General features: G+C 36.1%; 4 protein-coding genes, 1 long non-coding RNA gene and 6 other non-coding genes across 15 annotated transcripts; 4 read left to right on the forward strand and 7 right to left on the reverse strand.

Annotated features, from left to right (window-relative positions):
* Nucleotides 1-21,244: 21,244 nt before the first annotated feature.
* LOC149078337 (uncharacterized) lies at nucleotides 21,245-26,321 on the reverse strand. The gene is made up of 2 exons (XR_016193893.1): nucleotides 26,228-26,321; nucleotides 21,245-21,459 (listed from the first exon to the last, which is right to left on the reverse strand). It is a non-coding gene; the product is annotated as an uncharacterized LOC149078337 (long non-coding RNA).
* Nucleotides 26,322-33,761: 7,440 nt separating this feature from the next.
* LOC149078338 (calcium-independent phospholipase A2-gamma-like) lies at nucleotides 33,762-46,271 on the reverse strand. Its single transcript, XM_089241990.1, has 9 exons — nucleotides 45,798-46,271; nucleotides 44,472-44,889; nucleotides 42,917-43,054; nucleotides 40,128-40,282; nucleotides 38,780-39,046; nucleotides 38,553-38,610; nucleotides 37,512-37,703; nucleotides 36,411-36,606; nucleotides 33,762-34,863 (listed from the first exon to the last, which is right to left on the reverse strand). Exons 1-9 carry the CDS (start codon nucleotides 45,809-45,811, stop codon nucleotides 34,613-34,615), a joined length of 1,689 nt encoding a protein of 562 aa, XP_089098116.1. The 5' UTR covers nucleotides 45,812-46,271; the 3' UTR covers nucleotides 33,762-34,612.
* Nucleotides 46,272-46,466: 195 nt separating this feature from the next.
* LOC149078339 (protein SHQ1 homolog) lies at nucleotides 46,467-60,929 on the forward strand. The gene is made up of 15 exons (XM_089241991.1): nucleotides 46,467-46,579; nucleotides 47,380-47,460; nucleotides 47,980-48,047; nucleotides 48,226-48,290; nucleotides 49,261-49,383; nucleotides 50,478-50,620; nucleotides 51,838-51,953; nucleotides 52,081-52,184; nucleotides 53,951-54,004; nucleotides 55,087-55,187; nucleotides 55,747-55,800; nucleotides 57,675-57,798; nucleotides 59,525-59,645; nucleotides 59,930-59,975; nucleotides 60,407-60,929. The coding sequence occupies exons 2-15, from the start codon at nucleotides 47,386-47,388 to the stop codon at nucleotides 60,770-60,772; spliced, it is 1,560 nt and encodes a 519-aa protein (XP_089098117.1). The 5' UTR covers nucleotides 46,467-46,579; nucleotides 47,380-47,385; the 3' UTR covers nucleotides 60,773-60,929.
* A 6-nt stretch (nucleotides 60,930-60,935) lies between these two features.
* Nucleotides 60,936-76,658, reverse strand: NitFhit (ntrilase and fragile histidine triad fusion protein NitFhit). Of its 5 annotated transcripts, none has more exons than XM_089241996.1 (12): nucleotides 76,553-76,642; nucleotides 74,618-74,715; nucleotides 73,590-73,734; nucleotides 73,095-73,250; nucleotides 70,466-70,669; nucleotides 69,746-69,856; nucleotides 69,495-69,596; nucleotides 67,464-67,632; nucleotides 65,926-66,033; nucleotides 65,671-65,816; nucleotides 65,345-65,443; nucleotides 60,936-61,111 (listed from the first exon to the last, which is right to left on the reverse strand). In XM_089241996.1, exons 3-12 carry the CDS (start codon nucleotides 73,716-73,718, stop codon nucleotides 61,019-61,021), a joined length of 1,317 nt encoding a protein of 438 aa, XP_089098122.1. In that variant the 5' UTR covers nucleotides 73,719-73,734; nucleotides 74,618-74,715; nucleotides 76,553-76,642; the 3' UTR covers nucleotides 60,936-61,018. The 5 variants fall into 5 exon arrangements, with proteins under 5 accessions (XP_089098122.1, XP_089098118.1, XP_089098119.1 ...); XM_089241992.1 differs by having other exon boundaries at nucleotides 76,443-76,641; XM_089241993.1 differs by having other exon boundaries at nucleotides 76,439-76,578.
* A 237-nt stretch (nucleotides 76,659-76,895) lies between these two features.
* Nucleotides 76,896-114,776, forward strand: Rpn10 (regulatory particle non-ATPase 10). The gene is made up of 11 exons (XM_089241997.1): nucleotides 76,896-77,126; nucleotides 81,697-81,837; nucleotides 89,095-89,206; nucleotides 91,397-91,483; nucleotides 95,514-95,582; nucleotides 96,665-96,726; nucleotides 105,857-106,013; nucleotides 108,033-108,141; nucleotides 108,503-108,691; nucleotides 110,203-110,249; nucleotides 114,528-114,776. Exons 1-11 carry the CDS (start codon nucleotides 77,101-77,103, stop codon nucleotides 114,717-114,719), a joined length of 1,191 nt encoding a protein of 396 aa, XP_089098123.1. The 5' UTR covers nucleotides 76,896-77,100; the 3' UTR covers nucleotides 114,720-114,776.
* A 3,482-nt stretch (nucleotides 114,777-118,258) lies between these two features.
* Nucleotides 118,259-118,421, forward strand: LOC149078342 (U1 spliceosomal RNA). The gene has a single exon (XR_016193935.1). It is a non-coding gene; the product is annotated as a U1 spliceosomal RNA (small nuclear RNA).
* Nucleotides 118,422-118,894: 473 nt separating this feature from the next.
* Nucleotides 118,895-119,055, reverse strand: LOC149078343 (U1 spliceosomal RNA). Its single transcript, XR_016193945.1, has one exon. It is a non-coding gene; the product is annotated as a U1 spliceosomal RNA (small nuclear RNA).
* A 4,429-nt stretch (nucleotides 119,056-123,484) lies between these two features.
* Nucleotides 123,485-123,591, reverse strand: LOC149078344 (U6 spliceosomal RNA). The gene has a single exon (XR_016193936.1). It is a non-coding gene; the product is annotated as a U6 spliceosomal RNA (small nuclear RNA).
* A 1,453-nt stretch (nucleotides 123,592-125,044) lies between these two features.
* LOC149078345 (U1 spliceosomal RNA) lies at nucleotides 125,045-125,205 on the forward strand. The gene has a single exon (XR_016193946.1). It is a non-coding gene; the product is annotated as a U1 spliceosomal RNA (small nuclear RNA).
* Nucleotides 125,206-125,678: 473 nt separating this feature from the next.
* Nucleotides 125,679-125,841, reverse strand: LOC149078346 (U1 spliceosomal RNA). The gene has a single exon (XR_016193933.1). It is a non-coding gene; the product is annotated as a U1 spliceosomal RNA (small nuclear RNA).
* Nucleotides 125,842-142,827: 16,986 nt separating this feature from the next.
* Nucleotides 142,828-142,934, reverse strand: LOC149078347 (U6 spliceosomal RNA). Its single transcript, XR_016193937.1, has one exon. It is a non-coding gene; the product is annotated as a U6 spliceosomal RNA (small nuclear RNA).
* Between the last annotated feature and the right edge of the window lie 1,245 nt (nucleotides 142,935-144,179).

The following is a 144,179-nucleotide window of genomic DNA, read 5'->3' on the forward strand; positions in this document are numbered from 1 at the left end:
ATCGCCAATAAAATCCCATATATATTTGCTATGCACCCTTTATATTCCTAGTCCAAATCAGACGATACTTAAAATGTTCCATATCATCCGACATCTTTGAAGAAATAGCGTCTCATTTACGGCCGAATTCACTAACACAGTTTAAACTACAATCGCAGGTAAAACGATTAGCGATCGACACGGATTGGTTAAAATCCTCAATTTAACCAATCCGTTTCGATCTTCAATGGTTCCACCTGCGATTGTAGTTTAAACTGTGTTGGGGAATACGGTCTCGTGAGTTAGGCTCTCTTCCTGTAATTATATATATATACGTAATAAACACTTTTAAAACTATTCAGTAAGTTTCGGGAAGTCGAAAAACAAATCTCATGTAGCAGCCGTGATGACGGTGACAACCGAGCGACGCTGACTCTATATAGCAGGCATCTTCAACCTGCCGCTCGCGAGCCCACGGTGCTCCCTGTAGTACCCAGAGTGCTCGATGCCCGTGTCCGATTTCGTCCTCGCGAGCACTTGATGAACGTTCCAGTTAAAAACCCCGGAAGAATTGCATTCAAGGATTAGAATCGTCGTGATTTCATGCATTTGTATTCGTTTAACTTGCCGTAAGCGTGCTCTTCTTTTGATCAGAGGCAGCGTTCGCGACATGAAAAAGGTTGAAGACCTAGAATCATGGGGACATTTAGAGATCGGGATCATTTTCATGAAGAGAGTTGTTTATCACTGTTCTACTTGGGGGGGGGGGCGTCATGGGTTTGGCATGTGTGGTGCATTACGATAAACCTCTTTACAGGGGAAACACATTGAACTGAATTTTGTTTATCAACTACTCAATTAAAATTTTTCGCAGCAAAAAAACACTCAAAAGCGCATTTTTTTCCACCGATTCAGAAAATATGCCAAAAGCAGCATAACTTTGATGGCAAGTGATGGGAATGTAGCCTCTCGATATACCGATAATCCCTCCTAGAACAAGGGTGCCCAAGCTCTGGTCCGTGTGACAGAAGCGGTCTGCAAAAAGGGGTTCTATCCAGAACTTATCTGATAGTAAGTGAGATACAACAGCCATGTGGAAGAGAGAGATTGAAACAACAGATTTGAAAAAGAACTGTTAAACATAATAAAATCGTGCGATGCATTTTTGAAAATTGTCTAAGCTCACATGTATAACACACATTTTTAGAGTCTAAGCTTATGCGATACATTTTAAAGGAGTCTCTATGATAATTGACACGTTTAGAGAAAGAAATGCTCCTGTGTTTAATCGAGGAGATATCCATACTTAAATAAGGCAACCATAAATCTTTTATAGGCAGTGCATTTCATCATAATCATTAATTTTTATTTGTGTGATTTTAGTGCGTATTAGTTTTTCGTGATAATTGCTCTTGTTTTGGGTTGCCGTATTTTAGTAATATTTGGCATCTAAATTTTTTATGCACATATTTTTTTTCAACCACCTCGTTAGGCACTTTTGCCTGTTGCGGCCTTTGTATTTGCAACCTGTTAAAAACCACTGTTGTATTGCGCATTTGGCGTTAAAAGCCATTGTCGCAGCTTTTTTAAAGCATTTTCGTACGGTGCATTTTTAAAACCCATTGTTTCAGGATGTTAAGAAAATATTTGCACGGTGCATTGTTAAAAGTCATTGTTTCAAGATGTAAATACATTTTTGTATAGTAATATTATTAAAATCCATTGTTGAAAGGTATTAAGAGCATTTGTGTACGGTGCATTGTCAAAAGCCATTCTTGTAAGGTGTTAAAACATTGTTGCATGATGAATTGTTGATGAAAACATTGTTACAAGGAGTTAAAAACCATTGTTGTGCTGTGCGTTGCTGAAAGTCATTGTTGTACTGTACATTGTTAAGAGCAATTGTTTTAAGGTGTTAAAAACAATTTTGTACGCTGCATTCATTGTTTGTAGAAATATTATTATAAATTGGTTTGGTATTGTTGTACGGTTCATTAATATAGTATATACATATTCTGCAGTGATTTTTTTGAAAAAACATTGTCATACGGCTGTTGAATTTTTTTTTTTTTTTTGAACAGTAAAGACGTGCATTGCTTAAAAAGGTAGTTCAACAAACATAGAGAGCAGTAGTTGAACAATATTGAATATTTGTTTAGAGAAAAGCATTGCAGAGCCCATTATTAAAAAAGAAACTCCTGCTGTTTAAACATTGTTAAACACATTTCCAAAACTTGAAAGATGAAGAAATGCAACTCAAAATCTGCGTTCAACATTCTATACCAAAGAAAGATTATTATTATGCAAAAAACATTACATGTGAAGATGTGCCCTGCACCATCTTGGCTGAAAAAAAATCGAACAAAATGAATTATTTCCTCACCAAAGAACTAAATGAATTCAAAAACTGAAAATATGAATGGAGAAATACCGTTTTGCTGACATTCATGTTTTTAATGCTTTTTTTGAGCATCAGAAACGTATAAAAACATTTTGAAAATTCCATGAAATGAATGCTCGGGTCTGAAAGGGATAAAAAAAAAACCTTACGACCAAAATTCCTTAAACTACGGGTCATATATGGTCACTCTCTTCATACTGGTTTCTGGCCCGCGAGCGTCAAAAACACTGAGTATCTGGCCCGCGGACAGAAGGTGTGTGCCTACTTTACAACGATACTTTTTAATCGTTTCGAGGAGGATTTTTAATTCCGTAGAGCAGCTGGGGTTCGCAAACTGTGTGCCATGACGCAGTGCCGTCTTAACGCATGGGCCCATCCGGGAATGGCCCGGGGGCCTCAGGAAAAGAGGGGACTCACAAAAATGAGATCCGGTTGAAATTTTCTAGAATTTACACGGTAGGGCCTCAGAAGAACCACTTGGCCCGGGAGCCCATGCAGTCTTAAGACGGCCCTGCCATGACGCCTGGTGCGCCGTTAACCTTTGTTATGGGTGCGGCGGCCCTGAAAAAAGTTTTTTCAGACAGACTCTTTGTTGAAGTATGCTTTGGAGAGCCGCGGGTAAACGCTGATTAGGGAGAGTGCGAGTAGGGAGAAATGTTCGAAAACCCCCGCCGTAGAGGAATATGGACAAGATGCATGTGTGATTTAGCAGTAGTGGAATTTGTCTCTGTGGTGGTCAAGTGACCATGCTGACGGACTCGCATCGCGAGGTCCCGGGTTCGAACCCCACTTTCGCCAAAGCGGTGGTCGGCTGAAGTTTGTTTTCTGTGGTTACCAACTTCGAATGCGAGCCGATCTTTCCCATTAAAAATTCCCGCCACCCAGAGAGCAACATCCTCTACAAACGGTACAAATATTCGATCATTACATTTCACTTCTGATATATAGATGGCAGCACTGAAAAATCAGACAAAACACTAGATACGCACTCGGACTGTTAGGTACACACATTTCACCAGGTGAGTTGTGCCGCACCAATTGCCATGGCGATCGATCCGAGTTGTGCTCAGTTTGAAAGAAAGTAGTGGCGGAATATAGTTATATCGAGGTCTCACTTTAAAGCTCCGTTTACATGGGAAACGGAAGAATCGGGTTCAGAATCGAGGTCACGTGAGTCGGCCGCTTCAATCCAAAGGATTACAGGAAAGGAGGTTGAACACCCCCTTTCCCAGTATCCCCAACAAAGAAAGGTGAAATTTATGCTCCCCATTTCTTTCCCTATGAGAGAAAAAATAAAAGTCGTTAGGCGGGTGCTAGAACTCCCAATGCTACCGCAATATTTCACATGTAAAACGGGACTAATATGCGTAATAATTGTGCATATATGCACCACTGAAGGCTATGCTGGGTGGATACATAACATGTCCTCGTCCTACCTTCGATTATCTCAACTTGTTTATGCCACAAAATCGAAACAAGATTAGCGCGTGAAGCCCGAACACAACAAGAGGCTCTTTTATCGGACGGGCGAATATAAGAGAGAGAGAGATAACATTCTACAAAGGACGGAAATACGGTATTCCGAAGAACACACCATCACGTACACAATAACTGCCTCGAAAATAGCTCCGCCAATAGGAGCCAATTTCAAATAACTGATAGAGATCGAGTTTCTCAAAGATAACAAAATGTTTCCATTTATTTTTTGAGATTTGGATTCCAATCTCAAATTAAGGTACCATTAGTTTTTTCTTTGAAAGTTTTTCTCCTTCTGGTTTTCTTTCGAACTAAACCAGGGGGGAGTGCCGTCTTAACGTTTTACGGAAATTTCGCCCCCGTCATTTCCCATGCCCTGACTGTATGAGTGACCGAGTGAATGGCCGAGTAAGTGACTGACCGTGTGAGTGACCAATGAGTGGATGAGTGACCGTAAAACTGACCAAATGGGTAGGTGAGTGTGGGTATGTGAGTGACCGTATAAATGACAAAGTGAGTGGATGAGTGACCGTAAAACTGACTGAATGGGTAGGTGAGTGACCATATCAGTCAATGACCATAAGACTGACCAAGTAGGGGGGTGAGTGACTTATGAGTGATCAAGTGAGCGACTGTGTGAATGACCGTATGAGTGATCAAGTGAGCGACTGTATGAATGACCGTATGAGTGACCAAGTGAGTGGATGAGTGACCGTATGAGTGAATGACCGTACGAATGACCATATGAGAGACCAAGTGAGTGTAGTCACTCATACGGTACATACGGTCACTAACTTGATCACTCACATGGTTGCTAAGCTAACTTGGTTAAAAAAACGCTCACTCATACGGTCACAAACTTGGTCACTCACATGGTCACTAACTTGGTTACGAAAACGGTCACTCATACGGTCACAAACTTTATCACTCACATGGTCACTAACTTGGTTACGAAAACGGTCACTCATACGGTCACAAACTTGATCACTCACACGGTCACAAACTTGATCACGCACATGGTCACTAACTTGGTTACGAAAACGGTCACTCATACGTTCACTCAACCACTCATACGGTCAGGGCAGGTGATGAAATTTCCTCGGACGACACGTACCAGGGCACGTACGAGGGCGAAATTTCCGGATCCCATCTTAATGCATGGGCCCACCTGGACTTCCTGATGATAGGATCTAATCAAGATTTTCGAGATTAAGCATATAAATTGGTGAGCAGAGGCAGGACCGCAACTAGATGCTTGGTCACCCGGGGCAAGTGCACATTTTGACACCCCCTTGTAGTGTTAAAGGAGAGGTTTCAGAATGAAATTTGTGCCCCCTCGGGTCTAGCGCCCGGAGCACGAGACCCGCCTGCTTCCCCCTAGTTGTGGCCCTGAGCAGAGGAGTAGGGGGGGCTCAGAAAAATAATTTGGGGAAACATAATGCTGCTGTGACCAGGAGTCTAACAGTCTAACATCTCCGATATTCAAGGGCCAAATTAAAATTTTTAATGATACCCGAGGGCCAACAAGTCACATTGCAATACCTAGATTCACGCGACGGTGTCTTAACGGATGGGCCCAACGGGGCTCCGAGTCAAATCCCCTTCCCCCCCCCCCCCATATTATTGGAAAGTTTAATTTATTCTGAGATAAAATGTGCGTGTGAATTAAATATGAATTTGCCATTGAAATTCTGAAATTATTTTTTCATATTACTTATGAGTTTTAATTGATTCTGAGAAATTATTTTTTTTATGAATTATGAATTTCTCTCCATTAATTCTGAGGTGATACATATTTTCATCAAATATGAATTTTCATTAATCCCAGAGAATTATCTCATTAAATATGAATCTCTATGAATTCTGAAAATATCTGTTTCAATAAATCTGGAAATATATTTCTTTCAATTGTATTAATTATATGAATAATTATTTCTTTCTAGATGAAAATGCGAATTTCCAGAACTGTTGAAAATTCAGAATGAATGGAAAAAAGGTATTTTTACCGCAAATGCGGGCTCCTCCCTTCCCCCCAAAACGCGAGGCCTAGTGTGGCCTCACTTGTCAAACACCCCCCCCCCTCCCCCAAGGGTGGCTTTGGCGTCGGGTTTTGATCTGGTACATGGAGGAGGACGAAATCTATTTTCAGCAAAAGTTTCTCCAACGAGTATCAGCAATGTACAGTAATTTCCCGTTTTGGTTGCTACCAGTGGATCCCGTTTCCACTTCGACGAAATATGGTCATCACATGCGGTGAGAGACGTAGAAATATTCAGAAGAAATTCCCGAAAAAAAAACCGGAAAATTTACTGAACTATAAGTGGACTATTTCCCCCGTAGAGATGTGGCCAAGTCCCTTCTCGTGGGTCAGATGGGTCAGAATATAATAATCCCTTCATTCCCTTAAAAATTAATTAATTTCCTAAATCAATTAAAATATCTTTTCTTATGTATTATGTGCATTGTCTCCCCCCCCCCCCTTCATCCATTGTATGTAAAAAGACAATTACGTGAAGTTGGGAAACGATTTATCGCAATTGTTTCTTTTTAATGGATGATCGATGATGCCCCGCAATTTCCTTAATGTAGAAAAGAATCGTTTTTTATTTGGTGTCCATTTAAAGGAATGCAAAAAGGGGGTCAGAACCCTATGACGTGGCTCATCTTCTCCAATGTCGGTCAAGGATGTCGCTCTCTCTGTTGTTGTTGTTTCTGCAATAGCTTCGCGTAGATACGATGTACCTTTTCTTTCTTCACCTTGTTTTTTGTTTTCTTTATGTACCTGATAATGCTTCCTGATTTGACCAAAAAAAACTGTCCAGTGAGTAGTTGTAGGAAGTGTCCATCCGCGTGATTTGCAACGAGACAGAGAGAGTAGTATCGGGAGGAGGGGGGGAATAAAACTGAGCCGACGCCATTTAGGCGCCGGACGATTGTTATTCAGAAATTTACCTTTCTTGTTCTCTTTTTTTTCCGCCATATCTGGCTCACGTGTTGGCCATAAAACACATATATATATATATGTATGTGTCTGTGTGGATGTATATAATGGGGTTAAAAGGAAGAAAATGAACTTGAATTGAAAGTGAAATAGGAACGCATTTATTCCCACTTTCGTTTTTTTTTTAAGAAGAGAAGTTGATGGTGGAAAAATGAAGACACGTTTTTCCTGTCTTTTGGTTTCCTTGGTTCTGATTTGTCGTTACCACAAGCCAGGGGTGAACAATGTCCGGTCCGCCAAAGGGTTTTATTCGGTCCACGGAAAGGTGTACCGGATCAATACACACAACACGATAAATGTCTGGGCTGACTTATTTAGTCTTCATATAGCCTGGAAGAAGCTATTCGGCTTCTGTACAGCTTCGAAGAAGCTATTCGGCTTCTGTACAGCTTCGAAGAAGCTATTCGGCTTCTATACTGGCTCGAAGAAGCCGTTCCTCTTTTAATACGACCTCGAAGAAGCTGTTCGGCTTTCTATACAGCCCGAAAAGATTATTAGGTCTTTTTCGACCTCATTATACAGCTTTTGTTCGGCCCTCGAAGAAGTTATTCAGTTTTTATACAGCCCCGAGGATAAATTATTTAGCTTATTTATTTTAGCCCAGTCAATATGTACCAAAAAAATTGGTTTCCTTGCAAAAGGTCAAGTATTTCTAATTTTTGGAACATGTTATAGGGGCCCAAGCCACTGATAAAAAACCACGTTTGCAGAAACGGAAACCTTGTGCAAGCTGAGTTATATACTGAAAAAACGTCGAAATGTTTGGACTTTTTTTGATTTTTGTTCAATATCTCTGTTCCTATACATCGAAGAGTGGAAATGTGAATAACAATATTGTAGAAGACAAAATTTTCTACAAATTTTGTACCTATGGTTTTTTTTTTACGGGCTATAGTTATCGAACTACAGAGCAGTAAAAATGTGAGTTTTGCAAAATCCGGAAAAAAAGATGCAATAATGCTCCTGTTTCACGAGAACTTCTTTGAACAAATTAATTACATTTATTGTATTATGTTTTCTATTATTATTCGCTAAAAACGAACGATGTTCAATTGCTGTGAGACACCAAAATTGTATAGGTATGCTTACTGAAGAGTAGTACGAAGCTGATATTGTAAAAAAATATAATAGACCTGGGATTTGGTCCGAAGGTAAGGATGTTAGGTGAGATGAAGGCTTGTTTGTGTGTCAATACCTGATAGCGGGTAAAATATGAACTTGCACCCTTCCCAATCTCTTTGTTCTCAGAAGAAGGAATGCGAAAGGGAACAAAAATTCCTCCACGAACTCATCTTTTATTTGTCTCCAGCAATGTGACATTTGGCGTGGTTGGTGGTGGGTATCTGTTGCACAAAGTAGTGTGGCAAACAAACGACGACAACGACTATGTTGGCTCAATCATTACAAGGTGTGTCACGTATGTACAAAAACACTTTAGTAGCAATGCGTCCGTTGTTTTTGACAGTTATCCAGTGGATGCAGCCCAAAGAAATGCTAAGGGTTCAGAACGTGTGCGTCGATCCACTGTGCAGTGTTGTGCAGACATCATGTCATTAGACGAAGCAACACGTCGTCCCAGTGAAGCAGGAGAAATTTCTTACTAATGAAGTACAAATACAAATACAACGCCACAACAGGCAAATTGCCCAACGAGGTGGCTGACTTAAGAACATCATGGATCCCCGAGCGATTTTTTGGAGGCCCTACCTACTACTACTACACCATACATGCACCCCGCCCTGAGTCTGCTGGTTTGTAGTTCCTCCTTCAAATATGATTCATCAAGCTGCCCACCAGGTATTACCCTTTTCCTGCATGCTGTCAGTGGATATGACACCACATCTGCCATTTTTGGCCAAGGCAAAATAAAATATTGCTCTATACTAAAAAAAACCCTCATCTAAAATAATTAGTTTCAATGTTCTTACAGCAACACTCTATTCTGAGGAGATAGGCAACGCAGGAGAGAAGTATCTCGTCCATTTGTATGGGGTTGACATGAACATACAAAATTTGGATCACCTCCGTTATCTGCATTTCATCACAGCTGCTGCAAAGACCAGCAAATAAAGTCTTGCACGACTGCCACCGATACAAGATGCTGCCAGATATCATTCCTTCCGAACATACCACACAGTCCAGAAGTGGTTGAAATTCGAAAGGCAACCTGCAGAGTAGGATTAGATACGCACAGATTAAGGGCTCGCACCAATTCAAGCCAGTAAAGATCCTGCGCCCAATCCTTACTGAAGTTTATATCATGTCGCTGCAAGAAACAGTACCTTGGGGCTTGTACCTGTCAAAAAGTAGGCCTAAAGTGTTCAGGCCTTTGCACTTTCTGTCGTGGCCAGTTATGCCAAAAAACGCTCCTACTCCTATTTTGGAAGACAGCGACATAGATGAAGCTTTAGATGTTCTTGAGCAAATTGAGGGGCTTGCCACCAATCAATCCCCAATCCTCCGCTCAATTCCATTGCAGTGAACATAATGAGTGACGATGAGGATCACTCATTACCAGGACCTTCAAAGCGAGCCAAATTATAGAACTGCAATGAATCAAAATTTTTTGTGAAGTGAGATTGTAGAGAAAATTTTCCCTTTTTTTAAAAGGCGATTATTACATCTCATTATGTAATAGCATTTAATATTTGTATTTACCTACATTTTAATTTTGTGTTTACATTGAAACTTTATTAATATTTAATGTTCAATAAATGCGTAATAAATTTAATAACCAATATTCAATAATATTCTGCTTCAATATTTCTGCAATATGTGCGTGTTTCGTAATTTTGTAAAAATTATAGCACTTTCACTGCTCTGTAGTTTGATAACTATTGCCCGTAAAAAAAAGTTATAAATACAAAACTTATAGTAAATTTTGTCGTCTACAATATTGTAACTCACAATTTTGCTCTCTGATGCATAGGAACAGAGATATCGAGTAAAAACCGAAAAAAGTCTAATAATTTCGACGTTTTTTCAGTATAACTCAGCTTGCACAGGGATTTCGTTTCTGCAAACTTGGTTTTTTATCAGTGGCTTGGGCCCCTATAACATGTTCCAAAAATTAGAAATACTTGACCTTTTGCAAGGAACCGTGTATAATTTGACTGAACTATTAGTGGTTGAGTTTAGCTAGTTCAACTATTAGCTTTATTCATTTATCCCGAAAAAATTGTCCAGGTTCTCCAAGAAGTTATAAATTGCGAAGGATTAATTCAGATTTTTATATAAATAATTTCTTTATTATGAGCCCCAAAGAAATTATACGGTTGCCCTGTGTGTGTTCAATTCCTAACTGAATATAACCATAAAATGATAACGAAACGAAACCATCCCTGGACGCCCACTTTGGCGGTCTTTGCGGGGATCCATGGCTCGTCGAATTGTATATAAACGATGCTTACCCCACAACATGAGAATTATCAAACAGTAAATGTAATAAACAACTCTTTTATATTACACTTAGTAAACGTCACATCTTAGGAGACTTCTTATCATGATATCGAAGTGGAAATGCGTGTTGAAGGATTTCATCAATAACGAAACTTATCTGGAATTCACTTTCTTGGCCTTTGGGCCAAATACCATCTATTTATTTTGACGGGATAGAGGTACCATGTTTACATACAGAGCAGAGGAAGCCGTGTTTACATTAATTAACCAACCCCACTGCTAATCAGATTAGACCGACCTGAGGTTTTTATTTCCCATCTTATCGGATTATTACTTCCTAAACTCGTCCTTATCTGATTATATTTAGAAGTTCTGGGTGGTAATAAAACATCAAGTGCGTTGATTTTGCCCACACGTGTGCACTCATATTTCCGCTTGACTAATCAAAATGAAATTGATATTTTATTGTATTTCTTTTTTAAAAAAAAGCAACTCTTTATCGAAATCTTTCTGATAGTGTGGGAGGGGGGAACTTATTTTTCAATGATTTATCCAGAATTGAATGGGATGAACCGAAATTTGATGCACGCGCAGAGGCGAATTTATAGTTTTTCCTCCCATTCTAGTCTAATTTTCCTAACCACTCATTCCTGAAATTTTCCGTCAGCTATATCCTGTTTGGCCGTCGCCCCTCCCCCCCTCTTCTTGATATGCCTCTGCCTCTGAGTCACTCTTTTGATTGCTCACAGGTTTTCATACTTCGAACTTCAAAATCCTAATATTGTCAGAGGTTTTCAATAGATTAGGTACAGTTTTTTTTAAATAAACAAATCACAAAAATCACGGACATAATAATACAAATACAAACATATCTGTTTGTATTTCTTCTCTCCTGTTCTTTCAATTCAGTGGTTTTGATGTTCGCCTGAAAATCTACCAAGAATAAAGGGTATTATAAATATTGAGGGGCAGAGCCGCCCTTAGGCAACACTCCCTGAAGAAGAGGGTGTCACACCGGGACCACGTTTGGAGGGACAGCATTTACAATAACAATAATTTCTTTCATAAATTATGAATTTTCATCGATTCTGGAATTCTCAAAAAAAAATTTAATTTATTCTGAAATTGTTTCTTTCACTTATTCTGAATTTTCATCAATTCTGAAATTGTTTCTTTAATTTATTCTGACATTGTTTCTTTCATTTATTCTGCCGTAGGTTAAGTAGGTCTGCATGCGTTTTTTTTTTCTTCTTTTTGATAGGGCTAACACCTCATATTCGTCATACGCTGCGTGTTTTTATTTTTATTGCTGTTTTTCGGCCGAATAATTTCTAGTGAATTCAAAGGGTTCCAAAATAACGGAATTTTTTTCATTCCGCCATCTTGTGTGTTTGTTTACCAACTGGCTGGAACTAGGCAAGTAGTGTCCGATCTAATCCATCTCGGAGAACTATCTGCACTCACTCTAAATACGAGATTTGTCTTATAATAATTATATTATCCTCTTATAAGATAAATCTCCAGTTTCAAACGTGTCGAAACCTTATCTCGACGGAAAAAAAGAGGAGTGTGCAAGAGTGATTATTATCGATAGGCTTGCTCCATGATTATTTTGGGGGCCAATGCTCTAAATCTCAAAATCGATCTAGAGTTTTTTTGGACTTGTTGATCACGTGATTTCGATTATATCCATCCCACTGTCGGGTAACCAGAAATAAAAGGAGATAAAAGTATCTCTTTTTTATATATCCATCCATTTTATTTACCAAATTTATCCTTGTAAATAGATTGTTCTATGGTTATTTAGCATGTGCGAAATAAAAATTTTGCTTATCGTATTTATAAGGAAAATGACTAGAAAATTATACACTTCGTGGCTGATATGATTGTATTCTTTTGCTATTTTTACCTTGTTATCTTTGAAGTATTAGAACGTTATAATTCCCCTAAAATTTTACAACTTTTTGGTTAAATTGCAATATACAGAGCCGGCTCTAGCTCACCTGCCGCCTGGGTGCAAAAAATCATATTCCACCTCTAAAGACGACCTTGATGGGAGGCTGTTCCAAGGCTGTTCCGCTGGGCTTTAGCCAAGCGGACTCTGGAATAACCCTGCTGGTTTTTTTACCAGTCCTAAACCACACACCATTGTTTAATAAACAAAATGTACTTGACCATGCGTTCTGCTTTTAAAGAAACTGTCCCGTTTTTTTTTTTGGTCCAGAATTATTTTATTTCACCGTTCTTGATTATGCCTGATAACTTTTTCCACATTACAGCTCTTATTTTGATGATTCATCTTATTTTCCTCCCTTCTAGAAGTGAAATTTTTTAATTATTATAAATTTTTTTTAATACAGTTCAAACCTTGTTAACGCTAAAATACCTACTCCTAGGTTCTCAGGGCTTAGGGAAGTGAGAGGGGTTTCTGGAGCTCCGGTCCAATACCAGCTGTAGTAGATAGATCTATTATAAATGGTATTGTCCAGGCGCTCCACAAGTGAGAACCCAATTTCTTTGGTTGCCTTTATTTGACTACTCCCGAAAGTAACTAGGTGGGACTGCACTCTTGCCATCGAGTCCACTCTTGTTTCTGGCTTTACGGCTCAAAAGAGTGACAGACCGTGGTGTCGTGTAAATTTTTATTGTTCAAACATTTTAAAAATTTATGTTTCTACTCAAAAGCTAAGGATGTCGCCAAACAACCTGCCACCCGGGTGCACCGCACCCCTTGCATCTTGCCTTAAGCCACCCCTGACAATTAAAATTAAATGGCAGAGAAGTTGAATAACAATGAACAGCGACATTGGAGCCGTGGATGCTGTGGGTACCAAGCACCCACGGTATTATTTGACATTGTGTCTAAGCACTCCCAGAATTGATTAAGAAATCAAAATTTTCAACATCCTCTTCGCATCTATTTAAGACCATTTTTTGACCACCATTTGATCAGTTCGGATTTTTTCACATAGTCTATAAAGTTCGGAATTTTCTAGTATGATTTTCACAGATAATGCTTTGGGCGTAGTTGGATTGGTTATGGCACTGAAAGTTATTGACTCGAAAAAAACGGGTAACGTGGTGCAAAGATTGGTTAAACAAAAGGGCAACAATATTCGCACGTTAAATTATTACAGGAATTGAGATTTGCACCAAAAGATTGGCATAATTTTCTCAGAATGGACCAAGATACCTACTCAAAGCTACTGACGACTACTGACGCAAGATACCTACTACTGATACACCACACATGCGCCCGCCCACACCCCCCCCCCCCGCGGAACCCCCAACGAATCGGTACATGCGGGAATGTGCGTGTACGTGTAGTGAAACCTGAAGTTTTTTGTTTCTCTGTAACGCTTGTCATGTGTAGTGCTACCATCTGCCCCCAGTTTTACTAACTATGAGTGAAGTGTTATGATTGAATGATTTATCGTTGTAGGACTGTTGCTCTCTGTGGCGAGACTTTTTAACGGGGAGATCGGCTCGCATTTGCGCCTTGAAGTTGGGAACCACAGAAAACCAACTTCAGCCGACCACCACTGTGGGGTCCGAACCCGGATCCTCGCATCGCGAGTCCGTCACTATAACCACTCGACCACCACAGCGGCGACCACACGCTCTGGGTCACTCACTAACCTGTCTCTCGCTCTGTAGATCATTCTTTTCGTCATTCCCATTCTCGCTCTAAGTCACTGTTTTGGTCACTCACGAGCTTCGAACACTCCATAGACCATTTTTTTTTGGTCTCACTTAGTCCCTAACTGTCTGGGCAGATGTGGATTTATTGAGGGTTATACAAATTTTCCCGTCCAACTCCCATTCTACTAACTTTCTAGGTCACTCATTCTTCAAGTTTGCCAACCCTCTGGAATTGCCACCCTAGGCAATAGCACCCCCCCCCCACTTCCGCCAATACACCACTTGGACCAAGGTGAAGTTTACATCAAGGTTTGTGGACTGTTCTCTTTCAAGGCGCTCTGTTCTTAATCTTTTGTGGTCCAGAGGTTTTTTTAGTACTTCGTTGGTACTTAATAGATACATAAATCCCGCCCCTAAGAAGGAAGTGCACTAAGTTCTAGCCCAGGGGATGTGTTGAGAGGTTCGATTTATTTTGTAGGTTCGTTGAATTGTCCCGTATTTAAAGCAAAACCTTTTTTCCCCATATAATTCGACTCTTTGGAGAGATTATCACCCATTTTCTAGATCCGTGCCTGGACCAGAGTTTCAGAGAACGATTTTATTCATAAAATATTTGTTCGTTTTGAATCTAGGTTTGATTAAATTCAAAGTTCGATGAGTAGAAAGGGTGACACTGTTGGACGAGGTGGGCCCCCATGAGAAGAAAATATGGTCCAAAGGGAACCATGGCCTAAAAAAAGGTCAGAAACACTGGTATAACATCAGGGCGGACTTAAACAGGTACAAAGGGTGCGGTCGCACCGGATTTTAGTGGTCGCAAAAACGGGATAAATACTTTGAATCTTTGAAGACATTTTGACTTTAACGCTTGACGTAATATTTTGGCTTAAAGTTTTGTCCCAGATCTCTAGAATCCCCACCCAAACATCGAACTTCCTGGCCTAGAGTTGCCAAAGAACCCCCCCCCCTCCCCCTCCTCCAAAGTCCCGAGAAGGATGCAGGTTGATCTAGTGCCCTGGGCGTTGAACTAGTGAAGGCGATAATTTCATTTTTTAAAATTACGTAAAACTACACGCGACTACTCATTCAGCCGAGCAAAAATGCATTAATAGTTGCTGCACTGAGCAGACAATCGGATCTCTAGTCAGACAGTCCCCCTCCTAACCTTCAAGTGTCTGTGTGTCTGCACACTACTAATATTTTCGCTGGGCAGCTGACACTATACCACACACGCACCTCGTCCATATTTCTTTGCGAAACTTCTGACAAATTAGTGCATGTTAGGATGTGCGTGTAGTGGACCTTCCGTGAAGTTTGTTTCTGCGTAATGCTTGTTATATGTAGATCTGCCATCAATTTTTCTAACTATGAGTGAAGTGCACTGATTGATTAGTTGTACCGCTACCCTTTTGCTATGTGGTAAGACTGACTAGGAGATAGACGCGAATGAGAGCCTCGAAGTTGGGAACTGCAGGAAACCAACTTCATGGACACTGGGAAATGTTCAGACACTACTAAACCACACACGCACACCCATCACCCTGGTACAACTAAAGGGGAAAACCCTACCCTCCGCAAAGCGGTTTGCACCCAGGCTGCAAAATACTTTAGCCCGTCCCTGTATAACAGGCATCTTCAACCCGTTGCTCCCTGAAGTACCCAGAGTGCTCGATGCTCGTGTCTGATTTCGTGCTCGCGAGCACTTGATCAAGGTTCCAATCAAACACCTCAGAAGAATTGTGTTCAAGGATTGTGAAATAACCGTCATTTCATGCATTCGTATGTTAAACTTGCTGTAACGGTGTTCTTTTGATGGAGGGTACAGGCAGTGCTCGCGACTGGAAAAGGTTGCAGACCTCTGCTGTATAACATACATAGGGAAAGGGTAGCTGAGAGAGAGGCGAACGGAAACCTGCTCTCATCTTTCTTTCTTTTATTTACCAGGCGTAAACAATGATACCAGTTTGAGATTTATCTTTGCTAAACCAAATTTGTTGCCAAAAGCCTGTATGTGAAGCAACGAATCAGTTGAAATCGAATTGATGAGTAAGATAACAAAGAGCGATTTGAAACAAGTCTGAATTTTCTATTGTCGGGATGATACATATAAGCAACTAACGACTTAACAGTCATTCGAATTTTTTGATTAGCCTCAGTAAGAACTTCCTTTCCACCCCCCACCCCCCAGTCGACAGGTAGTCTTATCCCAGAAAACATAGTGCACTCCATGGCGAGTTCGAAAGACAAGATCTCCAAGACGAAGCGCATCTCCAAGAAAGCAACGTTTCAGGACCTATACCCAGGAGATCTGGGCGTTCTACCCGCTGACGATCTCGTGAAAATTCTGAGATGTGAAACCGACAGGGAGATCGGCAAGAACCAGTTGATAATGATTCACTCAGCGATCCAGCAAGTTGCCATAGAAGCGTGCCACGCTGTTCGAGATGCTCGGGTCAACAGGAAAAATTCAGCGGAGACGATCACCGTGGCGGATCTCGTGGCAGGTATTGAATACAAAGAAAAGCCGCCAACATCAAGAAGAGCCAGGAAAAGAAGGAGCTGGATTCACAATACAGGAAAGCCTCGGAAACAGTCAAACATCTGCCCCCCCCCCCCCGACAGCCTGTTACTCCAAAAATAAAACTGTATAGTTACGATTTAGTTCCGCTGTAGTAATTATTTGTCAAACTATTTTTAATATTTTCAATCCATTGTGATTTGTAATAGTGCTCCGTTTCCCGCTGTTTGAAATCCCAGTGATTATGTAGAGAAACTAGTATAAAATTTCGTATTGATAGAAGAGAGAAAATGGATTTAACTATTTACAACTGTAGGTCAGGCGCCGATAGCAGGCGACAGTAACCGATATACTATAGTACAGCAAACAAATAATTGAATAACAGGAACGTAAATCAGAATGTTGTCTATGGATGGTAGACATGTTTCTTGAAGGTTTATGCATAAGATTGGCCATTGAGGGCCCTACACACGTTCAGTTATACCTGTGCAGGCGAAGCTTCTGGAACCGGTTCTAGGCAATCTGTGGGGATATTTTCATTCTTCGATATCTGTCTTCGAGGTCTTTTGATCAGTTCGGATTTTTTCACATAGTCTATAAAGTTCGGAATTTTCTAGTATGATTTTCACAGATAATGCTTTGGGTGTAGTTGGATTGGTTATGGCACTGAAAGTTATTGACTCAAAAAAAAGAAAAAAACGGGTAACGTGGTGCAAAGATTGGTTAAACAAAAGGGCAACAATATTCGTACGTTAAATTATTACAGGAATTGAGATTTGCACCAGAAGATTGGCATAATTTTCTCAGAATGGACCAAGATACCTACTCAAAGCTACTGACGCAAGATACCTACTACTGCTACACCACACATGTGTTTCAGAATGTTTTTCTTTATTTTTATGAATTCCACAGCCTCGAGCAGAGCCCCCTAGGCTGAGATGTTTAGCGGGCCCCAAGCCAGACTTTTCACGGGCCCTTATGTAATGAATTTATTGAGTGAAAAAAAAATGATAGTTATTGTCTCCCGGATCCACATGGACTCACCCGGGCACGGCCCGTGGGGCCTCGAGAGAAATGGGTCCTCACAAAAATGAGATATAGTGGAAATTTTCGAGGAACATACATGTAAATTTGCCTGGTAGGGTCTCAGAAAAATCACTTGGTCCGTGGGCCCATGGTGCTCTTAAGACGGCCCTGGCACCCGAACAAAGTGATATATCTAAGCCCTCACCCCCCCCCCCCCTTCTGGCTGGAAATGCGCACCTAATAATTTGTATGAAAAATGCTTCGAAAAAAAGTTCACCAAAACCTATTATTCTGAGCCTCTATCCCCTCCCCCGGTGGACCCTGGCCAGTAAAAGGGCTGGGCAACCAGAGTCCTGCCTCGAGCAAATAGAGGGCTTACAAAAAAATATACACTTATTTTGTATGATGATTAGGGATACGTAAATTTCGCAAAAAAAAATTTTTTTTGAATCAGAAATTTCGCATTTTTTCGCAATAACGAATTCCAAATGAAAAATTTCACTTTTTTTTCACACACACACACACACAAAACAAATGAAACGGTTTAAATCAAAAATTTCGCATTTAAAACAAAAGTATCTCTATTTTCTATTAATTTTTTGAATATTTTTGCCTCCACTCATTTCAGAGCTGAATATTTCTGCCTCCACTTATTTCAGAGCTGAATATTTCTGCCTCCACTCATTTCGCTGTTTAAGATGTCTGTCTCAGCTTCTTTCCCAGCTGAATATTTCTTCCTTTGTTCCATTCGCAGCTGAAGATATTCACCCTGCTCCATTCGCAGCAGCTGAAGATGTCTGCCTTTGCTCAGGAACGGATCTAGGGGTGGGGGTGATAGGTAAGAACCGAATAATATTGGAAAATGTTCCTGTCCCGTAAAATACGGGACGGTCCAATGAACTGACACAATTCGCTTCTGCCGACACATCGACCTGGATTCGAACCTGGCGGTGCCCCATACAGCCGTGCAGGTCGCACGGCCAACGAACCGTCCATAGTTACGGTATAGTTAAGAACACCGATTATGGTTTCTTTTCTGAATTGTTCCCAACTCTGCTTCAACATTACAAGAGGGTGCCAAAATGATAGCTTGACACAGCTGACGAAACCTCTAGTTGTTGCCCCGGGTCTACGATGGTCTAAAGGTGGCCTTGATGTACAAATGGGTAGGGGCAGAAAGGAGAAAGGAATCTCTGCCCAGTACGTCCTATAAATTAGGTACAAAATTAGATATAAATCTGGGAAGTTATGAGTCCCGTATATATCGGGGGACTCGAAACGTTACACCGTCAGCCAATAGCGGGGTTTTTTTTTTTGTTTTTTTTTTTGCCTTATTGTAGCATTTGTAGCGAATTTACAATGGCACTAACAATTTTAAGGGAATTAAAATTAATTTAATACTTTAAGACATTCATTTTTAAAATATTGTTGGTGCTGCTACCTACTTTGAAAATCAGAAGTGCCTTATGTGGTGATGAAGAAGCTCAGGTATAAAAAACTAAATTCTCCATTCAGCTTTGCTCCTTACAAACAAAACTTATAAACTGACCTGAAAGATCAAACTTCCAGTTCAGTAATTCTTTCAAGACCCATGGAGACATCCAAAACAAAGGACCTCCACACAAGCAGACGACAGGCAAGATCGTAAAAAATGAATTTTTACACACTACACTTTATAGTAATGTGCTGCCATCTAATGTCAAATTTAAAAGTGACTTATGTGGTGATAATGAAGTTTAAAGTAAAAAACTATATTCTTTATTCCGTTCAGTTCCTTATAAACAGAGCCCATAAACTGAACTGGAAATTCAAACTAAAAGTTCGGCTATTTTATTTGAGCATAAGGAGACGTCCAAAACAAAGAACCTCTTAATGAGCAGACGACAGACAAGAAGTCGGTTCCCTACAAGCTTAGCTCACAAACAGAACTGGGAGTTCGAACTGCCAGTTCAGTAATTTCTTCAGGACACAAGGAGACGTCCAAAACAAGTAACCTGGAGAGAAGCAGACGACAGAGATTCTGAGGCTTGGCATCGAGCTTATATTACTGGAGCGAGCATCCAGCCGCCGCGACGGCAGCGACGTCAACTGCAAGGAAATCACGTGACTCAATGAAAACAAAGTTCCCGCCTGGCAATTTGCCCATAGAAATGTACAGTTCAGTCTCTAAATATTGCTTTTTAAAGATTAAAAAAAGGATATACATAGAGAACTCTTCTAAAGGTGAAAAAAGATTAAATTATTTCTTTGATTAATACTGGAATCATTTCTTTCATTATAATGTGGAATAATTTCTTTCATCAATTCTTGAATTTTCCTTCATCAATTCTGGATTATTCTCCATTAATTCTGAAATTATCCTTCATTAATTCTGGAATTTTATTTCCTTTATTAATTATTATTTCTTTCATTACTTCTGGAATAATTGCTTTCATCAATGCTGAAATTATTTCTTTCGTTAATGTTGAAATTATTTCTTCATAAAATTTTTTTAGAGGGGGGGGGGGCCCCCGCAAAAATTTTTTTTGCATTGGGACGCGAAATTCTCCTAAGCCCGGACCTGTCTTCGGTTTTTGAATTTAAATATATCGGAATAATGCAGTTAAAAACATGTAATTTGTTTGTTGGGCTCAGAAGAGCAAAGCAACAACTGTCTAATTGGAAGTTAGAGGACGGGGGAAGGGGAACGTATAAAAATCTACATTTTTTTATTTTGTGTACACTGTATTTTCATCTTCAAAACTCGTACAGGGCGATTTCTGGTCACATTTTGAGAATTTTTAAGATTAGAACGATACCACTACGACGAACGGTTGATGTGATAAAGGCTGTAACAACACTCCAAGGAGAAACCATTGAATCTCAGAATGGCCATAATATTACCAATAGGCAGGGCAGCAAATAGTGGGAGGGGGGGGGGGCAGGCGGGTCTGGTGTCCCGGCGGAGCAAATTTAACCATTTAACCTATCCTTCAATATTACGTGGGGGGGGGGTTGCCTAAATGAGTGGTTGCCCCCGGCTAACCAAGTATCCAGCTACGGCCCTGCCAGTAGGTATCTTATTTTTGATGAATCACCGTTATATTGGGTATTTTTTCTTTTAGATACATTCTCAAGTTTGCAATTTACACCTGGTAGCATTTCTTTTACTTCTATAGATCAAACTACACAGTTGATCCACTAATGACAAACAAAAATCATGTCCTTATTCTGTAGAACTTGGTTTACTGCATGGGCCCATTTGGGCACTTCTGGCACCGGGGTGTCAAGTGACAATTAGATCTGGTTCCGATTTTGAAGAGTAAATATGCAAATAGGTAGGTAGGAATTTTTAGCTAGGTAGTGGTGCCTATCTCAGAAAAATCGCTTTGTATGTGGGCGTATGGCAATGTTAAGACAGCCCTGGGCGTACTTTATGAAAATTGTGAAAAGCTAATCGAAAAACTCAGCAAAATAATGTGGTCTGGTTTGCAATATAATTAGTTTCTCATTTTTTGTGCCATCCTTGTGATAAGGATCTTCAACTATACAATTAAGTGTTCTTAAAATTTTAGGATCTTCTATCGGATGATCGATATTGAAAAAAAAATTGTACATTAAAAAAAATATCATTTGATATTTTTTTTGTGGTTGCCTTTGCCCCTTTAGTACTGATGCCCTAAAAACGTGTTTATCTTGCTTAATGGTTAATCCAGCCTTGTGTCGGGGGGGGGGGGAAGAAATTATGAGAGTATTATCTTTATTTTGAAATCTTAATCGTGTAAAGTGGCAGAATATTAGGAATGATGATGCACATACTCTTTCAAGACTTGATGATTTCCATTCCCCGGTTCCTGGGATCAACGGGGAACGACGACATGATGATTTGATCATATTTTCCATCTCTGATATACATCCCCGGCTTGCCGAGGCAGTAGATGGCAACAGCTATACCGACCATAACGCAACCGACAAGGACCATCGTCAGTCCAATGGCGAAGTTCACCGACGCTGCTGAGGGAGAAGCCACTCGTGGATCTGTGAACGAAAAATAAAATAAAATAACATCCATGGTTGAATGACGCATTGCTCAAAAGGAAGGATTTGGCTGTTTGCGTGTCTCATGGGGGAAATGTCATAGAATAGAGACATGTGAGCGAATATGACATACGCCAAAGCGTTGGCGCCCTGCCAGCGCGATGCCCAATTTCGGGACTCCAATTTTTAGGATCAATTTTTTGGGGTTTTAACGACAAACAATTGTAAGTGCGTACCTATGAGTATGGGGCAGTGGTTCTCAAACTACCTAAATATGGTTCATCTGCGGCTCCCCAGAATAGTTTAGTAGACATTGTGTATTCATAGTATAATCACTTTAAAGCATAAATAGGCACACGCACATCAATATTTCCAGCTCGTCACAACACCCCTGACAAAAGTTGGCCCCCGTAGGACCCGCGACGCATACTTTGAGAAATATTTGCATAAGGAGGCAATCTATAGCGTGTTTCAGAAGGGCTCCCTAAATTTGAAATTACATAACTTGGTAATGGATGGAAAGGTGGAAACAAATACTTCGTTTAATAAGCAGACCTGGAATTTACAATAAGCCGGTTTGTGAAATTACTTACAACTTTGAATGATAGATGGCACCGCAGACTCGGTGCTATGTCTTTTAAACAATGGGTGACATTGTCCTTCGCAAACATGAGTCAAACCACAAAATGATGGATTCGAAATGTCACTTTACTTAGCAATGATATGATAAAAACGAAAAGTGGAGTCTTTCTAGCAATGTCTCTACTACAACGGATGCCTATGTCTCACAGATGAACTGTTCAAGATGAATCAGCACTTGAGGACTCTTGCTGGTAATAATGACCTTCAATTTGAAGGTTCAAATGGTTCCGTAGAAAGAGGTCTTGAAAAAAACGACTCTAGTGCCTTCTATTAGTTAAAATTGTAGTTAATTTTGAAAACTGGTCAATTTAAAATTCCAGACCTGCCCATTAAACAAACCACTTGTTCAATCTTTCAATCTCTAAAGTTATGTAATTTCAAAGAAAGGGAGTCACTTCTGAAAACCCCCCGTAGAAACAACCCCGTTCTGAGTAACTGCAAATTTTTTTTTTTCATCAAATATGACTTTTAATCAAATCTGAAATTATTTTTCCCTTTTATTTGAATTTTAAAAAAAAATCTCAGTTTTGAAATTATTCTTTCATTAAATACGAATTTTCATTAATTCTACAATTATTTTTTCATGAAATATGAATCTTCAATAATTCTGAAAATATTTTTCATTAGTTTTGAGAAAATATGTTTCTCAATAATTCTGATATTACATTTATCAATAATTCTTGAAATATTCTGGAAATTCTTTTCATTAGCAATGAATTTTCATCAGTTTTGCAATTATTTTTCTCATTAGTTTTGCAATTATTTTCTCATTAGTTTTGCAATTATTTTTCTCATTAGTTTTGCAATTATTTTTCTCATTAGTTCTGTAATATTTTCTGAAATTAAATCTGAAATGTTTTCTGAAATTAAATCTGAAATATTACTTCTCTTTCAGATATGAAATATTCTAGAAAAAATATTTTTCCCATTTCTTTTCCAGCATTTCTATAAATTCTGCACCTCTTTAAGCCTTTTCGTCGGTGGTCCACTGCAAAATGCTTCAAGGGTCACGTGTGGCCCGCAGGCTATGCGTCGAAGACTACTGATGTATATATTAATTATGGTTTATGATGTGGGTATATCTTAACATGCTCCATATCAGACACGTACATACGGGTTCCGCTGGATACAATGGCACTTGTTCACGCTTCACACACGTGTCGCATTTCATGAATTTGATCAGCTGGACACATGCCGGGCGTGAAATGAGTCACAGACACTATTAACCTCTAGGCTCGGGTTATACAAACAAATAAAACAGATTAAAAGTAAATGTCTCTGATGGGTGATGACCCAAATTCTCAGAATGCTGCTATATTCATTTCAAGGATCCGCGCATATAAATTCAGCATGCAAATGAGCATTTCAGTTTCATTTCTCGTTGAGCAGAATGTGGAGGGGGGGGGGGGGGGGAGAATTAATATGAGGCCTCACGAATGTTCTACAAAAACATTTTCCTAAAATGTTAAAAATGATTTATAAACACAAACGTTTTCATAACAATAAGTGCTTTCAAAATTTAGATTCGTACCAAGAAATCTTATGGGCGTGAACAAAACGAGTAAAATTAATTGTTAAATCGTTAATTAAAATGTTGTGCAACAATAAAGCAAAAACAACTTTCATAAAATTAATATTTTGTAGTTAATACAATTTTCTAATAAATTAACATTTCAAACTGAAATATATTCTAGTTTGTAGTTTGTATAAAAAAAATATATTTTTGGTTCAACATATCTATCTCAAAAAAAAAAAAAAAATTGCGCATTGGTTATACATTATTAACGGTTTTGACAGTTTTAACTTCTTTTGAAACGTGGGGGTCATTTAAGAATTACGTCAGTACCATTAGTGAAATGTGAAATATTCTTAATGGCATCTTACTCGGTGTGCCAAAAACGAAAAAACTATTCGCTAGTTTGTGGACACCTGAACGAACATTCTTCCTATTGATAAGTCCTCTACAGAACCACACATTAGTGTTTTCTAAGTGTTCCGCGGATCCTTCAAGAGATCTGGAAATGTGTCCTGGCCACTGAAGTGCTCTAGAAATGCGTCCTGGCCGCTGAAGTGCTCTAGAAATGTATCGCGGGCCGCTTAAATGCTCTGGAACTGTGGCGTGCGCCACGCAAGTGATCGTAATTATGCCGCGGGTCACTTAAGTAATCTGGAAATCAGCCGCGGGTAACTTGAGTGATGTAGAACTGTACTGCGGGCCGCTTAAGTGTTCTAAAATTGTGCCACATACAGGGCCGTCTTAAGAGTATCATGGGCCCCCGGGCCAAGTGGTTTTTCGGAGGCCCTATCTAGTAAATCCTATAAAATTTGAACTGGGTTTCATTTTTGTGAGGCCCCTCTTCTCTTGAGGCCCCCGGGCCGTGCCCGAGTGAGCCCATGCGTTAAGACGGCACTGGCCACATATCATTGTGCCTTGCACTTGTGCCATGGACCACTCAAGTGTTCTGGAACTGTGTCGCGGGTCACTTAAGTGATCTGTGAATGTGCTACGGGCCTGTTTGAGTGATCTGAAAACGTGCCACGGGTCGCTTAAATGCTCTGGAATGCCACAGGCCACTTGAGCGATCTTAGAATGTGCTGCTCAGTTCATCTTTACAAAATTAGGTTTGAGGTTGCGGGCCACATCAGATAATGCCGAGGGCCACATTTTGTTTGCGGGAAATGGGTTTAGCATATATAGTCTCCCAAAGTCCATAGTCTTTTTGTTCCATCGCCCCCTTCATCAGAAATTTTTTCCTCTCATCGCCCCCGAACTCACGTAAACCCATAGGATCCTATGTTAAATCAGTAGGTTCTATCGCCCCCTTGGACCATTCCATCGCCCACCAGGGGGCGATATTGCCCACTTTGGGAAACACTGGCTTAGAGAATGAGTCGCAATGGATGTCTTAAAACGAAATTTTGAGCTCTTAGCCTTCAAATAGCATTGAATTTAACAGAAATTGATTATAATAACACACACACACATATATAAAGGTATTTTCTTTCGAAATTTTAATATTTTTTTAAAATATTTTTTGCATAAAAAAAGTAAATTTTTGATCGCCCCACACGTAAGTCTCTGATCCCAATATACGTTAGGAGATAGAGTCAGAGCTGACTAAGTATTGCTGAGGAGGGGGTCAGAGTTTTGCTTACGAGGTAGGAAAGGGGGTCAAAAATGGCTAAAAATCTGCTGATAAAATACTTGAACGGCCCTTTGTTAAAAACTTTCAGAAAATATTTAAGCAAAACATTAATTTTTGATCCCATTAATGCGAAGGTCTTCAACCCGTGGTCCTCGGAGCTTTTCTGGTGTGGCCCGCCGAGAAAAAAAGAGATCCGTATGAATACGGAAATGCTGAGAAAAACACTTCAGCGAAAGAAATATCAGAATTCTTGATAGAAAGAGTAATTACTGCAAGAATTAGACGAAAGAAAAAAAAATCTCATAACTGATGAAAACTCATAGTAATTCATGAAAACACTAGTTTCAGAAATGATGAAAGAAGACAGTTTCAGTTAGCATTTCAGAACTGGGATTGAAAAGAATGACTTCTGAATTTAATGAAAGTTCATATTCAATAAAAGAAATTGTTCCGGATTTAATACAAATTCATATCCAATAAAAGAAATGATTTCGAATTTAATGAAAATTTATATTCGATAAAAGAAATTATCTCGAATTTTTAATGAAAATTCACATCCAATAGAATGAAATGTTTTCAATTTTGATGAAAATTCATATTCAATAGAAATAAATGTTTCCAATTTTGATGAAAATTCAAATTGAATAAATAGAAATGTCCCGAATTCAATGAAAAACTCATGTTCATTGAAAAAAGTAATTTCAGAATAAACAAAGCTCCTCAATAACTTAAGGGCTCCTGTTTGATTTGCAAGACACCCGAATACTTTACATCGAGTTCTTGTTAATGTAACTATCGTTTTTACCGCGATTCGACATTTTGGCCCGCGGGCTCCTTGGAAGTCTTTAATTTGGCCCGCAATTTCTGAAAGTTTGAAGAGCTCTGCTTCAAATACGTAAGTAATGCATGAAAGTAAATCAAATTTTCACTTGGAAATAATTTCTTCATAAAATTTTATTTTTCAAGGAAAAGTTACTTACTCATGTCGTTTCCGTCAACTTAAAATTCCTGAAATATTTTTGTACAGGCTCATCATGAAATTTTCAATAAAAGAGGGAAGCTTTTTACATGAGCTTCACCTGCGGTTACTAATCTTTGATCTACTGAAGTTATATATAATGATGGAAAAAAAACCCGATCAAGCCTTTAATCGACGCATGCTCCGTACTCCTACAGAAGAAATTACCTAGAATTCGTCGTTGCGTGACTAAAAAAGTTTGTTCGTCCGACGAATCGATAGATGAGCCAAACCGTGGAATACGTGATCATTTTCCCGAATTAATCCCACAAATGCATCGCTCTACATTTCAGCCTCATTCATTTGCCGCCCTCCCCCAACGACAAATAACTGTGGTGGTCGAGATATTAGAACGTTTCATGAAAAATGCAGTTTTCGCGAATATTACATTCTCATTATAGCTTGATTGCCTTTGCTGCGCCGCTTCGCGTGGAATTTCCAACAGAATTTCGAAGTTTTTCAATATTTAACATAGGCATGGATAGATAATGGTTTTCGGAGGAAAAACACGAGATTTTCATTATTATTTCGAAAAAAATTTTCATCTCTTGCATAAAATTTATTTTTATTAAAATTTAAATTTTAATACTAAACAGTATTTCATTATTAATGAAAAGTATTTGCCAGAAATATGGTGTATTTTGTGACCATACGAAAACGGTCTTGAGATGGTCCAAATAATTTTTATTATCAAAATCAAGCCACATTCAAAACTGATTGACAAGAAAATTTTAGAATCGTTGCAAATTCAGAATTAGGGGAGATTCAGAATTAATTACGAAAAAATCAGTTTCAGAATGAAGGAAAAGTATAGTAGAAGTCCGTTATGACGACAGCTCACAATCACGGGAAAAATTGTCGTTATAACGGACTTCTCGTTATAAGCGAAAGTTTCTGTAACATTAGCTCTGACAATCACCTGAAAATCATTCGTCACATTGAGATTCTTTTTATAAGTCATAGTCGTTATAACGGAATTTTACTGTATGATTTCAGAATTGATTTTAAAAAAATATTTCAGAATGGATAAGAAATAATTATTTCAAAATAAAAAAAAATTATGATTTCAAAATTAATGAAATAAAAATTACTTTAGAATTAGTGAAAAATCAATCCTGATTAAAGAGATGATTTCATAATTAGTGTAAGTTTATAATTAATTAAAATATAATAATTTCTCAGAATTAGTGGAAATTAAGAATTAATGAAAGAAATTATTTCAAAACAAATGAAAGAAATTATTTCAAAACAAATGAAAGAAATACGAATAAATGAAAATTCGCATTTAATGAAAAAATAATAATTCTAGAATAAATGAAAGTTTACATGTTTAATGAAAAAATAATTCAAGAATAAATTTCCAACCTGAAACCACTGCTCTTTGAATCTTTCCTTCACAGATTAATCAAGTCAGAGCTCTTGCAGTTGAATTCACGATGCTTACATAACACGAAAATTCGGGCATTTGTCCTTTTTTTCACTTGAAAATATGGAAGTCAGACGGAAGCTCCAATAAAGCACAAAACAAGCATAACTCTAACAACGTAAATACGCTAGGGCCACACATACTCACAACACACATTCTAACAGGTACTGATTTGTTAGAAATTCCCCAGAAATGTTTACAAGGTTCATCTACGGTAGTATCGTGATGGACTCGCATCCCGTGGATCCAGGTTTGAACCCCACTGGCGGAAAAATGATGGTTGGCTGAAGATAATTTTCTGTGGGGCTCTCCAGATTTAAAAAATGCACTCATTATATCCAACTAGCAAAATAACCTGTCGAGTCGTTTGGGACAGATGGCGGCACTTTATGAACACATACGGACATTCCTCCGAAACAAACTTCACAATAGGTATGATGCATATCATATTCTGATATGCGCCAATTTGTTAGATGTTATTCAGAGGAATGTTTATAAGGAGCTATTATTAGCAGCGCCCCGAAGTTTAGGCACTAAAAATGGCCAAAATACGCAGGTACTAAAAATGCGTAAAGTAGGCACTTAAAAGAGGCATTTATAATTAATGGGAAAAGGAAAACTAATCAAAACCTACTATATTAAGGGTCTGAAAACTAGCTAAAAATTGATTGCACTCATTGAATCTACTGCTTCAATAATATATTAGAGTAGCTGCATTTTATTAGGTAAGTTGGTTATTATTATACCGCGAAAAAAAGTTTGTAGCTCTTCAAGGTTAGATCGGAATTCGATTTAACCGAATACTTAATATGTAATTTTCTGACGTAAAATAATGCTAGCTGAAATTAAAGAATAATTACGTTATAATTCCATACTCTATGAAAACACGTTATGCTATAACGTGTTTTCATATTGAATTATTTAAAAAAACTGTTTCATTATAACATTTTTTTTTCAAAATTTTCGAATAATGAGCTTTGTACTGAGAAATTGAATTTTCTGGATGTTATGCCAACTGGGGCGAAAATTGCTGTAGTTAAGGGAAGCTGCTGTCTCCATTGAGTGCTTCACGCTACTAATGCGTGTTATAAGGAATTGAAAAGTGTGTCTCTGGTGTGTTGGTTAGCGCACTTGCGCGAACGCGGGTCCCGGAGGAGACAAATAACTTTCCTTTCCAAATATTAGTTTCGTCATAGCATCCAGAAAATTTCTCAGTACATTTCGGGCCGAAAAAATACCATCTCTGAATTGAGCTTTGTATTTGGTACGATTTGAAAAAAAAAACTTTCGAATTCTGGAGGTGATTTCCGCACATCTAAAATAACTCGCCATATTTATTGGTTTGCAGTGCATTTTTAATAGTGTAAAAATTAAAATGGCATGAGCTACAGGACTCCTGCCCTGTTGGAGTCATGAAGTCAACTGATGGGCTATTGGGGCAGTCATCGATCAATTATTCATCTACAATGCTGCGCAATACGTGAGCAAGACAGGTTATGTGAATCATGCGGAGAAACGAACTTTCTAATTTATTCCCCGTTTCTTTTATTCATAGGTTGTTCTCGTCTAAAAGTCTTACAATCTTGATGAGAATTCGATTCATATGTTAATTTGACGGATGTATCCGAAAGCTATGTATAGCAGAGATGAGAAATCTTTTGTCACCTCTATGCCTAGCACCAATTTTCTTGTATCTCAGACACTTCTGTTTAAATGCGGCAAAGGAACAAGCGGGTCTGGTGCTCCGAGCACCGGACCACAAGGGCTCAAATTTCAGTCTTTATAACCTCTCCTTCGACACACACATTACAAGGGGTGCCAAAATTCGTGCTTGCCCGGCTGGCCAAAAATCCAGTTGCGGCCTTGCGGGGGGAGGGGTGCTTGATAAGAATTAATATTTTGGGTTGAAGATTTTAAAAAGAAAAATTCTTTTGAAGTTTTCAATGTTAAAAATATGCAGAAGTTCTATCGATGACAGCTTCTAAAATTCACGAATAAAAATACAGAAATTGGCATTTACTGCAGGAAAAAATCAAAAAAGGTATTTTTACAAAAGAAGTTAGAAAATAAGCAAAACCAGGCATTTATGGTATTTTGTCAGAACTTCCGGGCTCTAGTAGTGGTGTTGAGGGTACAAAAACTAGCACGGCAACTCCCAAACTAGTTTCGAAAGTGAGATTAATGAATAATATGAATTTTTGATATGGTTGTTGTATGAACTATGAAATGTTTTCCAATTTTGATAAAAGCGGGTAAAAAGACATCACTGACAAATATAACACCAAATGTAACCAAAAAAAAAATTTATAAACACCTTTACACATAAAATTCACAAAAAAAGTACAATAAGGGTTCAAACCGTGGAAAAAATGGACCAAATTAAAAAAGACAGACAGACAATAGTGATTGATATTCAAAACAAAACTACACTATGAAAACAAGATCTTACAAACACAAAATTGCAAACAAACAGATAAAAACTGATTTCATACATTTCGCTTGATGTAATTGATCTACTTCTTCTACTTCATGCATCTCTACCATTAAAACTGGGTACATACATGTTTTTTTTTCAAAAACCAAAATACATTTTGTATTTTATATGAACATGTAATTCAAAAATTTTAATATTTTAAAGTTGTATATACCGCATGTTTTGTATATAATAAATGAGTAGAATAAGAAATTCAGTTACAAATAATGAATTACATTTTTATCAAAGCTTGATTTAAAAAGAGGTTGCTCATTCTGGGTACATCAAAAGCATACCGTAAACTGGGGTGACTTGGGTACATGTTCTAATTTCTTATTTTAGATGACCTCATTGCCAGCGTAAATGTAGAGAGACAATTTCATGTCTAGCTGCCAGAGTGAGCTTCCATGATTGAAAATAGTGCCTAAATCTCTCATAATTATTCCGATCCCTATCTCTTGCTTACTTTTATTATAACCTGTGTTTTCAGGTTTGATGAAAACATTGCAAAATTTTGTTTGCAGAGCACAGTAGCACACACTACATTTTACAGTCTTAATAGAAGTTTACTTTGGTAAGTGTACTTATTCTTTTAACTGTGGATCAGGGCCGCCATTTCAACTTTTTCCGGGAAGGGGGGGGCAAAGTGCATGTGTACTCAATGTATTTATAATTATATATATATTTCTATATATATACCATTTTTAGTGTATTTTCAAAAGCTTGACTCCCCAAATGACGGGCCTGCTGTGGATGATAATTAATCTAACTAAATCAGTTTGTTAATTACTAGTTGTCTTATTACTGAAATGTTTAATATTTGTGGGGTGACTTCAGGACAATATTTTATACTTGTTAAAGGCACACACAGTTATAGAAATACCACAAAAATATAAGGAAACATTAGGCTTCAGGCCCTATAGACACTGCACAGATCAGATAAGCTCTTAAATTAATTAAAAAGTTAAGCACCCAAAATAGATATCTTTGACTAAGCAGATTTACACTGGGGACAAAAAATTCCCTGTATATATGTTTGTAATAAAAACAAAATTAATGTATTTATACTTTCTTTTTATTTGTTCCTAATTATTTCCAGTTGGGCGAGATGGAAATATATGCTTGGAAAAGCAAAATACTAAGTCACCCCTTCAGGTGGGGTGACTTGGGTATGACATTTCACTCATTTTTCTCCATTATAATAGGTCACAAAACAATTGACCTTGCATAAACAAATAACTAAAAACTTCTTTCCAGTGATGCAACTTCTAGTAAAAAATGTTAATTCATAGAAGAGATAATACAAAAAAAATCTAAAACTTGCACCCAAGTCACCCCAGTTTACTGTACATCAGGTCTTGTTAGAAAACTGACTTGGGAATCACCTGAATATGTGTTTTTTTTCATAAATACACGACTATTTATTACATGAAGACATACAAAGCCAGTGAACTATTAATAAAAAGAATCCAAGGATTGATTATGAAAGGATTTATAACACAGTATGACATTCACCTGATTTTGCATTTGAAGACCACTTTTTTTTAAGATATATTTTATAAGCATTACCAAAGGAAAGAAATATCATGATAAATACACAGTTGAGGGGGAGGGTAATGCTCTGCCAGTCCTTCAAGTCTGTCTTCACTTATGTCTTTGGAGATACATCAGTTTCCCAAAATGGGCGATATTGTTCCCTAAAGAGGCAATGGAATGGTCTGGGAAGGGAGAGTAGACAATGTGGGTTTAACTCAATCATTTTTGTTGTACCTCGGACATTTTCTGCATATAAAGGCTAATTAGACTGGGACTTACAACTTATTGCCGATTCAGAACAGCAGCGTTCAACATTTTGCCTTTTATACTGTCTCCCCCCCCCCTTCCCTTGTGGGACTTACTGTGTTAGCAATCTTTTTCTGTGGCCATGTTGCCACCATTTCTGTTATAGCTGCATGTCAGAAAAGTTTCTGACAAGGAACAAATCAGGTATTGAAACCGTGATACCTCCAAACATTCTTCGGTATTTTAGGCAAATATCTTATCTACCTGGGCCCACTGAGTTTGGTATAGGATCATATGAGTTGGCTTGAGTTGGGAGGTGAAGAGAAAAAAAAATTGAAGGGGGGGGGGACGATGGGACTTGAGAAACTATGATCTATCTCAGTGTTTCCCGAAGTGGGCAATATCACCCCCAGTGTAGCAATGGAATGGTCCACGGGGAGGTAGAAGCTACAGATAGAACAGAGGATCCTATGAGTTGGCTTAAATTGGGAAGAGAGGGAATGAGAAAAAAATTTCTGAAGAAAGGGGCAATGGAACAAAAAGTTGGGGAACTATCTATCTGAAGAAAGGGGATGTGATAAGCAACTGAGTATGGAGAAATTTTTTCCTTGGATAGTGACCTAAAGCCACCCTTAGGGTTGTACTGTCTGTAATCTGTCTATACTAAGGCCTTTGTCATGGGTTAGAATATCGACAGGTGACTAAAAAAGTTTTCCGGTTGGAAATTGCTGTATGGTGATATATGACCAGAGTTGGTGTGCGGTAAAATAATAGATACACTAAGGCCCTCCTACACACACAGAAATAGGAATGAAAGATAAAAGAAATTACAGCAAACATTATACACATACAGTATATTTGTACCCAAAAGGGAAGCTCGCATCTGGTAAGGGCAGTCATATTGGTAATGCTCCAATTTCAAAAACAAAAATCTAGTCCTACAGGTCAGGTAAATTTGCTATACTTCCTCAATATAACTGTGCCAGGGAGTTTTAAATCTGCCATTGAAAAAAAAGCTTGTACATGAGGTATGCCTACTACTAGAGAGGTTTTGCAATGCTCAGTTTAATGTTTCTTCTTGAAAATTCAAAGAACCAAGCCAATTTTGGAAAAAGTCTGATCCAGCTCAACATGAATTGTTTTGTTTAGAATAATCTAAACAAAAACAATTTAATTTACATCAAAATTAAGGTCTGAAACAATAAAGATGTAGAAGTTTTAGGTATAACCTGAATACCAGTTTCATATAAATTTAGCGCACATTTGAAAATTTATAAACATGAAAAAGTGTACAAGTATAATCAACAATATATTAGTAAATTCTAAATAAGCATTAGCACAGACATACACACAGTGTCATGGCAAAAAGATATTCCATGTTCAAAAATATTCTGGTTAATACTAGTATGTTCTAACTGGGTAAATACTATTTCATTTGAAAAGTTTTGTTTTAGAGATTATTTCAATTAAGAACGAATGAGAACCAATAACACCTGTATATAAAACAATTTCCCTTGAAGTACAGGGTCCCAATGGGGGAGGGGTACTGCATCAGCTTCATGCAGATTCTGACTGCATTGAAATGAGAATTTGTATGTGTAATATGGAAGGGGGATCTCTGAATAGATAGCATCATGAACTATGATGCTAAATTTAGAAAAGCCCATGCCCCTTATGTTACATCTCAAAAAGCTTGTCTTGATAGTCTCTGTCGGATTCTGCAAAAAACTGATGCTGCCTGCCCATTGGAGTAACAGCCTATTCTATGCAACTAACGCATGTATATAAATACATGTTGCAACCTTCTTTTTTTTTGTCACATTCTCCAATGTTTTTGCCGATGCTCATGGTATTCTGGAACTGAAAGATTTTTGCCTTTTAAACAAATTCTGCATTTGGGAAAAAAATCACAAGGGCGAACATTTTCAAGAAATGATTTCTTGAAAATATTCGCTACTCATGTGAACAAAACGCCGAAAGACGAAAACTGTACTTCATGTCGGCCAAAAAACCAGAAAACTTTTAAGCTAAATTCCAATTTACACGATGGCCATGAAAGCCTTTTTTGTTTCATTTATGATAATTATATACTAATGTATCAAGCAATGTATTTGATACATTGTATATTCACATATAACCATGTGAATATTATAATGGTTTTAATATTTGATTGCATGATAAACAGGATTTTTTTATCAGGGGAAACCATTCTTTTTTTCCAGGGGAAAAAAAGAATGGTTTCATTAGCTAATATCATCATCAGAGACTGGGATATACAGGTTCAACATGTCTCTACAAAGTAACAAAAAACAAATGTTAACAAATAAGATATGAATGACTGATAAACAAAAAATAAAGCCTAGATACCAACATACAAACATGCAGAAAATTAATTGATAGTAAAGAAACAAATGAAAAGCGTCATTCAGAAGTTTGACTAGATCTAAGAAACAAGTTTTGTTGCAGTTTATGTGCAGTCCTTCACTATCGCAAAAACTGCATACAATACACTCCATAGTTTTTTTTCCTTTTACCCTTAGAAAGACTGAGAAAATTTAAAATACCAGAAAATGTGAAATACAATATTAATTATTGCATCGAGAATACAATGAGCAATTTAATAAAAGTTTTTCGAAAAAATTCAGAAAGCAGCAAGAAGAAAATTTTTACAAAATGAGTGATTTCTGAAGTTGCACCCAATCTTTCACTTTTTTGGAATAAGGTCTTGTTTGAGCCAATACATTCACAGCATGACCAAATTTGTATTCGTTCCTGCGCAAGTACATCTGAGCATCAGTTTTCAACTGTTCCAGCTTCTCTGGTCGTTTCTCGTCCAGTGACAAGAACTCAGTTAAATATGGATTGAATCGAAAATATGTACGAGAAGACAGCAAGTCATTCAAAGTTATGTGAACACCTTTGCAAAAAGAAAATAGGAACAAAGATAAGTTAACACACAGAACATATGGCACACATAATATAACAGGAATTCAATGAACTGCAATTATCTGTAATGATAATCAAAAATGGTAAAAATTTACATGATAAAGCAATTATGTTGAATTCATGTTTGTTCATTATCACTACTAATAGAAAATAATCAGTAGAAGTGCAGAATGGCCATCCTATCGAATCATATTTTAATGCATTTGTGAGGTCGCATGGAGGAGGTAATAATACTTTTGATGCCATAAAAACTTCATTTGCAGAATTACTATATATGCTCATGTACAAGCTTAGCTCCAACTACCCCCCACCCAAGACCCCCCCCCCCCAAAACAGCAAAAAAATTGAAATTTGTATATAAGCAGCCTCTAAAAAAATTGCACGTTTTAGAGGAAAAATTAATGTTTCTAAGACATAAAAGTTGTAATGAAAAATAACCAAAATCTTTAAATGTTTTTGTTCTTCCATTTATTTGGCAGCTACTTTGCGAGAAACCCATGATAGGTTTTTCTATCACATCAATAGCAACCACATGGGCAAGAAGGCATTGGGTGTAAAATGTGTTTAGTCTAATGCTCCTGTTTGAGGGCTGCAAACTTGTGTAATTGTGTTGTGTGGATTGATACTTTTATTATTGGAAAGTCTTTTTACGCTTTAGAAGAATCAACATGATAATTACCACCAATCATGCCCAACTTTTAAAAGCTACATAAACCACTTTATTACAGAAAATTCATGGGAGAAATTTTCACAATAAAGAACGATTCTGTTCGTACAGGGATTCCTAATTTAATGGAAAGAATGATGAAAATAGCATCCATGACTGTATCCAAGGGTGCCCATTAAGAAAGGGTTTGAAAGACATACTTAAAGCAGGATTTCAGACCATAGAAAATTACTTTTTTGGCAATAAAAACGAGCAACTGTCAAGAGGAGGTTTCACTATATTATAGCTAATCTAGCTAAAAATTACATGACATGTTGTCTTCAATGAGATTATGACCACCATTTCAAGTACAACTGATATTATCTTGACAATTTACGCTTTCTTAACTTTTTATTGTAAGAATTTCTAGAGAAAAATAATTGAGACAAATAGTCCTGCAATTAACCTCTGCTCTAAACTGAGTGAGGCTTCTCAGAACAACATCTTAAATCCCCCTAGATCAGGAAGTAAGTTATGTTGTGAAAACTTCACATCAAATTTCTCCAAAATCAACTTATACACTTGCAAGTGGGATCTGATTGTATTTGTTTATTTATGATGCATTTGCTTTTGTAAATACTTTTTATTTCTGAACTGATCATACACACAAAGAAAATTTTTTTAATGTCTCCATGAAAAAATGAATGAAATTGTAAGTTAAAAACTGCAAATACAGTCAATGAATATAATGCATTAAATTCACGGAAGAAATAAATAATAAATGTTCCTAATGCAAGGGTTCATCTCCCTAAAAAATTCAAATTTCAATGCTGGAAAAGAAAAAAAGTAACCATTGGTACATCCTGCCTTACCTTCAGTATCAGTTGCACTGTCAATTATCTTCTGAATCTTCGTTTTCCAACTCGTAGACATAAACTGAGATGTAGTAGATGGTGTATACCGCCCACTTCCTAGAGATACAACACACTGAATATGCTCAGAAGGCCACAGCAATTGAGCTTCATGGATTGCCAGAGCAGCAGGATTGTTGATCATCACTCCACCATCCTAAAGGAAACATACATTTTTAAAAATTTATTTTGAATCAAAAACAAGCATATTCTTTGTTTTAGAAAATATGAAGAATGACTGTGCGAGATGAACATAAATGAGAAGCACCGGTTATAATCAAGGTCCTTTTTTCATGTAAAAAATACTCTATCTCAAAGTGCCTCTAGAAATTGAAATTACATCAATTTATCATAATTTCTACAGTTACAAATCTCATGATCTCGAAAATTTGAGATACAGAGAATCAATTGTGTGTACAGAAGAACTTCTCTATCTCAAAACTGATGAGAGCAAACTAACAAATTTGAGCTAGGGACCTTTTGAGAAATAGCATTTCTATGTAAAAAAAATTGGGGTGTGGTAGCCCAGGTCGATAAGATACTCGCCTAAATTACCAAAGGATGTTTAGAGGTGCCGTGAGTTTGATACCCGGTTCGTCCTTGACAGAAACTTTCCTGACACAGGGGGGTACAACAAAAATTGAGACATGACCACAGAAAAAGATTGCTACCGCTGGTTGGTGAGCTGCAACCTCTCTGTAAGTATAAAAGAGTCAACCATTTGGAATCAGCAATAAATCAAAGGTCCTAGTCTAATTAGCCCTTGTGTGCAGAAAGTGACCACGACATGACAAAAACTATCATTATGTAAAAAAATGGCAAAAAAGCTTGATTAAGAAAGATTTGATGTTCGAGATAGAGAGGTTAAAAAAAATGTTACGAGGCAGAGAGGTTTAAAAAAAATATATATTACAAGACAGAAAGGTAAAAATGTATTGATGTAGTACAGTAAATGTGTGGATATCTTTTTCTTCTGGAAAAGGATTCTTCGAAATAGAGAGAGGTTCTAATGTCTTTACATTTATTAATTTTAGAGTTGGAAAGGTGAGGGGACTCACTTACTTGATGAAGATATTCTTCCAAGCAGAACTCCTGGAAATAGCCTGGAGCTGCTCCAGAAGCTCTAATTGCCTCCCATATCTTATGCCTACAATTTCCAATATACTGAGACTGGACTAGAGATGGAAAATCATAGTTTCGAAAAACAAATGGTTGCAGTGATGGGAGGTTCATGATAGCCGAAACAGCAGCAAGCTTAAAATAAAAAATTAAATTCAGAGCATGAAAAAATGTGAAATTGTTTGGATTGAATTAAAAATACAAAATATTGAATCTTTAAGAAATCATCAAACCTTAGACTTTAACATCGGTTACTGATAATTTAAAGAGCATACAAGAAAATTTTTGTACACTTTTGAGCAAAATACAGATGGATGAACACCAAGGTAATTTCCTCAAAATGAGCAGGAAAAGCATCAGACAACTGTTTCAAAACCTACCCCCCCCCCTGCCTTCTTTAATGGAAACAACCCTTTCTTTACATATAAACCGCTCTACAATACACTAAGTTCATCTTCATTTGCATTCTCATTAGAGAAGGGCTGCAGTAGACCTTGAAACAGTTATTTGGTGCTTTTTCTACTCATTCTGAATAGGTTTTGCATATTACTCACATAACTCACTCTAAAGCAGTGTTTCTTAACCTTTTTTAGACCATGGGTCCCTTTGGACTGTATTTTGATTCATTTTTTTGCCCCCTCTCTCTCTTTCTCTCTCTCTCATCCAGGAGCAAGACCCTTCCAACTTATTGAATTGAGTTCAGTTAAAAGTAGGGCCGAGCTGGACTCTGGGACAGGTGCAGATCCAGTGAAGACGGAGGGAAAAGGGGGTGCTATCATTCCCCTCCCAGAGTCAAATTACATGGGAAAAATTTGTCTGTTCAGTAAAATACAGGACGATCGAATAAACCTACACAGTAAATTCTCCCTCCCAACATACCACTCTAGACCCTTATCATACCTTAGCTTCAAAAGTTCAGTGAGCTTCCTTGTTGTTTACGTACAGGAATAATTGAACAAAAGACTAAAATTAATTCATTCTTACTTTAGGTGTATGTTCATCTTTTACGGTGTCAATAATCAATTTTTCTTCAAAAACACTCCTATGAAAACAATTTAATTAATTATTTACATATTTTAAAACACAGAAAATTATCTACTTTCAAATAAATAAGAACATGGAGGACAGAACACGACATATACATCCATTTTACAATAATGTAATTACTAAAAGTAAAAACTTTAAAGCTGTGATTTTCATTACTCACGTACTTCAAGGTTTCTATCCATAAAGTAGTATCATAGTAAGCATGACTCCAGATGAGACCGCTAGTTCCCCAGAAAGGGCTTTGGCTAAAAATCTCTGAGCTGAGTTTGTAATAAAGCATCTCGCATTCATTCAAGGACATTCTCAATCCACCAAGGAGAAATGTAAGAATCGCACCCGAACTCACTCCACAGATATAATCAAACATCTGGTATATTTTTTTATTCGTCCTTGCCTCTAGTTGTTTCATTATCTCTATTGCCATCATTCCTCTAAAAATATTAATAAACAAATGAAAAAACACTGGGAAAAAAATTTAACAATTTACAGAAATGCAGTATTTGCACCGATAATTACACCTGTAATTGTTTGTTATGTGAATATTTTGATTATCCAGAGCTTTTTTGAGAGAACTACGTACAACAATTTACAACTTTTGTCAGCAAACACATATAGAACCCTAATCTATTTTTATTGAAGCAAATTACCAGTGTTCTGCCATTAAATAGGTCAGTTATATCAGAATATTTCGGTCGTGAAACCTACCAGTGAAATTGCATGTTTTTAGCAATGTGTGAATCATGTGTTCAGTGGATGCTGCTATTCAGCTTACAAAATTAGAAGTGAAAAATCAACATTAAGTGAAGGTGTAATAGTTGGGCTAATGGTATCATCAACAGATGCTTATCTTGGCTGTTATTGGCAACCACAAATTCTTACCACCAATCGCTCTGCTTTATCACCAATGGTTTTGTAAACTTGCAATGAATAAGATCAGATAATATTATCATGGGCATGGCCCAGAGGCCTCAAGAGAAGCCTCAGAAAAATGAGAAGTAGTTGAATTTTTTGGGAATTTGCCAGGTAGGGCCTAAGAAAAATCACTTGGTGCGGGGGCCTATGGTGTGCTTGAGATAGCCCTGAATAAGATAAGTGCATGTCAGTAAGTATTGTGATTTTTAAAAAATTTCTTCTCATCTTCATTAATCAAAAGTTTTCCCATCTACTTTGTTTATTGTTGTTCTGGTCTCTACTCCTTGATTCAAGTTTCACTGATAACGACAGCAAATAATTTTCTTTTCTTTTTTGTAAACTTCTGTCATTAAAGTCTAATTAAACCAAACATCACCACAGAGCCATAACTAGAGAAGGCAAGTGCCCAGGCAGCAAAATTTAGGGGACAGTAGTTTTAGGTGGGTACAAAGAACACTGTTACAAAATTATATAATTTTATAGGTGTGGGGGCAGCAAAATAATGTTTGCCCCAGGCGGCGCAAAAATCCTAGTTACTGAACTGAGTTTGCTGTTGGTTTTCATTTGAGTAGATAAACAAAAACGTTTAAATCTACTTACCTTGTTCCACCTCCATCAATAGTGAGAATACGAATTCCATTTCCTGCAGGTGGGTTAAAATACCCAAGCAAAGCCAAGGCTACTCTGACTTGCATTAAAACATCTGGATCTGAAGACTGCTGTTTAAGCCATAAGACGGTTCTGAGAAGTCCTTCCTGCATCAAGAAACATTTACCATTATGATATATATAAATATAATATGGAATGAAATAAGAATATAGTCTCAATATTATTGTATCCCAACAAAATAGATTTCTATGCATTTTGATAATAATGAAAAGTTAAATAACCAAACAGTCTCCTAATACAAATACAAATACAAATACAACGCCACAACAGGCAAAATGCCCAACGAGGTGGCTGATAAAAAGATGCCCATAAAAATATGGTTGTCATATGTTTCAAAAATACAGCAACCCAATTAAAAATGCAATTAACACAAATTACAAACAATATATACACATGATAAAATATTATACAATGCCCATAAAGAATACTTATGGTTGTCTTATTCTAAGAATGGATAGCTTCTCGATTTACCCCAACATGTTTATCGTATTTCTTTTTAAACGTGTCAATTGTGTTACAATTTACTACCTCCGGGGGTAAGCTATTCCATTTATTAACAACCCTATTGGAGAAAAATTCCCTGCGACACCATAACCTTGCATTGTCCCTCACCAATCGATACTGGTGTCCCCTTGTAAAAGCAGTCGATTGGCGGTGTACTAAAAGTTCATGGTCCATCCTATCCATCCCATTGAAAATTTTGAACACTTCGATCATATCTCCTCGACACCTGCGTTCATCCAATGTAAACATATTCAAAAAATGAAGTCTTTCTTCATAACTCAAGCCCTGTGTGCCAATAAGGACACGCGTAGCTCTTCTCTGCACCCCTTCAACCAAGTCTATGTCCCTCTGTAGGTATGGTCTCCAAAACCTTACAGCATACTCCAGTCCAGGGCGAACTAAGCCTCGAAAAAGCGGAAGAATGACTTTAGGAGAACGCGAAGAGACCTTTTTGAAAATGAGACCAAGCATTCTATTCGCTTTTTTGACAACCGCTGAACAATGTTCAGAAAACTTAAGTCGCTCATCAATGAGAATTCCCAAATCGGTGACTCTAGTTGCATCCGGGATAGTGACACCATTCAACTCGTAAGAGAACCGTGGGTTGTTCGAACCAAAATGAGCGACCATGCACTTATCTACGCTAAACGTCATGCTCCATTCATTTGCCCATGCTGCAATCTTGTTTAAGTTGGTCTGGAGCAACTCCCTATCGCTTTCATTTCCGATTACCCCCATTAGCTTCACATCATCTGCGAATTTGCTAGTAATTCCATTGATACCCTGATCGAGTTTGTCGATAAAAAGTGAAAAAAGTATGGGGCCAAGGACACTTCCCTGAGGAACTCCACTTAGGAGAGGCAGAGGTCATCTCTGCCTCTCCCGGTAGAGGCAGAGATGAGTTTTTTCCTTCCTTAAAAAATTAACATCCGAATTAATAAATATCTTCACAAAATCCAGTCTTCTGTATATCTTGTATTTTCACCATGTTAAAAAGTATAAGACCCCCCACCCCCAAGTGATATTGGTAGACTGACACGTGCTAATCAATGATTTTTATCTTATATTTACTTGCTAATTTTATCCTGATTACATATAATGTGATGACAGTGAGAACCCTGCTTCATTTTAACAATAAAATCACGAAATGGAAATGTGTCAAAACTGCAAACATACATGCCAATAAAAATGGTTAATTAAGACAAGAAAAATTTGCTAATTGAAAAAGAATAAGGCTTACAGTTGAATGCTGATATAACAAATCAAACAAGGCGGACAGTTCTAATTTTTAAATAAAAAAAATATTCTAATTAGGGCTCTACTTTAATCACTGAACTTTAAAACATTAGTTTGAGCAAATAATAATTAAAATAGAGTCACTGAATTTTTTAAATAGCACAAAAAAAAGTATGATAGTTTCTTGGGCAAGGAACTGTCTGTCACCAGTACAAGTTAACTTTCTCCTCAATATTTTCCCAATGCTGGTCGTTTTTATCTTCAGGAGGTGACTAAATCAGGGCTTCACAAATGGCGAAAAATTCTAGGCACCAGAAAAAAATTTTAGGAGCCAAAAATTTGTTTACCTGAGAAAAACAGGACCAAAATAATATTTCTTTTGACTTTCCCCTATCACACAGGGGAATGTTCTCTTTAGTGTTGGTAGTAAAACGATATAAATTCCTAAATTTTCCTTATCTTCCTCAGACACAAATATAATAATCACACAAAGCATCTGTGAATGTCGATAGCAATTTTTAAATCGCCTTGATGATCTGGCACTTGCGATTTGTCAAGCACTGGTCTGGGTTGCATAACAAGTATTACTTAATTAGACATAGTTAGCAACAAAATCCTAAGACCATTTAATTCCTGACTGGTTGACTTTCTAACAATCACAAAGTGTATTTATGATTCTTCAGCTAAGCAAGTGCTGATTTGTCCTGATTGATTATTTTGGACTTCAACAGCACAAGCAACACCAATGGGGAAATGGTGGGGGAAAAACCTCATACCAGGGATGGCTGTTTTATCAGAAAAAATGTATTTCAATCAATGATGGCAAAAAAAACCCCTTACCAGTTACTTTGTCAGTTAAAACTAACTGGACCAAAAACTTAATGTAGAACTTTGAAAGATACTGGAATCTCAATCAAATCAGTAACCATGGAATAATAATCTCTATGTTCAAACATTTAAAAGCAAAAACCTTCTCTCACCTTGATCATCACTCTTTTTTCTTCAGGATATGATAACAAATGTTTGCATATTTCTTCCAGCCTTGTTGTCTGCGAAGATGGAGAGCTAGCATAGCACAGTGATTTCACAAGAGAGCGGCTTCTTTGTCCTAAGCTCGACTGAAATAACAGAACTAGATTCAGCGTAATGGCTTCATTAACATATAAACCACTTAGATTAACCCCTTTACTACCCCATATTAGATCTCGTTGATCCCCCCTTCCCCAATATTCAGCCTCTCCACCCCAATAGATACTTATTGTAACCTGAAATTGATAATAATAAAATGTTCAGGTGAAATAATATTCACATGTAGACCTATTTACTTTTTAAAACTTTAGATAATTGCATGTAATCTGCCAAATTGTTGTTTACCATCGAGAATAAATGAGACCGACAGTACACAAGAAGTTGGGATAATCCCTATTATAAAATCTGAATCACTATAATTAGTCAATTCCCCTCCCCTTCCCCAGTAATGAACTTCAATGGATCGAAAATTTATTTCTAGATATCCAGAGGTTCCTTATCTGGTCTTTGTAAGCGACCAGATATAGAGAATGATCTTAATAAGAGAAATCCACAGGGACAAAAATAAAAATTTTGATAATTATAAGCTAGGTTCTCTATAGTATACTCCAGGGGTTTTCAAAGTGTGCACTGCGACACCCTGGTATGCCTGCAGCCTTGTCAGGGGCAGCAATACAAAAATTTTTTGAAGAGATTCTTTGTTAAACTGCTCTATAATATAAATTTAGATTTTGATTCTTAGATCACGATTCATCATAATTATTGTTGGTTTATACTCCTGTGTATATATAATTGGACTTATGCACCCATCTTTTGGGAATGCTTCGATATCTCCTTGAGATGGGAAGCAGGGTGTGTCTGGTCCTTCAATGTTCAATGTTAAACTGCTCTGGGGAAGCCACAGATCAGCATTGATTAGGAAAAGAGGCATCACGGGTGGAAAAAGTTTGAACCCCTGCTATACAATAAATACAAAACTTTTCCCTGTTATTTGAGATTAGGTAAGTTTTCTTACATAAGATATTCTGTACTTTTTCAACTAAAACCAATAAAATCTCATATTTTTAGTAATTGAAAAACTTTTTTTGTGCAGCAAGGCAGTAGCATTGGCTACTGTGGGTGCTCGAGCACCCCCACCCCCCATCCCAAAGAATTGATTCTAAATCCTCCACATATGCTTAAACTGGGCACAGACTAATCTGAAACACTTAGAAGCCCCTGTAGCAAGGTACTTTTTGAGTTAAATGGGTAACTTTTATAAACCTATCAATAATTTCAATTCACCAACATTTAGTTGTGCAAAGAGAAAAAATTTTCCTCCCCCATGTGCCCCCTCCCCTCAAGTTCTGGCCCTGGATGGAATATATTATCACTGTTAGAATTTCATCAGCACCGCAGAACACAGAATAACATTGTTATATAGGCAATTATCATAAGACATAGAGGGTATCATTATATAGGATTGTCACTGCACACATGAATTGAGGGAAAAAAATTGCAACTCACTTTAGAGATAACTGGTTTTTTAGAGACATGCTCAATTGCCATTGTGGGTAAGGAGGAAGGTCTATCAATTTCATCAGACCCAATCCATTCAAAAAACATTTCTTCCAATCCAGATGGCTGATGTGGGTCTTTCTTCACCACTTCATACTTCTTTGAAGTGGCAGAGTTTAACGTTCTGTTTGATTTTCGTTTGTTTGAATCTTCTAAAGTATTCTTGTCTTTACTGGAAGCATCAGATTCAAAGGGAAATGTTGACACAGGTTTCAAGACTGACGTAGCCGCTGCAACCGATTTCCAGAATGCCGAAATGATGTTGTCATTGATGATTTTCCCCCATATCATCGAAAGCGGTGACTTGGATGAATTTGAATTGGTAGGAAGTCGAGATGCACCACAATTTCTGGACTGAACAAATGGCCTGGAATGAATGAAAATTATTAGAAAATACACACAATAAGGATTGATTTTCTTTCATAGCCACAAGATTGTTGTAGGTAATCCTATGCAATGTTATCTGTCCATAGGTTAGTTACACACCTAAACCTAATACCAGGGCTTGACAAACCGAGAAAAAAAATCTAGGTGCCAACCAAATATTTTAAGAGCCAAGCATATTTTTTAAGCCAGCTAGTATTACATATCGAAACTTTTAGGTGCCAATACCAATTTTATAGTCGGCATGGCAACCTGGCACCTGAGATTTGTTAAAGCCCTCACTCCCCAAGTCACTATTTTGTTCACCCACATGCTCTAGGTCCCACTTTCGGGAGCTCATCTATCTGGTCCCTCATTCTGTAGCCAATCTTTAGCAAGGACTGCTCAAGATATTTTTTAAATGTACACGAGTAGCATTTTGGTGATAAAAAATCATGTCCCCTTTTCAGTTGGCGCCCAAAAAGAATTATTGTCCTTCAGTTGGCACCTTCTGCGGTCCCGTAGTTCACAGGATTCAAGGTCTGGCCATGATCTTTAGGTCACTCGCAACTTTTGCGCAGTTAAACTGCTGCCTCTCGATATAACAATAAATAAACCCCTCTAGGATATTTTTTTGTCCGTCCGTAAAGACGAGAAACGTAATATTGAGATTTCACTGTACTTTTTCTGGTTATTAACACTGGGTAACTGTATTTGGGCTTTGTCTACCATATTTAAATGGGCTTTTTTTCTATTATTATTTTTAATGATTTCTTTTTATTTTTTCGGGCCACCTTGGGCAATTTCACTGTTGTGACCCGATTTTGTATTTATTTCTAACACGCAGATATTATTTCACTTTGATTACTCATAATGTATCATGTTAAATTGCCAATAGTCATTGATGCTTACCTTATATTAGCCATATTCAACTTACTATCAGTGCAAGGAGATATTTACTGAAACTAAAAACAAATGTGATGGTGGCTTAATTATATATAACTCTTGTTATAAACAAGATGGCATGTTTTGAGGATATGGATACAACTGTTGCTATTTCCGCTTCACGATCTGTTCACGCGATTCCGAAATATCACCATGACTTACGTCACATTCTATCCTTGTAAACAATGAAATCCCCCTTTTCTTGTAAACAAAGAAGTCCCTTAAAAGTCAGCCAAATATCAAGTCGCCATGGCCTTGTAAACAAAAATATTTTTGTTATATAAGACATGAGAAATGTTCGACAATTTTAAAAGGATAGATTTCGCTCGCCAAAAAATTATTTGCTCGCCAAGAAATAACAAAATCAACTTCTAATGAATCGGAGGTTTAAGAAATAACGTCAGAGAGTCGTACCATTCCCCATACAAAAACAACAAACAACATCAGTGACGTAATAACAGCTGATATTCATCTCAGTTCCTATCTTTAGGAGGAAACTTTTTGTCATTTGATACTGGAAAAAAAGATTTTTTGTATTAAATATAAATATTTTTAAGTATCAAATGCAGTATAAAAATTCACGAAATTCCGTAATTTGAGAAATTATTCATTCATTTATGTTTCAGTTATTTGGTCAAGGACGTCATGATATGAGGCGTATTGTTTACAAATTTTCACTGCATGGCGAACACGTGCATTATGGATACGAATTAATGTTTACGTGCATAAATGGATGAATTTCACCAGTGGTTCGTAACTTCTTGAGATTAATGAAGGCTTTTTTTTTTCTTACAAAAAAACTTCGAAAAACTTAAAAACTTTTCTTTTGTTTCTAAAAGCATGGCTGAACTGGGTGGTAGCTGCCCCTGTTGGCAAGATTTTAGAAGGGAACAAAAAATACCAGGGCCTGTTTCTCGCTTGGGCAAACGGCGTGCTTACGTGCCCAGGGCCCGCAAATTTTCAGGGCTCAAAATCGCTGCCTTTTGTATTTTATTCCTTACTCTTGCTGCTCCCCTAACATCCATATCTGCCTCGAATAACACTATGTATGGGACCCCACAAAATTCACATTTGCCCACGGCCCGAACTTATGAGGAATAGACCCTGAAAAGTTCCATTATAAAGTTATGGAATTTTACATTCTTCCCTAAATCATGTTTGCCTCCCTCTTCCCCACAAAAATCTGTTTCGACCCCAGTGGTCGAAGGGAACTTTTGAAGGAGTAACCTATCTATGTCCTGGGAAAATTCTTGCAAGAACATCAAATGAAACCTTTTTGATGGCAATGGATTGAAGGAACACTGGTTATACTGTAGTATAGAAATAAACAAATGATATCGCTGTTCAATATGCCATGAGTTAATGTCTAAATTAAATGTCTAAATAGGAAGTTATACCGACCTCTGAATACTAGTCCTCTTTCTACCTAATTAACAGGATTAAATTTATCTGTTTATAATCCAGCTTATTTATAACATTTTTATTCGCTGTGGTGCGTATTTATGGTCATTTGCTATAATTAGTATACATTTCATTCTTTTATAATTAGGAAAATATGCTGACACCTGTCTTTGATCTTCGTCAGACTGATGAGCTGCTCATTATTGATGTGAAAGCTCCTTATGCTCAGGTTTTTTTTTGCAATACATATAACGTACAGTAGATTCTCACTAATCAAGCATATATATATCAGACCAGGATATGCAGGATTACCGAAATTGCCGGATTACTGCAAGTTAGAAAAAATCTATTTATATGCAGTGAAACCTTAATATAATGATATTCTCTGGACCCAAAAAAACTTTGCAGAGAGATTTTTGTTATATTGAGAGGCAGCAGTTTAACATTAGGCCTACGGTATTAGAGGTATAAACATTTCCAAACAAGACTTTAAAAACATCGTTGTAGAGGAATTTATCAATATATCGTCGTATAGGCCTATAGCAAGGGTTTAACTTTAATATAAACTTCTTAGCGTAGGCATGTTTTCCTTTTCTATGCTCAAAGAAAAAATGCCAGATTACTAGATGAGCCGGACAGTGCATGGCAAGATTATTGAGAGTCTACTGTATTTATTTATTCATTTAGTTAGACCTGTAACAAATGTATGAATAACGTGTATTCCTTAATGATCTTTTCTATTTTGCAGATTTCCGAGGTAGATGTGTTTTTTGAAGATTTCGATTTCAAATTTTTTTGCAAGCCATATTTTTTAAGGCAAGTTTATAACTGAAGGAATTTTATATGAGAAGCTATTATTTCAAAACCACTTCTAAGATTGCATGAATGAAGTTTTGTGGTTTGGTAGCATATAGGGTAGTTGATTATAATATCAGAACATAATTATATTTTGACATAAGTAATGAATGTCCATATTTTTTTATATATTTTTCAGATTAAATCTTCCTGGAAAAGTGGTGTTTCAAGATGAGCCATCTGTTCAATATAATTTTGATACAGGTAGTTCTTGATTTTGTGCATTTTGTCTATGGTGATTCATAAGCTAATCAAATCATTAATCCATAATTCTCACCAAAAAAAATCCCAATTCTGCAGGCAAAATTCTTCTTTCTTGTGGCGCTACGATTAAGTGCAAAAGCATGAGCTTCTAGGGAAACAAAATTGGGTCACAATCCTATCCACACTCAGCGATGTCATATTGTTGCAAAATGTCATGTGTCAAAATTCTCTATCTTTTTTTTATGCTACTAAAAAGCTTCTTCACATATGCTTCCACATTCTGAGAAAAGGTTATATGTTTCTGACTAATTGAAAGACCAACAGACAACTCTAAAAATGTATTATAAAATTTTTACAGAACATGGAAACACGTGGGGAGCAATTTTATGCCACTAATAATGTGAAGTTGCACGTGGCTGCTTCACATTATTAGTGGCATAAAAAAAAAAGAAGGGATTTTGATGTATGATATTTTACGCAAATGGCAACAATGTCTTCCTCCACTATTTGTTGAATAAATTTTGTGTTGCTTATTTTTAAAGTATTTCATGAATTTTGAGTTTCTGTCAAATCACTGTAGGGACATAATTAGTGTTTGTATATAATTCTAATTATGCCCCTACAGCTCCTACGTGGCCAAACAACCCCATTTATGGTGGCTGGAATCATAGTTGATTCCACATATTATATATACCACACAGCCCTCGATGTACAAGAATTTTGATACACGTGAGTGACCATCAAGAATCCGCTGGCTAGATTGGACATGTAAGACACACTAAAAAAGTGCCTCCGTATTAAATTTGCTGAACCAGATGCCATAGAAATTATATACTAAAAAGGGCTTCATAAGTCAATAAAGATTGGGAACTTCTGTCGTAGAGCGTTATCTTTCAACTATAACATTTCAAAATCTTTTTGATATTTTGGTTTGCACAGATATATTTGAGTCACATGAGTTCTCTTCCAGGTACTTTCACAATCAACGTGCCAAAAGCTGTTTCAGGGGAACATTTTGATGGCTTGGATCTTTTGACAAAACTTCTTGCACCGAAATCCAAAGAAAACGTTGTTCCAAAAATAGAAGTGGTTGGTGAGTAACACATCAGTAACTTGGTGGTTTCTTAAATTGCATTTGTCAATTTACCATTAAAAATATCAGTCTTGTCATTAGAGTGCAGAGTTGACTTGAGAATGTTCTAAAGTACAGGGGGATGGTCCAGATCAATTTTCCCTAATTTGAAATAGCAATTACTAGTTTAATAATTTAATTACTAATTTGAAGTAGCGATTAGTAATGTCACATAGGGTAATAATATTAGAAACATTTGGCTGCTTGATTCTGCGAGTTTGACAAATTTTCTGAAATCATTGCCATTGTTACGAGCAAGCAAAGAGAAAAATTATATCAGCCACCTCATTGGGCATTTTGTCTGTTGTGGCGTTGTATTTGTATAAGAGAAGGCAAAAATTGTTGTGTGGAGATATTGGCTCTCATAGACAGTGAATCTGATTTTTACTCCAGGATAATTTTTTCAGATGAGGTAACATTCCATGTGTCCAATGGGGATAAAAAACACAATTCCCAAATTTTGGGCTCAGAAAATCCCCATGCAGCTTTTGAAGTGCTGGTGGTGCACTCTTTCACGTGATATAAACATTGGGTAATTTTTCATCTATGCAACAAATGGAAGGGCCACCAATTGTTTTTCTTAAACTTTTTGAGTGTTGTTTATGATTTATATATTTTTCTCATCCTTTCCACCTTTTTGTAAAGCATAGGAACAGATTAAATAGGAAATATTGCACTTAGAAAAGAGGAATGTTTTTTTATTGGCCTTGAGAGATAGTGTAAGAAAAGTTTTTAAAGACGGTGTCCTTATGAAGTTTTTTTTTTTTTTTAATTTTAATGAACATACAACCCCTTGCAATATGAATGACGTATTTGAGATCTACATGTCATTTGGATACTTTTTTCTAATTACAGGTATACCTGTAGAATCAACGGTTTGCCAGTAATTTATGGCATGAACAGTTATTTTGATCATGTTGATGAATTACAACTTTAATGATGTTTTCTGTGCATTAACTATTTTTGTCATCTATTATGCATAAATTTTTTTTGTTTCATTTCTGTGATGTTTTTCTATTTTGGAGGAAACCTGAGATGGCTATCATTATTCTTAGGTGAAGTTTCTGATGAAACGGAAGAATTTGACTGGGAGGTCGATCAGGAATTGGCAGACTCTCAAGATGAGAAAAATGTTCTATTGCTGGAGAGTAAATGTGGTTTTGGTAGTCTGTATCCCTGTACTATTTTCAGTCTAAAAGTGAGTTGAGTTAAAATTGATAGGTTAAATAAAAAGTGTAAAGTGATAATTCAAATGTCATTTCAATAAGTCACTTTAATTTTCATTGATACAGAATGGATGTAACAATCTCACATTCTGTGTAACAAGTTCAAAATTATTGGTATCCTCAGTTGGTACAGTAGAACCTTTATGATCTAGACTCCTTGGGAACCAGGCAATTTCGGATTATGGATGAAGTTTTGTTATTTCCCAAGTTTTCATATTTAGAACAGTTTTACACCTCTTTGAGCACATTGATTCACATTTTATTTTGAAAGAAAATTAATAAAGTAATATATATATATGTATATGCATATAATAATGGATAACCAAATTTATAATCTACATAGCGTTACTAGTTATTCTTAGTAAAAAAATCTATATATATATATATATATATATATATATACTTATTTTTAAAAAAAATTTTGTAGGCATTGCTTGGATCTGAAAAAATAACTTTTTTTTGTTTCTGAGGATCTTAAATAGTACACATCACTTGATGTTTCGGCGTGTTTAGAAATTCACTTCGGTAATCACTTAAAATAATGGAATATTGAATAAAAGTTCTAAAACATTAAGGTTAACTGTACAGCCCAAAGAAATGAAATGAAGAAAGAAAAGTTTTTTATCAAAATGACTTTGACTAATCACATTTATTGACAAATTGACAAGCCCTGTTGTAGGAGGGGCGCCAAATCCAAGTTGATAGGTGAAAAAAAGCTTAGTTGTGTCCATAAAAACGGGAGGGGGGGGGGGAAGAAGAAATGCCAAAAATCTCACAAAGATTTCTTCTCCAGCTGACCCTGTTTATCGAGGTACAGGGTGCCATCATTGCTTTTACTTTTCCAGAAGCCTGGAAACCTCAGTTAACACCAAGTGTGTGTAGAGGGGGGGGGGGAAATAGAAAAAATGACTGATGTGATAGAAAAGCCAAAACAAAAGTTGGGTAAAAAAAGAAACATCGAAGTCCCTAGTGGTGAAAAATATTTGTCAGCAGAAATGTCTGAATTATGGGTCAGTCTTGTTCTACTATACCAAATGAATGCTACACATTCAACAGCTTCAGGTTATTTAATCAGCCTCAAAATTATTGACATCTGATTAGTATTGCTTTTGTAGTGAAAATCAGAAATTTGTCCAATATCGAGCATACTAACCAGCAAATGTAACCAATAAATTTATTTATCATATAGGAAGAAGCATCTGAAATATTTGACATTGATTCATCAAATTTTCAAAATTCTGGAAAACTTCGAAGTGAAGAGCGATTGATAGCAGAAATCACACACTTCTCTGATGAGCATTACTTGTAAGATATTATGAATTTCTTTATGTGCATAATGTCTACAAAGGTTAATAAACTAAATTTCAGTACATCATATGATTTGAAGGTGAAATTTTGTGAGTGCCCAACACATTAAACCATTTTCTTCTAGGGGCGATCTTTATGAAGCAGATGAGATATTGTCCATACTCAAATTTCAGACCGAGTGGGAGTGTTTAATTTGCAATAAAAGTGATAAAGAATATGATGAATTAGGTATGAATCTTGGAGGTTATATTTTTCTCTTTTTTTTTAAAAAAGAAATGTTTTTAAGTTTTTCTTGCCACTGAAAAATGTTAAATTTATATATTTCTGAGACACATAATATGGCTGTTGCAGGGCTCCCACTTGTCTACCAAATCCTATCAGCAAAATTTATGTAATTGAGGCAGGAATCAGTGATATATTGCGAATGTTGCTATTACAAATCTTGTAGATTACAATTAATGATTCTGCCAAAGCAGAAATTGTACGGTTTTTAAGGTTATATGAGAAAGTGGTCGTCATGGACCGATTGATTTATTAATTTTTCATTTGCTTAGTTTGAGGGTTCAACAAGTAGAGTAGTCATTAAAAACTTCTCGATCTGGATGGAAAAAATAATTTTGTATTTACTTCATGGCCTTGGACAGTAACTAACATTAAAAATTATGATGAAAAACACTATTTGCCACCTGGCAATAGTGGTTAAGGAACTAGCTTCTGACTGCAGGTCTGGGTTCGAATCAGGGTTTGAGCTACTGTCGCATTTTTCGCAAAATGCGAAAGAAAATCGTAGAATGTTAAAAAAGTAGTAGCCACTTTCGCAAAAATGCATACAAGAGGTACGCAATGAGTAGACATCCAACTATGAATCATTACATTAGCATTTTAGCACTTTGATAAAGCTTTTTCTCCCATTTTCGCATTTTTTGTGAAAGAAACTTTTTATCCAGCTTAAACCCTGGTTCCAATTCCGGTTGTCTACTAACCTTCTGCTTCCCTGGACAGATCGTGAAGATCTCTTGGGCATATGTGATCACATTAAATTAATATAAATTATAAAACAGTTTGCATTATAAAGCAGTAGGATACGTAGGCCTATTCTAGGTTTGTAACATTCAGTTGTCTTCTGCATTTTTTGGGCATGCAGAGGCATAAACAATACTCAGCAAAGAGCTAGAAATGAAAGTGCTTCATTTGTCAAAAACGATTACACTGGCATTGAACAGTAAAATGTAAACACATGCCTTTAAAAAAAATATGGACAATGCAGTAAAACCATCCAGTTCACCTTGAACCTTGTAATTTACACATTTTGCACTGTGCTTTTGAAAGTGGTCTTAAAAGAACGTCATTCTTAAAAACTTACGTCTTCATAATTTTCTGTGCATCGTCGGAGAGAGTTGACAGACTGCGGAAGATTCAAAAAAGAATGTAATTTACATTGTGAGGAGAGACGGAAAAGAATTATCTGGGGTTGCTTATACTCTGTTTTGGCCAAAAATTGCTTTTGTTACCTAGTAATTTCCATCATTTTGCTTTGGCTCAAATCAATCTTACAGGATACTGGAATAGTGCTATGAAAAAAATAATTTAAAAATTTAAAATATATATATACACACGGTGATTCAAAACCATGTACAAACTTTTAGGGGACTCAAAAACAGAATCCCATAGGAATGTATGCTCGGAAACCCCAACCTGATCAGCTGGAGGATAAACAAAGATGTAGAAATGACAAGCTAATAATGGGTGGGAAAACTCTTTGTTTAACAATACTTTACCCGAGGGCAGCACGTGTACACATTAAGTTTCTCACAACAAGTGCTTAAAATTCTTACCATCCATAGTTATGTATGCTTCACAATAGTGATGCATTGATTGTTGAACCCTTTCAAAAATACCCTGCATTTCGCGGACGTTTGCAGCTGTGATGGCCATTGTGTATGATGTAGTTTTAAGATTTGTGATTACCTTATTTTTTTTTTGCATTTTTTCAGCGTCATTCACACCAGAAGAAAAAGAAAGACTAAGAAGATTGCCAAACAAAGAATATATCCTTTCATTTTTTCCTCATGTATATTGGGCGCGGATCCAGAGGGATGCAAGTTCTCTCCCTAGAGCTGAATAATATGGGAAAAATCAGTCTATCCTGCAAAAATACTGGACAATCCAACAAACCTTGCCTCGTGGCATACTCTGTGGAACACGGGGAGTTGTTTCTGAAGGACCCAAATAAAAATAAAAAAATCCAACAAACCGATACAATAAATTGCCCCTCCTAATACATTCCCCTGGATCCGCACCTGTTTTATGTTGTGTAATAATGATATTGTGAATCTTTTTTTTGGGGGGGGGGGGCAAACGGTAGCCCGGGTCAATACTAACCTAAAGTGCCAAACATGTTTAGAAGTGTTGCGAGTTTGATACCTAATTCGTTTGTGTTAGAAACCTTACTGACATGAAGGTACAACAGAAACAGTGACAACATGACCACAGAGAAGGATTGCTACCATAATTGAGTCCCACACAGGGGTTAGCACACCAATCTCTCAATGAGTATAAAAAATTGCCATTTGGAATGAGCCAGAAATTATGGGTCCTGGTGAAATTAGTCCTCACATGCAGAAAATGACAGTGATGCGACAAAAATGATTAAATATTTTTCTTCTATGCTATGAAGTAAAATACAATTTATAGATGCCAGCTTGCTTGCTGCTTTCTTTTTCGATTGAATTCATATATTCATGAATGAAAATTTCATAAAAATATATAATTTCTGTAGAGTTACTTGTTTTCAAATAAATCAAATGTATCCAAATTTCACAAATTGAACAAGACTAGCAATTTTATTTGTCAACTTAATCAACTCTGAACAAAACTTTGAACTTATATTTATTTTTAATTGTAAAACGGCCTGAAATTATTTTCTGTCAACAGATAAATATAAATAATTTGTTACTGAATGTTCAAAAGATTTGAGGTCTTTTTGAGCATTTCATTTAGCTAGGTGGGATTTTTTTTTAAGTATTGTTAAGTGTCTCTACACGTAACACCACGATTGAGGAGGTTAAATCAAAGTTCTATTCTGTTGAATCAATCACAAATTTTTAGTTATTTTCTTTAACGGTTTCACATATTTTAGAGAAACACGAAATGAAGGCTCTATTACTTGGTCTCGTAGACATCATTTTTGCTTATGCATACAACAAACGTGTTACTGAAGGAGAAAATACGGTAAGTTGTGGACAACATTGAGCCTGCACCTCAGAATGCAAAAAATATATAAATAAATAAATGTTCAAGCTATTACTGATTTTTCATTACAGCGAATGTCATACCATTGTTATCTGATTGTATTTGTTTTATAGCCCTCAACATTTTATTGTCAATAAAAACCCAAACAAAAATAATGTCTGAAAACTTGTTTATTGAGAAAATAGAACATAACTAATCAAATGGCTAATGCATCAACTTTTCAGCTTCACAGATCAGAACCTCAATCTTGTAATGAAATTTGTTTTTGTATCTAATTTTGAAACTATTTCTTGAACTAATTAAACAAATTTCTTGAATTTTAAATTTCTTCAATACTTGAGTTCGGGGTGGTTTTTTTGAGAGCTATAAGGAAGCATCATAACTAAAATTACTGATTATTTATATGCACTAAAGAATGTTTCCCTTCCATAAATCACACTTTTTGAATTCTGTGACAATCACCTTTTCAGTATTACAGTTTTTAATCTATGTTTATATGTATTTCTTTATATTAATGATTTGCTTTTCCCATATGTAGGTTGAGTCTGCTTGGACCATTAATAAACTTAGTTCTACTTTAAGTTGGATGGAAGTAAGATTATCAATTTTATCGTTTACTTTTACAAATTTAAATAAAAAAGTAACTTAAATGTTTTTGCACCTACTTAATAAGTTTGGTGATACCTCGCCTAACAAAGATAATCAGTTCCAGAATCACATTCAGTAAAATGTTCAGTAAAAAGTTTGTTCCGGGTAAGGTCCAAAATTTGAAGATAAGTTTTATGAAACACTGAGAAGCACAGTAAAATATACCAGAATTGGCTGAATGCTGAAATGAAGAGCTTCATAATTGAATCAAGGAGAATTTCAAGGAAGAGGAGATAATAAATATGTTTAATATTTTACCCTAAAGGAGAAATTCTCAACCTTTTCTGACTCGTGGAGCTCTTTTCAACATATAATTTCTGTGGCAGAACCCTTTAAGCCTCTTTTTTTTTTTAAATCAACTGATTTATTTTACTTTCCTTGAGCGGCTGTGGGGCCTCTGGGAAGTGCACAGGGAGCAACGATTGAGAACCGCTGCCCTGAAGTATACAACCCAAACAGGTCGTCAGGATCATGGGTGTCCTCTTATGTGATGGGGGCAGCTCATTTCTGTCTCATACATGCAGATGGAAAAGATAAACTCCTAGAATGTCCAGACCATGATTCAGTTTGGTGGTAAAAGTTTTGCACTGAAAGAACATGTACATTGAAGTTTAGGCTCTTCTTATTTTATTCTTTTTGATCTTTCTCTTAGCCTTATCTTTCATTCCATACGAAATGGCTCAAAAGCCTTCTGAGAAAGAAATAGAGGTACAAGAGGTATCTTGTACCTTGGTATCTGGAAAATGATTCCAAGGTAGACATAAATTAATCAGGTTCGAATAACTAATTCTGATGATGATAGTGTGAAAATTCAGTTCACCACACTGCTTTTTTTATGTGAGCATCCTTGTCAGTTAAAATGTTCATTAGCCGAGATAGCAACATCGAAAGAAATCTTTGTTTGCGAAGAAATTTGCTAGTGAGGCATTCATTAGCCAAGATATCCCTGTATCAACAAAACTGGAGGAAAAAGCAAGAACCTTCAAAGTTTTGCATTCCCAGTGTTGGGGGGGGGGGTTATTTTAAATTACTAATCTTTGAAATGTGGACTAACTTTGTACAATTTTACTTTTCCAATGTGATATAATAATATGCTTTCATTCTTTGACTACAGCCCCAACCATTCAGGAGAACTTTGGTTTACCAGCATAATTCATTCAATAAATGCACTTGTAATCCAAAACGGGAGTGAATTCCCACTTGCATTATGGTTAGAATCTTTTATAGGCTTGTGCTACGAATGCTAATTCTGTAGTGAGCGAGTCGAAACTATTGAAGAGTTTTGTTAATACATTTATATGCATACAACACACTTTCTCATTTAGTCTTGCATTAAAATAAGAAAAAAGCTCCAAGAAATGCTTGAGCTTGGCTGCTTAACTCATTAAAGATGGCCATGTATTTCCAGTGAGAGAAACCAAACCGTTTGCTTTTTAGTTATCACATAATGCCAGACAGACAAGGCAAATATGCAAAGTTATATAGTGCTAATCCAGGAGTCTTTGGTATGTGTACTACTGGTATTGACAAAAATATCTCTTTTATCAAGTCAAAATCAGTTTAAAATTATTGCTCATATTTGCAAAACTTTTTTGCTCCTCTTTCAAATCACTTGTTATCCAAACTATTCGTAAACCAAAGTTCCACTGTATTCACTGTTTTTAATTAATACAAAACTGTACAGCTCACCAAATACATGAATATAGCTTTATGTAAACATTGAATGCATATACACTGGATACCATTCAATATGTCACTGTCCTAATCAATGGTATATTTTTAACTGATGTTAAAAAAAATGTGCGTTCAATATTTTAGGTCTTCACATCTGTTTCTGAAGTTCTGCAAAGCTGTGTTCGTCGTTCTTTGACGTATCCTTTGTTTCGAAACTGGGAATTATCAATGAAAGTTATGAAAGACACTAAAACTATTCTATCTTTAGGTAAAAAGACCCTTTCTAATTTTATAGGATACAGGGTGGTCATAAAATAAATTTGCTGATACAGAGCCCTAGGGGCAGTGAAAAGTGACAAATACGAATGAAATTTGAGGTATAGGTGTTTTACAGTATGCACTCCACAATGAAAAGGGAGAAAAAAACACAGCTCTCCGGTTACGGCTACAGTAAAAATATTTTGAAAAAATTAAACAGAAACACCTTTTATGAATTGCAAATTGATCAACGATAACCATCAATAGCCTTGAAACAGTACCTGCAGACATGCCAACATTGGCTTAAAGCTTATTAGTAGTAATGAATGTTCAGCATTGTCATGGAGGGGGGGGGGGGATGCAACACAATCATAGTACAATAAAAATAATCACTGAAAAACTCAACTTTAATTGAAAGTTCATTAAATACAGCATGCCATTGGCACTGGAACCTAGAAGGCTCAAGCCACATGAGCTACCCCGATCTCTTGAAACAACCATCTGAGGTCGCCCTTAATAATTCATGAATATGCAATCCCAACCTGCATATCTCTTATGAGCTTCATTGTATCAGAGCTCCTATGGCACCTATAACAAAACATTCTTTCAGACACAAGTTCTGCAAGCTTGGCATAACCTGGGTTCATTTGCATTATGCAAATGAAGCCAGGTCCCGTGTAAACTACTCAAAAACCTGTTTTTAGACCATGGGGTGGGGGGGGGGGCAGTTTCGACGGAAAACAAGGTTTTTGCACATTTGGGCATCGAGTAGAGCAGCAGGTTTAGCCGCGGCTTTACAGATTGCCTTCTGCACACGGACTAAAACAGATCGGCTCTGAGATAATCTTCTCCAAAGCTGAATAAAGATCTTGACTCCCTTTGGTCTTCTCTCTAACTCTCTCACATGCATTGAGTTATCATTATGGTAAAGATCTATGGAATTTAAAAAATAATAAATATAAGTAAAACACACACCTCACTAAACTCAAAGACCCAATCTTTTTCTTAACCAATTTTTCATAGTATTGAGAGTGTCTCCCATGGCTCCATAGTTTATAGCGGCCATCCGTAGAAACTACAGACAATCCGTAGCAATTGGCAACTCTGTACCTGTAGCATAAAAAAATGCAGACACTAGACACAGAAATATGTGAAAACAACCAATGCAGATCAAATTACTGTCATAGGAAGTCCCCCACCAATGGGTTAGTGCACAAATCCTTTTGTGAGATCATTTTTCTTGTATGTACTGACATTTATGATACTACGGGTACCTTTCCAATGACATTTATGATTTTTTACTGCACCATACACGTTGCAGTGCATAAACAGAGTAAATTTTTTGAAATTTCATATGGTTGATAAAAAATATGGTTTTAACAAACACTTTTCTAATCTCCAAGATGAGTTAACATAGGGACAATGCGAAAACCTGGAAATCCTTTATAACGAAGTGATTTCTCCGGTCTCTTGGAGTTCGTTATAACCATATGAGAGAAGTTTTTTTTTTCTCATTCTTGAATGAAAACCGCTATATCTCAGATATCATTCGCATACATTGATTCCCATGGTCGCTAGGGACTGGTAAATTTTATGCTCCCAAATCGCCAAGAAAATCTATCACAAAGTCATTTTATGACCACCCTGCATTAAAATGAATGATATATGTGAAAAAAAGAATTTTGGTTATAAGAAATTTCATTGCACTATAGCATTTAATATCTTTTTCTCAACAGGACGTAAATATGTTCTGAAATGTTTACTTGAAATACACGAGCTGTTTTGCAGCAGTGATCCGAGATACATTCTGAACGACCTATACATAACAGATTACTGTGTGTGGCTTCAAGGGAAATGGTAGGTAGTGCAATTTCTATTATTTTATGCTTCCTTAACAATTAAAAACATTTGTTTTAACTTAACCAATCTAATTGATGAGAGAATTTTTGAAATTACATAACAATGATAGCTGTACTGAATAAATTGATAAAACCTAGATCACAGTAAATTATAAAGATTATTGAATACAGTCTGCTTTATATGGGAATATTGTGTTATTTCTGAGTGATTACTTGATCCATCATAACTATGTAAAATGTTGTGTGTCAAATAATTACTGAAAGTATATCTTATTGTTGCAGCTGCCGCTCTTCAAATTTATTGAAACTCTCTGAAACACTGGGAAAGGTAATTGAAATATATATCATGAGAAATTCAATAACTGATTCATGATTTTAAATTCAGTGATACTCATATGATTTTCAGAAATGAATCAGTTTTTCAATACAAACTTAACAAGATTTTCTCCAATATTGATTACTCACATAAAAATCAATTAACTTACCATGGCTCAATACACTATATGTAGAAAAGATGTGAATGCAAAGCAATCTTCCACTTAAAAAAGATTTCTACACAGAAATCAGGCCTATAACATTTAAAAAAATTCATAAATAAAACAGGCAAAATAGCCCACGGAGTTGTTTGCCTCCAAATTGTTGTTCGCTTTGCTATATTAATATTATGACTATAAGTTAAGCTCATGGATAAAATTTTCATCTTGCATAATGTTATATCTTCATTGCTTGAGGTGTGAAATTTGTTTTAATTTTCATCAGGTACAGCTGAAAAAAGATGATGTTGGATTGGACCTGGTTGAACTAGAATATGCTGCAGAACTTGCTCTTTCTGAAAACAAAGGCAATTCCTGCAGTACATTGGATGATCTTACAAACAGTGTTTTGAAGATCAAACTAAATGATGATGAAAGTTACGACATTAGAGTAACTGTGAAACCAGAAGAAAATAATTCAGTGCTTCATTCCCATACATCTGTGGGTATTTCCAGCAATAGTTTCAGTGATGATTCTGATACATCAGATGATACAGAAAGTGATAGCACTTCAAGTGACGAAGAACATTCACCCACTGAAAAGCAACATAAAGTAGTATTGTCATCAGCTAACCATACTGTCAATAGCTAATGAAGATGTTACTTATTTTTAACATAGTTCATGTCGTTTCATGTATCACTTCGGTTTTATGAAATCATAAATGTGAATAGATAGCATTCAAAATCATATTGCTCAATATAAATGATATCAAAATGAGTTATTTGTAATGAAAAAAAGAAAAGTTTATAACCTGTTTCAACTGATTTACTGATTTTAATTTGATCATGTACATAAATTGTGTAGTGAAAATCATCTAAAAAACTACACTTTTTGGCATCATATGAAGTATTTCTTTAACTTTTCCGCTTCAATCGACATGTCTTCTTCATCTCTCCATCTGCCTGTTTCAGATTTATCGTGACTTTCCAGCTGAAATGAAGGCATTTACTGAGTTCAACTTTTAAAACTCAAGATGATAAAAAATTTTGATATTCTTTTCGCACTATTAACATTATAGATATATTGTATTAATAGCATATCTAACAGTTCTAATTAAGCAGTTTATTTTCAGAGAAGATTTTTATGGATGATAAAACATCTAGGAGTGACTATGTACAGGCTCGCCTAAAGTACCAAAGGATGTTTAGAGGTGTCGTGAGTTCGATACCCAGTTCGTCCTTGTCAGAAAACTTTCCTGACACAGGGGTACAACAAAAAACGGTGACTTGACCGCAGCAAAAATTGCTACCGCAGGGAGTCCCCCATCGAGGGGTTAGCGCACCAACCCCTCGACGAGTATAAAAAACAAGCCTGCCGTTCGGAATCGGCAATAAATTGTAGGTCCCGGTCTAATTAGCCCTCGTGTGCAGAAAATGACCGTGGTGCGACAAAAATGATCAAATGACTATGTACAGGTTATTAATCTGGAAGTGTGAATGCAAAGCAAATGACTGATTTCTAACGTAAACAGAATATTATAATTGCACATTTCCTTCAAGACAATTTTATCACATGAAACTAATTATTATGGGGAGAAAAATTAATTACAAATAACAATAAATTCATAGTACTGAAATTAATTGATTTCCTCATCTATCCAGCTAATCATCCAGACTTCTCACATCGAAAAAGACATTGGTACTTAACATTCAGATGGTGGCGCTGGATCAGAGAGATCCATGCTTGCATTTTATGATCGCTTCACGAGTTTAGGGAAATTTTATGTTTCAGAATATTTCTTTTCAAATAAAAGCTTTATGCAGTCAATGCTCGTTTTTATGAACCTATACAGATAATTGGTTTGTAGAAGGGAAAGATGTGGGAAATCAAAAATGAGTTAGTCATTCACCTTTATCGATGATTCCCATAAAAATAACTTATTTTTGTTTGCTTTATCACAACATTTTGGTAAAAATGAGATTCCACAGAATTGACATAGAAAAGAGATTCGCATGAAATGTTATCCTTAGATATTTTCAGGATGGTGGAATGCCACTCGCCATAGAAACAATCTTTGATGTAATTTTTTGAATCCTATATTTTTTGGGAATTTCTGTCTTTGTAAGAGTTTGTGCATATTATGTTCTTTCAAGAAAATTTTTTTTCCTCATCACTACATAGTCTTTTCTTTTTTGTTGACACTGGGAGAAGAAAGTAGATGAAATAGAGTTTGATGGGCTCTCGACATAGCAATGGCCTAATATATCATACCATTTCTGAAACCGTGCACAAGAAGTGAGTTACGTTATCAACATCGTCAACTCATGGTCATCCCCCCCCCCCCTGCGAACAGTCAAGCCCTCCTTCCTGGCACATGTTCAAAAAACACCTGTATGCTGATTGGTGATATACATAGAGGTAATATATACCTCTCCATTATTTCCTCTTAAAACATGTAGAACATCCAAATTGAAGCTTACTTTTGATTAAAAGGAACTCAGGTGGCTGAAGAACAAAATAATCGAAAAGAACAAATAATGGAAGAACAAAGTTTATAAAATAGAGTGGATTTTAACATGTGCTTTATGCAGGGCTCCTACTCAAAAAATGAGAAAAAGTAGGAAAACGCAGGACTAAAAAGTAGGATGGGGGAGGGTAACCCCCTTAGACAACATAATCATAGCACAATGGAAAAAAATTCCTGAAAAAAATATTTTTTAATAATTTAAAAAAAAAAATTTAATTTTGAATTAACTTTTTTTTCCCTAGCGCAATTTCAGTCAAGCCAAAACAAAATGACAAATGGCTTGGTTACAAAACCAATTTTTGGCCAAAACAGTGCACTAGCAACCACGGATAATTCTTTGCTGTCTCTCCTCACATATATCACATTCTTTTTTGGAGTCTTCCAAAGTGAAGAGCTTGTCAACTCTCTTCGACAATGCACAGCAAATGTCGAAGACGTAAGTTTTTTAAGAATGACGCACCTTTGAGACCACTTTCAAAAGCACAATGCAAAATGTGTAAATTACAAGATCCGACATAAATAAGGCAAGGTGAACCAGATAGTTTTACTGTGTTATTCATCATTTTTTAAATTTTACTGTTTTGCTCATATTTTACTGTTCAATGCCAGTGTAATCATTTTTGACAAATGGAGCACTTCCATTTCTAGCTCTTTGCTGAGCATTGTAAATATTGTTTATGCCTCTTCATGCCTTAAAAATACAGAAGACAACTGAATGCTATTGGGTAGCATCAGAATCACCAAACCTAGAATAGGCCTATGTATCCAACTGCTTTGAAATGCAAACTGTTGTTTCACCTATTTGCACCATAATTTTGAATGATGAAAGTTACTGCCCAAGACCATGAAGTAATAAATACAAAATTATTTTTCCATCCAGACAGAAGTTTTTAATGACTACTATACTTGTTGAACCCTCAAACTAAGCAAATGAAAAATTAATCAATCAAATGGTCCACATACACCCCCCCCCCCTTCAAATTACCTTAAAAATGATACAATTTCTGCTTTGGCAGAATCATTAATTGCATTCTCCAACATTTGTAATATTTGGCAGTATATCAATAATTTGCTCAATTAAAATCAATTACACAAATTTTTTCGATAGGATTTGGTAAAAAAGTAGGACAAAACCGAAAAAGTAGGACGAGTGGGAGCCCTGGCTCTTTATGGCATACTGTTTGTAAAATCGAGCGTCAACTGTTTTTAAACATCTGATTTATTCTATCACGTTTTCCCAAACAATATAACGTTTTTGCTATTACATGATCGATTTTCAGTCATGGATCTCTCACAGATATGATGTAACCATTGACATTATTCCAATTGAATATTGGAAACTTGTTTGTTTTCCGTATTTGTACAGAAGTTGAATGGTTGGTCATTCCAGGATTCGAACCCGGGTCGCCAGGATGAGAGTCAGATTTCTTAACCACTGGACTACAGAGCATGTCTTCAAACTGGATACAGAATAACTTTAAGAATAGTTGGAATATTCGAAACTAGTTTGACTTCCGTATTTGTAGAGTAGTAGTATTTCTTTGCTCAAACTAAACTTGGGGTGGACCAGAATGGCAAATTGCATACGTAGAGTTCAGCTCTGGATAAGTCAGGAAAGAAAAAAACCCCTCCCCCCATGACAAATTTTGTTGAACAAACTATTCAATCTCCCAGAACTCCGCAATCGATCAGGAAAACATTCCTGGTGGATACAGAGATCATCTCTCTAAGCAGCTGAAGAAATCCCCCCCCCCCCCACACAAACACAGACTGTTCTTTCCTACAGAGTTTCCCGAAACTTTCCCGAACTTTTTTGTTCCATCACCCTTCAAATCAATCCAACCTATATTATACTAGACCCAAAGCTTCTAGCGCTCTCTTGGAAACTTCCACTGTCCACTTTGGGGGAAACACTGCTACAGATCGTCCATTGTAATCATTGCTCACATAACTGAAACAAGTGGTACATACTCTAACCCACTCTTTATGCAATTGATTCTGTAGCAGTTATCCTGCGTCCTTAAAACCTTCTTGTTTTGGCAATGATGGGCCCAGATACTTGCATATGGTTTTTTAGAGACAAACATTTCCCCACCCATTCCTTCCAACCTGAAAAATCAACTGCCGGTGGACAGAGTCAGCTTTTGTTCAAAGCAACAGAAGGAGAAAGACAGTTCTTTTCCTTCAGGGGCAGTATAGAAATATGCTTACAATATAAATAACATAAAAATATAGTTTTTTTTATTCTTTGTTTGGGGGGGGGGGAGCACTTATGAGCTAGAAAAAATATTCTTAAAAAACAAAATTTTACAGAGAGAGTTTAGTGATTTCCACTGTGGCAGTTATAAAAATCGGGGAAATTTATAAATCATTTAAATGGTTTAAAATTAAATGTTGGCTACTGGAAATAGTTCAAGTATAAAGCATCATTCAATTACAGCTGAACTTAAGTACCTTAAAATGCTTTTTAGAAATCAATATTAGTTCAAGATACCAAAAAATTTGAGTTAAATGTTTAACTGTGTTTTATTTTGAGTTCAGTAAGTGATTTAGTGGAAATATAGCACCACTTCAATAGCAAATCTAATTAGCAATAAGTTGATGAGCATGAATGCAGTAAGAAACTTAGACTGTAGTCAATTAACTTGCAAAAAACCATTGCAGGAGTAATTAGAAACAAAAAATATATATCTTACTGTAATATAAATGTCATCATTTCTTTTGAAATCACCAGGTTTTCTGGGTAGAATATGAACATGGACATGTGGTACTGTCTGACCAGCATCTGGACCATCCTAGTTTGAAAAAAAAAAGGAAATCTCATTTAAATTCTCAAATTTATAAAAACATACGTTACTATTTATTAAAAAATTGAGAGATAAGACATTTCTTTGATTCAAGTTAATTCAAATAAGTTTTGTCATATTTAATGCATTTTTTAATCTCCTTTGAACTGCTCTTGTGGTCTGATCCCATACTAAACTTCAGAGAAGAAAAATGATTATCACAAAGTTTTTTATACCTGAACACAAACAGTAGATGACAATGTGTTATGCTCGGTTTCAATTATTTTCTGTACTTTCTGGACACAACAGAAAAGATCGGCCACTTCTGCAGGTGATAAATCTGATATGCGTACTGCACATCGAAAAGGAGACACTAGCACATCTAATTTTAACAGTTAAAGAGTGTATCAGTGAATATATTATAGAACTTAATAAAAGAAAATTCTGAGCACCTGTGAAATTAATAAAATAGTTAGCGTGAAAAAGGATACGACCAGGAACTACTGGCTTTTTATTCACAAAAGCCATAGAGTATCGAGACTTATAAAATATGGTTGATGCTGGAAGTTTGAATGGGCCAAACATATAGTCTTTTACATCTGCAAAACAAGACAATTTATGATTTAACATTAATATAACAAATAGATTTGGAATGTTGCTTTTGAACGTTTACGAGCAATATGATCCAATCTTGGAGCTAACTAGATGAATTTTGATACTGAATGCACATGAGATTTCTTCCATGAATCATCACATCTAACTTATTCTATCTCTATGACACATGTGAAATTACATGATTAGGTTTACAAAACTGTCAATTTAATTACCTTTCAAATTATTTTTTTTAATTCTTCCTTTTTTGAAACAAATAGCTGGCTATGTATATACATAGCCCTGCATTGACTAAAAAACTTTAGTTATTATGTAACTTGTGTCATCATAATATCAGGATATATGATTAACACAGTCTCATCATAAATCAGAAAGTCAATTTAACTCTGAATATTGAGATCAGCTATAGACAGCATAATTACAGGGATATGTTTAAAAGCCCTTGTAAAAGGTGGAGAAGAAAATGAAACCTCTTTGAAAGTTGAATAATTTCGCAGACGAGCATAAATATTTGGTTACCGCACAGATGTTATCACTGAATGTCAAATTAGAAACAAAACTTTGTTTGCATAATCAAAAATATATACAGGGGCTCTGTTAATGGGCTGATAAACCGACAAACTCAAAGGGTTGTTAGCAGACATCAAGAAGAATGAAAATTGCAATGGAACATGGTGTTGCAAACCATGTTGAGAGGGTGAAAATGCATGCACAAGTTTTGACGTCACGCTGGAACAATGAAAAGTACAATAATAACTACAAAAAGATTTATTTAATTAATTATTACTGTTTCTTTCATTTGAGGAGTACATACATTGCACTGTCGCCCTGCATCACGCCGTGCTGGGTGGAAGGTCCCCGTCTCCTGTAGTATCGATCAATCGTGGTAAAGGTAATATCGTGTGGACAACGTCTCATCGGATATTGCTGTTGGTACATCTGCTATGCTAAGTGCCCATTGGCATCTTCTTGACCGTGAATCAGATGCATATCAGCATATTCCTCGTTCATGTAGTCAGCCAACACGATACTCATTGAAACAGACAATTAATTGGTACATGTGCTTACTATCGCAATAGCGCTAATTTAGGCCATCCGCAGCACGTGATCCTACCCCAGCACATGTGTTTCACGAAGCTGCTTATATCAGACATGGTGAAAGAACGCATTCAGCGATCAACTGACATCCACCTTTCATCTCCTCTGGACTCTGAGCCTGCATGCGTTTTTCACGATTTTCACCCTCTCAACATGGTTTGCAACACCATGTTCCAATGAAATTTTTGTTCTTCTTGATGCCTACTAACAACCCTCTGAGTTTGTCTGTCCATTAACAGTACACCCTGTATATTAAAAACAAAACTGCAATGTGATTTTTTTTAATGAAAATAAAATGGAAGATAAAAAAATAATTTACCACTTGGGGTATGACCTGGGACTATTTCACCGTACAATTCAGATCTGCGATGCAACCAAACTGGCATCTCTTTCCGTATCTTGTGCACAAAATCAAGTTTTATTTCAGCCATGGCTACACCTGTTCCTTCACCACAACATGCTGTAATGCATCCCCAAGGATCTATGACCTGAAATTTTATTAAGTGTTGGGTTTTCCTTAATCAAGATAATGATATATTGAATAATTAAAAGAATACAAAATACAAAAAAGAACTATCAATCTCATATTAACTAAAAGAAAATCTTAGTAAATATATCTGATCAGCATAAACACCTGGCATTGCTCGAGAAAAACGATATATGGGAACACAGGCAGAAACAGACTTTTCAAATGCGGGGGAGGGATGGCTATATGACAATAATACAAATATTTCAGTGAACAGGAGAGGTCCTCTTCATCTGTCTTATGTCTGAGAATGTCAACTGTGATTCAACCCCAGCCTTACAAAGTCAAAGATTGGTGTGCCAGGGGACATAATACCTTTGGAGCCACACAGAATAAATTTTTCTGTGTGTTTAATTTACATTATCTATGTCAGTGGTTCTAAAAGTGGCATGTCGCTGCAAGCTATGCAAGCCTGTTTGGTGCTTTGAAGCGGTTTTTTTTTTTTGCATACTATTCTGGAGAGCCACAGACAGATGCTGATTAGGTCAAGTGAGCCGCAGGTGACAAGTGTTTGAGAACCATTGACATATGTACGGTGAAACCTTGAGACATCGATGCTCTGCAAACTAAAAACAAATTGTTGCAGAGGGATTTTTATATCGAGAGGCAACCTTATCATTAAGAGTCATCAAATTCATGCAGCTGTTTTTTTTTTAATTGCCATCGTCAGCACCTCCAAAAAATTAGCTTTTATGTATTTACTCACAGCAAAAAATTGTGATTGATTTGTTGATTAATAAAATTCAGTTAGTGCATTGTTCCTATAACACTTTTTATTGCACTGTACTCTTGTGTCTTACGCAGAAAGTAGCAATACCAATAACTTATCACTTTTGGTGACCCTGTGGTACAAAATATTGATATTTTCGACGTCTTCAGAAGAACGAAAACCAGTGACGAAATTAAATTCAAAATTATTTTGAGCAAAATATTAAAAAAAATATTTTAACAATTTTAAATATCTGATAAAAAATATTGTTATAAATCAGATTTATTGTAGTAAAGGATATCGCTGTATCGAAATGAGTTTAACATTTGACTATAAGCAATTCCAAACAAGATTTGAAAAAATATTGCTATAGAGGGATTTATCATTGTAGTGAGGTTTCACTGTAGTATGTGTTATTCTGTTTGTACATGTTCCCGTTGAAAACAAAAGAGAGGTGGGAAAGGGGAAAATCATACTTAAAAGATTTATTGTTAATAAATCTCTGGAATATAGTTCAACATACACTATTGCTATGGAAAATCTCCCTGATCAAAGAGTGAAATCGTCATATACAAGATTATCATGGTATACAGTGGATCCTGCTTATAACATTTTTAAAAAACAAGGTAAGTGAAAAAAAAGCTTTGAATGGGAAATCTCAATGAGCATTATAGTCAAATCCCATTATAACGAACTCCAAGAAACCGAAGAAATCATTTTGTTATAATGAAATTCCAAATTTTTATATTGTCCCTATGTAAACTTATTTGGGGGATTAGAAAAGTTTTTGTTAAAATGATATTTTTGGTATAACGGTATGTGACTGTAATAAGAATTGCGACATGAAAATGAGTCATACTAAGCGGAAAAACATTCAAAGTGGGGTCCACTGTAGTTATATGGAAGTTTCAGTGCAAAATCTCGAATCAAATCAAGAAAACTGATGGTTATCAAGAAAGAAATTCTCAAAGGAATCTCATCAAACCATCAATTGCTATGCTGTGTACCAAATTTTGCTCAGCATCCGAAACTTATAAACTAGAATGCGTATTAGTTTACTAGTATTCGTTACATGTGTGATGAACTTTAATTATGAGAATAATTTGCAAATGTACCATTGCATTACCATATGACGTACGCTTCACATTATGATGACCAGTTTGAGCAGCTGCAATCACATAGCACTGGGATTCAATAGCTCTACTTCTAAGTAGTGACTGCAACAGAAAAAGATTCGACTGGAATTTGCATAGGAAGATCCTTTTCATGCATAAAATTTCTTACAGAACAAAAAAGAAGAATATATTCTATTGATTGACAAATATAAGATGTTAAAAATAGTAATAACTAGAAATTGGCTTCACACCTCCCAATGAGCCATTCCAGTTGTTTGTGTAAAAGCTGAAGGATAGGTGAGTATTTCAGCTCCAGCCCTTACTAATGACAAAGAAAATTCTGGAAAGCGCATATCATAACACTGATCTATGTGAAGGAAAATACGTAAAAGCTTGTCATACCACGAATTCATTACAACATCAAAAAGTTGGGACCATAAGAAAAAGTTTAAGGCAACATTACTTGACAAAACCAACATCTTTTCACTTAAAATGTGTTTAAGTAATAAATAATTAATCTATGCTGAAGGTAAAGGGCACCATGTCTCATAAGGGAAATTTTACAGGAGAGCTGTTTAAAGATTTTTTTTTTAGAATGTCTTTCTATGGAGCAGTGTAAGTGTAGTGTAAGGAAAGTACTACTAAACCACACATGCACCATATTCTTTTGCGGAACTTCTGAGGAATTGGTACGTGTTGGAATTCTCTTGTGAATCTGATGTTAAGTTTGTTTTTGTATAATGCTTGTTATAGTAGTGCCATCTATTTTTCGAACTATGAGTGAAGTAAAGAAAGTACGCAAATTAATAGTGTTATCCCATTATTGATGAAAATGGACATGTGCCCTTTACCTCTGGCATACAGAAATATAAAATGAGCACCAAAACACAAATGTAGCATTAGAAAAGGTTTTGAAAATAACAGTATACTGTAAATTTTTTCATACAAACTAACAAACGGCAAAAGGATACAATTCCTAAGCCAATCTTCCCAACGGGAGTACAGACAGGATCAACAATTGTTTTGCCAGCTATCGTGTAGTCGGATTCTTTCAATCTTACACCACCAGGGATATCAACATCAAATAAATGAATCTTTCGATAGACTGATACAATGTCACCTTTATCATTTATAATAACATGGGCATTTTTGATCTTTTCATCATTTTCTTCACTCTAAAAAAATATTATAAAATAAATAATACAGATCTTTGCTATAGACAAAATAGTATAATATTCAAAATTTATCTGAATTATTGTACCAGATAGTCAGGAAACCATATTTATAATGGGATCTAAATCATAAGTGAACGATCAGAATATACATGAGAACAAATCATTTGGTGTGTAAGTTTTTACATCACGAAGGGAAATTTCTAACGTGATTGCTATAAATTTGCAATGGAGTTAATTAATGCTTATGTTTAATGCTTAATTGAAAGATTGTAGGCCAGGACAAATCTATTGCACGATATATTGTATATTTTTACTCACAAAACCAATGTCATAAGATAGTTATTCTGTCAATTCAAAACAGTGTTCAAACCTTTTGGGTGACATTGGAAGGAGGAGGAAAACTATTTTTGGGCTGCACTCGAAATGCAAACAATGGCTGATGAGAGCATTTTAAAGCCCCATTCATCATTTTAGATAAAAAGAAATGGGTGGAGACTGTCATCGACATGGCCACAATTTTTAATGTGAATACGACTTTAAAACCTCTTTACATAGCAATACAATTTGTTCAGTCTGCTGAGTGAAATTAGGGAAGACATCATACAAATGGAGTTTTATGAACCCTCTCAACACATCCATTGGACTGTGGTCGCCAAGCAACTTTGGTAATCTTTTGGATGCAGAGAGTTCGATATACTTTTGTCTTACCTGCACTGATGAGATTTAGGCCTCGGTCAGAGACAAGCTTTTGTGGGCATCCATATTGACTAATGAATTTCATCAGTACTTCAGCTACCACCTCACTGCCAGTAGACTGGACAGGGTATGCTTCCAACCATTTGGTGAAGTAGTCTATGAAAGTGATTATGAATCTGTTACCAGAATCTGAAGAGGGCAGAGGTCTCATAATGTCAAAAGCAACTTTCTCAAATGGACGGTCAGGAATGAAAATCCTTTGCAAGGGGGCCCTTGACTTTGGCACATGAGCTCTCCTTTCCATGCAACTCAGGCACAACTTGACCCAATTGACCACATTGTTAAAAAGTTGTGGCCAATAATACTTTTGTTTAATGCTTTTCAAGGTCTTGTGAATGCCTGAATGACATGCAGAGGGTGACTCATGGTGAATTTGAAGAACAGTTTTGACCAGTGATTGAGGTGAGTGAACCAGTGAATAACCACTGTTTCTACATTGTGTACCTGATTGTCTTTTATCAGAACACATTAAGACCTTGTTATCGATAAAAAATGAGAGATGTGGTGGACCTATATACGACTTACTTTGTATTGCTAATTTCACCTGTTTGCATTTGTCGTCCTGTGACTGATGCTATTTGATTACATCAAGGGTCACCTGAGGACAAATGACATCAGTTTCAAAATTCTGAGTTTCACTAAAAAACAATTGTCCTTCCACTGTCTCTGTATAACCTACGTGTCTTGACAAGAAATCGGGGATAGAATTAATTTTTCCAGGAACATATTTGATCTCAAACTGGAATTGTGATAGGGATAATGACCATCTAGCTTCCTACAGAACGAATCCTTAATTTTCAATGAGCTTGTCAAGGGGTCATGTAAATAAAAAAATTCTTTCCCAAAAGGTATTGAAGAAAATAATTTGTGAAGTATACTATGGCTAATGCTTCACATTCAGTGACTAGTCTCAGCTGGGTTTAATTTTCGACTACCAAAAGCCACAGGTTTTGGTTAACTGTAGTTGTCCAACTGAGCTAGAACACTACCTATAGCCACATTACTGGCATCTGTATAAAGATGGAATTTTTTGACGTATCGGGCAACGACAGACAAGGTTCTCTAACCAGGGCACTCTTGAGGTCATGAAGTTCAGCCTCAGCTGACCATAAAAATGTATTCTTTTCTTTTGTTAAATTAGCCAGGTTTATATTTCACTTACAAATATGTGGGAGAAATTTTTTGCAATAATTTACTGCACCCAGAAAACTCCTGACATCCTTTCTAGATTTGGGGGATCGTAAATTTGTCGACAATTTCCAAATTCTTCTTGTCAAGGAAAACTTTGCCCTTGTTAATCACAAAACCCAAATACTTTATAGTCTCAGTTGAAAATTTACATTTAGCTGGTTTCAGTTTTAAATTATGTTGTAACAATCTATCAAAAACTGCCTGTAACTTGGGGAAATTATTTTTGATGTTGTCACTGCTAATGATGATGTCATCTATGTAGATGCCTACATTTAGGGGTTCAAGACCCGACAGCACCACATTCATTAGTGCATGCATCTATATCAATGAAAATTTTGTTAGCCGAGGCAGAAAAATCTTTGTCGTCAGCTGAGGTATCACTGTAATGCTGAATGATACAGCTCAGACAAATTTGAACATTTGAAAAAAATACATTTATTAATTAAAAATGAACTATACAGAAAATATATGTGCAAACCTTTTCATGAAAACCTCCTAGGGACAGCCATAAGGAATGACTAAGTGCAAGTTCCTGATACTTTTTCATCAGAGGGCCATCTAGTGGTTCAGCTAATTCAATAGACTGTTTCCTATTTTCTCCAACATGATCAAAACATTCAGGAAGAAACACCATCTGGATAAGAAAAACATAATGAAAAACACATAGGTATACAAGTGAGGCAGTCTAGTCAGCGCTGTCTCAACACATGGACTTCAGAATAAATAATCAGAAGACCTCAGGTGCATGATGGGGGGGGGGGGAAGATGGAGGTTCAAAGACACCTAGTGCTATGTAGATGTTAGTGGTAGGCTGGTATTTCTATTCAGAAAGTGGGGGTCCCCTGAGCAGCACTTTGCCAGGGAACATATAATAGTTGTTGAAACAGCCCAGAGTCTAGCATAGTTTTTTTTTCTATGGTAGAAATCAAAATAAAATGACTAAAACCAATCAGATTCTCTGCTATCTACTAACTTTAGCTCCTCTTGATTTTGATACTTGAATCAATGATTTGCAGGTCTCAAAGTTTTTTGGTCTGTCAGATGTAGATGTCATCTGGCATACAGCTACTAGAAGTGATTCGGTTGATGACATTGTAGACATATAGCAACCCAAGAACCTAAAAATTCAGAGATGCATACCCCATTCAAAGCAATATTAAAATACTATGATAACAAAGTTTAATAACAGACATATATATATGATTGGATCCTACTATGAATTTTACCCAGAAATAGCAAATAATACACAGTGGAACCTCGATAACTAGACACCTCAAGGAGAACGGAAAACATGCCGATTTCAGTGGGTGGCAAAAGTTAGTGAGGTTTTTTTTAATTTTATCTTTACAGTTTCTAAAGCCCTTTTATGTATGTACATGTGCCTGCATATTGTTGAACGGTTCTATTCGTCATATCCACAAATTCATAAAATTTTTTATCTGCAATTTTCTATATAAAGTTTTTGAATTGAGAATAATCTTGAATTAGTTGGAAAAAAACATTTTGGTTGTCAGAAAATCTGTTATTTGTGAATAATCAGTGCAATTGTCCAGAATAACTTCCTCCTCTCATTTTGAACATTTCAATCTAGCTCTCTTGACCATCTCTCACTAAAAAATTTCAGAAATGATTCACATCTATCTGTGGCTCAGGTTCGAACCAGAGGAATAACAGGAAGTAACCCTACCCAAAGGTATGGGGGAGAATCTAGGACACATATCAATCAACAAATAAATGGGAGAAACAATGAAACATGTAATTTTTAAAACACACGCAAGTAATGTAAAATTTTTCAAATTGATCAACACGTGGGCGATTGCTGAAAATGAGTTGATAAATCAGTATAAATCATAGTCAACTTAAGAGGGATGTAGTTGTCGTGTGTTGAGTTAGTTTTACCCCTTGAATTTAGTATTGTGCCAACCATGAAAATAATAAACGTTGAGTTATAGAGGTTGCACTGTACTTTTAATTAACTAAAAGTAATATAAATAGTTTTACCTGGAAATAGAATTTTTCTCTAATGTTTGACTGTAACGAGGTAAATTTAAAGTTGAAAACAAATATCTTGTGGTGATAAGTAACTTGTCACAGCTCCGCTGTAAAATAAGCAAACACTGTCAATACTTAAACAAAAAAAAGATAATTTTCTAATGGATATTTTTCATAAGAATTTCTTTTTCCATTGAACATTTTGTTGGCCTTTTCAGGACATTCTGCAGCTGCAACAAACACTCTCATCAACAGCAAAATTTGTACACAAAAAAATCAGATGCTAATCATTTGGTTAGCTAGTTTATAAGCTGTGTGTGAATAAAACTTGCTGGACTAGATGGAACCGGTTTGCTCACTAGCTACTTCACTCGTCAAAGAAATGCTGGTAAATTTGCCTAATGTAATTTGGGGCTGTAACTAAGACTTTTTTCAAATGAGGCAAAAATGATTTTACTACTTCCACTACTGTGAAATTCTATGATTTTATAACAGTATTTCCGTTCTTTCTTAAAATTTGGCATTCCCCCCCCCCTCTAAACTTTGCTGCCAGGGGAAGTTGGTCCCTTTGCCCTTTTCCTCCCCCAGCTAGTTCCAGCCCTGTACAATTGAGCTTTTACAATGTGGTTAGGTTGGTCAAATAAAAAATTAACAATTCCGATACAATTTACACATGATGTGGGAAATTTTTTAATAAACAGTAACATCATTGAATTACTGAATGATGTCACGGCTCTTCAGAGCACTGTAGCTCACTGTTTGGGAATCACTCGTCTAACTCATTTCACCTTGCACATACTGATTTCAACTGGATGTAATAAAATAACCATATAATAGATGTTCGTAATTGGATCATGTTTGAAAACTTTTTCCATGACCAACCATGATCAGAGCATGTTCCTCATAAGTTTGGGCCCTGAGCAAACAGGACTTTTGGGGGGGGGGGCCTTTATGTATAGCATTCTTTGAAGCAGAGGCGTATACATTGGTAGAGGCAGGGCCGCAACTAGATGTTCGCCCATTCAAGACACGAGCGCATTTTAGCGCTCCCTTGCAACGTTGAAGTCAAGATTAAAGGGCGAAATTTGCATCATCTCTGGTCCGACGCCCGGGGCACTGGATCCCCCTGCTACCTCTTCCCCCCCCCCACCTCAGTTGTGACACTGTGGGGCATTGGGAGGCCTCCTTGTCCCTATCTCCTCAGATGATCAAAAATTAACATATTTGTACATATAGAATAATAATTTGTACATGTAGAATATGCTTATTTTTACACCATGCATGACCGTTGTTCATTTGAAAGAATCTGGATACCCGGAAATAGTCCGGGTTTTAAATTTTTTTTATACCTAGAATATGCATGACCGTTGTTTATTTTAAATAAATCTGGATACACGGAAATAGTCCAGGTTTTAATTTTTTTATACGTAGAATATGCTTATTTTTACAACATGCATGACCGTTGTTTATTTAAATATACTATTATATTTCATTTGTTTCATGATATTTTTCATATTTGAATGGGTTTTTATTATTGTTTTCCATGCTGGCGATTTTTTTTTTCGGCGTCCGCAGTGTCTAACGGCCTTGGCGACTTTTGGTCGGGTCGTCGGACATGTTTGGCGCCGAAAAAAAAAGTCGCCAGAAATCGCCAATCTCTGGATTATACAGCACCTGTTCCCTTGTCCAATACGCCCGTGCGAGAAACAGGCTCTAACCGTGAGCCAAAATATTAATTTTAAAAAACATTCCTAACATGCGGGGGGGGGGGGAAACATGTCAAACATTAAAAATGATCTTTACACCATGTTAAAAACAAATATCAAGTACCCACAATCATTTCGCTTCCCTTCTCTTTTAGTAGGAAATACACAAAATGTTATTTTTTTATGGATAATTTATTCAATTTTATAACGGATATTTCATCTTTTTAAGGTCACGTACATAATCTTGATTTAAATATTCCACCCAATGACTTATTAATATTTCATTATAAACAAAATTAAGTGTCCAATAAAATCCGCTGAAACAGTGTAAACAAACAGCTCAATTACTTTTTTTTGGGAGAAGTGAATATTATGTGAAAAAATATTTTGAAATTCAAATAATTATGGAATTTATCAATTAAAATAATTTAAATAAATTTAATATTTTTCACTGAGTATTTTGAATATGTGTGATGATATTATTTGGAAAGTTCATTTCAAATCCAATCACATGACTTTATTGTACAGGGCTTTCAGCTTGTAAGACTCTTTCCTGAAAATTCATTCTATAACTTTCGTGCTCGTCGGATCGCACCTCCTCCTGCCTTCGAACTGAGCGGATTCCATTGCTTAAAAGATTCTTCGAAATCGCTTAATCATTCGATAGCTAACTGCTGATTTACTGTAGTTGTTATTAATTAGAAACCAAATTAGTGCGATTTAGATTTGTAAGTTTTTACCGCTAAGTTTACGAATTCCCTAAAAAGTTCACTTTTCTCCTTAAAGATGGTGCTCGAAAGCACGATTATATGGTGAGTGATTCGCTCTTAATTGATAGCTCAATTCATGATGAATTTTGTATACAGCCCCCTCCCCCCCACAACCTAAAGGCCGTGGCCCCTGTGAGTAGGACTTTTCAAGGGGAGGGGGGGGGGGCTTTTTAAGTTTCTTCATTATTCACGGATACGTATAAAACCCGGGTTTAATGTTTACCCGGGCCTTGCCAGCTTTCCTCCCATGTGGGGGACCGGGATGGGATTTGATGACATTTGAATGGAAGTTCAGTCTCAATATGTTTGTTCATATTCACATTAACCAAATGTTGGATACTGAGAAAATTGACCTACCATAGTTATGTATTGCTTGATGTTGACCCACAATTTTATTTTCCAAAGTGGTCAAAATACTACTTCACTAACTCCAGCCATATTGCTATATTGTAATTCACTGCTGTTAACAAGTTGGGTTAGAAATGAAGGTGCCATTGGTCGGTGGTCATCTCAAGGTCATTGGGAAAATATCTAGCTTTCTATATTCTTCCCCGTTGTGAACCTGGGATCTGATGGCAGCCTTTACATTGGTAGACTAACATCTTACCATCATACCACTCTGGCGCTATCAGTCAAAATATTGTATCAGTCGTAAAAGCGTCATGCCCCCTCTCCTGCAAAGTAATTTTACTGAAGGCTCTTGTATACATGGCTAGAAGCATCTGCTTATTACAAGGTTTTGTTTCCTCACCCATGGACCTCAGGCCTTGCCCTATACCATAAAACCATATAAATAATCATGTTACTATTCCAATGGAATTTCCGGTTGGTTGCAGGCCTAGGTCAGTAAGATTCTTAACCAATACCAACGGATGGGGAACAGCTATAGTACAATCCCTTTTTGGCGATTTCTTTCTTTGGCAATAAAACGTTCAAAAACATGATGAGTCACCAAGAGTTACAATAAAAGATATGAAGAAATTAGAGAAAAACAGCTGTAGTATAGTGCCATTTTGTTGAAATTTTTCTTGGACAAAAAAAAACGTTAGAAAACGTGACAAGAGATGTCCAGGAGTAAAACAGTCATGGTTTCAGACGTCTTTCTCACTAAAGAAGAAAATTGCACACACATCACCAAAAAGGGATAAATAATAACACATTATATTGTATATTGTGTTATCTAATGTAATACACCATCTCTCTTGATATGAAAGAAATATTCTCTGGAATATGTAGATAAAACCCCAGACTTTCTTTTAAAACAATAGTCAGGATAAAAAGAGCTCTCTGGATTCAATAAAAACACAATTGCGGGGTTAAAACTATAACGGCTAGTATTCAAAAGAATAATAAAAATTAAAATCTGGAATGTACAACCTGATAAAACATCTGAAATTATATATTCCAACAGGAAAAGCAATGTAACATTCTGGGAAAACAGTGAAAGAACAAAAAAATTTAAAGCAAAAGAATATATAAAAACAAAAAAGGGTAAGAAACATATAAAAGAACAAAATGAAGCTCCCGAATGTTAACGGACTCAATCGATTCAAACACCGCGCTTTATACGGTACAAAAGCCTATTACAACTTGCAACCTCGGGAGATTGACGTCCCTTTCAAAAGATAACCACTAGCAAAAAGGGAAATTTTTACTTAGAAGCCGAAGGAATAACAACCGACAAAAAAAAACCAAAAAAAACTGAAGGAAACTGCCAAAAAAAAGTCACAAAAAAAAGAAAAGATTATATACTATAGCTGTTTCTATCTCTTTTTGTGCGATGTATGGTTATTTTTTCTTTGATGAAATTTTTGTAAATAATAGAATGGTCAGGACATTAAAAGCTCTCTGGGTTCAATAAGAAAATGGTTGCAGGATTAAAACTATAATGTAAAACTTTATATAAAACTTAATAAAAATGGAGATATGTAATGTACAAGTTAAGAAAATCCCAATGCAAACCTGAGAAATCCAAGATGAGACATTCCAACAAGAAAAACAATGTAAAATATTGGGAAAAATCCGACACAACATATATTGAACAGAAACGGAAAGCTCCAAAATATGATTCAAACATTGCTGTGTATTCAAAGGGGTATTATTACTAGCAACCTCTATGGGCGACCTTCAGACGATAACCAAAAGTAAAAAAAATAGAAATGACAACCTGGAAGCCAAAGGTGATAATAATAATAGTTGGCAGGAAAAAAAACACCAGCAGAAGAAAATAGTGACCATCGCCAATCAGAAAAAAAATTCCAACACACTAGAAAGAAAATCGGCAAGAAAAAAGTGCCAAAGGAAGAAAAGGATTATATTGTATCTGTTCCAATATCGTAATTATCACAAGGCTTTGCTTCCTCGCTTGAGGTTCCCAGGCGCTTGCCCCATACCATAAAACCATATAAGTAACCACATTACTATTCCAATGGAACCTCCAGGCATGCACTGGCCCAGGTTGATAAAATACCTACGACACCAAAGGATGTTCATAGGTATCGCAAGTTTGATGCCCAATTTATCCTTGACAGAATGTCATGGCTGCCAAGTCTCCCGAATTTTTCGGGAATCTCCTGAATTTTAGCTTCATCGCTTGACCTCCCGAAAAGTTCTTAAATCTGCCGAATTTTTAAGAAAATAAGAAAAAATCCCTAATTGTCCCTAAAATTTCCCTACTTCATTAAAAAAAAAAACCCGCTTATGAAAACAATCCGTAAGGAATTTCTTGTGAGGCATGAAGCCTTTTTTTCCCCTTTCGAAATGACGTCACACGTCGTAAATGGGGAAATTCCCTTTTTAAGGAAGTTTTACAAACCCTCTGATGGTAACAAGAAAGTTGTTTGTCTTATCGCGCAGGGAAATGGCTTAGCAGGCAATAGTCCTGGATAATAATTGAAGATTATAGTGACGCGCATATGGTCAAAATTTCTTTTGTTGAAGTTACGTATGTGCGATATAACAAAACATGAATACTGATAACCAAAAACATATTTAATCAATTTTAAAGATGCTTATTCCGTATAATTTCATCAAACATTCCAGAAGAGGGCAGACTTTTCCTTTTTGTACAAGTTGTGTTAAGGACATAAACATCGGTCATGGAAAGACTGCCATCATAACTCATGTAAAATAAAATAAAAAACAGCAAGCAAGTGTTAGTGTTCTTCAAAAATTGGCGATTTTTTCCATTATCTTCCGATGATTTTGGGGTCATTCGCGCAGAATGTTTGTTCACAGCGTTTCTGATTGAACACAATATTTATTTTTACATCATTGAAGTTTTGGCCTCAAATTTCACTTGTTTTTTGCGTAGGAATTTTATTCCCAAGGGTTTAACTTCCATGTGTGTAAAATCCCTATTTTAATTTGACTTCAGTTTTTGAGTAGGGATTTTATTCCCTACGCTTTAATTTTTATGTTTGGAAAATCCCTATTGTATTTATTGGAGAGTGGTTTAAGCATAAAATACGAGTTTGCGCGAAAATCTCCCGAATTTTCATTTTCAAAAGTTGGCAGCTATGGAATGTTTCTTGATGCAGAAGTAGTATGACTGCAGAAATGACAAGATCGCAGGAAATACTCCACCAAGGGGAGTTAGCCCATATTTTAATCCCTGGGAGAGAAAACATATTGAGCACTGCTGTTCAGATTCACAATAAACGGTGATGGCCCTTGTGTGCAGGAAATTATCATGAATTTAAAATTCCATTCTAATTCAGTTTTGTTAATCTCCCATTTCCCAAATTTGCCACTCTGCGCCAGCTTTGCACCCTTCCCCCCCCCCCCCCCCGTTAATATGCTGCTTGGTGAATACACACTACATGTTGCTCTTGAGCTATTTGCTGAGCTTTATTTTCTTTCTTCCTTCCTTTCAAAGTGCTCACAAGTCTGGTGTATCGCCATAGGCAATTTACTACCAATTGAGTTGTGCTGGAAGTGCAAGTGTGTCTGTCCCTAACAGTACACACCAGTGTTGGGTGTGAATTTTTTGTGTGCTGCCATCTATATTTTAAATTGTTAGTGAAGTGTAGTGATTGAATATTTGTACCGTTGTAGGCCTGTTGCTCTCTGTGGCAAGACTTTTTAATTAAGAGATCGACTCGCATTCGCACCTCGAAGTTGGGAACCACAGAAAACCAACTTCAGCTGACCACCACCGTAGCAATGGTGGGGCTCTAACCCGGGTCCTCATGATGCGAGTCTGCCACTCTGAGAGACCACCACCATGGCAATTTTCAGTGTAATTATAGATGCTGCAGCAGGTTACAAGGCAAGCAGTGAATCGCCTAGATCCATTTCGTGATTGAATGGAAAAAGACGCTGGTAACGCCGCTTTTGAATATTGTATGGTGGAAAGCTGTGGTGATTTGGTCGCAACTGATTTGTGCATGGCTTGTTCAATTGTGCTGAAGACAATTTTGCTACAACAATGCTAAAGACAACTCTGTGATATTTCAGAAAAAAATTGTCAAATATAGATGAAATTTTTCCATCATTTTCAATGATTGTAAAAATGAGTGTTAATATTGAAACAAATTTTACTTTTTAATTGTTCTTTTAGTGCGATATTGAGTTTAATTTCCCCCCCCCCCTCTTTCTTGCTACTAAATAGTGTGGACAACAGCGATTATATGCGAAATGGGGATTTTCTGCCAACACGAATGCAAGCACAGCAGGATGCTGTAAGTCTCATATGCCACTCAAAGTTGCGATCAAATCCTGAAAATCACGTTGGCTTGTTGACTCTCGCAAAGTAAGTATTTTTCTTGTCAATTAACAAAATATGTATTCTACATATCCTTACATATTTTTGAACCAAGGATGCATAGCTTTTCAGTCCGCAGGCCAGATATTTGGTATTTATGCTGCTTATGGGCCAGAAACTATATAGGGTGATCATATGACCCATACTTTATGGGGTATTCCTGTAATTTTGGTTTTCCCATTTTCTTCACAGTAATATTTGTGATGGTTGATATTTACTTCACTTCAACACTTTTTTTGGCAATAATTGGTAATTGGATTCTTATTTTTCGTATTTTTTATGAAAGAAATATGATCAGCCTTTTACTACTGATACTCTTTTACCAGCACACTCATTGGCGGGCTGCAATTGGCCCTCGGGTTGTAGGTTGAGCACCCCTGTTAACAATTTGTTTAAAATTTATCTTAATTTTATTCATCTATAATTTTTTTTTATTCTGCTGTTATATGTGTATAATTTTGGCCTAATGCAGCCTAAAAAAATTGCTCCAATTAATTGACCGATAATCTTTATTCGATATGTAAATGACCAATGGGGTGTTTTGAATATTCTCAAATTTTTCTATTGTAGGCTCATTTTTAAATTACAAAAAAAAAGTATAAAAGCTCACTCAGCTCAAGTTCAACCTTTTTCAGTTGTTTACTTACTAATTTGTGTGTATAATTCCTACATCTGTAATGCATTGAAGGTCGTTTGGATACCAAAACCAAGAAAGATTCTTTTATTAAATGTTTTTAAGCTCATTTGCATATGATGAGCTTATTTTCAAAAAACATTTACACATGTTTTTGAAACACACTTTGGGTAAGATGATGAGCTTGGTCAGACTCGTGTGAGCGGAGATTTCTTTATTTAAAATACAAAGCTACAAGTTTAAACTCAATTACAGCTTGCAGTAAAAATAGAATAGAAAAAACAACAGTATGATAAAGTACACAAAAGACAAAAAGTAACAAAAATCACGCAAAATACAAAAATTCTAAACAAAAGTATATACAACGCAATCACAGCAAAAATCTAAAGTCGGTAATAGACGAATGAAAAATATCCAGATGTTAAAGAAGCTCATAAAATTCAGAAAATCCGTTTACAGCACGCTAATTACCAATATTAGTATTGAATGATTTGTTTGCAAATAAGCAATTAGATCTTGTATTGTGGCACTTAATACTGAAACATATTTTGTTAAGAATGGGTATGCAATCAATTTTGCTGGTGAACAGTTTCTTGAAAAAATATCGAGCAAGAACTCTCTGGATTGTGTAAACTAAAGCCATTCAAACTATTTCATAGATGAGTGGCAGATAGAATATTGTTATAAGGACCATGTTTTTTGAAATATAAATACCTTAAAAAATTGTTTTGAATAATTTCAAGACTCATAATGGCACAGAACAAAGATTTCTAATGTGATCAGCAAAGTTAAAATTGGTACTATAAATAATGCCCAAATTGGTTGCAGAGGTTCTTCTAAGCAATTGGCTATTATTAATGCTATACATAAAAAGATTAGATTCTTTTTGTGAGTGAATGAAAGAACAAAACATTTATCAATATTGAGATTGAGTCTATTAAGTAAATACCATTTGTGAAGTAAACAGTGGCGTAGCTGGGGGGGGGGGAGCAGAGGGAGCGATTGCTCCCCCAATCAAAATTTTGCCTACATTGGTGCCTATTTTTCTAAATAACTTTTGATCTTTAAAAAAACTTGAAAAATATTGACTTTTTCATTTTATACCTTCATTGACGATTCATGTGATGAGTAAGGAACAAAATCTACATTTATATTTGTGCCTCTTACAGTTTCACAGTGATTGGGTTTGTACTAATCCGTAAGAGAAGAAGGAAAAAAAGAAAGAGTAGGCTTTCATTACCATTTTTGACAATTGCTCTCAAGCTCTTCATCTGGAAGCATGTTCAGATCAGCCTCTGTTCCCCCACCTTTATTAAAGGGCAGAATCTTACCCGCTTCTAGCTCTAACTTTTTCCTATTGCTATTGGTCGTTCTCTGTAGAGCTCCTTGAAATACCTTTCATAGGTATGAGGATATGGTGTTCATGAAATGTTCATTCTGTTCTGAAGGGCCACCAAGAGCTTTGACTAAGGCACTTAGTCAGTGTATAGGGTAGTGTCAAAGACTAAGAAAAGGTGGAAAACAGATATAAGCTTTTGAGTCGTAAAAAACCCAAGATTTTGGGGCACAAAAGGGGGTTCTGGAAGAGTTTTTCTTAAAGGTGGGTAAATAAAAAATCTATAATCTTGAGTCAATAGCACTCTGATATGTAGAAAATGGAGAGGAAGTTAGTCTTCTATGTTTGTATGGCAATATATTGTACTACATTATATATGGGGATAGTGCATAGAGTTTTATGTTAAAATAAGACTTTTTCAGAAACATTATTTTTTTTATGGTGTAGTTTCTCTTTTCTATGTTTGTTTCATAATTATGCATATACAGCAGTGTGCCGAATCGTATCTCTTCTCCAATTAATCCCAGTATTTCTTAAACTTTTGGCATCCGTGGCCCCCCCCCCCCCGACTTCATCATTTATCCGTGACTGCCCAGAATAGCCTGACGCAGGGATTCTCGAACTTTTTCCTCCCGAGATGCCCCTTTCCGCTATTCAATGCTTATCCGCGAGCTCCACCTGCTCCCTAAAGCTGTTTAACAAAAAATATTTTCGAAAAACCTTTGTCAGGGTCACCGCTCCATGGTGCCTCTGGCGAAGATTGGTGGCGCACCAGGGTGTTGTGGTGCACAGTTTGAGAACCCATTGGTCTAATGTAAGAAAAACCCACTATAACGAACTGAATAAGCACACATCAATACACCAACACGTTGAGACGCCCTTAAAAAAAAAGGGTGGCGATGAGCCACAAGCGCACACACTGAGAATCTGTTGAATATTTCCGAAATAAAATAATAAAAATTCACTATATATACTCATCACTTCTTAAAGCAGAATTCCGGGTGTTATTTGTTTTTTTATTTCCCACAACAACACATAGGTGGTCTACGCAGAGTCGTCTTACAGGCATCAAAGGGACTTTTCTAAGGCCCTTTACCTGTTCAAAAAGGTCTGCCTAACAGATCACTCTTGAAAATTTTAACTGGATCTCATCTTCATGAAGTCTTTTTTGCACTTGAGGCACCTGGACCGGGGCTGGAATTGTCCATGTATTACGAGGAAAGTTTAAAAGTAACTGAAGATACATACGTATACTCTATTTCAGAAAAACAAAAAGTGTCCACGAAACGTTGAGTCTGCTCTTAAAAGATTATCTAGTGTTTTTTCAATTATCACTTATCCGAGGGCTTATACAATACTTTCTAATATGAACTATGGTGTCGTGAGGTTTGTCAGCACTTACTCGAATGCCCCCTGGTCAAATTACAAGGGGAAAAATCCAGGAACTTATTTGTCCAGGGGATTCTCAAACTGTGCGTTACTAACTTTTGTCGGGGGCACCGCGGAGCATCCCGAAGGTTTTTCAGAGATTCTTTGTTAAACTTCTCTGGGGAGCCGCGTACAAGCATTGATTAAAGTAACGGTTCACCGCAGATGGAAAAAGTTTGAGAACCCGTGCGCTAGTCTGTACCATTCATCACTCTACATACTGTATTTCCATTCTTCTCTGATTTGTTATAAAACACATCGCATGAATTTATTTCACTAGAAATAAATATACATATACTATGCGCAATGCCTTTTTAAGTTTTTCAACTTCGAGCTGAACTCCCCTTTAAATAGTATGTCCAAAGAAAGCCGGTAAATAATAAAACATAAAAAATATTTCAATCAATTCATACACCTGCCACTTTCACTTCGATTCAGAAGATGAGCAGTTGCATTGCAAACACGCCTCAGAGATACTTAAATAGATTACAGACACATTCCACAATTTCTGGCGCACACTAATTTGTTTGAAGCAGTAGTTCCTAAACCTGTCTGGATTCAGGCCACCCTCCGCTTGTGCGTCTGCAATCTAGTAGTATGTGATAACCACTGTGATCATGTGGGCATCAAGATGGATTGATTCATCCCGGTTTGAGTTCCACTAGTGGCACAGTGGCAGTTGACTGAAGAGAGTTGAATTTCTAGGTGCGAATGCTAACCGATCTTTCGTTTGGAAAGCCTTCCTGCAGAGAGCAGGCACGCTTTCACCGTGGTATTTGCATAACACGAAACTTCAGGCATCTGTTAGTTTTACTTCTAATATGGAAGACGGCAAAACCTCTCGAACTGAAACCATGCATAACTATGACATCATATATACGTTATGGTCCCGCATAATACAAGAACTTTCCGGCATACATTAATTTGTTACAAATTCGGTAAGAGAAATGTCTTTCTACGATTGAGTATAGAAGTAGTGTACATGTGATACGTGCTTACGATAAGAGTGTAACATGATAAAAGCGATTAAATGGAAAAGCATGAAGATTTCTCTGTACTTTCATATCTTGGAATAATTTTAGAGAAAGAGAAAATATATATTTTTTCCTTTGTATTTTATTCTCTTATCATTTTTTATATTTTAATCTAAATTTTTTTCCAACTACCTGTTAGGGTGATTTCCCAGTTGTTTTTGGTGTTTGCATTTGTATAAATACACAAAACATAAAATGAAATTTACATTTCTTTTTAATTAATTAAAAAATTAAAATACATTAGTCAATTGAAAGGTAATTAAGTTAATTTGAAAAATAACATCAACTGAAAACAAAATAAATTTGATTTTTATAAATTGGGAAAATTTAAAGTTCTTTCCACTAATGCATAATTTTAAGTTTGTGCCTTAAGCACGAACAAAAAATGGCGCCTTTCACAATTTCGCTCCCCCACAGACCAAAACCTGGCTACGCCACTGGAAGTAAAGACGGACGTTATAGTGACGGACTCGCGATGCGAGGATCCGGGTTCGAACCCCACAGTGATGGTCGGCTGAAGTTGGTTTTCTGTGGTTCCCAACTTCAAGGCGCAAATGCGAGCCGATCTCCCCATTAAAAAGTCTCGCCACAGAGAGCAACAGTCCTACAACGATAAATCATTCAATCATAACACTTCACTCATAGTTAGAAAAACTGGTGGCAGATGGCAGCACTACACATTACAGGCATTACAGAGAAACAAAAAAAAACTTCACGTCAGGTTTCACTACACGTACACGCACATTCCCGCATGTACCGATTCGTTGGGGGTTCCGCGGGGGGGGGGGGGCTGGGTGCATGTGTGTTGTAGCAGTAGTAGGTAGGGCTCGGGGATCCATGATGTTCTTAAGTCAGCCATCTCGTTGGGCAATCTGCCTGTTGTGGCGTTGTATTCGTATTTGTATTTGCATAACTCATTTTGTAGGCAATAACATACATCAATACAATCAATACTACCCCCCCCTTAAGCCAAGATAGCGTTATTTTGCCGGAAAAAACTTAACCCCCCCCCCCCCCCGAGAAAATTCTGCACGTGTCTATGTATAAATTTACATCATCATCCCCTCGGACTTTCAAGTCTATGATCAGACTATGGAAAAGGGGTTAATTCAAACAAATAATTTTGGTATAAATTACAATGTAAAGTTAGTCGTTTCTAGCAAAAGGGAACATATATCCACTTTGTTCATGCATTTCTGTGTTTTTCATTCAAAAGGGAACATAATAAATAGAGATGTGAGGTGAGAATATTCTCGTGGATGTAAAAATTGGAGAATAATCAAGAATATTCATTTTTCTTTTAAATAATTTAAATTTTTTTACTAATTTTATTTATATTGTGAAATATAAATCAGTTTTCATTGCCTGAAACATTTACGACAAAACAATTTTTGGTGTAATCATAATCACCCCCAATGACAACTTTAGTTTGAGAATATTCTCAGAATATATTCTCCAGATCATGATGAGAGGTTTTAAAAGTTTGGTTATATAAAGATTTTAGAAACCTTCATATTAAAACCTTGAAAAATTATTTTAAAATTAGATAAATTTTCAGACATAAGTTCACAACAAAAGAAATTAAATCAAAGTTGATTGATAAAGGAAGCAATTATTATACAATCACCTTCATTCTAAGAAGATACAGAACTGTTGTTTTTTTCAATGCACATACACTTGATTCTATATCACTCACATTTCTTTAAAAGTTGTTTAATTCAGCCCTGTTAGTTTAATTTTCTTGCTTTCAAACTTTAATATTGTGGTCTACAAACTTCAATATACGCATCTTCTTGACGGGAAGAGAGACAGGGACAGAGAAATATTCTTGAGAATATTCTCTCAAAGGACTACTATTATAAATTACTAGAGAATATTCTTATCAAAAATAATGATTATTATTCTCAAGTTATTTATCATGATTATTTATTATAATACATGTTATTACATATATTATTGATAATACTCTCTGGAAAAATTTCAGTAACTGAAGAATTTTCTCTCATCTAGGAGAATATTCGAGAATATTCTCTGGAAGGACTATTATTAAAAACTTAAGAATAATTCTTATTATTTTCTATAAGAATATTCCCCAGTAATTTATGAAAGTAGTCCTTCCAGAGAATATTCTCAAGGATATTATATGTAACTATATTATAAATAAGAGGAAAATATTCTCATCAAGAACTTAAAAGAATATTCTGAAGTTATTTATAATAGTAGTCCTAGCAGAAAATATTCTCAAATATTCTCCTGGATGAGAATATTCTCTGAAAGATTATTCTCGAGAATTTTACATCTCTAATTTTGTTCATTCATGGATAGTGAAATGGATTGAGTCCTGTCATCATAATTCAAAAAGTGTTGTTAGTGGAGATATCCGGTAATGGGAGTGTCCATTATGGGAGGTTGCACTATAGAATAATCATGTTTTTTATGTTCAAGTAAGAAAACTAAGAGGGGGAACCTTATTTGTGTGGATAGGTGAAACCTTCTGAAATCAACGCGAAGTGTAGAAATTTTCAATTTTTGAGACAACCAGTTTCAATTTTGATCAAAATGTAACATTTGCAAAATTTAAATGCAGATAACTCCATTGAATGTTGATCAAGAAACATAATATTTAGATATTCTTATACCACTCCTGTATGCTACCTGCTAAGCTACTTCCTATTATTGTGAAGCAGCCCATTCTGGAAATAAAAAGGTTTTTTACTTCTGATGCAAATTTAGTTTTTGTGGAAATGTTTCCTTTTGAAAATATTAAGCTCCTCATATGATGATCAATTCAAGCTTTTTTAATTATTCTTTAGCCCTGAGGTGTTGGCTACACTGACCACCGATGTTGGCAGAATTCTTAGCAAGCTCCACCAGTTGCAGCCAAAAGGAGATCTCAACTTAGTAACCGGCATTCGTATTGCCCATGTAAGTACACCTTTTTTGTGTTTTTTTAAATATGAATGTCGTTTAGCATATTTGAATGTGTTGTGGGGTCTCCTTTTTTATCTGAGTTCATATTATCACTGGAAAAATCAAGATAAACAAAAGCAAAGCCATTCCTGTAAGTTAAGCTTTCTAGAATGCTTAACTGCATACACATCTATAGTCTGTACTATAACTATAGTTCTGGTCTCAGAGTGAATATTATAAGTTTTACCAGGGCTGGAAAAATTGAAAAAAAAAAAATCTAGGTGTCAGAAAAAATTTTTAGGCACCGAAATAAATTTTTACCCGGAGGAAAAGGTCCAAACTAATGGGTTTTTTAAACTTCTTATAGCATAGTGACCCTCTTTCATGCTGGCAGATATACTGTTATAAATTCCATACATTTTGTGCTGCTCTGAGCCTGCAATTTAGTAGCTACGCAAAGAAAATTTTAGGTGCCAATACCAATTTTTTAGTTGCCATGGCAACCTGGGGCTTGTCCATCCCTGAGTTTTTACCAGGGTTATAAAGTGTCACACATATTGAAAAAATCTTTACTATGGCACAACTTGGAGAAAGGTTATCCACCCCTGAGTTGTACAGTTGAATCACATTGGTGCAATTATGATGAGAGATCATAGTGGTAGACTCGCATCGCAATAACCTGGGTTCAAACCCCCATCGTCGTCACAGTGGTGGTTGACTGAAATTGCTTTTCTATGGTTCCCAACTTTGAGGTGCAAATGCTGGTCGATCTTAAAACATTAAAATGTCACCCCTCAGAGAGCAACAGGCCAACAATGATACAATTATTCAATCATTTATACTTCACTCATAGTTATAAAAACTGATGCCAGATGGCGACTACACATAACAAGCATTAAACAGAAACAAACTTCACGTCAGGCTCACTACATACACATTCCAACATGTACCAATTTGTTAGAAGTTCCGCAGAGGAATGTGGACTATGTGCATGTGTGGTTTAGTAATAGTAGTTGAACCACATTAATGCAAAACCAAAAGAACTTAGGGAATATTTTCACATTAATTAAATTTCATGTCATTTTATAAAATTTTGAAATGAAGCACATTTTGACAGGAAAACATACAGGTTTCACATAAAGTAATATTTTTCACTAACGCTTTAACTGCATATTTCATACTAACTGAATGTGTTAGAAATAATACAGTTTAGTGAATCTGTGTGTGTGACATATATATATTAATTTCAACTATGTAAACATTAAATCTGTTACAATAATGATAAATAGTTGAATGTCTAAAATTTGTTGTGTGTGTTTTCTATGATTGTACTAAAAACAAGATTATTTTAAATTTTAAAATTGAGATTGTTAAAGAAAATAGGGTTTTCATTTTTTTACTGTATCATTTGCATCAATTTATGGAGCATGTTGGAATTGGTACCAATACTAAAAAAAAAGAGACAAATCTATTTTTGCAGCTGAGAAATAAAGTGTGTATCTTAGTAAATATGGAAAATACAAAGCAGATGGTCCTTGTGTGAACTGTTGAAAGGTAAAACATACAGTGAAACCTATCTAAGCCAAACATTGTATGAGATGGAAACCTATCTAAAACATAAAAATTCCTTCACATTTGGTTTGATATAGGTTTCACTTATACAGTGAAACTCTTATATAGCAATTCTTATAAGGAACTGGTGAAAAGTATCCTTATACAGGATTTTTATTTATATTAACATTGTGGGAACTGTGCGGGGACCTGAGATTAATATCATTATATAGGTAATTATCTTTATAGAGGGCATCATTATATAGGATTTTCATTGTATAGATATTCAGAAAGAAAAGCATTATTACCTACTGCAAAAGAATAAAATGACAGACAAGGCACATTGAATAAACAAAATAAATTTATTTTGTGCTCTTCAAAGTACATGTCTCTAATAGCTATCAATATCATTTACAGACTTCAAGTAATTTTAATCTAAGATGTAATGCAATCAAATTTTCTGTAGCTTGAATTTTCAATAACTCAGAGTAAAGAGCTGATCCCTTGGGAATACGTGAAGACCACGTTATTTAAAAAAAAAAAAAAAAATGTTGATTCCCTTGAGTGTTTATAGGTATATTAGTCCAACTGTATCATGTTATATTTTTCAAGTTCCAAAATTTCCTTTATATTTTCAAATTTTATATATTCCAGCTTGCACTGAAGCATCGGCAAGGAAAACATCACAAAATGAGGCTTGTTGTATTTGTGGGCAGTCCAATAGATGATGACGAAAAAGAAGTGAGTCACTTTTTCAGAAATCTAACACTGGATTGTGTAGACTTACCAAGTACATTTAACCACACTTTCTAGTGAATAATAGAATTCAGACCTGCCAACTCTCCAGATTTGGCCCGGCAATGCCGGATTTTTTAAACGTTTGCAGGGTTTTCGGATTTTAATTACATATTGTGCTGGGTTTGATGAAGAAATTGAAGAAAAATAAAAATAAAATTATTTTTTGGGTTAAATAATCAAAATATTTTTCGGTAAACGAATCTTCGAGCGCTGTTTTTTTTTCTGCAGGAATCTCCGTTATTCAAACTTACAATACCAGAATAGGGGCGCTTAAAAAACGTCGAACAATCCTGACTCCGGGGTCGGCTGTGCTCCAGGGTACCTTCATGGTGATATTTTTAAGGATGGTGACGAAATTTTGAAGCCTAGTCAAAGCCGTTCAAACCTGTTAACATAAACAGCATGCCTTAGAATCGTGCAGCCGATAGCCCTGCATTTTTTAATGGTGTGTAAAGCCGGGCTTTCCTAGGAGTAGGTTTTTGCACTGCATATGAACCGAATTGGACCATTTTGCATTGGCAAAAACGTGTTACATAATCATGTTACGCGTTTGTGTTTTCCTAGCTTGGTGCATCAGCTCAGGGTGGCTATACAGCATATGGCCCTGACATCAGCTACTCTGTCGTTTGCATGCTCCAGTTTGAAAGAGAGGGAAAGAAAATGAAGAGATCCGTAAAACGTGCGCTGTATGACGCATTTGAATCCTCCAGAAGTAGTCGGACAATCACGTCCAACTTCAAGCGCTAGTATTGCGATCTGTAGGAAGACAGACGCACTGATTTTTCGTTTTTATTGGTGAGTGAACAGCGTGTCGCACTGAGTGAATCACGTTGCGCAGCACAGAAAACCCGATCCTGGGAAAGCCAGGCACAATGGCTGGTCAAAAATATCAGTGTGTTTTCAAGAAATGTTTCACGGTAGAATTATCCTTGCCTAATCTAATCAAGGAAGGGCCAGCAGTTTGCCTTCTGTTCCATTTGTATATGTGATTTTTCTGTAGCACACCAAGGCAAAGCAGATGTCGTATAAAATGCGTTCGTACATAGAAGCACGTGGACATTTGTAAGATCGCGGAAAGTAACAAAATATTACATTTTGCTCAAAGCGGTTCCGCTTGTGATGCTGTTATCCATAGAGAGTGTTTATTTACATCATTCATTGTGGAACATAACTTATTATCTTGTGCAGAGTATGCCAGTGTGCTTTTTAAGAAAATGTTTCGAGACAGTGAAATTGCCAAAAAATATGCATGTTCAAGAATGAAAGTACATAGCTGCAATAAGTTGCGCATTGGCATTTTGCTACTTGAAAAAGCATTGAAAAATGAGAATAAAAAATGTCCTGTAATCTGCGTGAGTAAATTTTATTCCCCCTTTAGTGAAATCTTGAGAAATCTGGGGAAAGTGTTTGTGATTTTAAGAGAAAATGTTGCTTCTACTAAATGTTGCATCAATGCACAGTCTGTTATTTTATAAAAAATATACACATATTTTGCTAATTTTACATTTAATTCTTCATTTCGACTTGTAATTTCCTGAGCATAATCCGTGGAGTACGATAGGCTTGCAGGATGTTTTGAAGGAAATTGCAAGATTTTTGTAAGAAAATTACAGGACTTTTGCATTTTCAGGGTTGGCAGGTCTGCTGAATTGAATCCTTTTTTCTTTTTTTCAAAGGGGTAATTCATAGCAGCCAAGTCTCCCGAATTTTAGCTTCATCGCTCGATCTCCCGAAAAGTTCTTAAATCTCCCGAATTTTTACGAAAATCACAAAAATCCCTAATTGTCCCTAAAAAGTCCGTACTTCATTCAAAAAATCCCCGCTTATGAAAACAATCCCTAAGGAATTTCTTGTGCGGCATGAAGCCTCTTTTTTTTCCCTTTCGAAATGACGTCACACGTCATAAATGGGGAAATTCCCTTTTTAAAGAAGTTTTACAAACCCTCTGATGGTAACAAGAAAGTTGTTTGTCTTATCGTGCAGGGAAATGGCTTAGCAGCCAATAGTCCTGGATAATAATTGAAGATTATAGTGACGCGCATATGGTCAAAATTTCTTTTGTTGAAGTTACGTACGTGCGATATAACAAAGCATGAATACTGATAAGCAAAAACATATTTAATCAATTTTAAAGATACTTATTCCGTTGAATTTCCTTTCATCAAACGTTCCAGAAGAGGGCCGACTTTTCCTTTTTGTACAAGTTGTGTTACGGACATAAACATCGGTCATGGAAAGACTGCCATCATCACTCGTGAAATGAAAAAAAAAACATCAAGCAAGTGTCACAAAAAGTCAGTGTTCTTCAAAAATTGACGGTGTTTTCCTTCATCTTCCGATGATTTTGGGGTCATTCGCGCAGAATGTTTGTTCACAGCATTTCTGATTGAACACAATATTTATTTTTACATCATTGAGTTTTGGCCTCCGATTTCACTTGTTTTTTGCGTAGGAATTTTATTCCCAAGGGTTTAACTTACATGTGTGTAAAATCCCTATTTTAATTTGACTTCAGTTTTTGAGTAGGGATTTTATTCCCTACGCTTTAACTTTTATGTTTAGAAAATCCCTATTTTATTTGGAAGAATCCCTATTGTATTTATTAGGGAGTGGTTTTAGCATAAAATACGGGTTTGCGCGAAAATCTCCCGAATTTTCATTTTCAAAAGTTGGCAGCTATGGGGTAATTGTTTCTAAAGGTTAAATCATTCTGAGTCAAACTACTTATAGCCTTAAAACTAATGATAAGTTTGTGAAAATTCAAGATATAGTAGACTCTGGAATATATGGCCTAATGTGGCAGAAAGGCAGGCTGTATAACAGGAAAAACCGGATAGACTGGAGTTCTATAAAATGCTCACTTCCTACCTCCACCCATACCATCAAAAACCACCCTTTTTATAACAGAACCAGCTCCCATTCATATTTTCTGACATCTAAGTACAGGTGAGTAAATAATAAATATTTGTTACATACTGAATTAATGTATGTTTTTAAAAAATTTTACCGAAATAATGGCCCAAGAATATAATATATTGTAAATGACAAGAATGTAAATATTGGACATTTTAAGTTTTAAGACAAATTCTTTTATGTCTATCTTGATTGGAGGAAACATGAAATCAGGTGCACTGGGCAGTATGAACACATACTGTACTCTTTTAAAATAAACAAAACATAAATGTAAAACTTGAGTTTGAAATAAGATTATAATTCTTGTAAGAATCATTCTTCATTGATAAATGATAATGCAGATGTTTGAAGGTATGCCTTAGATGAGGGAGTAAAAACTCAGTTTTTTATTTTTTAAAAGACCTTGATATTGATGAACTGAGAGCTTCTTCTCCCTTTTAGCCCTCTTCTGTGACGCAGTGTCCCTTTACTTACGGTCTAACCCATGTAAAAACTAGTCAAGTTTTGAGGTGTGGCTAGCACAATGTGGGAGATTTTAATGGTTGATTTTGCATCCACACCCCAAAACTGGTTTTTGTGCAGATTGGAATCGCAAAGAATTATTATGCATTTTTTTTTTAACTTGGCCAAATGGTATAGAGACTGGATAGCCAAGAGTCTGCTGTAGTATTTGCAAATAGTTTTTACCTTTCTACAGTTGGCGCTCATTTATACAAACTAAGGAACTTGTATAATTAGTTTGTAAATGAGAAAGATGTTCAGATCAAGGGAAGACTATTGATTTTATAGGTTACGAGTCAAATGGTTGATCATATCTTGATTAATTTTGTTATTTTTATATAATTTCACTTTGCTTGTGTTTTTCTCTAATGAAAAAATTAGTAAAATATAATATGGTATTTTGTATGTGCATACACATTCACTAAATTTAGATAAATTTATAAAAGTGTGCACATTCAAAAATGAAAGCTTTTTTCTTTTTTCATGCCTATCTAGAAACATTTATAATTTTTATGATGATTTTTCAACACTCCTAAATAGCTTGTATTTTTTTAAACAGTTTATTAAAGTGGCAAAGCGATTCAAAAAAGAGAAAGTCTGTGTAGACATTGTAAACTTTGGTGAAGATGTAAGTATTTTTTTCTTATGCTTAAAATTTTTATGATTCTTGTTCTTGTAACATATCTTTTTTGCTCCAGATATGAAACTTGGAGCATCAAAGAAGGGACAAACCATTGCCAGACCTGCCAACTCTCCCAATTTAAGCGGGAGACTCCAGATTTTTCATCCTTCCTCCCGCTCTCCGGATTTGTTAAAATTTCTCCGGATTTTGGCGGAAAATTAGATTTTACGCGAGCTTTCACGTTGTCGTGGCGTCAATGATTACAGTCGTCGTTAAGGAAAACACCCATAGAGGACGGCCGTAATCATTTCCATCGAGCAGCCGTAAAAAAAGTCTGTGACCGCATTTAAGCAACTGGCAAAGACTTCGTTTTTGTAGCGTTTATCGGCAATCATTTATCAGGGGGGAAGCCCTTGGTTGCCGAAATTCCTGTATAATCGTTATTGTATTCCATTAACAGCCGCGCGGTAAACACGTTTTTTCGTCCGCAGCTTTGTAATTTGAATTTTTTTTAATCGTTTCTTCCGATTAAACATCTTCAGAAAGAAAATATAAAACTTTAAGCTATATACAGCTAAATATAAAGCTTTTAAGAATTCATATACCCAAGATTATCAATCACTGATAGCATCCACGAAAGGAAACACATACTTTATGAACAGTATGTAGATGTGATTTCTCTATTCTGCATGGGAAGACTGGCATGGAATTATATTCTTCTCAGGGGCAATGCAGAACCTGCCTTGAGGGGGGGGGGAGAGAATGTAACTTTTTCTTAATTTATTAAAAAAAAAAAATTTCGAAAAAAAATTTTATGAACTTTTTTTTTGATTGAGTCTATGAGTGTCCCCCCCCCCCTCGGGAGAATCTCCAGATTTCTGGATTTCAAAAGTTGGCACGTCTGCATTGCGAATTGATAAGAACTTCTAAACATGTTGAAAAGAGTAATTAAGCTATAAAATTTTCACTAAGGAAGCTGATTTGTATTTTGATTTTTGCGTTTTTTTTGTTTTTTTTAAAGCAGGTTATTTATTTATTGTCATGTTTGTTGCATGTTTGAGAAAAATTAATTCCAAAATTCATTGCAGGCTCTTAATACTGAGAAACTCACTTTCTTCATTAACACTTTGAATGGGAAAGAAGGTGGCGGGTAAGTCTTGTATTTGACCAGATATATGAACTTTTATTATGATTAATTCATTATAGATATTTTTTGAGTGCTCTAAGTTTTTTAAACTTTTTCGCATTAGTGTCTGCCCTACCCCTTCCCTCACTGTTATATCTAATCATTCAGTATGTCATTTATGCTGAATTCTGATTAAATAGAACAAAATGTTAATCAGACTTTCCCGTTCAAAAACTTTCAGAAGTTTTGTTTTCTTTAATTCTGTGATATAAAAACAACTTAGGTTGCAAAAGTTCAAATCCTGCAATGTAATTATTATTACATTTTGTGCGCATAATATCTAGGGGTTAAAACACAACCAAACATTTTGACAGTTATGAGTATACATGTAGATTAAGTGTCATTTTTGTAGAATCAGAAATCAAACACCACTGCATGTGAATGAGAATATTTTTCTGCCCACAATGGATTTGAATGTTTGGGCTGGTTTTTCTTCTTCTTACACTTCACTTGGAATTCGGTGTATGATTATATTTGGATCGAGTCTGACGTTAAACAATTATCAGACAAATAGAGGTTGTTGTAAAGAGAATCATGGTTTCCTTTAAATGAATTCAAGATGTTGCAGTTACTATTCAAAAAGGTGCTTTTCTACACCCACAGTACAGTGAAATTATGTTATAACGAGTACGGTTTATTATAAGTAAAAGTCCATCAACTGAGTAGCTCGCTATAACAAGTGATTGTCAAATAGCTACTGTTAAAGATACAAAAACTATTTGGCTATAGAGGATTATAAAAACAATGCTTTTGCTATAAGATTTAAGAAAAACTCTCAAAGAGGTCCATTTTTCTTTTTCCTCACCTTGAAGAATTAAATTAAAAATTCAGATTACTATCATTTATTATGACACAAGCTCTTTTTAAACTTCAAATCTATAGGGCACTTCTATCAGAAGATGCACCCAAAAATAAAATTTTTACCTCCCACTCCTTCATATTTTCAGGCTTTCCCTACTATATACATAGGAAGATTCTATTTATTTTCGTCTCTCCCAGTGACTAAGAGACCAGTGCTTATTTGACCAGACTTGCAGTTCAAAGTCATTTCGGAACGGCTGAACAAATTGTGAAAAGACTTCCCAATTAGCAGAAAAATGTATAAATATTACAAAAAAAGCAAGTCCATAAAGCCATGGATTTGAGCAGTGAGAATTTTAATTGTTTAGTCAGTCCGGTAAATCACTTTGAGAATATGAAATTCTATGCAAAAATGTCAAAGAATCAACTGCTGAGACCAAAAATCTTATACATAAATATGAAAGTATGTATGTCTGTTCTTTATACAAATCTACAGTTTTAGACCTATCGTCGCCAGATTTTGCATATACCAAACTGTACCGGAATTGAACTGTAGGTTACTTCAAAAGTTCGTCAGAGCTGGGCAAATGCTCACAATGGATGAAAAACTGTCGGGCTACAATGGTTTTGGGGACCAACAATCACTTTCGGAATGTTTACTTTGGTTACCGTGGTTCCCAACAGTGCATTTCAGACGTGTATATTAGGGTGGGTCGAAAAAAATGAAATTTTTATTTTGAAATCGCTATAGTGCAGAAAAGTTGCCTCCATTAATAAGAAGAAAAACGACGTAAAAAATTTAAAAATCGGTTGATATCTTCCGGTCGCGCATTGGACTTGAGGTTTATGGAAATTGACGAAATTGAACATTTTTCTGAAATTTTTTAATATTACTATGAAATTCTAGGATCGGCATGCTATTGTTTGTTATGCTCAATTTATGGTCCAATAAAGTAAAATAAATTAAAACATTATTAATATTTCAATGTTCATTGGTCGCGCAACGTGTTCGAAAAACAGGAATTCACCAAATTTTTGCAAGTTTCGTTGTTCAGCTCTTCGCCCGTTTTGTTAGAACAAAATGACCCGGAATTCATCACAAGGAGGTGGTTGCATATCCAGTTTCACCCACACGCAACCAAATCAACCATCTGACATAGTCGTGTGCTTATAATTTATATTATATATCAGAGCTAGTCATAAAAATTAACACGTTCAAAATATGACTTTTGGGAGAAATCATTCATAAAACTGATCTTGATAATAGCGTAGATCTGATGTACCACTTGAGCTTCTCATGTCTATATACTTTAGTTCAGGCCTCGATAACAAGTTTGATACATCTCTCCACTGTCTGAGTCCGTCAGAAAAGCCTTTCGATGCCTCTGATGTCGGAATTGATGAATGATATATCATCATCACATATTTCCCACAGCATTGGGGGGAAGGATACAACAAGCGAGTATTCCGGTTAATAATTCCAGTGTATTTGGTAGCTTTAAAGTTTTTCTTACGTAGCACGAAGTATCTAATGGTTTTTGCTTTAGAGACAGATTGTCTTGCTTTAACCCTTTATATCTGACATTGTGAAAAGTAGAATAAGAGGAAAATTATAATAAATTAAAATAAAAGCATAAATGTGATGTCAATAACAAATAGTTATCATGTAAATTATTTGGTAAGTCATTTTAGTTCTAATTAAAGAGAAACTAGAAACAAATTTACTTACCCCGGTACTTTAAAGTACTGTCTGGGTATAAAAAAAGTTAAAGTTCTTCTATATCCAAGTTCTCTCGAATTTCATCAACAATCATAGCCAACAGTAAATTTCCAGGGTGTCCAAAGAACGCATTGGATTCAACTACTGGATTGAAACAACTTTAAGTCTCTCTCTCATCAAATAAATACCGCAATTTTTGAACTGCTGTAAAAACATGTTTAGCGCGTCATTGAAATACTTGTTCTTTTTTAAGTGGAACCACACAGGCTTGTACGATTTCAAGATGAAGAGAACTTCCGGTTCCCAAAAGGATTTGGCTAACTTAAGTAGTCCTACAACCTTAGCACTCTATTGGCCGCATTTAGCCATCTAGAATGTGACAGACGACGAGCAGGACCTCGAGTTGATAAATACCCTGGAAAATGCCCTGGCTTTATTGTTTTGGATATGTCTAATAAATACAGTACTGCTGGTCTTTTCTCAGCAATATTTCGCCAATTTTCATAAACTTCAAGTCCGATGCGCGACCGGAAGATATCAACCGATTTCAAAAATTTTTATTTCGTTTTTCTTCTTATTAAAGGAGGCAACTTTCCCGCACTATAGTGATTTCAAAATAGAAATTTCATTTTTTTCTACCCTCCCTAGTGTATATGCCTTTACAATGGCTTGTCACATCTGTAATGCTGCCATTATAACAATTTATTCCTTTATAATGATCTGTCACTTTTTCAATTTTCCCAGTAATTGAAGAAAACCTGGGAAGCGCCAGATATTTTTGCTTGCCTATATACAGGGTGTCCTGCAAGTGCTAATGCAGCCTTTATCTCATCAACTGCCCATTGTGGAGGTATAGTTTCAATTTTAAAAAAATGCTTAGGCGTTTTAATAATATTCGCTGCAGAAGCTGGACATATATCACTTACAACAGAGAACAACAAAACTGGGAATGAAAATGTTCAACGCCAGCTGATGAACTCAATGCTTGTCTCAAATCATCAACACTCTGGCGTGAAGTTAAAAAATTATCATTATCCACCAACATGTGAGTTCAACTGCAAAATGACTCGGCACTGCTATCATTTTCAAATTAGTTGATCAAACTTGGCAATGGAAGAATTCCCGTAGACCCAAGAACTGGACTGATTACGTTCCCAAATGGATTTTACCAATTTTTGAACTCAGTTCAAGAACTTGGAGACAGTCTTCCCAAACATTCAACAAAATCACCAAAACCATGAGTGACTGTGAGAGAGTGATTCTGGCACCGGAAAATGACAGTGTGAACAAGATCAATGAAAAAAATCTTAAAAATTATTCCAGGAGACTCCACATCTTAGAAATCGGTTGACACTGTCACAGACTCAGCGCAGACAGTTCTGTATCTTGCAGAATTTCTGAACTCTTCGGATATTCCGGGTGTGCCACCACACAACTTGACCCTCAATGTCGGAGCACCTATAATGCTTTTAAGAAATTTGGAGACACAGAGACTCTGCAATGGCACCAGACTCTGTGTGAAGAAATTCCACAATTAGATCATTGAAGCAACGATTCTAACTGGATGTGCCAAAGGAGAAGACGTCTTCATTCCATGTATCCCAATTATCACTGAAGAAATGCCATTCACTTCCAAGCGATTACAGTTCCCGATTCATGTAGCTTTTGTCATGACAATCAACAAAGCGCAAGGTCAGTGGTTATCAGTGGCAGGTGTCAACCTACTTGAGCCCTGTTTTTCACACAGACAGCTGTTTGCATGTTGATAATCCCAAAAATTTGTACATCTACACACCAGATGGAAAAACAAAAATATTGTGTATCCACAAGCAATTGCCTGAAGTTTTTAATTAAAATATTTAAAAATAAAAGTAATTTTTTTCTTGATGCAGAAATTTTTTTTGATTAAGAAATAATAAGCTATACGTATATAATTTTTTCGGGGCAGGCAACGTCGCCAGGTGATGAATCTGTTCATTCACTCAGATTAGAACAAAAGGAGCTAAAAGATTATTATAATGCAGATGAGCTATATTGCAGGAATTTTCTAAAATTTATTACCTAACCAGGGGTGGGTTTTTTATGTCAAACTGGTGTGAACCATCTATAACTGTGAAAAACCTAACTAAATGCTTTTGTATAATACTTTGAACTAGGGTTGGGGTTTTGGACAGGACATGTGGGAAAAACTGTTTAAAATTGTCCAAAAGTGTCTTAAACTGTCCAAAACCTCCAAGTTTTAAAATGTTATGTGGAAACCTTTGGTTTTTTTGGTTTCCTTTCCATGATACTAACATTAAAAATAATACTAGCAGAAAATAAAACTAACTAAATCTAAAATATTTCAAAAAGATGTCATTGGGTTTTTTTCCTAAGTTAATTGTTTCACCAAATTTATGATTTTAGGCTGGAAATCTGATAGTAAATCAATATCACTCTGATATAACTGTTTAAATAAACACTGTTTTCAATTTTTTTAGTTTGTTGTAAATGTTATTTATACTTCACATCATATTTTTCATGTATGATTATGAAGCAGGTTCTGTATTTAGGACCGTGCTTGTACAAAACCCTGCCGAATCTGTCCAAACATTTATCGTTAAAAAATACATTATATTGAAGGTATCAAATACACATAGCCACAGTTATAATCATTACATTATTGTGAAACGAAACAAATATTTTTTATTAAATACCAATATAATGATGTGAATAAATATCAATGGTGTAGTGTTTATTTAATGCAAATTGTTCTATTTTGACTTTTCAAACTTTTTCTTTAAGTTTTCAAGTGAACTTTCTATTTTACATTCTCAATTTTCAAAAACTAATTATAAATAAAGGAAAATATCCGAAGAAAATGAGGCCACTATGTGGCACTTACACATGACTAACAGAACACAATTTCACAAACACTGATTACACCTACATGATGATAAAAGACCCAAAATTTTTGTTAAAATTAAATTGTTCTTATGAGGAATGTTCTTATTGTTATCTAGAAGCTAATATTTCACCAGATAAATTCAAGCTATAATTACAATTCTATCACATGGAGACAGCAATAAGAAAAACACTGGAAGAAATCTTATCAAAAGACTGTCTTTAACACATTGTTTTTTTATTTTTGTGTCCCCCAAGTTATGCATCAATTGACAATATTTTCAAATTTTGTTACCTTAGAAATCATCTTAGCACAGATAACGCAGCTAAATTAGTTAGGCCTATGTGTTATCAAATGTTAAAAGACGCAGCTGCGCTTGATTATTACTGTTTGATTATTATGTACGTTTAATTTCATTCTGTAGTCACATATCTCTTGCTTTTTCTAATTTTCATGTGACAAATTTCTATCCCATTCTTGTATCTTTCATGTTTCTATAAATCTAATATTTAACTTCAAGACAGTTCAGTTTTCAATTGTTTAATAACCTGATATCAGTCATACAACCCTTTGCACATACTGTTTTGAATTTCAAAATTTTATTATATTTAATATAATTTAAATAATATAATATAATTTAAATAATATAATATAATTTAAGTAATATAATATAATTTAAATAATATAATATAATTTAAGTAATATAATTTAAATAATATAATTTAAATAATATAATTTAAATAATATAATTTAAATAATATAATATAATTTAAATAATATAATATAATTTAAATAATATAATATAATTTAAATAATATAAAGTTTATTTGATTATAGAAGTTACCTCTTCATCAAATTGCAAAGTTTTCACTTATAGTTATAAATAGGAGGTTTTGGACAGTACGGTAAAAACCACGGTATTTACCGTATTGTCCAAAACCTTGCCAACCCTGCTTTGAACCCAATAGGTATATAAAAGTTAGTATACTATAGTTCATATAACAAGATAAAAAACTTAATTTTTTGTATGTTACAATGTTTTATTTTTAAACATTAATTTATTACAATAATTAAAACAAAATATTAATTATAATTTGCAATTTTGAATTTTCCAACATAAAAAGAGTCAAGAGCATATAAAATTTTATTTTATAAAATATAATTTTATATGTTCTTGACTTTTTCTTTTATGTTGGAAAATTCAAAATTATATTTTATATGTTCAAATAACCATAAAATTCAATTCATTCATTGAACTCATAACCTCTGTTCAATTTGCTAAGTGAAATAAAGCTGTTTGTTCAAAATATGTGTGATAAAACATCAGGTTAGGTTTTGATTTCAGTCAAGAAATATGAAAAAGGAAAGTGCTTTTATTCATTCGTTCCCCCCCCCCCCCCCTGTTAAAGTGAATGCTTGTTGGCAACTCAGTATCACATGTATGGTGCAGGTTTCTCAATTCACTTGATGTACAATCAAAGAGTCATTGAGACATGATTCTATGACATCAACAAATTCTATTGACAAGATTTTTTCTTGCACAATTGGTAGAAGTATTTTTGATTTGCATAATGTTGCTTATAATGATTTATACATTTTTATTCTTTCACAGATTTAATGAGTTTTGATGAAAAAACTAGAAATTTTTAATACGAAAAGAAGTCTAAACCTTAACAATATTTATGTTGGTAAAATATCTGTTATTATTTTGAATCAGCAATTAAGGCATAGAATTCAAGACTTTACATGAAAAATAATTTGTTTTTTAATCGGGAACCCCAGTGTCACATTGTAATGTGACCTAGTGTCGCATTGAAAATACTTAGTGCAATTGTATATCTAAGTTTAGCTCCCTATATTTTTCTGCCCTGTATCTAGGGATTAAGTTTAAGTCTATATTTACCCAAAGATCTTTTATATTTCTTTTAATCACACAATCTTTACCACATATCAATAACATGCCTACCATACCACGTTACTTTTTCTCCAATATCATTAAAGTTATGTAAAGGAAAAACAAAATTTAAAAAAAGCATGTATATTGTCCAAAATAATTCTCTCGAGAGTATAAAATTATTTTACAATCATATTAAATATTTATTCTTTGTATAGCATAATTATTTACATGCAATTAATGTGTGTATTTCCAATGGGAATTTGTGTATTGAAAAACAATATTTAAGATTTTTGACGTGACAGTTTAAACCAGTGATTCCCAACATTGGCATTAATGCCCCCTGCAGGTGATGGAATGTTCCAGGGGGCGGTAGAAGCTACAGGTATAACATAGGATCCTATGGGTTAGATTGCGTTGGGGGGCAATGAAAAAAAATTTTCTGAAGGGGAGGGGCAAAAAAAATGTTGGGAAACTGTGGTTTAAACTTTAAACCATCAAAAACCAGCCAACCCTGAACCTAACAGAGCAAAGAATTAAAATTTGTTTAAAAGGATAATTCTGTTATAATAAAAATTTTCGCCTCTGTGAGCTTTTGTTATAATGGACTTTTATTGTATATACTTTTGCACATGGGGGGTAAAGATTTATTTAAAACCTGGGTTTTTTTAGAGACCCAGGGAAAATAATGTGACATCACAATAGTTTGTTGGTTAATGAAATACTTTATGGCTTGCATCCCTAGTTAAGACCATGGCACCCTGCAAAGGTGGGGCTCCAGCCTTAGGGCCCAGGATGATTCTCATCTTTTGTTTCTTCCCGCTATACATTGACTATAGAGAGACCCATGAAAAGTCTTTCCTGGGGCCCTGTTCCAGGATGTGAGGGTCATGGTTAAGGCCCACTACTATGAACACAAAATAAACTTTTTGTTTTTGGTAAATAATACTTTTTTGAATGGTATTCAGACCTGCCAACTCTCCCAATTTAGGCGGGAGACTCCGGATTTTTCATTCTTCCTCCCGCTCTCCAGATTTGTTAAAATTTCTCCGGATTTTGGCGGAAAATTAGATTTTACGCGAGCTTTCACGTTGTCGTGGCGTCAATGATTACCATCGTCATTAAGGAAAACACCCATAGAGGACAGCCGTAGTCATTTCCATCGAGCAGCCGTAAAAAAAGTCTCTCTGACCACATTTAAGCAACTGGCAAAGACTTTGTTTTCGTAGCGTTTATCGGCAATCATTTATCAGGGGCATGACCTTGGTTGCCGAAATTCCTGTATAATCATTATTGTATTCCACAGCTGTGTGGTAAACACGTTTTTTCGTCCGCAGCTTTGTAATTTGAATTTTTTTTAATCGTTTCTTCCGATTAAACATCTTCAGAAAGAAAATATAAAACTTTAAGCTATATACAGCTAAATATAAAGCTTTTAAGAATTCATATACCCAAGATTATCAATCACTGATAGCATCCACAAAAGGAAACGCATACTTTATAAACAGTATGTAGATGTGATTTCTCTATTCCGCATGGAAAGTCTGACATGGAATTATATTCTTCTCAGCGGCAATGGAGAACCTGCCTTGGGGGAAAGAATGAAACTTTTTCTTAATTTATTTAAAAAAAAAAAAATTCTGAAATTTTTTTTATGAACTTTTTTTTGATCGAGTCTATGAGTGTCGGGGGGGGGGGGTTTATCCCCCTCGGGAGAATCTTCGGATTTCTGGATTTCAAAAGTTGGCACGTCTGGGTATTCATTACTTATCCTTAATCTTTATTTATGGTTTAGGTCACATTTGGTAACTGTGCCACCTGGCCCACATCTGTCTGATGCTTTAGTTACTTCACCAGTTGTACAAGGAGAAGATGGAACTGGTGGTGTTGGTATTGGAGGCATGGGCTTTGAATTTGGTGTCGATCCCAATGAAGATCCAGAACTGGCACTGGTAAGTAAATGATTTCATTTTGAAAATTTTTTTATTTTTTTATTTTTATTTATTTATTTATTTTTTTGCAACTGACCAAATGTTGTTCCAAAAAATCTTCTACTTCACAATAAGTATGATGCATCGTTCGAAAACATAAATATATATTGTTCTTGATTTCAAGTTTTTAGTGAAACAGAAATATCTCCATGGAGTGCTACAATTAAGAAATTTGATTAAAATTTTGTGTTGATCTTGTTTTTTGTGCAAGTTTTTTTGCTATCTTGCAATATTTTATTGCATAAAATTCAATTTCTATGCAAACTTGTATAATTTATTTTATTTAAAAAAAAATTATTTCTTATTGAAAAGGGGGAACACAGACCTGCCAACTCTCCAGATTTAGGCGGGAGACTCCGGATTTTTCATCCTTCTTCCCACTCTCTGGATTTGTTAAAATTTCTCCAGATTTTGGCGGAAAATTATATTTTACGCGAGCTTTCACGTTATCGTTATGTCAATGACTGCCGTCATCATTAGGGAAAACACCCATAGAGGACAGCCGTAAAAAAAGTCTTATTGACCGCATTTAAGCAACTGGCAGAGATGTGACTTTGTTTACGTAGCGCTTATCAGCAATCATTTATCAGGGGAATGACCTTCGTTGCCAAAATTCCTGTATAATCATTATTGTATTCCATTAACAGCCGTGTGGTAAACACAAGTTTTTTCGTCAGCAGCTTTGTATTTTGATTGAAGTTTTTGCTTCCTCCGATTAAATATGTCTTCAGAAGAAAATATAAAACTTTAAGCTATATAAAGCCAAATATAAAGCTTTTAAGAGTTCATATACCCAAGATTATCAATCACTGATAGCATCCATGAAAGGAAACTTATGTTTTATGAACAGTATACAGCATGGAAAGATTGACATGGAATTATATTCTGCTCGGGGGGGGGGGGGCAATGCAGAACCTGCCTTGGAGGGAGGAATGGAACTTTTTCTTAATTGATGAAAAAAAAATAATTTTGGATTTTTTTTTGATCGGGTCTATGAGTGTCCGGGAGGGGGGGAAGGTACCCCCCTTCGGGAGAATCTCAGGATTTCTGGATTCCAAAAGTTGGCATGTCTGGGAACACAAAAAATTGTTTCATGTAATAGTTATTCACATAATCCTCTTCAAAACAAAAAAACCATAATGTATAAAATTATTAATATAAATCATCTAAATCTGCTTTATCACACTACTGTAACTATTGGTATGACGGATTTGGCAGAACAATTTCCCTATCTTATTTTACTTACCATCCCATGTCAGAATTTTTTTCTTATTGCCCCCTGCTAGATAGGGAAGAGGAGCTAACAAAATAAATGACATTTGGAAATGGGCACTTTAACTGGATACTTTTTCTAATGGAAGTTTGTTTCCATAAGCAATGGTTGAGAAGAAAAATTCCTGGGTAAGGACTTTTTCAGGACATGTTGTATTACATGCCATAAAAACCCGAATTTGCCTTATTATGTACCCATACAGTTATTGTGGCGAGTCTTAAAATTACTCATCTCAAGCTTGTAGTACTTTCAATAACAATAAAAATTAGGCTTTTACTAAAATTAGGAAATTTTAAATTAATTTTTTTTTAATTAAAAAAAAGCTTTCCTTAAGGCCTTTATTTTAAATGTCACAAGGAGGGGATGCTGGAGAAACACATGCATCGCTACCGATAACAATAATAAAAATACATTAAAATTTATTAATATTTTGTTTTTTTACATGGCTGCATTGGGCATGTGGTTAAAAACACATGACTGGTAAGAATTTTTGCATGTCTGGTGATAGCTTTGTCCAGCTCTGCTGTCTATTGTCTCCCACAATTGATGTAGGGACTGAGGCCGTTAAAACTTGATTGCTGCGCAACAATACTCACTAACAGTTCCTCAAAAACCTTCAAGTGTTGCCTGAACATTGATGTTTTGCTCAAACTCATGAGAAACAAGTCCTGAAAATAGATTGGATCTAACAGCATTTTATTTTTCAGGCTTTGCGAGTTTCCATGGAGGAGCAAAGACAAAGACAGGAAGAAGAAGCTCGCAGAAATGCATCAGCCGGTGGAGGTCCCGAAACCCCTGCACATCAGCCAGCCGACGGTATGTTTTTACTTTTATGTATGTGTATGGCTGCAATATACCAAGTATGGTTGATAAAATCTGTGTTGAGTAAAATCTGAGCTAAGGAATGTCATGTGGCATTTCAGATGTTTTGGTTACATCTTGGTATATCCAAACATGTATGCTGCTTGTGTTAGATTTAATTTTCCAAATCACTGGAAAAGTTTTCATTTTTACACTTTCTTCCCAGCTTCTTATTTTATCATATGAGCGAGTCAAGTTTGATCATAGAAATTGTGAATTTCAAAACTCGTAAATTAGCAATGTTGCCTAGCAAATGAAAAATTTTGCTACTCACAGTTTTGCAAATTTGATTTAATTTTTTTTCCTATTGTGACAGCTGGCAGCAATGAAGAAGCTTTACTCGAACAAGCAGTTGCAATGTCTTTGGCGACTGAGGGCTTGAATGCTGGAGGAGGAGGGATTGCCAGTGGCAATCGTACAAGTGGTGGTGCTCTTCCAGACTTGGCATCTATGACTGAAGAGGAGCAGATTGCTTATGCCATGCAGATGTCTTTGCAACAATCTCGTAAGTATCTCTTGTTTGGAAAAGATCATATTTCTTTCTTGTATGTCTTTCGGTATGAAAAATGACTATTTTGTTCTTCCGCAATTTTTTTTTTTACAATTTGATGAGATAATGTGTCAGCTAGCTAGCGATTGAATGATTGTAATCATATTTTGAATTTGATGAACGTCATTTGAATGATAGGTTTTGCATAAGTGATTATTCTCATGTTCACAACATTAATTTTGCTCCATTTAATTTTAATAAATATTTTAGGGATGGGGGTAATGTAAATGAATGGAACTTATATTATTTTATGTGGAAGAGTTATTTCCAGAGTTATAAATGACATAATTTGGTAGAGATTACAAAATTGTCATAGCACTTATAACTTTCAAGAATTAATCAATTACATAGGTCAATGTACCTTCATATTACAGTGGTGTTCTTCCAAATTGTTACACAACAGATTTTTTTATGATTAAATATCCACATGGTAGCTTCTGCGTATAAAATAGTACAAATGCCTATACATTTCAATTTGCTGATGTATAAAACTATTGCTGATTGCTTAACTATAAAATACTAGCTAGGTAATTAACTAAAATTTTCAATGAATTCACTCCGGGAAATGGCTCTGGGGAAGGTTTTTTCAGTATTTATAGGAATAAATACTATATGGTCCATATGCTTCTTCAAACTTAATTTATGCACTTTGGTGATTCAGTTCATACACAAAATTAAAGCCTTAAAAATATTAAAGAAATTTGTGTACATTTTAATAAGAGATTTTTTTTTTATCACCAACTCAAAGTACAATTCAATCAAGCAGTATTTTTTTTTTAAACTAAGAAATGATACTTCAATGATAATTTAGTCAAGGCTTGACAAATCTCAGGTGGCTTAACAAATCCACCTGTGGTTTCGTTCCAGTAGTCATAGTTTATCTGTGGCTCCCCATAACAGTCTAAAAAAAAACTTAAAAACATTGAATAGGCAGTCATCAATGTCAATAACTCATCAATAAGACCTTGCCAAAGGTTGGTGATGCACACCACACTTTGAAAAACACTGACCTACATGATGATCTCCACTGCAGTAGTGGACAAAGCATTTGCTGTAGAAATGACAACCTTAGCATTATAAGTGAGAATATTTCAATAGTGATTTCATATTGACACCAAAAATTTCCTATTTGTAATTGATAAATTGGAGTTTAAAAACTCACATAAAATTTTCAAAAATTAATGTCTGCTTAGAAAATCCTACAAAGGTCAAAATTTAAAAAAAAAAGTTTTAAAAAAATGTCCATTTAAAAAAAAAGTTGTGTCTCAAAAATTTTTGGCTGGTACTCATTTTTCTTTTTCTTTTTTTTTCCAATCAGTCAAGCCCTGCCATAAGTCTATGACATGTATTATGTTTGATGGTCATAATTGCTTTTATTTTGTTTATTATATGTTATTCAAGTCAATTTTCTACCATTGTAATATGTGTTGATCAACAATGCTTTTGTATTCCATTTGCTATTTCAGATGATGCTGAGACTCCCATGGAAACCGATGAACAAGATCAGACAAAGGTTGTAATATTCTAAAATATATGTATCCGCTCTCTGCATCAGCTGGCATGCCCTCAAACAGCGAGGGAGACCAGCATGCCAGGAAATTTGTCACAAATTTTGTAAAAAAATTCTCAAATATCTAGACTCTAAGAATTTGCTGATCTGAAGCTTATTTTAGTTGTGCTTTCAAAAGGTTTATCATCATTTGTGTTTTACAAACTACATTGAAGATAGAGTTCAAATTTTTCATTTGCTTGTGCTACCATAAGTCTTGGTGTATTACTGTCAGATGCTAAGCATATATTCTTTCTCGTAGATTAGATGAGCTAAATAGAAAAATTAGTAGACTGCAAATTATTTTTGTATTCTCCAATCATGTGTTTAAGATTTGAATAAGCGAAGCAAAAAATTAAAAAATTATACTGCAAAACATGATACAGTAAAACTGGTCTTTAACGGAACAAGTTAAGTGGAAACCTGTCTTGAACTGAAAAATATCTTGGTTCTACGATTTCAATGCCAAAATACACATTTAAAAAAAACCCTGGATTAAACAGAACCTAGCTAACATGGAAACGGAAAAGAAAATTATACCTTTTTTCTTACTGGAAAATTTCACACAAACACTTTGAGTATTTTGTAACAATAGACTAAAGGATCATCTAAAATGTTTAAGTGTTCTGCTTTAGCCAAAATTTTTTATGCATTCTCTGCTTGCCAAGTTCTACATCATCCACCTCTGCATTAGCAAAAACTGTTTCTGTACTTGATGCTGTGGTTTGAGAAGCCATATGTTGTGAAGCAGTTGTTTTCTGAAATTCTAACAAAATTTTTCAGGAAAGCAGACTTCTTGTGGGAGAAATCAGTTGAAAGGATAGATTTCCAAATGATATGCACGACACAAAATTGTATTCAAGCTACTTTCCGTGATTGCAGTGTTGAACATGACCAGAATTAGAGGGAGACCAAGGGGGCAACTGCTTGGTTGGAAAAATTTAGGGGGGGGGGATGTGAAAAATTTTAGGTGTGGGAACAGAAACCACTGTTGTAAAAGCATCAGATTTTACAGAGGCATCAAAGTCATGTTGCCTGCCCCTCACAGAAAATTTAGCTACAGCCCTGTTGCTGAGGATTACATAAACATATATAAAATGTATAAACTGAACCTGACATGATGAATACTGGTCCCCTCACTGAAAATTGAAGAGGAAGTAGTCAAAAATAACATAGATGTCATTGCAGAAGAACAGTAAGGTGAAGTTTTACACAGATGCTGTCAAAACCTAAATAATTAGAAAAAAAAGTAAATAATGTACATTACTTTATTCATTTTACATATTTTTAAATTACTTTATTTTCAATTAATTTTTTTTATTTTAATTACATACAAGATTATTACATCATTTTACATATGTCAGTTGAACCTTTATTAAGTGGAAACCTATGTTCAGCTGAAAAAAATCTTGGTCCTTTGTGATTCCATTGAAGACAGGTTTTACTGTATTGTAATTCTGATGTGATGTCATATTTCTTCAATCTCGGAACATGCAGAAAAAAAACTGTACGAAACATAGTATCTGTATTTTGTATAAGGTTAGTGATAATTAGGTTCGAGTGATATAGGTAAATTTTTAATTTTCGTTATTGTTATCCAATTCCTGGACAAAGCATGTTTTTGGTGCAGTGAAAAAAACTATAATGTTATTCTGATTCATATATTTATTCAGCATTTGATATGGATTGATGTGGTGGTTCTGAATGTGTATCATGTGATCCTTATCGAACGTCATTTGTCCTGGCATGCCAAGAATAGACCAAACTCCAACATTTAAAAAGCTGTTTCCCTCGATTTTAACAACATTCTGTATAATGCAATATGTTGGTTAGATTATTTTTTAGAGTTTATTTTGTGAATAATGATGCGTAGAGAGAGTTTCCTTTATACTCCTGATATTTCTGTTCATAATGAAACGTAGAATGTTTTGCAAGGCCCATAGGCAATGTTAGGGTTTCAACAAAAACAAGAAATATTGTATCACTAACAGAGGGACTTATTTAAAACTTGTTCTTTAGCTGTAGAGAGTTGTGGGGAGAGGGTATCTTTTTACTACATTTTCAAAACAGGTGAAAAGAAATGTTGTTCGAAGTAGATAGTTTTTCCCAGCGTATCACCAAACTCGAGGGACACCAGATTTTTGAATGTTTGGGTCTGGTCCATTCCCACATGCCAAGAAAAGCAAGGTTTAATAAGGATCACAATATGCATTCAGCTAATTCAAATGGATTTTGAAAGTAAAGATACAGTGAAACCTGTATGAGATGGGAAACCTGTGTTAAACAGAATCAAAATATAGGCTGCTCAATTATTAGTGGTTTTTTGCACCTTTATAAAATAGAAAATCTGTCTAAAATGGAACATTATTTCAGCCCAAAGATGTTCTGTCACATACAGGTTTCACTGTATTTTAGAATTTTTCCGAATCTGGGACTTCAAATTCCTGGCATGCTGGTCTCTCTCCCCCACTATTTCTGGCATGCCGGCTAAATAGGAGGAACTCTGTAATTGGAATTATGTCCTTAGAAATGACGAGGCGGAATGTGTTGTATACTTTGAAAACTGCCACACACACATATATTTTTAAGAATTTTCCAGAATCTGTGTGATTCAAATATCCAAGCATGCTGGTCTCTCGCAATGTTTTCCAGCATGCCAGCTAATGTGGTAGATAAATATAGTATTTCTTTTCTGGGTTTATACACTCATCTTACACACATATATATACAGTGAAACATTTTGTTATGGCTAAACTTAAGGACAAGTTCATTCTATGCCTCTTTCCTCTCATTCTCAGTAATTTTGAATTCAAATATCTCTGTGAATATTGCACTCAGAAAAGTGAGACAAGATTTTTTTTGTTTGGCTCAGGAGAAACAGGGCAACAACTTTCTAATTGGCTTTTTAGACCAAATTTTTTATACCCTTTTTTGGACAAGGTTGTCTGTATAAAAAGTTGATTTAATTTTTTTTAATAACTATGCAACCCCCTACAATATGAATAACATATCTGAGGTTGTCAAGTTATTTACTTTTTCTAATTGGAAGTACACCTCTAGGTCCCTCCCCACCAGTTATTTGCGGCCAAGGAACTTAGGGCATTACCCTGTGCACAGTGTGTGTGTATATATATTTATTTATTTAACATGCACAAAATGTATGTGCTGATAAAAGAGAGGGGAAAAGCAAAAACGAGATGGAGGGATCAAAGGTGCATGTATGAAATAATCCTATCTTCGACAGGATTGCAATATCACGCCAGTGTTGTGCCTAGAAAAAATGATAAAACAATTTTACTATTAGAACTGAAAATTATCTGCATAAGTGCCAATGAATAGTGAAGTTAACCATCATTAGCAATGACCGATTTCAGATTTTATCATTATAGTATGATTTTTGAAAGCTGGTTGTATTTAGGTGCTATAATCTTAGATCATGTACATAAAGATCTAACTTCTTGATTAGTCAATAAATACAGCTAGGTACATCTAACCTTAAGGAATGCTCCGAAATCTAAAGATGGAGTGCGGGGTGTGTCTGGTTTTTTAATATCATTAGCACAATGTAGAGTTCCCTTGAGCCCATGTTATTATTCCAAGGGGTTCTGTGAACACAAAGTGGTTGAGAGATGTTGGCTTGGAGGAATCCAAAACCTATAATCACTATTTGATGAAGTCTGTGGTTTTTCTGAATTTTTTGTGAATATGTTTTTGAATTTCCTCAGCATATTTTTTTTTTTTTTGTATGGGGATACATTTGTTTCCTCGTCTGCAATGTTTATTTTCCTCCAAGGATAGTTGGCTGCTTTCAAAATGAGCATACTACTCCGAAACTTAGACTTTCGCTACCATGCCCTGGGAAAGTTCTCAAACACTTCAATTGTTTTTGAAGGTTTATGTGAATTTCTGGAGAGCAAGATGCTTTTCTCAATTTTTTGGTTGTTTCAAAAGCAAAGTGAAAGCTGTACAATGTCATGGACAGAATTTGTCCACTCAACAGATTTCTTGGTTAAGTGACTCACATGGTCACAGGTCAAACTTCCACAATCAGTGTCTGTAATCGGACTTTTTTCTGTTGGAATTTTTCAATCTCGCTTTGTAGTTCTCAGAAAATATTAACACTCTCACTAACTTAAAATTCCTCTTTCAAATGAATAGTGATTTTGTTTTTATTTACACTATACATATATTTACAAAACAAATTTAAAAATAATGATGACTTTTTTTTCTCCATCACTGTAGGATGACGTTGATGAATATCAAGAGGTTATGGAGGACCCAGAATTCCTGGAAAGTGTACTTGAAGATCTCCCTGGGGTCGATCCTAAGAGCGATGAAGTACAGAGTGCTGTTGGAAGCTTGTCTGGAAATGAAGGCTCTAGCAAAGGAAAGAAAAGCCCAAAAAAAGATGAAGACAAGAAAGACAAAAGTTGAAAGTGTGTCGTATAACATTTGCAATGAATGATTTTGGTAAAAGATTTGAAACATTTATGTTTTGTGGTCATTTCAGTTTTTTTTCCTCTTCCTTCTCACCAGTTAATGTTTGGTTATCTTATAATATATGATACAGAAATTCTGTTTTAAAAAACTTGATAAATAAATTTTTTTTTGGACATGTCTATTTTTTTCCCTTCCTCATCCTCTCCCAAATACAGTGAAATATTATTTTAAAAAAAAGCTACCCTCAAATATAGTTGCCTCTCTTTTGCAACACGATGAAACTATATGTCTTAATTGCAATAAAAATAATACAGTAAAATTTGAATTGTCCGACATAATTGAATGAAAAATACAAATTGAAGTTTCCATATGATTAAATATAGTTTACATGATCCAGTATCTTCTATACTAATTGTAATTAAATACATAAGTTCAACTGACATATAGACAATTTGATCATACTTTGCATTGCAAATGTTTGCTCTTGGTTATTGCTTACACTTGCAAAATCTCTTTGCAATTCATCAGCAGTAAAATTTTGGACAGATATGATTTCTTAATCACTAAGGAAACCAATGTTATTTAATGGAGAACTCCAGATCCTAAATCTTTTGAATGTTCTCTTCTGATCTATCCAAATATTTTCTTACAGTTCTTGGAGGCATTTTCTTGAAACTGTTGAAATAGGGAAAATTCAAATCGAAAGATGTTGAATGTCACCATATTGTGATATATTATGTATGATTAGTGAAACCTTGATATAACGATACTCTGCTGACATGAAAAAATATCATTGTAGAAGGATTTATCATTATATTGGGTATTGTTGTAGTGACGTTTCATTGTATATTAAGACAAATATTATCAGGAAGTGACACCTAAAATGTAGTAGATGGAAGATCAGAATTGGTAAAAAATCATGATTTTTTTAAATTTAAATCTGATTTTTTTTTTTAATTTTTTCACCTTAATATATTAACTTATGCAGAATAAAACAATCTAGTTTTTATTTTATTAAAATTAAATGGTTTAAATATTGTCTTTAAAAATATGACTGAACAATGTTAAATTCTAAAGATAAGTATATTTTTTAAGCATAGAAGTCAGACAATACTGAACTTGATAAATAATAAAATAGATACATAGTCATATACATGGAACTGACATTTATTTATATTACATAGAAGGAAAATTATTTTTATAAAATATTTCTGCTAATTTTTATTCTTTATTAAGTCCAGGGTTATATTTCTTTTATTTAAATTCTATATTTGCTCATTGTTAATTTCAAGTTTGAAATGCTAACTTATTAGGTATTAAATAGCTTTCATGACAGTTATAGTTCTCATTTTTTAACTTATAGACTATATTAAGCTCTTGAGGTCTTGCTTTTAAAAAATCCCATTAGCATACTACACTACAGTAGACTTGATGATCCGGCTGTGTGTTAATCTGACCCATCCAGTAATCTTGCTTTTTTTTTTTTTCATCTGTTTTCCTTTTGTTCTCTTGCCAGACCATTTTTTTACAGTAAATCATGTGTATATACATGTTCCACAATTATGCAGACAAGATAAAAACCAGAAAGACAAACAAAGAGGAAGACTAATTATAAAAAAACAGCATGCACTGTGTATATGTGGCACTGGAGGAAAACATTACCGAATAATATTCTGTATTGTAGCCCACCCATCTCGCCTATACAGTTCAGTTGCAACTGTATCATATATATATATATATATATATATATATACACCACTCTTCGATTTGATTCTCAGCCTCCTTCATTTGTGATAGTGACTTGTCTGCATCGCTGATGTTTCTTGTGAGTATGCAATGTCATTGCATTCGAAACAAAGGCATGAAACATGAACTCTTGTTCAAAAAAATGAGATTATTAAATAGCTTGAGAAAGGCTGGAAGTTGGTTTGGCATTGCCAAAGGAATATGCCCTGCAACTCCAGTTTTTATTTTACCCCAATAAAATAATACAGTTACACCAAGTATAATTGTTTGTTGATTATTTTTGTTATGGGAAAGAAATGTACAGATTCATTATGCAAACTCATTTCAGTAAACATTTATAAAATATACAAAGTCCTAGATTTATATATAAATGTCAGTTCATTTTGGCTTTATATAGTGTTTTATTAATAAAAATATGGTGTACTGTGGTTAAAATAATTTGAATGCATTGTTTTTTCAAAGACCTCCCAGTAATCCGGCATACCCCTGGTCTGATATGTGCCAGGTTACAGAGAGTCATATATATATATATATATATATCACATTTATTTAAAATTATTTTGATATTGATTAATGTGTAAATAATTAAAATATAAATCTTACTATCTCTTATTTACTTTACTCATACAAGTTAAAATACAAATATAAGGCCACAACAGGCAAAATGCACAATGAGGTGGCTGAGAAAGAAAAAAAAAGCTGTAGGTTTGAATCCCCCCAGGCTCCCGTGAACTTTTCCATCTTTGATTTCATGAGTTACCAACCCACCACGACATCACTTTGCAAAGAATAAGTTTGTATGCATTCACCAAGCATGCAGAATAGATTTGTTGTCTATTTAGTAATTAAGGAGCTTATGTTTATATTGACAAAAATGTGTGACTAACATCTAGTGAATTCTTGCCAAAGAATGCCTATTTATGACATCCAAATAACAATAAGTTATGCTCTTTTGGGGAAACTTGGAAATCGTTGGAACAGGTAGGTCCTTTAAACTAAGATATCTGATATAATGTAATGTCGTTATTCCAAATCGACTCGGTTTGAAAAATAAACCATTTGTTTCCACCCAGATCCTGTTTATTCTACTTGTTTCTGATATTGCTTCTGGAGACGACAACCCCAATAACAAAACGAATGGTAAATTCATTCATTGCCAAGAAAGATTGTGTTCAAACTTAACCCTTTAGCGGTTTTTAAAATTTTATTAGTATTGTAACTGCCACAATGAAAATTCCAAACTTTCTAGAAATTGCCACCTACTTTCAAGAATTTTTTTTTTCGATTGCGAGCTGATAAATGCCGCACACCCCCGAAACAGAATAATAAAAAACAAGGAGGAAAAACTACAGTTTTTCCTGTTATTTATGCTGTAAGCTTCAGCCTACACTAGCCAACACCACCTATAGAACAAGGCCTACGCACGAAGCTCGTGACGTCACTGAAGGCCATTTCACCTATCGCCATTGGATATAGCAGGCCGAAGCAAGCGATATCTTTACCTTTTTTACAATATACCTAATGGCCTTCATTGACTTCACAAGCTTCTATAGGCCTTGTTGTATAGGTGGTTACTAGCTCTAACGAAAAACATTTATCTTCCCCATCTGCTATCAGACTTCCAACTAAAGCTGACTCCGCCTAGTGGCAGTTGACTGACAGTACGTGGGGGTGCGGGAACATTACAACGATATCTGGGCTCGTCAATGCTGAAATCAAAGCGTTTTAAGAACCCGAAATAGTTTTGGACTTCATAAATAAAGCGGATCAAATTAGACGTGGTCGAGAATCGTACTTGGTGCTGAGATAGCCCTGATCAGGAAGGGGGCATCTCTGGACTGAGGCCGTATCCATTGCACTCCGGGCGGCTGAGGTCTACCGCTTTCGCAAATTGCGATTGCTGGGGCACGTAATTTTTGGTAGCTGGGACTGCGTCCGCGCCGTCCCTGATTATAACAATGAGAAGGTGCGTCGCTGTGTTATTAACACGGCAATCAGTAAAAATTGTTTCCTCGTGTAAATCGCGCGGACACAGAGGATCTCGCTTATAATGATTAATTTCCGGATGGGGTCCCAACTTGTCGCGAGCTTTCCAGTTTTTTTTAGGAGAGACGCTGATTTGAGTGTGGAGGAAATTTTAGATGATGCTCGCCTGCGTTTCTTAACGCTATAAGAGCAACAGCATGGAAAGTGCGTAAGGCCGGTATTACATTATAAAAGTTTGATAAAATCCCTTTTATAAAACTTGAAAAATCTAACCAATAAGGTTATTGGTTACATTCTAGAAAATGCAACCGTTGACCTTATTTTCCAAGTTTTATCAAACTTTTATAGTGTAATATACCGGCCTAAGGGTATCCCTATCAATATAAATAAGCTGTTTCTGAGGGAACATATAAAAATTTCTACTTGATTTCAAAAGGGGAGGACAGCGCGAACGCTATCCCCGCTACCAAAAATTATGCGCCCCAAGCAACCGCAATTTGCGGATGTGGCGGGTTTCAGCCAACCGGAGTGCAATGGAAAGCCTCGACCCGGGAGAGCCGCCTTATTGATCACGGCATCTCCAGCGCCAGGTAAGTATGCTCGTTCAAAGCCAAAGCCATAATTTGTCAGACGTGGTGCCTCGGTGCCATTATGGCACAATATAACCACTTCATCATTGTTCTGCCAATTGTAGTCACAGATGTGCAAATTTTGCCATGGTTGGTGTAAGGGGCGTTAGATTTATGCAGCTCTTAGGCTGCTGGGCGCCACCTGGTGGCGGTACAGAGGGTAGAAGAAGGGGGAAAAGAGAGAGCCAATTTTCCTAGGCTGTATCCTAAACGGATAAGGGTTGTTTGTGTATGACGTAAGAACGTTCTCTTATATTATTCTCCTGAGGGGAGGATAAGGGGGGATGAGACATGGGTCCCTTATCGAAAATGATGAATGTTTTCCACAACCAAGGATGATGTTAAATGAGATGATTAAGTCATGGTAAGGTGAAAAAGATATGATCTACGATTGTAGTTAATGTTATTTACAAAAAAAAAAAAAAAAAAAAAAAAATATATATATATATATATATATATATATATAGAGAGTGTATTTACAATCCCTGTATAGGGGGTCTAATCATCAAGAGAACGTTCTTAGGTCTAGGCAGTGCTCTAAATTCGGTGGCACTGTACGCTGAAATCGCTCTGAGGTGGTCGAAGTCCGAGCTCTCTAACCTTTCAAAAAAGCGCTTTGCGAGGCTCTTGACGTATTCGCAGATCGTGAGGACTTTGATGTCAGATCGAATGTTATGGTTTCGTACGAACCAAGGGGCCTTCGTGACCTTCCTGAGGTATTTGTTTTGCTGTCGCTCGATCTTTATGAGGTTGGAACTCTTACGGTACATCCAGACAGGTGATGCATACAGAAGTGATGGACGGATTATCATTTTGTATAAAATTAGTTTATTCTCCATAGAAAGAGCAGACCTCGTGCTGAATAGGCGTCTAATTAGAGCTTCTGATTTCTTAGCTCTATTTATGACGTCTTTGCAGTGTGTAGCGAAGGACAATTTTTTATCCAATATCATTCCGAGGTATTTAGTAGAGTTAGACGGAGGTATGTTTATGTTGTTAATTGTTACGTGAGCGGGCGTGGGAAGGATGTTCCGACGAGAGACCCACATGAAAACTGATTTATTAGGATTCAGAACAACGCGGCTTCTTTGGCACCACGATTCAACCTCAGATATAGTGCGCTGAAGATTATCAAGAGCTCGTTGGGGATATTTTTCAACTTGGATAATACAAGAATCGTCGGCAAATAGTGCGGTCATTCCCCTTTGGGCTCTGGGGAAGTCGTTCATATGAAAGTTATGCAATTGCGGCCCAAGAACGCTTCCTTGAGCTATAGAAGCTCGTATTTGCCTAATTTCGGATTGTGAATCGTTGATCTGGACTCGAAAAGTTCGACCTTCCAGATAACTTTTCACGAATTTAATTATGCTGTACGGCATATCCATACAAATCAGCTTATGCAAAAGTCCATGATGCCAAATTTTGTCGAAACTTTTTTGGATGTCAAGAAAGACTATTGCAGCAGTATCCTTATTAATTAGGGCTTCTTGCAAATATTCCGTTACCCGGAGTAGTTGAGTGCAAGTAGAATGGCCTCTGCGGAAGCCGTGTTGTTCTGGACGGATTATCTCGTTGTCTTCTGAGAATTTGGCAATTCTTATGGCAATGATACGCTCAAATAGCTTGCCAAGAGAGCTAAGGAGTGAGATCGGGCGCCAATTTGTCGCCAACTGAAGGTCTTGGCCTGGTTTCGGGATTACCTTCACCACTGCCTTTTTCCAATAAAGCGGAAAGTATTGGAGCTCTAAAAGTTTGTTGAAGATGTTAGTCAGATGTTTGATCACATTGTCCGGAAGGGATTTAATCGCAAGGTTATTGATGTTATCATAGCCAGGGGCTTTCTTTTTGTGAAGGTGCACAATAATGTTTTTAACTTCATTAATATCAGTTGGATAGAGAGAAGAAGGTTGCTCGCAATGAGTAGTAGAGAAGTAGTTAATTACATTGTTATTAACTCTATCAATATGATGTGCCGGCGTGTTATTGTTAGGTGAGAATTGTTCTTCATACACACTGGCAAAGACCTCAGCTTTTTCGGGCCCTGTATTGCTGTCATGGCTCGGGCTCTGGGCTTGCACGTTTTATATACCCTATAGAAGGAGCCATCTTGACAGGATGCTTCGTTCGGCCTCCGTGGAGATCCCTCAAAGAAGATACTTTTTTAATCTGTCAACAGATATATTTTTCTGTTCCTACTACAGTAATGTAAATTACATTTTATTTATTTGTATTGATTTTGTGCCTCATATAACTTTAAAAGTGTTTCTCGCACATTAAATTAAAACTAAAAATTCAACTGAGATCGGGAAGTTCACTGTTAATAACGTCGATAGATGGCGCATCTAAATTCATCGTTTATATTCTTTCTGGTCTTTATGCCCATTGAAAAAATACCACAATTCAAGCAAAACGCGATCTTTGCAATGATATTTACGGAACAGGAAAATCAATATCCACTCACATGGAGAGAGGTGGCCACGGGAGAGTCATTATGAGAGGTGGTGGAAAGGAGCGTCGTCTTCTAAATATGAGAAAGAGCGGTCCCGCCGTTGAAGAATTCCCCCCCCCCCACGTAACTTGAAGATCCCCTCAAAGTCAAGTCACTCAAACCCCATTTAATTTAGAACTGCCAAAAGTCGTAACATTTTACTTGAAGATGTAAGTTCAAGAAAAACAGCTATAAAAAAAAAACAGTATGAAGTGTCATTTCGTCATATCAGTTGCTCCCAACTGATCCAGGAGGAAGGTTCACCGGCTGTTACACCTTCGTACTAAATGCAAGGAACCCGAAATGCAAGGAGCAACTAGCAGTCATATAAGATGAAGCCCAGCAGCAGACTCTTGCAGTCCAGTCCAAGGATGGTACTTCGACCACATTATCCCGAGTGGTAGTACAGATGGAGAACTTTGATGCTCCGACATCGTAAAGTATGTGCACGGACCGTCGCTTCAGCAGATACAGAGGACATTAATCGTTCAATTGGCCTAGCAGATTCGCCCGTCTAAGGATGACATGAAATAACGAACTGTCCGTACTGAGTGTTCAAGTTAAAGGGAACTGTTCATCGAAATCCGGTTGTCAAGAATGAAGTGACCTTAATATGGGAGATAGTGAGTAAATTTTCTCTTTCAAATTTTGTTGAGTGGTTGGGCAAAAACCAAACTGGAGCGATATTTAGTTTTTTGTGTTTTGCACCCAAATAATTTTTAATTTTTCGATAAGTAAAGTAAGGTATTTCAGCATCGTTGTTCCTTTTTTTGGTATTTTGTTTTTGGTTATATGAATTAAGAATTAAAGAACCTAATGTGCATTTAGACCTCTGTGTGTTGATATATTCCTTTTTCTTTGTGACTTAATTGTTTCGGTTAAAATGCTCTAGTACATATTTATTCAGGAGAATTACTCACCGACACACAAAGGGTTGTTGCGGACACGGTAACAACTCAAAAATGGTACTCCACTAATATGATCACCAGGCCAAAAGTTTTTTTTCTTGGGGTACTGTCAACTTAAATAGTACTCAACAATTTTGCACCACAACATAATTGGTACCGTGAAAAACAACCATCATCACACTGGTGCCATGAAGAATCCGTAAAAACCTCAAACGTCACACGTGTCTAAACCAGTGCCGTCTAAACGCATGGGGCCCGCCCGGGGGCCTCAAAGAAATTAGAACCGGTTGAAATTTTCGAAAATTTGTTAGGTAGGGCCTCAGAAAAATAATTTGGCCCGGGGCCCCATCATGCTCTTAAGACGGCCCTGGTCTAAAACATGATTTTTCAAAAATCTAGAGCTTTTGTGCGCCCGCACGTGGTATTTTGTGGAAGAGCCACACTCTAGGGGCCAAAGAGCCGCATGTGGCTCGCGCGCCCGGTTTGCCGACCACTGCCCTAAGGGACAGATCCTGGGCCATGACTAGTCTTAAAGGGCGCGGTAGCCCGGTCGATAAGATGCTCGCCTAAAGTGCCAAAGGATGGTTGGAGGTGTCGCGAGTTCGATACCCAGTTCGTCCTTGTCAGAAAACTTTCCTGACACAGGGGTACAACAAAAAACGGCGACTTGACCGCAGCAAAAATTGCTACCGCAGGGAGTCCTCCATCGAGGGGTTAGTGCACCAATCCCTCGACGAGTATGAAAAACAAGCCTGCCGTTCGGAATCGGCAATAAATTGCGGGTCCCGGTCTAATTAGCCCTCGTGTGCAGAAAATGACCGTGGTGCGACAAAAATGATCAAATGACTAGTCTTAAAGTAATATAGGCTCGATAAGTGCGACCAAAGCTGTATTAAAGATTAAAATCTTAAGTCGCTTTGGGTGCGACAAATTCAAATAAATCACCAAAATGTTACTGGATCAAAAAAAATATATGGGAATTGTTGGGTGAGCATGTTGCCAAAAAATGTGGAACGCTTCACGATTTTGCGTGTCATCCTTGCGCAGGGGCCATGCTAATCTTCTCTGTATCGTTCCAATTTTAGTATATGTACTGCCGAAGCGAGTACAGTAAGCAATGATCGCGTTTTATTTATATACTAGAGGTTTATATTCTATAACAAAAATTAACTGTTACAATTTTTGGTAAAAAAAATATTTCATATTATATTATTTGTAAAAACTTGATCATAAAAATTTGAAAACGATGATAAATGCGGATGATTTCATAAAAATGTTCTTCAAAGTTTTTAATTATCTCTCACAATAGCTCTCGTTATGATTGCTAGATGGCGCTAAACGCAAAGTCCAGCGTTTCTTTAATCTGGAAAGCTGTGCATACAAAAACGATCTTCTGTCCATAAAGTTTTAATCACCATAATTTTTTTAAATATTTAATAAAATTTTTGAATTTTCTACTGCTAACTTTTTTCTGCAAAATTTTGGAGCCTTGTATTTCCGATTTGTGTAGCAAAAAATGCTTTGTACAAGAATTCGATAATGATAATAAATATTGAACATCTACTAATACTGCTGCAATTTTATTATCAGTAGTTCAAAAAAAAAGCAACACTCAAAATTCTATGTATTGAGAATTTTGCATTTTAAAGATTCACTTTTTATGGAACTGAAGGTGAGTTAATTTTTTTTTCGAATCTAATTACAGTAGACCGTATAAGAAGAGTTGGGAGTTTTTGCTATTTGTATAACAATATCTGTTTAATGCAGTGTAATTCTTTAATTTTTTTCGCTCTGGTTATTTCAGTTTCGTGCACATGATAAAGGAATACAGAAATACTTCGTGGTTTACTTATGTGTTCATTTAATTCATCTAATCTACGCAAATAAGCTATAATCCACATAAAATAGTACGTAATATAATACATTAAAACAATAATAGCCTACATCTAAAATAAATCTACGCTAACAAAAAATAATTAGCGCATATATCAATAAAATATGCGGGAACTAATTGGTGTGCGTAATTGAGCAAAATTACAGAATAAAAAATATGCATAATGAAAATATGTAGAATAGGGTTGTCAAAAATCTATTCGAATATTTTTTTTTCTCGCCACACACACAGACATGTAAAATAACAAGAAGCTTACTTTCAAGAAGCTTGATTATCAAGCGCATAATATTAATTTTAAGATATGGAAAAGTCTGCAGAAAGGGATATGAGTGGATATTGATTTTCCTGTTCCGTAAATATCATTGCAAAGATCGCGTTTTGCTTGAATTGTGGTATTTTTTCAATGGGCATAAAGACCAGAAAGAATATAAACGATGAATTTAGATGCGCCATCTATCGACGTTATTAACAGTGAACTTCCCGATCTCAGTTGAATTTTTAGTTTTAATTTAATGTGCGAGAAACACTTTTAAAGTTATATGAGGCACAAAATCAATACAAATAAATAAAATGTAATTTACATTACTGTAGTAGGAACAGAAAAATATATCTGTTGACAGATTAAAAAAGTATCTTCTTTGAGGGATCTCCACGGCGGCCGAACGAGCATACTTACCTGGCGCTGGAGATGCCGTGATCAATAAGGCGGCTCTCCCGGGTCGAGGCTTTCCATTGCACTCCGGTTGGTTGAAACCCGCCACATCCGCAAATTGCGGTTGCTTGGGGCGCATAATTTTTGGTAGCGGGGATAGCGTTCGCGCTGTCCTCCCCTTTTGAAATCAAGTAGAAATTTTTATATGTTCCCTCAGAAACAGCTTATTTATATTGATAGGGATACCCTTAGGCCGGTATATTACACTATAAAAGTTTGATAAAACTTGGAAAATAAGGTCAACGGTTGCATTTTCTAGAATGTAACCAATAACCTTATTGGTTAGATTTTTCAAGTTTTATAAAAGGGATTTTATCAAACTTTTATAATGTAATACCGGCCTTACGCACTTTCCATGCTGTTGCTCTTATAGCGTTAAGAAACGCAGGCGAGCATCATCTAAAATTTCCTCCACACTCAAATCAGCGTCTCTCCTAAAAAAAACTGGAAAGCTCGCGACAAGTTGGGACCCCATCCGGAAATTAATCATTATAAGCGAGATCCTCTGTGTCCGCGCGATTTACACGAGGAAACAATTTTTACTGATTGCCGTGTTAATAACACAGCGACGCACCTTCTCATTGTTATAATCAGGGACGGCGCGGACGCAGTCCCAGCTACCAAAAATTACGTGCCCCAGCAATCGCAATTTGCGAAAGCGGTAGACCTCAGCCGCCCGGAGTGCAATGGATACGGCCTCAGTCCAGAGATGCCCCCTTCCTGATCAGGGCTATCTCAGCACCAAGTAAGTATGACTATTCGGTTACTGTCGAAAAACTACTCCATCATTATCTAGAAATAATGTCGACTGTTAAATGACTTTTTCTGCGAATTGTATTTTGTATGTTTTTTTTATTTAATTTTAACTACAGGTGTTAATCTTTGATTTTAAAAATATTTTAAATAATTTTTATTGACTTCTCAAAGAACAAGTTGAAATTTTTAAGCTGATATTGAGTTGTTTTTCTGTTTCTAGATGGCGCTTTACATAGTTTGGCATAATTGCTATTCCAATTGTATTTGTGTATTAAAATTAATAAAAATGACACTTCATAAGCAGTACCCTTAGAAAAACTAGTATACACAATATTATTGATCTGGCGGATAAAATACTGAAAATTCAGAGCCGTCTCAACAGTATCATGATTATGCACTCGAAACAAACGGATGTTCTGGGGCCCTGTCACCCACGCTGAAATTGCAGTATCAGCTTATCAATTTACATAATATATCATTAATTGAGTACTTTGAAATGTATTTAAGATCTTCTGGCTGTGCCATACATTATGACTGGCCTGCCCCTATACCGACTAATCACTAAAAAAATTATCTTTCATCTACATACAGTATGTAGATGCGCGTTTAAAAAAGAAAGCGGTAAGACAACAACAAAAAAAAACTGTCTTCTGGTACTCTGAAAAATAAAATCTCAGCAATTTCTCCAAATTTCAAACGTAAACTCTAAACTCTTGATCATCCAAAAGATTCAAAGTACAAAGCTCGAATCATTTCTGAAAATCGAACTTTGGCCAAAACTCTCAGCCAATTCGGGCTTGGGCAGTAACATAAATATTATCAAGATATTTGGCGTACGTATAGAAAAATCGTAGAATAAAAGAAAATTTATTTTTAATTCATTGTACATGCGTGTGTGTTATAAAAAACTATATCCATTTATTATCACAACACATTAGTTTTTATTCGATTTCGAACTGTTTTCGCCACGCCTGCAAGAACGTTAACGATTCTTTCGAGGAGGGGGTGCACGATAGGATGGGTCGAAAAAAATGAAGAATATTTTAAAATGTCTATAGTGTAAAAAAAATCGGTTGATATCTTCCAGTCGTGCATCGTACTTGAAGTTTATGGCAATTGACGAAATTGAGCATTTTTCAGTATCACTTAAAGTTATACGATCGACACACAAAAGTTTGCTATGCTAATTTTATGTTCTAATAAAGTATAGTAAATTAAAACATTATTATATATAATAATATTTTAATGTTTATCGGTCACACGACGTGTTCGAAAAACAGGAATTAACCAAATTTTTACAAGTTTCCTTGTGCAGCTCATCGCCAGCAGAACTGGCGAAGAGCTGCACAATTCTGTCAGAACAAAACGATCCAAAATTTATTACAAGGAGGTGGCTGCACGTCGAGTTCACATCCTACCCAAACAACCATCCAAGGTAAAAAATTTTTGTGTAATTTACATTACATATATTTAAAAACTAGTTACCAAAATTGGCGCGTTCAAAATCTGACTTTTGGGAGAAATCAGTCATATAACTGATCTTGATATATACATATACACTCATGTCCATAAATTGAGGATAATGCCAGCTCCGGCAAATAAAGGTTCAGAAACAAAACAAACGTTACTTATTCATAAAGCCCATTTATTAAACAAAAGATAAAGAACAAAAACGATGGTGTATGTATGATACCATTCATAAAAATTACGATTTTTGCTCCCTGGAGCAATTGTAAAAAATATCTCCTTTACAAAAACTTACTATTACATGATTGGTATGATGGTTAATACATTGTATGTCGCCCATGCCATGAAATACAGTCCGTACAACGCCTAGGCAGGCTGAGTATCAAATTATCGATCTGATCTTGGGGAAGATCAATCCACTCAGCAAGCAATGCTCTCCGAAGTTCCGGTACACACGTAGGAGGTGGTTGACGGGCTGCAACTCGTCGGCCAAGCATGTCCCACACATGCTCTATCGGATTCAAGTCAGGTGAGAATGCTAGCCATTCCATACGGGTTATATCCTCAGATTCAAGGCATTCGTTTACGATGTTTGCTCGGTGAGGACGGGCGTTGTCATCCATAAACACAAATTCTGCGCCCATGGCACCCCTAAACAAACGTACATGTTGTTCCAGAATGATGTCCCGATAAATTTGGGCTTTCATGGTTCCGGTTTGAACATGCAGATCTGTTCTGGAACCCAGTATAATTCCACCCCAAACGAGCAATGCTGCACCACCGTAACGGTGTCGTTCAATGATGTTGTCTTGGTGGTAACGGGTACCTGGCGTTCTCCATATGAAAGTCCGACGTGAATCAGACTGCAAGCTAAACCTGGACTCGTCGGAAAACATCACACATGCCCACTGTGACGATGTCCACATTGCATGTTCTCTACTCCAGGCTAATCGCTGCCGACAGTGAGTTGCCGTGAGCGGAACACATCTGACAGGCCTGCGAGCATATAGACCAATATCTTCCAAACGTCTGTACACGGTTTGCCTTGAAACTGTGGTACCCGTGGCTGCAGATAGCTGACGAGGCAGGTCGGATGCTGTGCTCCGTCTGCTTCTTTCGGAAGTTACTGCCAAATACCGGTCTTCATTCGGCGTTGTAACTCGGGGGCGACCTGTACTGTAACGTCTACTGACATTTCCATTATCTTGGAATCGTTGCCAAAGCCTAGAGATGGCACTTTGGGCAATTCCAAGTTCCTCGGATACTTCCATCTGAGTACGCCCACATTCCAGGTGGCCGATAATTCTACCACGTAAAAAATCATCCACATGCGTCCTCTGTGTCATAACTATTCCCTTATGGCACTGAGCGCCTTACAGAACTCTTGTGAACAATTTCACTTCCTTGCCACCATTCCTTATAAACCCCCCTCTTACACTCTCGTCATTGTGACGTACTATCGGCATCATCTGGTGGCTTCCTGAAATTTGAATATCATTCTTGCAGATGTGTGTGATAATTCTGCAGGTGAAATTTTTACTTTAGATTTCGATTTCCGTGTGATTCTGAATTATCCTTAATTTATGGACATGAGCGTATAATAGCGTAGATCTGATATATTATAGTCATCTCTAGCTTCATGTCTGCATACTTTATTTGATTCTTCGATAACAAGTTTGATACATCTCTCGACTGTCTGAGTGTGACGGAGAAACTTTTTGATGACTCTGATGTGGTTAGTGTTGGAATTTGATGAATACAATATCATCATCACATACTTCCGGTAGCGTTGGGGAGGATAGAACAGGCAAGTACTCCAGTAAATAATTTCAATGTAATCTGTAGCTTAAAAGTTTATCTTAGGTAGCACGAAATGCCTAATAGTTTTTCCCTTTAGAGGCGGATTATCTTGCTTTTAAAGTTCTTCTATATCCAAGCTCTATCGAACGTGTTCTCTGTCATCAACGCTTATAGTCATGGCCCGCACATCCAGGTGTAAGGCCCGTAGCCTCGGATCTTTCGCGGGCCCTTCTATAGTTCATGTATAGCGTGAAAAAGCAAAATATTATGAGAATCGTCCCGGGCCCCAGGGCTAGAGCCCTGTCCGCCCCAGCCATGCTCATTCATAGCCAACCGTAAATTTTCGAACAGAGAAAATTATTTTTATTTTTGGTAACGTAAGTAAAAATGTGTCAAAAAACTATAAAATGGCTCAACTCAGCTGAACAGCTACTAACCACCATTTATCAAACTCTATATGTTCAATAATAAATGGATCGTTAATATTTGTACAGGAATTTCAGAAAGAATCGTTCGATTTCAAATTTTTTTTAAATAAATCTTTGAAATTAAAAAAACGCAGAATGATGAATAATATGTCAAAGGGAGGTGTCTGTATTTTTTGGATTATAAACAATTATGAATGGTCACTCTCAGAGGTTCCGGGTTGCTACGCCACTGCTGACAAACACTTCCCTTTCTGTCTCTCTCTCTCCAGGAATTTTCAACCCTTCTCCAGAATAACGATTCAATATTTTTATATTACTGATTGTACCATATATCTTCACTTCTAAATACAAATGCCAGCAGAATCTGGACACGAAACAAGCACAACTTTGACAATGAGCATAAAAGAAGCGGACACAGTCTTCTTCCCATCTCGGAGAGATATTGAAACGTTCCCGAATTATGGATGTGCCCGGAAATTTCTTAATTCATGTGAAAATAACAAAAAGCGATATTTCATGTTCCAGATTCATTATTGGGTATATTCTACTAAGAAGAAGATCAGGATTTTGACGAACCGTGGAAAATGACAATTCTAAACTACGACAGAAGAGAGGAAATATACACTAACAGATACTCAGCATACACAGATGGATCAAAAACAGACTTTGGGACTGGCCTGGCCTATATCATATTTGAAGCAGAGAACATTTTATATCAAGATAAAATAAAATTGTCAGATAATACTTCAGTTTTTATGGCAGAATTGCTTGCAATAAAGCTGACAATTGAAAAAGCAATTGAGATAGGATTATCTCAAATCGACATCTACAGCGACTCGATGTCAGCCTTAGAAAAATTGAAATCATTAAAGAAGACAGATAATATTATCAAAAATATTAGACAACTGCAAGAAAAAATCAGAATAAGATTACATTGGGTAAAAGCCCATGTAGGCAACCCTCGCAATGAACTTGTAGACAGACTGGCTAAAGAAAGTACAACGAAGACTACCATCGATATTCACTGTAAATATTCAAAGTTCCAGATACGAACTTTATTAAATCGCGATAACATGATCCAGTGGCAAAACCTATGGGACAACTCTACTAAAGGTCGTGCTACATATTACTTATACCCGAAGGTAAGCTGTGGCAGGATTAAAGGCAACTTTTATGTTAACCAGATACTGACCGAACACGGCGCTTTTGGTTATTATCAAGGGTGGAGACACCAGAAAGATGACTCTTGTGTATTTTGTGGTGAAAGGTGTGCAAGAAGAAGACATTACCTGTACGATTGTCGTTACTGGAAAAGTGAAAGAGAGATAATCATACCTCCGGATAAAAGAAATCTCGACATATTAACTCTTTTAAGAAACAAGGAAATTTATGAATTTTACATAGGAGTCATCAGAAAATCAATGGAGATATATCTCGAATATTGGTAGGGAATAGTGAAAAAAAAAAAAAAAAAAGGAAGGAGAGAACTTTTCCTAACTATATTGCGAATAATGTGTGAATACTGAAGTTTGTGACATTTTGATTTGAGTTTTATATTTTTAAGTTATCCCATGAGATTATGGGCATATATTTCGTATTTATTTTTACAGAGTGAAGTTGTTGTTTTGCATAGTGGATAATCTTTCTTTTCTTTATAAAACCCCAAAAGCTGAGGGGATTGTTATTATTTTTATGTATTTTATTATTTTATTTATTTATTTTTCCTCGCGAACGGCTGTTCGCTTTGATGGTGTTTTTGTAACCGTATAGAGTCTCGTGTGATCTTTCGTATCTTTAATATTGTTTCCGGCGATTTGTTAATTGGAAGCTCCGGCCCGGAATTATGATCTATATTTTGTCGAAGCCCTGATTTTCATATTCCCCCATTCTTTGTTATTTATTTTTATTTATTTACTTGTTTTGCTTATTGTTGTGCAATTGATTTGGATGTAATTTTACTTTTATTCGTTGTTTTTTGATATAGAGTTGAAGTAAACGGAAAGGGGGGGGGGGATGGAGTGGAATAAATGGGAAGCTTAAATAGCCAAAAAAAAAAAAAAAATATATATATATATATATATATATATATATATGTATGTGTGTGTGTGTATATATATATATATGTATTTTTAGACATCTCTGAGAAAATTGGACTCTTTGTGCTGAGAGGGATTGATTGAAATATTGAACTTCAGAACCCGCTGTATGCCTCTAGGGGCGGGACAGCAATATATATGATTGATATTCTACTGTATATATAGAATATACCCAATTTTTCATTGATTTTCAGTATAAGCAATCACGACGTAAGGGGGGTCATTCAAGTATTACGTCAGCATCGATGGGGGGGAGGGGGGAAAGGGGTTTCCGATTTGATGACTCCCGTCCCCCCTTGTGATCAAAAATCATCAAATCGGAAACCCCTTTCCCCCCCCCCCCCCACCATCGATGCTGACGTAATACTTGAATCTATCAAGTAATGTATTAAGTAATACTTTGGATGATGCTTACGTCATCAAGCACTCTTTATGAAGATATGAAATATTCTTAATGGCATCTCATTCGGTGCGCTAAAAACGGGGAAAAAAAACCTTTCGATAGTTATTGGGCACCTGAACTAACATTATCCCTATTGATAAGTCCCCTACAGAACCACTTTAGTAATCTCTAAATGCTTCACGGATCCTTCAAGTGCTCTGGAACTGTGCCACGCATCATTCAAGTGATCCGTAATTATGCCACGGGTCACTTAAGTAATCTGGGAATCAAGGAAACATTTATTTTCTGGATATTATGCTGAGGTTAACTCGGAAAGAAAAGTCATCTTGTCTCCGCCGGGACTCTCTAGAATCCAGGCCCTCTTGCATACGGGAAAGCATGCTACCATCTACACCACTGGAGACACGACCCTGCCTTCCTTATTTCATGCACTGTGGTGTGAGGTGCTGAAGTAGAGACATTCGTAGCCTCTCTTAACTTCAGGAATTGGCCCCCAGGTGGGACGGTTTAGAGAGAGAGAGATAGATGGCTTTTTTCTCAGCCCAAATTTTCTGAAGTTAAGAAAGGCTACTAATGTCTTTACGTCAGCGCCTCACGCCACAGTGCGTGAAATAAAGAAGGCAGGGTCGTGTCTCCAGTGGTGTAGATGGTAGCATGCTTGCCCGGTATGCAAGAGGGCATGGGTGCGAGTCCCGGCGGAGGCAAGATGACTTTTCTTTCCGAGTTCACCTCACAGCATAATATCCGGAAAATAAATGTTTCCTTGATATCTTGGGCTGAGACAAAAAAGCCATCTATCTCTCTAATCTGGGAATGTTCCGCGGGTAACTTGAGTGATGTAGAACCGTACTGTGTGTATGTGTGTGTGGGCCGCTTAAGTGCTCTAAAACTGTGCCACATGTCACTCAAGGGAACGCTAAATGTGCCACGGATCGTTTAAGTGTTCTGTAACAGTGTCGCGGGTTACTTAGGTGATCTTTGAATGTGAAAGTGATCTTTGAGGCCTACTTCAGTGATCTGAAAATGTGCCACGGGTCACTAAAGCAATTTGTGAACGTGCCGCTTAGTTCATTCTTATAAAATTAGGTTGGGGGGGGGGGCAAGCTACATCAGATAACCTTCAGGGCCACACTTGGTCTGCGGGTCAAGGGTTTACCCAAGGGTGGGTCGCAATGAATTTCTTAAAGAGAAACTCCGAGTCCTTCAAATAGCATTGAAATTAACAGAAATCGATTATAATAATAATATAAAGGTATTTTCTTTCGAGGGCGCGGTAGCCCAGGTCGATAAGATACTCGCCTAAAGTACCAAAGGATGTGCAGAGGTGTCGCGAGTTCGATACCCGGTTCGTCCTTGTCAGAAAACTTTCCTGACACAGGGGTACAACAGAAACGGCGGCATGACCACAGAAAAAATTGCTACCGCAGGGAGTCCCCCATCGAGGGGTTAGTGCACCAATCCCTCGACGAGTATAAAAAACAAGCCTGCCGTTCGGAATCGGCAATAAATTGTGGGTCCCGGTCTAATTAGCCCTCGTGTGCAGAAATTGACCGTGGTGCGACAAAAATGATCAAATGTATTTTCTTTCGAAATTTTAATTTTTTTTAAAATATTTTTTCCATTAAATTTTCTTTTTCGTCTGGGGAGGAGAGGCGCACGAGCCCCCCCCCCCCCCCGCGTACGTTTCTGTTCCCACCAATATGCGTCAGGAGGTAGGGGGCAGTGATGACGAAATTTTGCTGAAAAGAGGGAGGGGGTAAGAAATGGCTAAAAATTTGCTTACGTAATACTTGAACGGCCCCTAATATATAAATTTTCGTCTATATTGCCGGTGCCTGAATTTCATTCACACCCGCCAGTAGCGGATGAAACAGCTGACGCTTGTTTTCTTGGCCGTAAATTATACTTTTTAATAGGTACCCGTAATGAGACTCGCTTTTTGGCTCATAAGATGGGTCGTCTGAGCGCGAATGTCGACCACTTGTACCTACAGCTCGCGTCTTATTGTGAAGTAGATGCAGGTTACGGTCCAGGAATTGAATCAACATCCTGCAAACGTCGAAAGTTGAGAGGACTGTATACAATTCTTATCCCCGAAGCCAGCCCAAAATTTTTAGGTAAACCCCAAAAATTTGGCTGTATTCGGATAAGCAGTTTTTGAGGAAAAACTACCCATAGTACGTTAACTTTAATCATAATCACCCTGTATCTAAATTGGAGGCAATTAGCTCTACCCAGGTGATTGGGCCTCAGAAAAATAACTTTGACGAGGAGGAGGGGCTATGATTTTTTTAAGATGGCCCTGATTTGAGCGGTTTACGGAAAATTCACCGCCATGCAATTCACCGCTAGGAAGCAATTCATTGACGGAAAATTCACTGACAACAGTTCGACATAAGTGAGTGAGCGAGGAGTGACGTAGTTGGTGAGTCAGTAAATTATACAATAGTTAGTGAATGAGTGAAAGAGTAGTTAGTGTTGGTGAGTAAGCCACCTCGCGATATAGTAAGTCACCTAGTGAGGAGTGAGTGACGGAATGAGCGACCTAGTCAGGAAGTAACTGAGTGAGCGACTTTGTTAGTGAGCAAGCGACATTGTGAGGGAGCGAGTGACAGAATGAACAAGTGAACGATTAGGTGATTGAGTGTGTAACAGAGTAATCAACCTAGTGAGTTGATGTTGGAATGAGTGACCGTGGCCGAGTGAGGGAAATAGTGAGCTATCTAAGAAGCAATTGATCGAACTAGGAAACAAGTGAGCGACTAAGTGAGTATGTGACCTATGAAGTAAAGGAGTGACCTCATTCATTCACTGGCTCATACACTCATTACGAAAACTTTGCCGCGGACATTTCTGCCCTGACTATATGAGCGACCCATATGAATTACTGATTGAGTGACCGTATGAGTGATGAAGTGAGTTGGACATTTACCCCCTGACGTTTCGCCTGCCCTGACCGAATGAATGACTGTACGAGTGAATATTTGAATGATAATATTTTGAGTGACCAAGTGACCTACTACTTTACCGCACACCAACTCTCGTCATACATCGCCATACAGTAATTTCCAACCAGTTGAGTCGGGTAGTCGCCATCTATCGGTGGTTGCTCCAGGGTTCGGTAGGTAAAGAACTTGTTTCTGATATGGAATTGACAGTAACCTTCATGGTGGAAGACGAGCATCTTAGGGGCCGTTCAAGTATTACGTCAGCAAACGTTAAGCAATTTTTGACCTTCTCCCACCTTCGTGTCAAAAAGTAATGAAGAAAAAATTAAAGAAAAACTTTTTTGCATTAAAACTTTTTTTTTATGCAAAAATATTTATTTCTTTTTTTAAATTAAAATTTCGAATGAAATTACCTTTGTATGTTATTATAATCGATTTCTGTTAATTTCAATGCTATTTGAAGTTCTCAAAATTTCACTTTAAGAAATTCGTTGCGACCCACCCTCTAAGCCATATATGCTAAACACATGATCCGTTGGCCAGATGTGGCCCTGTGGGACTATCTAGTACATTTTTTTTTTCATTTTGGCACACCCAGTAAAGATGCCATTAAGAATGTTTCGTATTTTTATAAGGGGTGGTCGATGACGTAAGCGTATTCCATCCACCCCTCTCTTTTTCGAGGTACATCAGCGTTAAGTTGTGGTAATTTGGAAATGTAAAGACGTATTTTATGTTAAAACGTTTGTGGAGACTTTCATATCAAGAACTTGGTAATATTGAGTCCTCGGATTTACCACTTTTCTAATGAATTGGGAATTGCAACAATGAAAAAGGGTTTGACGGTGAAGAAAACACAACAATGCTTTCGGAATTATGCAATGGAATTCGTAATAATGAGTGATAACAGAGAGAATTTTCAACAATATGGGGAAAATATAGTATAAATACCACTGCCCGTCAGATTTCAAGTTGCCAGGCAGAGTTAGTTCGCGACTTCATCTTACCTGAGATAAACTAGTAGGAAATTTTTTTTTAACGAACTAAATAGACGGCCCCAATTTTCATAACTTTGTTGCAAAGGTCTCTTGAAAAGGCAATTCATACCGGTTCACTACAGGCTGAGCGTGTTCGGATGTGCCCAAATCCCGTAATCCTCTAGAGGCGGTGACACTTCACTAGCGCTGGGGCTAAATGCTCGTTTGCCTCTCGTCGCCTGGTGCCACTCGCAAGCAAAAATGCCTTGATTCTCAATTCATTATTGGAATCAAGTCATTATTCCAAACTACGGTGATGGAGCAGCAGAGGTTTTTCCAAGCAATTTGCGAGTAAGGTATGTCTTAGAAGGATCCGTCCTTCGTTTACATTCGTTCGAATGAAAAAGAATGCGGCAATGTTTTTAATAGTAATAATCATTCGAACGAAGCCGAAGTAACGAGCATGAGGGTTCGCGAAACTCTGTCCGATTAATAGTCAGAAAATAATTGATAGTAATAGCGATTCGAGGAAAATGTATCAATTATTTTTCTACAACGGATTCGTAAGGGGGAGGTTCGTTTATTCTTTGGCTCTGCTGTGTATCACCGGGACGTTCTCATTTCTTCGGAGATACGTCTTTCGTGAGAGTTGTGTAACAAGAAGTTACCGTGTGAAACATCGATATAACGATACTCTGCAGTCCAAGAAAAAGTATCTTTGCAGATAGGTCATCGTTATACCGAGAGGAAGCATTACCATCAGTCACCATAAAATTTATGCTGTTTTTGGCATCTCTTCTGGATTGGCGTTGTCGATACCAGTATAAAATGCATTTATAAGCATTTATTCACATTAAAATTGTAATTGATTAATTGATTTTTTTCAAATGGTTAGTTGTTCCACACTTTGTAAAGTGGTTCACCGCACATTTACTTTTGTGTACAACACAGAAAGTAGCTTCACGACATTTTCATTAACACTTTTACGGTCATAATGGCGGACTCTCATCGTGAAGACCCGAAACCAACCATGATCCCCACTCTGTCCCCATAGGGGATATAAGCTGGTCATTCAGAGGGTTTGGAAGGTAATGGTTTCGGCCATGATGGAAGAGCTATGCGGCGCACTAAGCACCGAAAGACTTTTATTTCAGGCGCAACCTTTGTTCACATGTACAATAAAACATCCCGGGAAGTTCCCGGTAACGGGGATTTGCGCTACAAACCATTCACATGACGTTCAGTTTATACCGGTAACCCCCTCTTCTTTCCGGAAGTCGTCACTGGTTACGTTGGTTCAACGTCATTCAAGATGGCTAACGAAGGAACTTGCAGTAGTTTACGCGGTGCAAAGGATTATGGGAGAGAAGGTCGGTGTCGACCACCAATCCACCCCAAGAAAGTTGGGCTTTTTTTGTGATGAGCTTCTCTCCCACCTTTTTTTTCCCTGCGAGCGGAAAAAAGTTGCCATGCCGGTAATTATCACCAAAACGACCCCCCCCCCCCAATCTTGCACATGTGAACGGGGCTTGAGATTACATTGGACAGGTTCCATTATTTAAAAGAGGTACGCGCGTTGCCAGAAAGCCTCGATAGGGGCTCACGAATAACTATATACAAGGTATCCTAGCGCAAGTTAAGTGCTAGCGCAACCTTTATTTCAGCAACCGTCTGTCGTTCGAGAGGCCGAATTCGGCATCCAAAAGATATACATTGTTGCAGAATTTACAGAAATGCTAAAAAACAACCATAATGAAAGAAATAATTCTAGAAGAAAAAAATAATTTCATAGTTGATGAAAATTTAAAATTAAATTAATGGAAAATAATCACAGATTTACTGAAAGAAATAATTGCAGAACTAGTTATAAAAATAATTTCAGAATTATTATTGAGAAAATTTCAGAATTGTTAAGAGCGATTTTCTCTCTCTCAGAACTGTTAAGAGTAATAATTCATGAAAACAAATTAAGAAGTTTTGGGAGAAATAATTTCATAATAATGAAAGTTTTAAATTAATGGAAAACTAATTTCAGAACTTTCGGGAAAATTTCAGATTCAATAAAAGAAATAATTAATTAAAAGGAATTAATTCATGAATTAATTCATGAAAGGAAGTTGTTTGAAAATAAATAAAAATTCAAATATATATATATATATAATGATATAATGAACGATGAATTTAGTCAATGAAAGTGTTCAATTATAAATTTTGAGAACCCTGTTTAAAAACCAAGAAATTTTAACCAAACCAATTTTAACCCTGTTTTAAAACTAAAACCCGCGAAAATGCTCGATGACCCACTGTCTTCGTGGAAAGTTTGATTTGGCCCGCAATGTCTGAAAGGTTGAAGAGACCCCTTGCCCTTGCAAATACCACGTTCTCCATTTCAGTCGCAAACAGGACGTTACGTTTTAATTTGTACTCTCGAGGGATTCCGCAAGGGTCCAAAATTCTTTTCCGTTGAAGACAGATTTTTTTCCGTTTAATATTGGTACAATTAATATAATGTGTGAAATTATGCAACGATCTTGTACGTAATGTACTCTATAATTACTGCACTATATATATACAGTAAAACCTCGTTAAGTCGTCATTTTTCTTCAGACCCTTCCAGCTCTCATAGACCACAATGCTATTAAACCCTCGTTTACTCGTCACTAATTTCGGTTAACTCGTCACTATGAAAAAAATTGAGAAAGTGGAACAGATTATTTTTATGACTCCCATTAAAAAAAGAGCTTGTTAACAGCATTGCCATATGCTTAAAAAATCCTATATACCCAAACGGAACAGTTTAAGTAACGAAAGTTACGCTGGGGAAGTTCATTTGCCGACTAAGGTTTTTGGAACGTTGGGGACTGTTCAAGCTAGATCTCATTTCTGCGTGGGCTCCATTGGAGAAACTGGACAAAACGCGAGACACCCAAGCTCTGTCGCAAGAAGCAACGTAAGCATTTCGCCCCCCCCCCCTCCGAGGGGGAGCGGGCAGGGCATCTCCGGTAAAACCAAAATTTACTGATATGTCAAAGATTACATAAAGGAAATCAAAAATTACGTAAATCAAAGAATCAAATTAATCAATTTAAAGTCAAAGTGCAACGGGCACGGATAATAAATAATCATAGGAAGCATGGGATCTACTAATTTAGGGCTTGAAATTTAAACAAAATATCTTTGTTGAAAAAAATTAGACATTCTTTCCCAAGTTGAGGTCTTCTGTTTACTTTTCCCTGCCCAGGGCCCCTCCACCAAGTCAAAAGTGTTAGAGATTACTTTGTAAGTTGCATCATTGAACTACTGATGAAGAATTCAAACACTAAAATTAAATTTGATGTATATGTAAAATTAATGTGCAATATAGAGTTCTGTTATGAAGAAAAGCTACTTATTCAAACAGTTGCTCTGTCAGTCTATAAATTAAAAATTGCTAGTATAAATAAAAGTGTACCAGTGCATCAATAAGTTAAGTGATAAGAGATGAAAAAGATAAAAAATTGCTATTATTTTTTCTTTCGCTATCTATAAATTTTATTAATATTGTTATTTTGATTCATACTTTAATAAATGCCACATTACTTTAAATTTATACGATTTTCATAACATTGCACATTAAAACTGACGGAACTTCTCTTAAGTCGTCACTCCGCTTAAGCCGTCATAATTTTTCGATAACTTGAGGTGACGACTTATCGAGGTTTTACTGTATATATATATATATATATATATTTTTTTTTTTTATCACTTGATATGATACATTACTTATTAAAAGCAAATTACGCACGCCTTTACTTTGAATTTCACAAGAAATAATATACATATTTACACACACACACACACACACACTAGCTATTCGCATCGCACAATAATTAGTGAAAAATTAAAAAAACAAACTAATGAACAAATAAATTTTCATTTTTTCCAGTAATCAGTAAGAGTTTTCTGTATGAAGTTTTTTCATAAACTTCCCTTTGCTTCCTGACTTTCTGCCAATAGTTTTGCTTCAGAAATCATATTTTGTATGACTTCTGGAAGCAAACCTGTTCGCAGAAAGAGTTCGAGTCATTACGCTGTAAAGTGCCGCAGATACAGATGCTGTCAACATTTTGACAGCATCTGTATACGTCTTCACCCTACACTGTTCTTCATCCGAAATGACGGCATCCATCTCTTCTTTTCATCCTCCTCTTTTCTCTCTCTCCTCTTCATCCACTTTTCCACTTCCTCTAAACTTTTCAACAAAAGTGTCAATATCTGCCGTGCCAGGTTCAGTTTATACATTGTCATCAATGTTCGTATAATCCTCAGCACTGTAATCACGGAAAATAGCCAATCTAGCGCACCGTTTGGAAATCCAACTCTTCGTTGATTTCTCCCGCAGGAAAACCCGCTTTTCCGGAACATTTTGTTACAGTTTCAGGAAGCAACTGCTTTACCGCATGGCTAATCCAAATCACTGCATCAAGTACTTCATACACACTGGCAAAGACCTCAGCTTTTTCGGGCCCTGTATTGCTGTCATGGCTCGGGCTCTGGGCTTGCACGTTTTATATACCCTATAGAAGGAGCCATCTTGACAGGATGCTTCGTTCGGCCTCCGTGGAGATCCCTCAAAGAAGATACTTTTTTAATCTGTCAACAGATATATTTTTCTGTTCCTACTACAGTAATGTAAATTACATTTTATTTATTTGTATTGATTTTGTGCCTCATATAACTTTAAAAGTGTTTCTCGCACATTAAATTAAAACTAAAAATTCAACTGAGATCGGGAAGTTCACTGTTAATAACGTCGATAGATGGCGCATCTAAATTCATCGTTTATATTCTTTCTGGTCTTTATGCCCATTGAAAAAATACCACAATTCAAGCAAAACGCGATCTTTGCAATGATATTTACGGAACAGGAAAATCAATATCCACTCACATGGAGAGAGGTGGCCACGGGAGAGTCATTATGAGAGGTGGTGGAAAGGAGCGTCGTCTTCTAAATATGAGAAAGAGCGGTCCCGCCGTTGAAGAATTCCCCCCCCCCCACGTAACTTGAAGATCCCCTCAAAGTCAAGTCACTCAAACCCCATTTAATTTAGAACTGCCAAAAGTCGTAACATTTTACTTGAAGATGTAAGTTCAAGAAAAACAGCTATAAAAAAAAAACAGTATGAAGTGTCATTTCGTCATATCAGTTGCTCCCAACTGATCCAGGAGGAAGGTTCACCGGCTGTTACACCTTCGTACTAAATGCAAGGAACCCGAAATGCAAGGAGCAACTAGCAGTCATATAAGATGAAGCCCAGCAGCAGACTCTTGCAGTCCAGTCCAAGGATGGTACTTCGACCACATTATCCCGAGTGGTAGTACAGATGGAGAACTTTGATGCTCCGACATCGTAAAGTATGTGCACGGACCGTCGCTTCAGCAGATACAGAGGACATTAATCGTTCAATTGGCCTAGCAGATTCGCCCGTCTAAGGATGACATGAAATAACGAACTGTCCGTACTGAGTGTTCAAGTTAAAGGGAACTGTTCATCGAAATCCGGTTGTCAAGAATGAAGTGACCTTAATATGGGAGATAGTGAGTAAATTTTCTCTTTCAAATTTTGTTGAGTGGTTGGGCAAAAACCAAACTGGAGCGATATTTAGTTTTTTGTGTTTTGCACCCAAATAATTTTTAATTTTTCGATAAGTAAAGTAAGGTATTTCAGCATCGTTGTTCCTTTTTTTGGTATTTTGTTTTTGGTTATATGAATTAAGAATTAAAGAACCTAATGTGCATTTAGACCTCTGTGTGTTGATATATTCCTTTTTCTTTGTGACTTAATTGTTTCGGTTAAAATGCTCTAGTACATATTTATTCAGGAGAATTACTCACCGACACACAAAGGGTTGTTGCGGACACGGTAACAACTCAAAAATGGTACTCCACTAATATGATCACCAGGCCAAAAGTTTTTTTTCTTGGGGTACTGTCAACTTAAATAGTACTCAACAATTTTGCACCACAACATAATTGGTACCGTGAAAAACAACCATCATCACACTGGTGCCATGAAGAATCCGTAAAAACCTCAAACGTCACACGTGTCTAAACCAGTGCCGTCTAAACGCATGGGGCCCGCCCGGGGGCCTCAAAGAAATTAGAACCGGTTGAAATTTTCGAAAATTTGTTAGGTAGGGCCTCAGAAAAATAATTTGGCCCGGGGCCCCATCATGCTCTTAAGACGGCCCTGGTCTAAAACATGATTTTTCAAAAATCTAGAGCTTTTGTGCGCCCGCACGTGGTATTTTGTGGAAGAGCCACACTCTAGGGGCCAAAGAGCCGCATGTGGCTCGCGCGCCCGGTTTGCCGACCACTGCCCTAAGGGACAGATCCTGGGCCATGACTAGTCTTAAAGGGCGCGGTAGCCCGGTCGATAAGATGCTCGCCTAAAGTGCCAAAGGATGGTTGGAGGTGTCGCGAGTTCGATACCCAGTTCGTCCTTGTCAGAAAACTTTCCTGACACAGGGGTACAACAAAAAACGGCGACTTGACCGCAGCAAAAATTGCTACCGCAGGGAGTCCTCCATCGAGGGGTTAGTGCACCAATCCCTCGACGAGTATGAAAAACAAGCCTGCCGTTCGGAATCGGCAATAAATTGCGGGTCCCGGTCTAATTAGCCCTCGTGTGCAGAAAATGACCGTGGTGCGACAAAAATGATCAAATGACTAGTCTTAAAGTAATATAGGCTCGATAAGTGCGACCAAAGCTGTATTAAAGATTAAAATCTTAAGTCGCTTTGGGTGCGACAAATTCAAATAAATCACCAAAATGTTACTGGATCAAAAAAAATATATGGGAATTGTTGGGTGAGCATGTTGCCAAAAAATGTGGAACGCTTCACGATTTTGCGTGTCATCCTTGCGCAGGGGCCATGCTAATCTTCTCTGTATCGTTCCAATTTTAGTATATGTACTGCCGAAGCGAGTACAGTAAGCAATGATCGCGTTTTATTTATATACTAGAGGTTTATATTCTATAACAAAAATTAACTGTTACAATTTTTGGTAAAAAAAATATTTCATATTATATTATTTGTAAAAACTTGATCATAAAAATTTGAAAACGATGATAAATGCGGATGATTTCATAAAAATGTTCTTCAAAGTTTTTAATTATCTCTCACAATAGCTCTCGTTATGATTGCTAGATGGCGCTAAACGCAAAGTCCAGCGTTTCTTTAATCTGGAAAGCTGTGCATACAAAAACGATCTTCTGTCCATAAAGTTTTAATCACCATAATTTTTTTAAATATTTAATAAAATTTTTGAATTTTCTACTGCTAACTTTTTTCTGCAAAATTTTGGAGCCTTGTATTTCCGATTTGTGTAGCAAAAAATGCTTTGTACAAGAATTCGATAATGATAATAAATATTGAACATCTACTAATACTGCTGCAATTTTATTATCAGTAGTTCAAAAAAAAAGCAACACTCAAAATTCTATGTATTGAGAATTTTGCATTTTAAAGATTCACTTTTTATGGAACTGAAGGTGAGTTAATTTTTTTTTCGAATCTAATTACAGTAGACCGTATAAGAAGAGTTGGGAGTTTTTGCTATTTGTATAACAATATCTGTTTAATGCAGTGTAATTCTTTAATTTTTTTCGCTCTGGTTATTTCAGTTTCGTGCACATGATAAAGGAATACAGAAATACTTCGTGGTTTACTTATGTGTTCATTTAATTCATCTAATCTACGCAAATAAGCTATAATCCACATAAAATAGTACGTAATATAATACATTAAAACAATAATAGCCTACATCTAAAATAAATCTACGCTAACAAAAAATAATTAGCGCATATATCAATAAAATATGCGGGAACTAATTGGTGTGCGTAATTGAGCAAAATTACAGAATAAAAAATATGCATAATGAAAATATGTAGAATAGGGTTGTCAAAAATCTATTCGAATATTTTTTTTTCTCGCCACACACACAGACATGTAAAATAACAAGAAGCTTACTTTCAAGAAGCTTGATTATCAAGCGCATAATATTAATTTTAAGATATGGAAAAGTCTGCAGAAAGGGATATGAGTGGATATTGATTTTCCTGTTCCGTAAATATCATTGCAAAGATCGCGTTTTGCTTGAATTGTGGTATTTTTTCAATGGGCATAAAGACCAGAAAGAATATAAACGATGAATTTAGATGCGCCATCTATCGA

This window comes from Pholcus phalangioides, unplaced genomic scaffold, assembly GCF_987345545.1.
Source record: "Pholcus phalangioides strain wild (caught in Gottingen) unplaced genomic scaffold, Ppha-v1.0 ptg000014l_1, whole genome shotgun sequence".
NCBI lineage: Eukaryota > Metazoa > Arthropoda > Arachnida > Araneae > Pholcidae > Pholcus > Pholcus phalangioides.

What these genes read in the sequence shown, in the direction of transcription:
- LOC149078338 (XM_089241990.1), bottom strand. An exon ending in AAAAAAGAGTGATGATCAAG is followed by an intron (nt 40,283 to 42,916) that starts GTGAGAGAAGGT and finishes TTCTTGATGCAG; the next exon opens with GAAGGACTTCTCAGAACCGT. An exon ending in CAGTGCAACTGATACTGAAG is followed by an intron (nt 34,864 to 36,410) that starts GTAAGGCAGGAT and finishes CTTTTTGCAAAG; the next exon opens with GTGTTCACATAACTTTGAAT.
- LOC149078339 (XM_089241991.1), top strand. Translation starts at nt 47,386, where the DNA reads ATGCTGACACCTGTCTTTGATCTTCGTCAGACTGATGAGCTGCTCATT. An exon ending in TTACTGAAGGAGAAAATACG is followed by an intron (nt 55,188 to 55,746) that starts GTAAGTTGTGGA and finishes TCCCATATGTAG; the next exon opens with GTTGAGTCTGCTTGGACCAT. An exon ending in CTACTTTAAGTTGGATGGAA is followed by an intron (nt 55,801 to 57,674) that starts GTAAGATTATCA and finishes TCAATATTTTAG; the next exon opens with GTCTTCACATCTGTTTCTGA.
- NitFhit (XM_089241992.1), bottom strand. An exon ending in CAAAATCAAGAGGAGCTAAA is followed by an intron (nt 73,251 to 73,589) that starts GTTAGTAGATAG and finishes TTTCTTATCCAG; the next exon opens with ATGGTGTTTCTTCCTGAATG. An exon ending in CATCTACTGTTTGTGTTCAG is followed by an intron (nt 65,444 to 65,670) that starts GTATAAAAAACT and finishes TTTTCAAACTAG; the next exon opens with GATGGTCCAGATGCTGGTCA.
- Rpn10 (XM_089241997.1), top strand. Translation starts at nt 77,101, where the DNA reads ATGGTGCTCGAAAGCACGATTATATG. An exon ending in TTGTAAACTTTGGTGAAGAT is followed by an intron (nt 95,583 to 96,664) that starts GTAAGTATTTTT and finishes AATTCATTGCAG; the next exon opens with GCTCTTAATACTGAGAAACT. An exon ending in AAGATCCAGAACTGGCACTG is followed by an intron (nt 106,014 to 108,032) that starts GTAAGTAAATGA and finishes TTTATTTTTCAG; the next exon opens with GCTTTGCGAGTTTCCATGGA.